Here is a 130202-nt window from a genome sequence, read left to right as displayed (position 1 = left end):
TGAACCTGTCTGGTCATTTAATATGACCTGTTGACTTCGAGGGTCGAGGAGTACTAGGAAGGTAGTGGTGAAACGTGAAAGGTGATCCAGCGGTTTTTGAGAAACGTCAGAATTATTAGAAGACACAATTGCCCCCATCAGAAAGAGTGTAAAAAGGTGGGGACTTCGGTATAGCATTCAAGTTGCAGAAGATGAAGGAGACTTGTTTTCATCTATTTGTTGCCATTCAGGCGGTATTGTCCCTTTTTTCCTAGGAGGAGATGAAGTTGCGCCATCTCGGTTGCAGGTGAGGTTCCACAATAACAAAGGAGATTCCACTTCTTTGGGTGTGGAAATGACATGAGTTTTACCATCTCTCCTAATGTCCAGCTTGACAGGGAAACCCCATTTGTAGGGGATGTTATGCTCCCGCAATATTTGAGTGGATTTGGCAAATTCCCTTCTTCTTGCCAGTGTGGCTATTGAGAGATCTGCATATAAAGCAATTGATTGAAATCGCTCTGGAAGGTCTTTGTTGGAAGCTGCAGCTTTAAGGAGGGCATCTTTAAAATGAAAAAAATGTAGTCGAGCCAGAACATCTCTTGGAACTGAGGCAGAGAGGTGTTTGGGTTTAGGAACCCTATGGGCCCTATCAATCAGGAAGTCTCTTTCAGGAGCATTAGGTACAATGGCGGCAAATAAATCTGTCAGGAATTCTTTCAGTTCGGTATCTGAAAGTGATTCAGGAATATTCCTGAAGCGGACATTATTTATCCTTGACCTGTCTTCCAAATCTGCCAGTTTTAATTTGATGAGTGATAAATCATCTTCAGCTGCATTGTGTGCATCTACCAAGCTGTTATGGGCTGTATCGACATCCTCCATTTTATTTTCAAGGTGCGCTGTGCGCTCACCAATAGAAATAATGTCTGACCTGAGTGTAGCTATTGCTGTGCGAATTTCGCTATGTATAGATTCTTTGAGATCAGTCAGCAGAGATCTCATGTCAGATATAGTGATAGGCTGATCAGGAGGGAAAGTGCTGTGAAGTGATGCATCACTCCTAGAAGAGTGGCCATAAGAGAATTCATTTACATGCTTAGGGAGATCAGATGCAGTAGAAGAGGAAGAACGTTTACAGAGCTCACCTTGTTGACTTTGAAGGTGAATATCCCTGCCAGAAGCATGTTCAGTGTTGGGAGCAGCAAATGGCTGCTTAGGAGATGTCTGCAGCGTGGCTGTGGAGGATCTTCCCTGGCCAGCGCCATCTTGGGAAACTGCAGCACCAGTGAAGAAGGAGGTCAGTTTTGACGGCCCTCCCGGTTTTCGTCGAGCCGTTCTTGGCATAATCAGTGCCTGGTCCGTTCAGCTGTCACTAAATGAGATGTTTGTGACCAATGGAGGAGGTAAATATCTGCTTTTAGCCGCTTTTGTCCCGCTGGAACACAGAGCTCACCTCTAGCGCTGCTGCTCTGGTCTACATCCGGCCACGCCCCCCCTCGTAGTTTGGGGTTTTACTGGTATTTCAGTTTATAATGTGGGGGGCATATGTAAACTGGGCAGAGTACATCAGGGCATAATAAGAGGGTCTAATAATGGGGTAAATAAATATTAATTTATAGATATGTGGCCAGTGTCGCACTGATAAATGGCGCCTGATCTTATCCGCTTTTGGAACACTCTGCACATTTTGCCTCGTCATATTCTGAGAGGCAGAACTTTTTTATTTTTTCACCACCGGAGTGTGAGGGCTTATTTGTTGCGGGACAATCTGTACTTTTCATTGGTACCATTTTGAGGTACATGCGATTTTTTTTATCACTTTTTATAAACATTTTTTGCAAGCCGAGTGACCAAAAACAAGCAATTCTGACAATGTTTTTAGTTTATTTTTTTGCGGCGTTCACCGTGTGCTATAAATGACAGTTTTACTTTATTTTGCGGGTCGGTATGATTACGGCGATACCATATGTATATCGTTTTTTTTGTTTTGCAGCGTTTGCGCAATAAAATCTCTTTTTTATAAAATAATTTATTTTTTGTGTCACCATATTCTGAGAGCCATAACTTTTTTATTTTTTAGTCAAAAAAGCTGTGTAAGGGCTTGTTTTTTTGCAGGACGGGTTGTAGTTTTTATTAGCACTATTTTGGGGTACATGCGACTTTTTGATCACTTTTGATTGTATATTTTGGGAGGGGTGGTGACCAAAAAATAGTAATTCTGGCATAGTTTTTTACTTATTTTTTTTGCGGTGTTCACCATGCGGGAAAAGTAACATTATAGTTTGGGTCGTTACGAATGCGGTGATATGTGTACTTTTTAACGTGTTCATTTTTTTCCTATAATAAAAGACTTATTATAGAAAAAAAAAGCATTTTTTGTTTATGTAACATAACTTTTATTTTTTTATGCCTCCAAACATCTGCCCACTGATTTCAATGGGAAAACGGCGACCTGTTCCGACGGTCCGTTTCTTTACGCGCCCTTTTTGAAAATGGCCGTGTAAAAAAAACGCACGCGAAAAAGAAGTGCATGTCACTGCTTGAGCCGTTTTTGGAGCCGTTTTTCATTGACTCTATAGAAAAACAGCTCCAAAAACGCAGAAAAAACGCTGCGAAAAACGTGAGTTGCTAAAAAAATGTCTGAAAATCAGGAGCTGTTTTTTCCCTTGAAAACAGCTCCGTATTTTCAGACGGTTTTGGTTAAGCGTGTGAACATACTCCCACTCTGACAGGAAGCCTATGAGGACCAGCCTCCGGCATTGTCTGGCGTCCGGTTGCCATGGGTACTATTGCCAGCCCCCGTGATTTCATGTGGGGGCTGCCAATCTGCGCTAAACTCCTTAAATGCGGCGATCATAATCAACCACCGCATCTAAGGGGTTAACTGCTGAAACGGCAACAGGGAATTCAGGGCAGACACCCTGCACAGTTAACCGCCACTGCGGTGTAGTGCCACGCGGCGGTTTACTGTCAAACTACAGACGTAACTGCACGTCAAGGTGCGCGAAGTTACTGCTCACCTTGACGTGCAGTTACGTCAAGGTGCGGGAAGGGGTTAATACAATAGAAATGTTGTGGAAGAACCTGAAGTGAGGAGTTCCTGGCAGGAAACCCACCAACCTAAAGGAATTGAAGCTATTTTGTATGGAGGAATGGACTCAAATTCCTTCAAGCCGATATGCAAGACTAACAAACAATTACCGGAAGATGCAGTTATTGCTGAACGGTGGGTGTGTGTAGGGGGGGGGTGTCATATCAGAGTCTGAAAGTATTGAAAACACCTGACTGTAATTTCACCTTCAAATTATCTGATAATCCTAAGGGTTCACATACTTTTGCCACACAGAAATGTGATATTGGATTATTTTACTCAATAAATAAATGACCAAGTCTAATATTTTTGACTCCTTTGTTTTATTCGGTTCCTTTTATCTACTTTTAGGACTTTACATCAGATTTTCACATTTCGTTTTAGTTAAAATGTATGCAGAAATCTATACAATTCTGAAGAGTCCACAAACGTTCAAGCACCACTGTAGTGCAAGCGATTCAATAATTGCTGGTTCAAGTCCCCTTGGGGGACATATAAAAAAAACCTGTTAAATAAAGTTGTTTTTTTTAATAAACAAAAAAAATGAACACATTTTTCGGACTATAAGACGCACCTGACTATAAGGTGCACCCAGTTTTAGACAACAGAAAATAGTAAAACAAATTTCATATAAATTAAATTTCCATGGTGGTGGAGGGATTAACGGGGTTCTCCCATGAGAGACATTTATGACATAGCAACAGGATATGTCATAAATATCAGATAGATGCGGGTCCTACCTCTGGGAGCCGCACCTATCTCCAGAATGGGGCCCCCTAAACCCCGTTCAGCCGCTTTGTGTTGCGGCTGAATGTGGTGAATTCTGACCATAAAAGAGGTTGTATGGTCGCGAGTTACGAAACAGCGTAGCTCGCTGAGCTAAGCTGTTTCAATAAATTAAATATAACTGAATGGTAGTTACGGAAACGGCGTAGCTCGCATGCTACTCTGCTTCCGTAACTGCCATTCACTACAATAGGAGTTACGGAAACAGCGTAGCTCAGCGAGCTACGCTGCTTTTGTAACTCCCGACCATATAACCAAGATGTGGCCGGGAGGCAGCGAGATCAGATAAAGCTTAGAACGGAGTTTAGGGGGCACCGTTCTAGAGATAGGTGTGGGTCCCAGAGATGGGACACGCATCTATCTGACATTTATGACATATCCTGTGGATATGTCATAAATGTCCATCATGGGAAAACCCCTTTTTTTTTTTATAAGTGTTTTATTGTTACCATCTATTGCAGTACAAAAGATAATACATTTTTTAATATTACATATATCATTTATAACTCGACACATCCCAAGATGCATTATATAATTTCAACCGTGTCTTCACTTTTTATTTTAACCCTTTAACCAGCCTTCCTTACCCTCCCCCTGTTGCCACCTTGCTTTTGTCTTATGTCCTCTCTTCGTATTCAAACACCTTAAATGTTTTATTCATTTCCTCTTGTGAGAAGAATAAAGTAGTCATTTTTTTAACCTCTTATTAACGGTTATCTTTTTTTCCCCATTCCTTTGTATGCTTAATGTTTTTATATTCCAACATGAACAGCCTCCTTACTAGGGTTCTAAAATGTGTATACGTTGATGGGGGATGTATGAATCCAGTGATCTAAAATAGTTTTCTTTGCAGCCATCAACATAAGATGTATATCATATTAAACCAAATAGATTTTTATCCCTTATGTCTACGTTACTATCTGAGTGCAAGATACGCGACCATATATCCACGGATATTGATGTCCCATTAAGATCATTTATTTTGTCAGTTACTTCTTTCCCAAAACCCCTTTAATGTCACCAACTCTGTGCAGGTCAAGGGCATGGGGACAGAATGCAGCAATGGCTATGTCCAACATCCTGTCATGGTGGTAAATAATATATATAGTTTTTTCAAAATCTCGTTTTTTTTGGGGGGGGGGGGGGGTGTATAGCAAGAAGCTGTGGCCAGAAGTACTGGGAGTGTTCCTCTTTAATCTGACCCATCCATAGAATACAATTAATTGTTAAGATTATTTATGTATATTTTTCTGTAGACAAGTGAGTGACGGTCCCCACTGTATTTAAGCTACATTCACACGACAGTGAAAAAAGAATGGCCATTAAAAACTGATCAACTGTCAGTTTTTCATGGCCATTTTGAATCCGTACGTCTCCAAATTTTCTTGCATTTGCAGGCCGTCTGTCCGTTTTTAATAACAGTTTGTCTTCCATTTTTCATGGCCGTTAAAGAAAAAAAAAAGATGGATTTCATTTGTCAGCGTTTTTTTTGTCACAACCCCCTGAAAACACCACAATGCTCATTTAGATAGTGCCGCAATGTCCCTGTAGATGCCACAGTACCCACTGTATATAATGCCCACATAGGGCCAGGGCCCACATAGTGACACAATGCCCACTGTAGATAGGGCTACAGTGTCCACATAGTACCACAGTGGCCACATAGTGCCCCCTTGTAGATAGTGCCCACATAGTACCAGTGCCCACATATAAAGTGCCAGAGCCCAGATAGTGCAACAGTGCCCATGTAGATAGAACCGTCCCTGTAGATAGCGCCACTGTAACTCCCTGTACGAGCGGAATCCCTCTCGCTGGGGATTCCGCTCATAGACTGAGCACCTGACGTCTCTGTCCATATATGGACAGTGATGTAAGGGGCTTCCTCTAAGAGCGGAATCCCCTGCCAGAGCGTCGGCAGCCCTCTGGCCGGGGATTCCGCTTGAGGAGTAGCCCCTGACGTCACTGTCCTTTAATAGATAGTGACGCCGGGGGCTTCTCCAGGAGCAGAATTACAGTGGCATTATCTACGGGGATGGGGAGGGGTTGGTGCTATCAACATGGGGGGACACCATGTACAGGGGGGGGGGGGGGGGGTCAGAGGGAGCCCCTAATGCCACTGTCCATATAACTGTCCATCTAGTGCTGTCAGGGGCTTCCCCAGGCTCAGTACTCAAAGTAGTGCTGTGTGCAGGGAGTCCTCGGCTAGGATCATTTTTTACGGGCCATTACAAAGATAAGTGTCAAGAAAAACAGCCGGTAAAAACTGATCCATTGACTTTTATAGGGGCCATCTGGCCGTGAAAATAGCCAAAAATAAGACATGTCCTATTTTCTGATGGCTGGTATTCACGGGCCATTAAAAAAACGGCCATGTGAATACACCCATAGAACTTCATTGTTCTGGAAAAGTCAGTGAATATAGTCTTACTGCAATATGAAAACTAATGAGTAAAACCACTTTGGAGCTGCTGTTGCTGTAGAGCCGCTGTTTGCATGTAGTGGGGACGTTCTCTAAATATACGGCTTAGTAGTTACATTGAGCTCCCTCCCCCAGCATTAAAGGAAGGGCGTCGCGGAAAATTTTTTTTTAATATCAATTTGCTTTTAGTGTTTTATTTAAAAAAAAAAAAATTATTTGTGGGTTTGTTTTACTTTTCTTTATTTTCTAACTTTTTCTTCTCTATGGGGGCTGACATTTTTTTTCATTTCTGTATGTGTCGATTAACGACACATACAGAGATGGAATACAACACACACATCCCCATAGAGAATGCGAACGGGAGCCGTTCCATTCACTATAGCGTACGCCGTCGGTGTGGGAACGGCGCATGCGCCGCTCCCACACAGTCCAAATGGAAGGTCGTTGGCCGAGCGACATCCGGCGCCATTTTCTTGTGGACCGGCAGCCGCGGCCGGACAGTAAGATTACTACTTCCGGTCGTAGCTTCCGGACATGTGTTCTGAAGCAAGCACTAGGAGCGGAGGGAGCAGACGGAGCGGAGGCGGCAGGAGCAGGTAAGTTATGTCTGTGTTTGTTCGTGTTATACAGTCTGATTACCACTGTATGCAAGCCTACTACACGGTGTATCCGCTCAAAAAATGGCGACACACAGTGTAGGAGGCTTGAACATTCAATCCCCTCCTTTCTCCTGGCACTAGCCAGGATAAAGGAGGGGGGATTGTTTGAGGACGCTAGAGTGAGTGTGTCTTCTCAAATTTTGCAGCATAAGGCTGGGTTCACACGAGCACATTAACGTCCGTAATGGACGGACGTATTTCGGCCGGAAGTCCCGGACCGAACTCAGTGCAGGGAGCCGGGCTCCTAGCATCGTAGTTATGTACGACGCTAGGAGTCCCTGCCTCTCCGTGCAACTACTGTCCCGTACTGAAAACATGATTACAGTACGGGACAGTTGTCCTGCAGAGAGGCAGGGACTCCTAGCATCGTACATAACTATGATGCTAGGAGCCCGGCTCCCTGCACTGAGTTCGGTCCGGGACTTCCGGCCGAAATACGTCCGTCCATTACGGACGTTAATGTGCTCGTGTGAACCCAGCCTAAAGCAATGTGGTTGCTTTACCACATGCCAATGCTGCAATTTGAGAATTGCTCCCTCTAGTGACCAGCACAGGGAAATGTTATAAATTAGAATCTAATTTATAATATTTCCTGACTCGTGAAAAAAATTAAAAAAATTAGAACAATGTTTAATCATTTATATACTAACAGTTTAACAAAAATAAAATTAAAAAAAAATTCTAGCGACACATTCCCTTTAAGGGTATGTGCACACGTAGTGACCAAAAACGTCTGAAAATCCAGAGCTGTTTTCAAGGGAAAACAGACCCTGCTTTTCAGAAGTTTTTTGACCAACTCGCATTTTTCGCGGCGTTTTTTACGTCCGTTTTTGGAGCTGTTTTCATTGGAGTCTATGAGAAAACAGCTCCAAAAACATCCAAAGAAGTGTCCTGCACTTCTTTTGACGAGGCTGTATTTTTACGCGTCGTCGTTTGACAGCTGTCAAACGACGACGCGTAAATAACAGGTCGTCTGCACAGTACGTCGGCAAACCCATTCAAATGAATGGGCAGATGTTTGCCGACGTATTGTAGCCCTATTTTCAGACGTAAAACGAGGCATAATACGCCTCGTTTACGTCTGAAAATAGGTCGTGTGAACCCAGCCTAAGACATCCCGTGGGGTTGGTAACTCTGTAATACGAGGAACTACTTGTGAGACGGCTGCAGGGGGAGCTATGGCTGCGGCTCCCTGATCTGACAGAAGAGGCAAGCACTGGACTTCAACAGTGACCAAGTATGAAAGTCCAAGCACCTCACCAGCACAAGCAAAGACTGTGGGCACTGTGCACAGAAGGGGTTCAGCAAAGTTCGCTTCTGCAGCTGATGGCAGTCAGGAGAAAAGCAGGGCAGAGAGCAGAGCACAGAGGAAGGAGGCGGAAAAGCAGAATTCAGTGATTAGTCAGATTAGGCTTTTCCCATCATTAAAAGGTAACTAAACGTTTGATTGATGGGGGTCGCACACTGACACCCCCATTCGCTAAAACAAAACGGCAGAAGCGCTCTTGTGAACGCTCAGCCTCTTTGTTTCTGTTCAGCTTTTTCCAGAAATCACTGTATCGGAGTACGGGCTCAATAGAAATTCTATGAGCCCGTACGCCGATACATTGGCTTTCCAGAAAAAGTTGAACAGAAACGAAGTAGCTGAGTGCTCACATGAGCGCTTTGTTTTTGCGATTCAGTGCTCGGACCCCCACCAATCAAAACTTCTGACATGTCACTATGACATGTCAGAAGTTTGTCGAACGTTTATTTACACTTTAAGGAAGCGGTCAGGGGGGGGGGGGCGTCTTGCGCTGCCACACGCATTAAAGAGGCTCTGTCACCACATTATAAGTACCCGATATTGTACATGGTGTGATCGGCGCTGTAATGTAGATTACAGCAGTTTTTTTTATTTAGAAAAATTATCATTTTTGACGGAGTTATGACCTATTTTAGCTTTATGCTAATGATTTTCTTAATGAACAACTGGGTGTGTTTTACTTTTTGGCCAAGTTGACGTTGTGGAGAGAAGTGTATGACGCTGACCAATCAATGACCAATCAGCGTCATACACTTCTCTCCATTCATTTACACAGCACATAGCGATATAGCTATGTGCAGCCACATAAACACACTAGAACGTTGTATATTCATTGTCATGACACGAGTAGCGTTATAGTGTGTATGTGGCTGCACATAGCGATATAGCTATATGCTCTGTAAATGAATGGGGAGAAGTGTATGACGCTGATTGGTCACTGATTGGTCAGCATAATACACTCCTCTGTACAACGCCCACTTGGTCATATAGTAAAACACGCCCAGTTGTTTATTAAGAAACTCATTAGCATAAAGCTAAAATAGGTCATAACTCCGTCAAAAATGAGTTTTTCTAAATAAAAAAAACACAGCTGTAATATACATTACAGCGCCGATCACATCATGTACAATATACGCCACTTATAATGTGGTGACAGAGACTCTTTAAGTGCCGAATATAAGACGCAGGGACTTTTTAGCAAGATTCTAGCTAAAAAGTACGTCTTATGGTCCGAAAAATATGGCAAGTAAAAAAAAAAGTACCCTTTTCCCAAAAGTAATGTGCTCATATAGGAGTCATGAACTGCCCCTCTGTCACGAATATATATATATATATATAGAATACTCCTGAGGATGCAGCGTAGTATAGTTCTACTGTCTACTAGAGTTACAAAAATATCTAATGCAAAAAACATTCTAAATCTCGAAAAAACCCTGGGTCGTATTACTGTCTAAGGTGTGATGCAAATAACGCTCACGGTGACGCCTCTCAATTTAAATCAATAAAAGTTAACAGGGTTCTCTCAATTATAGGGTTTCTGCTCATAACGTAGAGGCTGTGCATGCTCTGCCCTTCATGGATTAAAATCAACACCAGGACCTGTACATTCTGAACATTGAAGAGGACCTGGAAACCACATCAATACGACCCTTCTGAATCCTGGGAGAATAATCTTATTCGGACATGGTGCCACAATCTTACTGATAGAATCAAAACTAGGAGAGGGGGTTGGGGGTACTTGCTGTACTGTCTAAATTCTGGAATACTTCGACATAGGCTCAGGTTAATTACACCCATTCTAGAAGTAGTTGGATATAGTGACAACAGAGATGGATATGACATCTATATAGGTTTTCAATATTTGGGGAAGTACGATATTGCTGTGTAGGTTTCTTCACCATATCATGTGCTCTGCTGTGTGGCTGCAAAATGCTGATCTTCTAGTAATTTAAGCTTTTCAGTCTACATCATATATATTTTTTCTACCAAGAATGTGGTCACTTGCAAAAATGTCCATAACAAAATAGAAAAAGTCCATATCTGTTACACTAAGAGAAACAATTACCAAACATGGCTATGACTCAAAACTTCTGACAAACTAGTATATGGCCTTTTTGGAGTACATTTTGAGAGAAAATCCTCTATTAACACCGATCCCGCCCATCTAACCACTTAGATGCCGTGGTCAAATCTAAGTGGTGATAAAGAGGAAGGTGGCCCCCTCATCGCTTCATCCCACGTGACACGATTGGGGGGCGCCGATGGTATTCATGGAGGTCTAATTAAAACACCCAGGAAAAAAAAACAAGTCCGGTGCAAGGCTTCATAGAAGTGACCTCGTGTGATAGATACCACAAGTAAGCAACGAGAAAGCAACACTCCACAAATAAAAAGGATGAAACAATCCCAGAAACGTTTCACCCTCTCAATACAGGCATTATCAAGCCGGCTTAGTTCAGTAAGTGCGTTCAGCTGAGCACTTATGACCCTTTTTTTTTTTTTTCTCTGCAGCAGCAGCAGTGGGGGTCTCAGCACCCGTACCCACACCAATCAATATTTCTGATAGGTCTCTATAACATATGGAAAGTAACTACGCCTTAAGTTTATTTGTAACAGTAAGAATAGAATACTATATAATACACACTGCAGCTGTTAAATATTTTTTGTTTTTGTTGTTTTATTAGAGACAGCAATAGGCCAGTAGCTGACACTCATCTTTATACCAATTTTTTTACATCTATTTGTGTATATTTATTTATATCGGATAGGTTAATGTTAACAGAAGCAAAATAATGATACACAATATCCGCGCAAATGTAAACTACTTTTATTAAGGGAAAAATTCTGACCAGAATGCTTTGCTCTCCTTATATTATTCTCTCCCCAAACACTCAGGAGGCAGTTTGACACAATACTGTATTATCTGTATGAAACAATCATTCATACACAAGTGTGTGCATACATTCTGAAGCATTTACTGTTCACAACACAAAAAAAAAAGCACACTTCACTTATTGCTGTTAACGCGTTTAAAGAACCTCTTGCTCAATAACTTTAGACATTAATGGTGGTGGTCTGAGTGCAATGAACTTTACTGCTATGGTAGGATGAAAGGGAGGGGAGAGTGAAAGGGGTTTGGTAAGAGCTAACACTGTGCCTCCTGGATTGGTAAAATAGGGTCAGAATATGGAATGTGGAAGTATAGCTCAGCTAGCAGGTTTCCTTATGCAATATAAGGATATTTAAGCAGTAATGCTTCTCCTGCTGCAAGGGTCAGCTTCTTTATGGAAATACCGCTTCCTTCTTTCCGCTCTTGATTTGAACTTAAAACCACTGAACACTGATCTGGTATATTCTCATGTGAAATAGACATATCTGTCTCCACCTCAGGATTAAAGTTCACTAAAGTCACAAATCTTTCATTCTGGTCCCAAATGCGCACAAAACCTAGTGCTGCATCCGTGTGGTGTAGTAGCGTGAAATCACCATGAAGAAGTGACCGCTCCTTCCCACGTAGCTCACTCAGGTGCTTAAAAAAATTGAGTAAAGAACCTTTATCTTCTTCCTGAGCCTAAAGAGAAAAAAAAAACAAAGGTGTGTTAAATGACAAATTCAGGTTTTAGAATTGTGAAATATTTTGCTTTCCCCCTTGCGAATCTTTCCTAAGTAACTATACTCAGTTAAATGAAATGTCCTTTTTTTTCTCTTATGTTGTATAAATATTTTTTTTTTAGCTCAGGGGCCATTCACATATGTCCGGCGTCTGCTTCAGTTTACCTCTGGCTTTTCTTCAACACAGAGGCAAACTGATGATAGAACGGAACCCATAGCTTTCTATGGGATCTGTTCTGGTACGGGCGACATCAGTTGTGGCGCCGTACAGCGCCGGATCTAAAAAAGTTACCTGCAGCGTTTTTGGTTCAGACTCCCACAGAGGTCCGGCGTTGGATCATATCTATTTTAATGGTGGCCGGATGAACACCGGGTGCTGCCGCATCCAACCTTCCGGCAGCACCCGGAAGGGAAAGTGGACGTGAGCTAGGAGCGGAATCCCCTGCCAACTACCCTCCCACCCAGGGCCCGCCTTAGGGTGTGCAACCTGTGCCATTGCACATCACCCCCAGCAGATGGAAGGGGGCGCGGTGCTGGCTCCCTTCCCCTGCTGGTTTCAGCTTCTTTCCGCCCGGCCGCTACTTCAATCAGTTGCGTCGCTACTGCTGTAGCAGCCATAGCGGCTGCTAGCTGCGACACCGGGCATGAGGGCGGAACCTCCGGTCCATGGCAGGCGGCGCCGCTAGCGACCATTGCGGCTGCTACAGTGGTAGTGACGCCATTATAGCAGAGCAGGGAGGTATCTCCCTGTTCTGCTATTTACTAGCGCCACTGTAGCTCCCTGAAGGAGTAGAATCCCAGTGTGGCCAGGGATTCGGCTCCTGGACTGAGCGCTTGATGTCTGTCCAAATATGGACCGTGACATCAGGAGCAACTCCTGAAGCGGAATCCCCGTACACAGCGTTGCCGACTCTGACCGGGGATTCCACTCCAAGATAAGCCAGTGACGTCACTGTCCATAAATGGACACAAACGACAGGGGCTTCTCCTGGAGTGGAATCCCCGGTCACAGCATCGGCAACGCTGTGATCCAACTTCAGGAGTTGCCCCTGATGTCACTGTCCATATATGGACAGAGACATGAAGCAGAGCGCTCCAGGAGCGGAATCCCCGGCCAAAGGGGGATTTCGCTCCTTCAGGGAGCTGCAGTGGTGCTATCTAGATAGGGGGGGGGGGGGTGCTACCTACAAGGGGGCTGTGACCTGTGTGGCGCTGCCTACAAAGGGGCCTGTGTGGCGCTGCCTACAAAGGGGCCTGTGTGGCGCTGCCTACAGGGGGTACTGTGGCATATTCAGAGCGCACTGCGGCATTATCTACAGGGGCATGTGTGGCACTATATACAGAGGGCACTGCGGCATTATCTACAGGGAGTGTGGCACTATATACAGGGGTGTGGCACCATCAACAGAGGGCACTGTGGTATTATCTACAGAGAGTGTGGCACAATCTGCAGAGGGAACCGTGGCATTATCTACAGGGGGTGTGTGGCACTATATACAACCATGTTGTGTGAATCCCTGCGTGGTGTGGGCAGGAGATGCAGGGTGGTATTGGGTAGCTGTAAAGGCGCCAAAAACCATCTACTCACTAAAGTTAGGGCTAGTGTTTGGAGTCTTTTCAGGCTCACATGGCTGCTTCGAAGATTTGATCTGAGGTCAGTGGACAGAAGCTGCCTTCTGGGCTCGCTCTCTTGGCGCTGCGCTGTATATGACACAAGTGACATTACAATGTGTGTCAGACTTCAGTGTAGCGCCATGGCCGGAGCGGAGAGCCCCGACAAGGTACACAAGTATCTAATCTATCATGTATACAATCTACCACAAACTATCCACCACTCTTATAAAATTGGCACATTTTCAGACCCTAGACTACCTTTTTGGTGGACCATTGTGGTAAAAACTGATGACAACTAACAACAACTGATGGTTTTGCAGTAAAAATCGTGAAAAAGCCTGATGGCAACTGATACATTTTTTCATCAGTTGTAATCACTTGAGAAAAAAAAACTGATGATACAACGGACATGCGAACAGTTATGTGCTGTAGAAACTAAAAGTAGCATTTTTCATGTCAGTCGAACGTTTATGTTTTAGCGCTTTCAAGTATACAGTGAAGTTAATGTATCGTGTATAAGTGCTAATAAAAGAAAAATGAAAATCTTAGAAGAATTGTGAAATCTTTCCAGAGAAATGCGTGAAATAAGACTTCAGTCATGTACTCAATGTTGTTTGTCTGTAACTGGGTCGCTAAGTAGAGCAAAGGTTGTATCCAAGGGTTGGCCGACACTGGATTATGGGCAAACAATAGAATCAGCCGAGTCAGGAGAGGGGGATAAAGCCTCAAGTATGCGGAATGCTAAAGAGACAGCAATGCTAGAACTGAACTGTAAGCAGATTTCAGTGAAGGAACAAAGAGCAAAGATTATAGAAAACATGTAATTCATAGGTCGCTGCGAAGAATAAACGGTTTATAACCTTCTGCTTCAAGAGTCGACTTGTGCAGTACCTCAGCTAATATTCATACACTGAAGTTATGCTGTTCAGTCAGTACATATAAAACAGAAATTATTAACAAGCTTTCCCAGACTCCTGAATGGCCTACAAATGCAACAATACAGCAGTGGGCAATGTCTGACTGATAACGAAGACTTTTTTGACAAATCACTTTTCGGTGTAAAGCCCTGTACACACAGAGTTCTTTTTGCAGGCCGAAAAAAATCTGCTTTAAAATTCCTTCAGGAATTTTGAGGCAGATTTTGACCTGCCGGCAGAACATTTGCCTCGATTTTTGGCCGCGTTCAAAAAACGCTGCAAAAACAGATTTCTCTGCCTCCCACTGATGGCAATGGGTAGGCCAGAGACGGAAACACCTGAAGAAAGGGCATGTTGCCGCGTCAAAATACTCCATGTGAACTAGCCCTAACAGTGCTCATCACCCAGCTTTCCCAAAACCGATAAAACTAAGAAATGGTTGAACAGAATGTTTACATATTTGCCAAGGTCAGATATCTCAAGGACTTGTTTGACTGATGTCATGTGCCCAATTTTTTATTATTGTGAACTGTAACGCATCTACTCCTGCATCCTCACCCTAAATGTGATGTTGATGTTGAGCTCATTTACTTCACCCACTGTGCCTTCAGAGAATCCATGATTCTTAGTATCATCCCACTGCATGTACGGACCACGTGAAGGCTGAGGAGAACAGAACAGGTTAGTAAAAATGTACACAAAAGTCTGTTGCAGAAGTAGACAAGGGCAGATGAAGGCTCTTTCATGGCTTTCGCATGGACTAGATCTTGCCTGGGCCTGTTCATGGTAATTTATTTTTTCACACTGGGCTAATCTCAACTAATAAAATGTTAAAACCAACTGCAGCGAGATTCCTTACCTGTCCAGGCAAATCTTTAAGTCCAATCTCATCCCCATACAAAGTTAAAGGTGTTCCTTGAAGAGTGAATAGCAGGAGCTGATATACACGCAGCAACTTCTCTTTCACCACAGAAGCCATGTGACCTAAACGTGGTCTGACCTATAGGGAAGGGCAGCGTACATATTAATAGAAGGCCTTATTCACATGAACGTATTTCTCGTCAGTGTGCTGTCTTTTTAACAACTGACAGCACACTGCCCCATGCCATTCAAGGGGCTATTCACACAACAGTTATTTTTATCATGGACCGTGTGCCCGTTGCGAGAAACTTACAGCATGTCCTACTCTGGTCGGCAAAAAACCGACAAGACTGTAATTAAAGTCTATTAAACAGACGAGAAAAACCAATGGAACACGAAAACCACACTGACGCAACTTGGACAGTCATATGCATTAAAACGGCCCATTCTTTGTGGGCACAAGTCTCACACGCTTGTGTGAATTTGGCCTAATGAGGATTGCCACGGAGGCTGGAAAGAAGCAGGTAATAGTTCTATGGGAAAGCAAAAACTAGAGAAAATTCATAAAGCGGGAAATGCTTTTGTATTTGTACTTACCGCCCACAGAATCTTGTCCTGTACACCAGCAATTTCTTGGTATTGCTTGATGCGCTGTCCAAGATTACTGTCACTTTCATTGCCCTTGCTCAACAAATAGCTTGTACTTAAGATGCCAGAGGAAGTGTCATTGAGGATTCTCAGTATCTGGCTGTCGGGGGCATCATTAGAAGAGATAAGCAGCACCCTATCAGGAGAAAATACATAACGTTTCAATATGCTCAATGTCTTATAAGACTGGAGCGAGAAGACAAGAACCAGAGAAGAATTGCAGGGCCCTGTATTGTAAGAACATCCCAAATATTCACCTGGCTTTACCCTCCGTGCTGTGGTTAGCAGTGATGTTCTTCAGTTCAGGAAGGAGTTCATCCGGCTAATATTAGAGAAGAATTGATGAGCTTTATCATTGAACAGAGGTTGGAATGAAACGGAATAATGCAAGAAGTGTGGGACAGACTTACATTCAGGAGGTTGTCAAATCCACTTATGTAAATTCCTCCAACATCATTTTCAAACCAGAAATTCATAGCATCCTGCAGAAAAGTACATTAAATTGTCAGACTGTATATATTAAGAAGCCTCCGAGAAAAAAAAAACAACAAAAAAACGACCTCTTCTGGACTGAGCGTTTAACCCCTTAACGCCGAAGGACGGATATATCCGTCCTCGGCAGCTGCTAGTTCGCGCAGGAGGACGGATATATCCGTCCTGTGATGGCGTGGGTACTGCCAGTGTACACACGCGATCAGCGGCAGGAGCACGGCTGTTATACACAGCCTGGCTCCTGCTGCAACTGCCGGAATCGAAGCGCGCGACGATTCCGGCAGTTTAACCCATTAAATGCCGCTGTCAATAGTGACAGCGGCATTTAATGTGTTTGACAGAAGGGGGAACTCCCTCTGTCTCCCGATCGGCGCCCCCGCAAACAAATCGCGGGTCGCCGTCGGGTTTCCATGACAGCCGGGGGTCTAACAAAGACCCCCAGGTCTGTCTTCAGCATCTGCCTGTTAGGCGATGCCGGAGGCATGACCTAACAGGTTGCCTGTCAGTTTTACACTGACAGGCAATAATGCTTTGGTATACGAAGTATACCAAAGCATTATATATGCGACCGGCATATCGCATAGTGAAGTCCCCTGGTGGGACTAAAAAAAAAATGTAAAACAGTTAAATAAAGTTTGTGAAAAAAAAAAAAAAAAAATTACAGTCAAAGTCAAATAAAACTACTTTTTTGCCCCAAAAAGTGGTTTTATTTAATAAAACGGTCAAAACAAATCACACATGCACATATATGGTATCCCCGCGATCGTAACATCTTGACCAATAAAATGAACACATTAATTAAACCGCCGGATGAACGGCGTCCAAAGAAAACGCAAAAAACAACGGCAAAATTCTCTCTTTTCTCCCATTCCCCCCATAAAAAATAAAAGTTAATCTATAAGTCCTATGTACCCCAAAATAGTACTAATGAAAACTACACATTGTCCCGCAAAAATCAAGCCCACGTACGGCCACATCGACGGAAAAATAAAAACGTTACGTCTCTTGGAATGCGGCGATGCAAAAACAAGTAATTTTTTTCTAAAAGGGTTTTTATTGTGCAAACATAGAAAAAACATATAAAACCTTTACATATTTGGTATCCCCGTAATTGTGCCGACCCATAGAATAAAGTTAACATGTTATTTACGCTGCATACTAAATGGCGTAAATTTATAACGTGAAAATCAATGCTGGAATAGCTGCTTATTTTCAATTCTCTCCTAAAATAAAGTTAAAAAAAGTTAATCAATATATTATAAGCATCTAAAAATGGTACAATTACAAAATACAACTCGTCCCGCAAAAAACAAGCCCTTATACGGCTATGTCGACGGAATAAAAAAACAGTTACGACTCTTGGAATGCGACCGTGAAAAAACAAAAAATAATCCTTGGTCATTAACGTGCAAAATGGCCCGGTCATTAAGGGGTTAAAGGGCTTAGATGAGATTAGAGGGGCTGTGCTCCTTAAGAGACAGTGGCACTCTTTTTCATGGGCTGTGTCTAATATTGCAGCTCAGCCACATTCACCAGTCATAGCCCATAGACAAGAGTAGTGCTATTTCGAGGAAAAAGCAGACTATTTTTTTAATCTTACAAACTCCCTTTTAAAAGAGATCCAATTTATTATACCCAGAATTATCTTTTTCCATCCCTTTTCCCACAGCTCGTTCCTCTTAGTGGTGGCAAATGTGGGCAGTACACGGTTGATGTCAATCAAGCTGTGCTGCCTTCTCCGTGCTGCTAGATACACTAGCATTAGCAGCCTCGGGACTAGACCACACGTCTCTACCAAGCACGGTAAGCTTAGTTGAGACGACCCCCCCCCTTCTTCGTTCTCCCCGCAATCGTTGTTTGTCCCTACAGTTTTACTCCCTAGTCATGTGCAATAGCCCTGAAGCCGTCCTCCACAGATCTGAATGTAGCTGGAGAGGGGTGGCCAGGAGATACTGCTCACCCGGCCATCCTCTACAGTAAAAGAAGGGGAAAACATTGCGCAACCCTAGGCAACGAGACAAATAGAATGAGGGGGACTCAGCATGTCGCAGGAGGATTATCTAGAGAAAAGTAAAGATTTGAAAAATCAAGGTATTTGGTGAAGTCGCTAATTTTAGGATAACTAGCAGTTGAGATAGGATTATGCTGATGGGAATATCCCTTTAAACTTTATAATACAATCTCCAGGTCAAACTGGACCACGTAGACAGAGCATCCATAGACGTTGTATCGACAGGCTGTATGCAGAATTGTACTGCTTTACAATGTCATGGAGATCATTTGCCTCACCTTCATTTGTGTTAGCAGGACACTTTCTGGTGCTTTCATTTCCTGGCTGAACCAGACGTCGACTCCTCGGTAATTAGGAGTCAGGTCCAAAACTATCTGAATGCCTAAAAATGAAAACCCCATTAGTTAACGTGCCGCTTACCATGTACCTCTCAGCGCGCACACAGAAGACAGTTATTACCACCAGTAGGTAGCGACCTGTGTGGGACTGGGGACATCAGCAATGTTCACATAACATATGGTACTTACTTTTCTTCCGAGCTGCTTCTATCAGGTTTTTGAAGTTTTCTATTGTTCCATATTTTTGGTCAATTTCCTTGAGCATAGTTCCTGAAGGATCATCTTTAGAATTGATGTGCAGGGGTCCGATCACCAGACCCTTCACTTTCAGGGTGCTGAGGGAATCCAGTCGTTGCTGTATTCCTAAATATTGATAAAAACAAATTGATAAACGCTCATTTAATATGGTTGGCCTATGTGCCACTGTCTGTACGCATTGAGCTGCAGTAATCCAAGCAGTTAATATTTTCTGTGAGAGGCTTATCCGGCTAATGCATTCCCATTATTGCCGATATTTTTCAATACAATCCACTTTCGCAATTCGCACTCCAATAGTTAAAAATATAAGATTGCTGGTTGGAACGGGGGAGGTCTCCCTGTCTGTGTCCCCATAGTTTATTTCTAGAAGTAGATTTCTCAATAGCCGACCTGTAAACAGGTGTGTGTGTCCTAGAGATCAATGCCAGCATGCCCATTTTCTGGTACAATTACTCAAAAATAACTCAAATCTGGAGGCCATACAGCTAATTTTTCCAACACCTATGACAATTTCCGTTTGTGGTAGGAAAAGGAGTGCTGCTTTTTACAACTGATTTACTAGTTTTCTGCCACTTCCAACAAAATGCAACTAGTGTATGTTTGGAGCCTCTGTCGCAGACCTTAAGAAAAGAACCCAGTAAGAAATGCGCTATTTTTCCAGTAAAACGGAAAAACCTTTATGTCAGAAACCTTTATGTCAGTCATGCGATGGATCCAGAACTTCCATTTTCTTGCGATGGTGGAGAACAATGGATAAGTGAATGCAGATGTGAACACAGCCTAAAATTGTACTCTGTAGCTGAATATGGCCAGGGTCAATGATGTTTCTAATTCCAGCATTTAACCCACGACATTTGTCGTATGGATAAGTCATGGAAAGCCAGCGCTTCCCGCATTTTGCCGTATCCATACAACAAATGGTGGACACCGGCTCAGAAGCGGAGCCGGTGCCACCATCGCCGGATGTCAGCGGTATCTTACAGCGGACACCCGGCTGTAATGGCGGGGACCGAAATTAGCTTATATCCCCGCCATTAACCCCTTAAATGCAGCGCTGAAATGCTATCGCTGCATTTAAGCTGTTTGGACCTCATCGGAACCCCAGCAATGAAATTGCTGGGGTTCTGGTGGGTACAATGGCAACCGGAGGCCTAATACTGGCCTCCTGGTCTGCCTAGCACGGAAAAATTCCAGCCCCACCCGGCGGCGGCAGGGCCTGAAAGGCTTCCGTAGCCAACAGCAAGATGGCGCCGGCTCAGGAACTGAGCTGGCGTCATCAGCGGTGAATATCAGCTGTATGTTACAGCTGACATCCACCTAGAACTGCAGGAACCGGAGCTAGCTCCAATCCCTGCCATTAACCGCTTTAATGCAGCGATCGCTGCATCTTAGAGGTTGCTAGCAGATCGCCAGCTCTTTATTTATTTTTTCCAATAATAAAGGACTGGATAGGGGAACAGGGCTATTTTTTTTTATTTTATTACTTGAAACCTTTATTATGTTTTTAAAAAAAAAAAATTTATATACTTTTTTACACTTTTCTTTAGTCCCACTAGGGGACCGGAAGGTCCAACTGTCAGATTTATTTATTTTTCTAATACATTGCATTACCTATGTAATGTATTAGATCTGTCAGTCATTCACTGACCACAACCCGATAAGGCTTCGCCACCCGGCGGGGCCTAGTCTGTTTCCGTAATGGCAGAGCAGGAGGCCATTTTTAGGTCTCCTGTTGCCATAGCAGCAGTCGCCAGCCCTGATGGTAGACCATACATATTTGGTATCGCCGCGTCTGTAACCACCTGAACTATGAAACGATTACGTTATTTATTCCACGCGGTGAATGGCGGAAACAAAACAAAAAAAACCTATGCCAGAATTTGTTTTTTGGTCACTTTGCCCTACAAATATCGGAATAAAAAGTGATCAAAAAGTCGCACGTATCCAAAAATGGTACCTATATAAAAAAAAAAAAAAAAAAAAAATATAGCTCGTCTCACCAAAAAAAAACAAAAAAACAGGCCCTCATGCAGCTCAGTAGACAAGAAAATTAAAATGTTTTGGTTCTCACAACCTGGACAAAAAAATTAAAAAATACATTCTTTTTACAAAAGTTATTTTATTGTGCAAAAAGTTGTAAAACATAAAAAAGTGCTATAAATTTGGTATTGCCGGAATCGGACTGACCCGCAGAATAAAGTTAACATGTAATTTAGAACGCATGGTGAACACGGTATAAATAAAAAACGTAGAAGATTATGCCGGAATTGTTTTTGGTCCCTGGCCTCCCAAAAAAAATAGGATTAAAAAAAAAAAAAAAGCCATCAAAAAGTCGCATGTACCCCAAAATGGTACCAATTAATAACTAGAGCTCGTCCCGCAAAAAAACAGCCCTCATGCCACTACGTCTATGAAAAAATAAAAATTAGTTAAGGCTCCAATAAGCCAGGAAATAAAAAATATGCAGTGGTGCCGGCCCGAGGGGAACATTTCTTCTGTTTCAAGAGGCGAATTATGAAGGCCCTAAAATTAGGGAACCAGGAAGGGGAGGGCCCAAACATATCTTCTGGAAGTGAGAGTGCCCGTATTATACCAGGACAACACTTTCCCAGCAAAATTCCCCAAACTACAAAGGTGCGGAGTGTGGACCAAAAGGGGATAAGGAAGGACAATTATCAGAGCGACACTGGCCTGTCCACACATCTATGGATTATTTTATTGTTTTTTTTAACCCAATTATTATACTACCGGACTATGCCCCTTATATACTCCACCCGGCTTACATGTACCCCCACATTATAAAATGGAAACACCAGTAATACTCAAACAAAACTACTACCAAGCAAATCCACGCTACAAAAGCCAAATGGTGCTCCCTCCCCTCTGAACCCTACAGTGTGCCCAAACAGCTGTTTACTTCCACATATATGGCATCGCCATACCCGGGAGAACCCTTTTAACAATTTTTGGGATGTGTGTCTCCAGTGGCACAACATATTTGCCACTGAAATAGCATATCTAGGGAAAAATTTAAATTTGTACTTTGCACCATCCGCAGCGCAATCATTTATGGAAAAGACCTGTGGGGTGAAAATGCTCACTACACCCCTTAATAAAGGCCTTGAGGGGTGCAGTTTCCAAAATGGGGTCACTTCTCAGGTGTTTCTTTTATTATTTCACATCAGAGCCTCTGCAATTGTGAACCAATACTTTGCAAATCGCCAAATTAGGCCTCAACTTCGCATGGTACTCTTTCACTCCTGAGCCCTGTCAAATGTCCAGGCAAAAGATTAGGGCCACATGTAGGGTGATTCTAAAACCGGGAAACACAGCATAATTAGAGAGCTGTCTTTTTATGGTGGCACAAGCTGGGCACCACATATTGGCATATCTATGGAAAATATCCCATTTTCACTCTGCCACATCGAGTGCACACTAATTTCTGCAAAACACCTGCGGGGTTTCCACTGCTTTTGTCCCACAGTGCCTTTGCAAATGCAACATAGCGACCAGAAACCAATCCAGCAAAATCTGCACTCCAAATGCCACTCCTCTTCTGAGCCCTACTGTGTGCCCAAAAAGCAGCTTATTACCACATATGGGGTATTGCCATACTCGGGAGAAATTGTGGTGCTTTTTCTCCTTTAGTCCTTATGGAAATAGCAAAAAAAAATACTTCACAAAATCTACATTTTCTTTGAAAAAAATTTAGATTTTAACTTTTACGGGCTAATTCCAATAATTTCTGCAAAAAACCTGTGCGGTCAAAATGCTCACTATACCTCTACATAATTTCCTCAATGGGTGTAGTTCCCAAAATGGGGTGACTTGTGGGAGGCTTCCACGGTTTTGTCCCCTCAGGGGCTTTGCAAATGCTACATGGTCTCCGCAAACCATTCCTGCTAAATTTGAGCACCAAAAGCCAAATAGCGCTCTTTCCCTTCTGAGCCCTGCCGTGTGTCCAAACAGCCGTTTATTACAACATGTGGGGTATTGTTTTACTCGGGAGAAATTGCTTTACAAATTTTGCTTTTGCTTTTTTTCCTTTAGTCTATGTGGAAATTTAAACAAAATTAGCTAAACCTACATTTTCTTTGCCAAAAAAAATTAAAATCTACATTTTTTTCATACTTCCAATAATTTCTGCAATGAACCTGTGGTGTCAAAATGCTCACTATACCCCTAGATAATTTCCTTGAGGTGTGTAGTTTCTCAAATGGGGTCACTTTTGGGGAATTTCCACTGTTTTGGCACCGCAAGAGCCTTTCAAACCGGACATGGTGTCTAAAATATAGTCTAATAAAAAGAAGGCCTCAAAATCCTCTAGGTACTCCTTTGCTTCTGAGGCCTGTGTTTCAGTCCATTAGCACGCTACGGCCACATGTGGGATATTTCCTAAATCTCCAGAACCTGGGCAATAAATATTGAGTTGCGTCTCTCTGGTAAAGCTTCTGTGTTACAAAAAAAATGGATTAAAAATGAATTTCTACAAAAAGAAATGACATTTCTAAATTTCACCTCTACTTTGCTTTAATTCCTGTCAAACATCTAAAGGGTTACTTTCTAAATGCGGTTTTGAATACTTTGAGGGGTGAAGTTTTTAAAATGGAGAGACTTATTGGGGGTTTCTAATATATAAGGCCCTCAAAGCCACTTCACAACTGAACCCTATAGAAATAGCCTTTTTAAATTTTCTTGAAAATGAGAGAAATTGCTGCTAAAGATCTAAGCCTTGCAATGCCCTAGAAGAATAAAAGGATGTTCAAAAAACGATGTCAATCTAAAGTAGACATATGGGGGATGTTAATTAGCGACTATTATGTGTGGTATAACAAGCAGATACATTTAAATTTAGAAAAATGCTAATTTTTGCAATATTTTTTTTTGCTACATTTTGGTGTTTTTCACAATTAAATACTGAATGTATCAGGCAAATTTTGCCAGTAACATAAAGTCCAATGTGTCACGATTTGAAAAATGAGGCTCTGTCAGGAAGGTCAAAAGTGGCCAGAGGGAAGGGGTTAAGAGGTTATCCTAAGGTAGGCCATCAATATTAGACACCCGCCGATCAGCTGTTGGTACAAGCTTTATGGTTTCCATATTCGTTCATACGGCGTCACTTTCGTAGCAGCTTTGCAAGGTATTGCTGCAATGTCCCATTCAAGTGAATGGGACAGTGTTGCAATACCTTGCAAAGATGGTACGAACGTAACAGCGTGTGAAAGTACGTACAGGAATGAAATCGACGTAAACAAACAGGCTGCAGCGCTCATACCAGCGCCGTGACCCCTTCAAACAACTAATCGGCAGAAATGCAGTCGGACCCCCACCCCGCCTATCATAAGGATAAGTAATCAATTTTAAAATTGATTAAACGCTGTAATAACACTTTTTGGTAGAAGGGTTCCCTGTAAAAAAGATGACCACAGCATTTAATTTTCCTGCAGCGCCACCACAGGAGAAATGATGTATTACATCTGCCGATTGACATGAATGTGCGGTTCTGTAATGCATGGCTGTCCTGTGCCCTCCAGTAATATAGGCTTTTTGATGTCATTTCCACGGTATATCAATTTATGGGAAAGATCAGTGCTAACGAGTGAACATGACTTCCATCCCTCAGCAGTTGTCTAATGTGGGCAGGGCAAGTACAGGCAGGCAAACTGGCACAGTAAGAAGCTGATGCAACATAATCGCAGAGCAGCTCAGACCGGTAGCGACGGCTTCCTGTGAAGTCATCCTTTCTGCGATGTGCCGGCACCGTGTACACATTATAAGAACAACTCACCATTGTATCATCACGTCTCGACCTGTACTCACCCGAAATATCGCCAATGGCGTCCTGGCCCTCAGCGTCCTGGAAGGTGGCGGGGTCGCCTACCTGATAGAGCGGCCCCTTGTTCCACCACTCCATGGCGGGCAATGGACGACAGCGAGGAGCCTGTACAATGATGACCACAGCTCCTGCCAGCATGCCAGCCCAGCCCAGCCAGAAGAGGATGAGTAGAGCCCAGCGGACCCTCATCCACCCCGGGGTGCCTGCCACCTTCAGCAGCTCTTCTTTTGACAGCCCGGTGAATTTGACAGGCCGGCTGCCGCAGTCATTATCTTCATCTTCCAGCTTCACTTTAACCACCCCGTTCTTCTCACCCCCTACTGGAGGGTCCTCTACCCCCGCAGCCATCGGCTGTTTCTCTGGGTCAATCTCGTTCAGCTCAACGTCCTTCATGTCTAGAGCCGTATCTCGTGTCATGTCTGGAGAACAAACCTAAAGGAGAGAGAAGACTGACATGAGTCCTGCGGCCCCGCTAACCACATACACAGCGGTTACCGGCGGTGTAGCCGTCTCACCAATGTGTGCAGTCAGCAATCTGCTAGTGCCTGGCCAGGGAGGGGGTGCTGGGCTCTGCTATATAGCTGCCCTGCCCCTCCCGTCTTCCTCTCTGGCTCTGCCCCTTCCTCCTCTCTGGCACTACCCCTTATAACTGAAGAGATCTGTGCTGCAGGACACATGATGCAACAGCATTACGCTGCCGGGACAGCTCCACACAGCCATAACACGCTCTCCTACTGCCCCTACCTCCCAGCTTACTTTATAAGGCCCGATTCACATGAGCGCTGCGCATCTCGGACGTGAAAAACTACCGTTTTTCACGTCCAAGGTGCATCCGTGCTCAGCGCTGCGGGATGCGATCTCACGCATCCCCCATAGTTGAGAGTCTATGGAGGGATGCGTGATCCGTGAAAAGATAGGACATGTCCTATTTTCCCACGCAGCCTTCACACGGTGGAAACAACGGCTGTGTGAACGGCCACATTGAATAACATAGGTCCGTGGGACGGCCGCGGTTTCAAACGACCGTCCCACGGACGTTTAAGACGTTCGAGTGAATAAGGCCCCATTCACACGAGCATGAATCACGTCCGTGTGCTGTGTGTTGAAACAACGCACAGCACATGGACCCATTGATTTCAATGGGGCCGTTCACACAAGTGATTTTTCACGCAGCGAGAGTCCCCTGTGTGAAACTTACTGCATGTCCTATGTTGGTGCGTTATCACGCACCTACGTGCCCATTGAAGTCAATGGCTGCGTGAAAACCACGCACCGCACACGGATGCACGTGCGGTGCGTGATTAGCGCATCAATTCTGTTGAAAAAAAAAAAAGATGTGCTTTGAATAACGCATGCCCCTCGCAAAACACACTGACGCAACACACTGACCCTCATGCACGAGGCCCGTGATTATGGCACGGACGGCAGCGGACTAACACACCTCATGCACATGACCGAGTTCGGGCCGTAAAAACTCTGTGTCAGACAGATTTCCTGGCCCGAACGCGGTACAGGTGAACGGGACTCCTGGCATTATACACATTTATGATGCTAGGAGTCCCTGCCTCCTCACGGAACTGCTGGTTTGTACTGATCAAAATTATACAGGGAAATCCGCCCAACAAGAGGTGTGCAAGAAGCGTCCATTATAAAGTATAGGAGCAAGGTCTGCAAATTAAAAAAATAGGACAAGACCTATTTTTCGCGGGTCATTTCTACAACCCGGACTCTTATCCGTAGATATAAGGAAAGGTGTCCGTGGGCCATAGAATTGAATAGATCCGTAATTGCAGATAAAAATGATGGTCATGTGCATGACGCCTAATAAGCAAATGGAAACCATGATGCAACCTATCGACATGTAAGGCCTCATGCACACATCCATCACCGTTTTCACAGCAGTTTCTCACGGATCCGTGTGTCCGTTATGGTATCCGTGTGTACTCAGTGTCCGTTCCGTGTTTCCGTTTCAAATGGACGTTGTGCTTCCGTGTTTACGTAAAAAATAAACAAGGTATTGAACGTTATTTGAACTTGTCACATGTCCCAGTCTAAGAACTTTGGCACGCCCTGCTGTTGCTAGGGCAACGGATCCATCAAAAACGGACAGCACACGGAAGCCTTCCGTCCGTTTTTTTGATGGACCCATTGACTTCTATGGGCCCCACGGTCACGGAATCACTGACAAAAGTAGGACATGCTCTACATTTGACGGAACGGAACAACAGATCAGTCAAAATAACGGAAGCGTGCATGGGCCCATTGAATAGAATGGGTTCAGGGTGCAATTCGTGACAAAAACGGATAGCACCCTGAAGAAAAAAACTGAAGTGGGCATGAGGCCTAAGGGCTTATTCAGACGAACGTTGCGTTTTTGCGCGCGCAAAAAACGCGCCGTTTTGCGCGCGCAAAAACCACTTGACAGCTCCGTGTGTCATCCGTGTATGATGCGCGGCTGCGTGATTTTCGCGCAGCCGCCATCATAGAGATGAGTCTAGTCGACGTCAGTCACTGTCCAGGGTGCTGAAAGAGTTAACTGATCGGCAGTTAACTCTTTCAGCACCCTCGACAGTGAATGCCGATCACAATATCGAGAAACCTGTTAAAAAAGTTCGTACTTACCAAGAACTTCCCTCCCGGCCGTTGCCTTGGTGACGCATCCTTGGTGACGCGCCTCTCTTGACATCGGGCCCCACCTCCCTGGATGACGCCGCAGTCCATGTGACCGCTGCAGCCTGTGCTTGGCCTGTGATTGGCTGGAGCTGTCACTTGGACTGAATTGTCATCCCGGGAGGACAGACTGGAGGAAGAAGCCGGGAGTTATCGGTAAGTCAGAACTTCTTTTTTTTTTTACACGTTCATGTATATTGGGATCGGAAGTCACTGTCCAGGGTGCTGAAACAGTTTAACTCTTTCAGCACCCTGGAACGTGACTATCTCCTGACGTCGCGCACCGGAATTTTTTTTGCCGGGTTCGGCCAAAACGAGTTCGGCCGAACCCGGTGAAGTTCGGTTGTCCGGGTTCGCTCATCTCAAAGACACTCCGTTTGGATGTTTGTAAACAGAAAAGTGGTGCTTTTCTGTTTACATTCATCCTTTTGACAGCTGGTGCGCGAAACAGGCAGTTCGCACGGAAGTGCTTCCGTGCGACCTGCGTGGTTTTCACGCACCCATTGACTTCAATGGGTGCGTGATGCGCGAAATACGCGGAGATATTGACCATGTCGCGCTTTTTGCGCAGTGGACAAACGCTGCGCAAAAAGCACGACTGTCTGTACTGCCCCATAGTCTTGTATTGGTCTGTGCGTGGCGCATGAAAACCACGCGGCCCGCACGGACCCAATACACGTTCGTGTGAATCCACCCTAAGGCTTCATGGACCGATTTCACACCTCACCATCTAACAACATTTAATGAATTTTTTAATAGATTTAATGATGTAGGTGTACAGGCATGTGACATGTCACACAGAGCTGATTATGGGGGATTAGGGTGTATACAACGACCTATTGAAATGTCGTATGATGGTGGTGATCTCTAATTAGTGATTACGGTAGACGAGGTCACTAGAGAATTGAGTAGGTTAAATATAAAGAAAGCTTGCAGACTGGACCAGATATATTGTAAGGTGTTGAAGGTTTGCGCAGTTCAGTTAGGAGAAACTTTGGCTAAACTATATAACATGAGCATAACTTCAAACATTGTCCCGGTCTTGTGGAAGACTTCTTGGATTGCACCGGTGCCTAAAAAAAAAAAGTAGCCGTGGTGAATTAAAGGATTATCGTCTAGTGGCCCTTACGTCACATATCATGAAGGTATTTGAGAGGCTGGTGTTGGCCTATTTGGCAATGTTAGTAAGTCAACATCTTGAACCACTACAATTCGCTTATTGCTCCACAATGGGGGTTGAGGATGCGGTAATTTATTTATTACATAGGGTATACTCGCATCTGGAAGCACCGTGAAATTCAGTTAGAATTACTTTCTTCAATTTGTTAAGTGCGTTTAACACAATTCGACTGTGTCTTTTACGGGAAAAGCTACTGAATTGGGGAATCGATGAGGGTTATAGAATGGCCGGACCAAGCTGCAGGCTAGGGGGAGGCCCCATGACGAGGGGAGGAGCCGAGGGACACGAGGGTGGGTTAGACGGCGCTCCGTACTGAGCGCTAGTCTAACCCGGAAGTATCAACAAGCTGGTTGTGTCCCTCGGCGCTCTCGGGAGGATGGCGGGCGAGCGAGGCACAGACTGGCTCAGGTCCCTGCTGGCCACACAAGCAGAGGAACGGGCGGTGAGCGGCGTAACTGCCCCTGGAATGGAGGGAGCCTTACAGGCAGGAGAGGGTGAGGCTGTGGAGGGATCGCAGGACAGTTGGTGGTCGTGCGGGGCAACGGCAGTGGGCAGCGCCTCACTGGCTCGGCGATGGAGGACCAAAAGGGCACGGACATCTCGGCCGGTGGTGTTGCCAGCATGGGCGAAGAGCGGCAGGAACGGCGCTCCAGGAACGGCAGAAATGGGGTACGAGACCCAAGAGGAGGACCACGCGGGAGAGCAGGAGGCATTTCACGGAGGACGACGGGAAGATCCGGTTTCCCCGGATGGTGGGCCCACAGCTCCTGCGCAGCCTGGTGAGTACACAAGGCCGTATTTTACTCATGCGGGTGCGGTGGGGCAGGAGAATAGTTTGCATGATCCGTTGGGGGGGATTATTGTCGCGGTGCCAGAATGTCGGTTTCTTGGGGAGTCCGTTGTCGGTTGATGTGTGGGCAGGTGCCACAGGAGTGTCTCTAGGGTGATTGGGGACAGGCATCAGGGGGCAGGGGGTTATAGTTCGGGAGTCGGGTGTGGCAGTGTCGGTTCAAACTGATAAGGATGGAGAGGTTGATCGGGTGCGGTTAGATGATAAGGCAAAGGGGGAGGTTTGGACAAGCCAAAATGGGTGGAGAGTAAGAAAGAGGAGAAGTGTAGGTATAGATTAATACCCCAAACTTTTCCCAACTGGTTACAGGTGTTTGCTATAGTGGCAAATGTCATAGGGGAGAGGGCGCCGGATAATTGCTCCGGACTCTTCTGCTATTTAGATGCCAAGGTGAGGCGTACAGGGTCTACGGGGGGATTACCTGGCTCAGATATGACGAGCAGTTCAGACAGTGTAAGGTGGTCCGCCCCAGTATGCGGTGGGATCAGAAGGACATTGGGTTATGACTAAGGGTAATGGCACCAGTGAGTCGGGCAGGGCAGCAAACTGCAAAATGAGTTTTTGCCGGCAGTTTAATGACGGGCAGTGTAAGTTCGGAGCAGGATGCAAATTTAAACACTCCTGCTCCGTTTGCAGGGGGGCGTCCCATGTATCATCCCACTGCTTCAAAAAAGGAAAGGGAGCCAGTACAGGTGCCCATGGGGGAGACACCGGTGAAGCTGGCAGAGATGTTGCCGTATCTAGGTGGATATCCAGATATGGAGAGGGCAAAGTTGCTGGAGGCAGGTTTTAGGGACGGGTTTCACATACCTCAGCCGCAGCACGAGGTCCCCTTCTCGTTATGGAGCTTAAAGTCGGCACGGGAGTTCCCATTGATAGTTACGGAAAAATTGAGCAAGGAGGCGGGGCTGGGTAAAATGGTGGGTCCTTTTGTTTCACCCCCCCCCTTTCCAAACTTGGTGGTTTCCCCACTGGGGGTGGTCCCCGAGAAGGAACCCAACAAGTTTAGTCTCATTCATCACCTGTCGCATCCGAAGGGGGCTTCTGTGAATGATGGCATCGATCTGTCTATATGTTCAGTGGTTTACACTTCATTTGATGCGGTAGTTGATTGGGTTAGGCGGTATGGGAAGGGGGCGCTTATGGCAAAGACGGATATAGAATCAGCTTTCCTTTTACTTCCAATACATCCAGAGAGCATTCGGCTGCAGGGGTGCTATTTGGAGGGGGGTTATATTGTGGACAGAAGTTTGCCGATAGGCTGCTCGATCTCCTGCACCTATTTTGAAGAGTTTAGTTCCTTCTTGGAGTGGGTTATTTGTGAGGTGTCGGGGTGGCCTCAATCATTCATTACTTGGATGATTTTCTTTGTTTTGGGCCGGCAGATTCCTTGGTGTGTAGCAATTTGTTATCAACTGTACAGTGGGTGTGTAGATGGTTTGGAGTGCCGCTTGCGTCGGAAAAAACGGAGGGCCCCAGTTCAGTAATGGTGTTTCTGGGTATCACCATTGACATTGAACGTATGGAATGCCGTCTTCCACCGGAGAAATTACAGGATTTAAAGTTGCTTGTGGGAAAAACGTAGCACGTGCGAAAGATCACACTGCGGGACTTGCAATCTCTCGTGGGGAAGCTTAATTTTGCATGTTGGATTATGCCGATGGGCAGGATATTTTGTAGGCGGATGGCGCAAGCTACGGCGGGGGTAAAGGCACCTCATTATTTTGTCCGCATCGGGACGACAAAGGTGTGGTAAGAGTTTCTGGACCAGTACAATGGCCAATCAGTTATCATGGCACCGGTGGTTAATAGTTTTGATTGGAACCTATTCACCGATGCATCTGGTAGCGTGTGTTTCGGCGCCTACTGCGGGGAGCAGTGGTGTGTGGATCAGTGGCCCGACACCTGAGTGGAGGAGGGCTGGGTTCGTAACCTGGCTTTCCTGGAGTAGTTTCAAATTGTCGTAGTGGTTACAATATGGGGGGAGCAGTTTCACTGTGACAATATGGGGGTGGTGATGGCAATTAATGTTTCGGCGTGGTCTCCCCCTGTTGTGTTTATTGCGACATCTAGTCTTGTTGTGTTTGTCTTTAAATGCGTGGGTTACCGCGGTGCACGTACCAGGGGTCAACAACTCAATTGCGGATTCTCTTTCTCGTTTACAGTGGGATCGGTTCCGGCTGTTGGGCCCAGAAGCGGAGGGGCTCGTCTGTCCGGCGCACTTGTGGGAACTGGTAGGCAGGGAGCGTGGCTCCAGGGACGGGGGTAGCGTACGAGGCAGCTTGGAGAGATTGGGAGGAGTGGTTGAATGAGATGGATGGGGTGGTAACGGATGATAACTGGATGGTTGCGTTGCTTACATTTTTGGGCCATGTGTCGGCTGCGGGTTGGTCGGCCGCGAAGGTGAATCACTTTTTGGCGGCCTTGGCTTTTGGTTGCAAATGGCGGGGACGGCGGGACCTCACAAAGGATTTTCTAGTCGGCCAGGCCCTGAGGGGGTTTAGACTGGGGCGGTCGGTGTATGATAGGTGTCGCCCCATGTAATTTGCTTTGCTCGAACGGGGATCGGCAGTGGACGGGGTGTGGACCTTCGGGGATCGGCAGTGGACGGGGTGTGCACCTCCGGGCATGAGGTGGTTTTGTTTAGATTGGCTTTCTCTTGCGAATTTTTCAGGGCACTTAGGGTGCGGGAACTAGTGTCGCCAAGTAGATTGCGACCGAGGGTGTGTTAAGGGATGTAACGCAGCTGCAAGGGAGGGTTGAGTTCTGGATTCGCCGGTCTAAAACGTATCAGTCAGGAAGGGGAAAGCGGGTGATGTTGGATACAGTGTCAGGGGCAATCATGTGTCCGGTGCGTACCTTGGTGTCTTATTTGGGGGCTAACGAGTTAGGGTGGGGTCCATTGCTGCGTCATGTGTGGGGGGGGTTCATGTCTCGTTTTCAGTTCACGGCTGTTTTTCAAAGGTGTCTGCTGTACATAGGCCTAGAGGCCAGATCTTATGCGCCGCAATCATTTCGAATTGGGGCAGCCACGGAGTCAGCCAGCTGGGGGTTGGCACCGGAAGTGGTGCGTCATATAGGGAGGTGGGAATCTCGTCGATTTAAAACATATGTGCGTCCGCACTTGCTTGCATAAGAGCGGGGGAAGGTGGGGGAGTGGTTATCGGGTGGGGGGGGGGTCGTGCCTGAGGCTCCTGTTATTACTCATGCCTAACGGTTGTCTTCATTCTTTTTCAGACCAGTCCCCGTGCCTGGTATGGATCTTTGGGCACTCATATGTAGATTGGGGGGCGGTTCGGGCGGACGTTCGGCCGCCAGCTGGGATTCGATAGATCGGTAGCCACGTTGCGGTGGCTCGGATTCAGGGGCATGTCGTGGGCGAGGGATTTGACGGAGTTCAATCACTCGGCAGGGCTGGACAGGGCGCCAGATGTCTTGGTGGTGCATGTTGGGGGAACTAGGTGTCCGTCCTTTTCGGGAGCTGATTCGGGACATACGATTCGATCTCCTGCGGCTATGGGCCGTTTTTCCCAGGGTGGTGGTGGTTTGGTCGGAAATCGTGCCGCGAAAATCATGGAGGGCCGTCAGGTACGTGTCGGCTATCAGTAGGGCACAGGTGAAGGCGAATCGGGCGGTGTCTGCATTTGTGGCAAGGAATGGCGGAGTGTTTGTGCGTCCTGTGGATTTTGAGGATGGTGTGGGTACATTTTCGTTGGCGGATGGTGTGCACTTGAATGCAGTGGGTGTGGATATTGAGGATTCTTGAAGGAATCGAGCGGGCCTTGGTGTTGTGGGGGAACTCGCATACTTGAGGAAGTCAAGATATGCTCGCTGTGACGGGGTTGGGGGTCCTTGGAGTAGGTCAAAATTTCATGGGAGAGGGACTAATAGTAGGGATGGTCCCTCCCAAAATTATGTTCTGGGGGATCTGGGCTCCTGCTGGGTGGTGTCCCGAGGAGTAAGTACATGTGACATTTTTAGCCATCTACGGTTGGTCACGGTGCCCCTGGGCCTGTGTTTTGGACGGCTGGGGGTAAACTTACAATTGCAGATTGGCACCAGATCCTCCTGAGCTTCAAGGACTTCCTTCCCCAATGTTATGTAAATTATAGTTATTTATTTCCTGTGTATTGATGTGTGGAATTGTTTTTGTTTGTTAATAAAATGGCTGCTGTGGCCAATTCCAAGCAAAAGTCTCTGTGTCTTATTCGGCTAGTTAGCAGTATGGTAAGTGGGGGACGCAGGGTGTGAATTGGTACAGTAGCGGGAGGTAAGGTAAGACAAGACAAGACCGCACTCTATTATCTCTCGTCATGTGAGATGGGTGCTTGACTATTTGTCCGCTAGGCCACAGTGTGTTCGACTAGGGACAACTATGTCAACGGCGCTGCTGTGTAATGTGGGTGCACCTCAGGGTATGCTGCTTGCACCATTCCTCTTTGCAATATACACCTCTGACTTCCAATATGAGGCCTCATGCACACGACCGTAAAAACTCCCGTTATTACGGGTCGTAATTACGACCCCTAATAACGGGCTCATAGACTTCTATTGGCGACGGGTGCCTTCCCGTTTTCTCACGGGAAGGTGCCCGTGCCGTTGAAAAAGATAGAACATGTCCTATTTCAGGCCGTAATAACGGCACGGACAGTCCATAGAAGTCTATGGCGCTCTCGTAATGACGGGTGGCTACATGTGTGCACCCGTCATTACGGCAGCGTTGCTAAGCGACGTCAGTAAATAGTCACTGTCCAGGGAGCTGAAAGAGTTAACTGATCGGCAGTAACTCTTTCAGCACCCTGGACAGTGACTACCGATCAGTATAAACCTGTAAAAAATAAAAATAAAAGACGTTCATACTTACCGACAACTTCCTGCTTCCTCCAGTCCGGTCTCCCGCCCGTTGCCTTGGTGACGCGTCTCTCTCGACATCCGGCCCGACGTCCTGGATGACGTTTCAGGGCATGTGACCGCTGCAGCCAATCACAGGTCAATCACAGGCTGCAGCGGTCACATGGACTGCCGCATCATCCAGGGATGTCGGGCTGGATGTGAAGAGAGGGACGCGTCACCAAGACAACGGCCGGGTAAGTATGAATTTCTTTAACTTTTATTACAGAAAAGGCTGTCCCTTCTCTCTATCCTGCACTGATAGAGAGAAGGGGCTGCCGATTAGTGCAGTGCTATTTTGCCGCCAAAAACGTGCTCGTAAATACGGGTGGAATACGTGTGACACCGGACCCATATTTACGAGCACGGGTTCGTAAATACTGGTGCAAAACGGGTGGAATACGTGTGACACCGGATCCGTATTTACGCCAGTATTTACGGGTGGGAAAAAATACGGTCGTGTGCATGAGGCCTAACTCTGCAATATTTTTTTGCTGTGATTTGTTGGTATGGTAATGCGAGGGTCATAGACATTAATAGACTAAACAAGATTGTCAAGAAGGTGAGTAATATTATTTGAGGTGCGATTGAGCTGGTTAGTGCGCTGGCGTAAAAAAGGATTTCGCGGAAATTTGATAGGATTGTTGCTTGCCCTCAACATCCCCTATATGATTATGTTAAATCTCAAAGGAGTTCATTTAGTAAACGCTATCTGCAATTAAAGTGCACTAAAGACAGGTATATGAGGTCATTTTTACCTACTGCTATAACCTTACTAGTATAGAAAGCCCGTTACAAGGGTATGCTAGCAAAAAGAATGATAATTGTGCTCTTTGAGAACGACAGGCTTGTCCTACTTCACAGTTTTGCTTTCTTAACACCTTCTTTTGGGAATTAGTTTCTCGTTGTTCCTGGCGTTCCTCTGCACTCATATTGCTCTTCCTATTCTCTGAGCCAAATATATATATTATGATTATAAGCATTGTCCCTTTTATAAGTGAGCGTGATCACATGCAGCAGCTAAAGGACAATCCTGATAATCAATATATATTATTGGATAACTATGCCTGCAATTATCTCATAAAAATACCAAGACACAATTATTTTACATAAGAGAAGGGAATTGCATGCACAGTAATTCCTTAATTACTCCTAAAAATAAGAAAATCGTGAATCAAATAAAAAATCTAGATTTTATTTTTTTGCAAAATTGCCTAGCCCTACACACGATAACTGATAACAGATAATGTACCTGCAGTCCCATGTAACACCACAGATAACACCGTGATAACTGAGTACAGATAATGTAGTAGATGTTACCTGCAGTCCCATGTAACACCACAGATAACACAGTGATAACTCTGAGTACAGATAATGTAGTAGATGCACACAAAAGTATATACACATACAGATACAGGGGCGTAGCTAAAGGCTCATGGACCCTGGTGCAGGAATTCAGCTTGGAGCCCCCCCTACCCAACATCACCAGACCCCTGCGCATGCCTATGCCCAGCCACCTTGCTCGACAGTCCCCATGACTGCCTCCACAGTATAATCCTTCCCATAGCTGCCTCCACACAGTATAATGCCCCCCATAGCTGCCCATACACAGTATATTCCCCCCATAGCTGCGCCATACACTATAATGTTCCATACAGTATAATGCCCCCATAGCTGACACATACAGTATAACACCCCCATATGCCCCATAGCTGTCCCATACAGTATAATGCCCACCATAGCTGTCCCATACAGTATAAAGCCCCTCATAGCTGTCCCATACAGTATAATGCCCTCCATAGCTGTCCCATACAGTATAATGCCCCCTATAGCTGTCCCATACAGTATAATGCCCCCCATAGCTATCCCATACAGTATAATGCCCCACTTAACTGTCCCATACAGTTTAATGCCCCCATATAGTATAATGCCCCCTCAGCAGCTACCATATGAGCCCCCCTCCCTTACCCAGTATAAAGCCCTCATATGTACGTATCTAATAGACAAATAATAACAATTACTTATCTATTCCCGTTCCCACGATGGGTGGAGAATCCTTCTCCTCCGGTCTGTGCTGTGAGTGACTGGCCCCAGACAGGCGCGATGACGTAACTACATCGTGCCTGCCTGCGCCGAGCCAAGGCTCCAGCATTACACTGAACTGTATTTGCGTCCGGAGGAAGCGCGGTCAGCTCTGTGTGGCAACGGGTGCCGTTGCGAACACTATAGCTATGGCACTGTACAGATACATATATAGGCACTTAGTCTCACACAAAGACACACATACTCACATACTGGAACTTATACACATACACACAAACAGACAAATAGAGGCACAAACAACAGACTGACTGAGCACTCACATCTCCTTCCTTACAGGCTTCTTGCAGGTCGGGCTGTGGGCGGAGCTAATGGGCCTCGGACACCACGTCCTTGCCAAATATAAATATGTTTTATCAGCATTGTGAGAAACTAGACATGGACCGCACAATCCACAGTATATACGTTGATCTGAGCCGCTAGGCATAATTTAGAAACATGAACATGAGGTTCTTTGTAAACATTTTGATCAAACTGTATAAGCCCACTTGCCACTTCACGGCGACCTCTTTAAAGTGGGTCCCTACTCTAGCGGTTGCAGCACCGCACGGCGGCTACCACCACCGCAGCACCGCTCCTGCAGAGGGAGCAACCCAGCGGCCCAAAAGCACCCATGCCTTCAGACCGTGCCAAGCCTCCTTGTTGTGGTGCTGTATGGTGGTGTCTGTTGCTGTAGTGCTGCACTTGTGGGGGGACGTGGCCCAGAGCCAAGGAGGCTTGGCACGGTCTGAAGGCATGGGTGCTTTTGGGCCGCTGGGTTGCTCCCTCTGCAGGAGCGGTGCTGCGGTGGTGGTAGCCGCCGTGCGGTGCTGCAACCGCTAGAGTAGGGACCCACTTTAAAGAGGTCGCCGTGAAGTGGCAAGTGGGCTTATACAGTTTGATCAAAATGTTTACAAAGAACCTCACGTTCATGTTTCTAAATTATGCCTAGCGGCTCAGATCAACGTATATACTGTGGATTGTGCGGTCCATGTCTAGTTTCTCACAATGCTGATAAATATGTTTTAGTGATGACCTTAATTGTTTTTTTTTCTTTTTTATTGACTGCTAATTTTATATTTTTATGTATTATTCCTACTACTTAATTGATGTGATTTTAGGTATTCATTTTAGTATAAATGACCTATATATGTATTTCTGATGTCTTTTTTTATGTGGCAAACCGTCTGACTATTATTGATTTCCCTCTTAGAATCAATAAAGTCTTTCTTATTCTTAAAGGGGCTGTTTAAAGTAGATCTCCTCACTCTTTTACCATTGAGTTGTCCCACAGAAAAATGCAGTGGTTACACAAACAATTTTTTATTGGAGTATGATCTTATACCCAAGATGCGGGGACAGACACACATAGAACATGACAGTTGCTTGAATTGGAAATGGCTGCAGTCAGTGTGTAGATTTAGGGGCAGATACACAACTCACGTCTATAGGCGCTTTACACATGTTGTACATCCCTTACAGCAGGGGTCTCAAACTCGGCCGGTTAAATAGGCCGCACATAGAAAAAATTTGAAGTTGTCGGGCCGCATTGCTTTCAAATTTGATACAATACAAAATTGTTAATAAATTAGGTATTTGAACTACTAAAACAATACAACATTACAATAATAATACTACATTACTATAATAATACCACTAGGCAGGGCCGGCTCCAGGTTTATGAGGGCCCTTGGGCGACACAGACTCAGTGGGCCCCTTTGTGGGGGAACTCACAGTGGCATTAAAATGGCAGAAAACTTCACTTTGTGCCCCCATATAGAAGTTAGGCCCCCATAAAGTTAGGCTCCCAGTTGGTACCCCCACAAATTTAGTGCCCTTTTTAGATAGTGTCACACAGCCCCTCCTCCCAGGTAGTGCCACACAGCCCCCCCTCCCTGTAGGTAGAGACTTTGGGGCTCCCTCTAGGAGTGGAATCACTAACCCGAGCATTGCCGATGCTCTGGTGGGGGCTTTCCGCTTCAGGAGGAGCACCTGACATCACTATCCATATATGGATAGTGACGTCAGGGGGCAATCCCAGAGCCAAAGTACCGGGCAGAGCACTATTAGCACTCTGCCTGGGAGTCTGTAGTTTAGTAAATGGCAGAGTGGGGAGCTACCTCCCTGCCCTGCCATAGCATTCAATAGTATCTGCGTCCTAAGGACGCAGATACTATTGAATGTGGCGTCGCTACCGCTGAGGCAGCCATAGCAGCTGCTAGCAGGGCCATTGGGCATGGGACGGCCCATGATGGCGGGCAGCACGAGCCCCATAGCAGCCGCTATGGCTGCTACAGTGGTAGTTACGCCGCCTCCTAGACAGTGGCTCCCTCTAGAAGCAGAATCCCATCGGCAACACTCCGCTGAGGATTCCACTCCTGGAGGTGCCATGACGGCAGCGTCAGCACCCGGCGTCCAAGTGGGCCCCCCGAAGGATAGTGGACCCCGGCACCTGCCCGGGTTCGCCGGCCCTGCCACTAGGTTTAAACTTAAAGTGGAAAACTGTATTGTTAAAATAAGAACGTGGAGTAAACGCACAAATTTACGTTAAGTGTCACTAAATGCAGTCTGCCCGCCGAGTTGGCAGCATTTGGCAGATACAACAATGTCAAGATTGGGCAGCTCCTTCTTAAATAGTGCCACATTGCCCTCTGTAGTTACTGCCACAGTGGCCTCTGTAGATAGTGCCACTGTGCCCTCTGTAGATAGTGCCACTGTGCCCTCTGTAGATAGTGCCACTGTGCCCTCTGTAGATAGTGCCACTGTGCCCTCTGTAGATAGTGCCACAGTGCCCTCTGTAGATAGTGCCACAGTGCCCTCTGTAGAGTGCCACAGTGCCCTCTGTAGATAGTGCCACAGTGCCCTCTGTAGATAGATAGCGCCATTGGGACTTCCTCTAGGAGTGGAGTCCCCAGCCAGTGCATAGGCCGGGGATTCCGCTCCTAGAGGGAACTCCTGATGTCACTGTCCATATATGAATCGTGAGGTCAGGAGCTAGTCCTGGAGCGGAATCCCCTGCCAGAGCGTCGACAACGGGGATTCCGCTCCAGGAGTAGCCATATATGGACAGTGATGTCAAGGGCTTCCCCGCCCGGGGAATCCTTGGTGAGCAGAGGAGCTCCCTTTGCTCCTCCGCTCTGAGCGAATGCTGAAGCAGGGAGCTGACGGTTCCTTGCTTCACCATTGGGTTCAACATTGTCTGTGTCCTGAGGACGCAGATACAGTTGACAGCGGGACATACCCCGAGCCGCCTGGGACCGTCCTGCTGAATCCGTGACGGTTGGGAAATATGCCTCGGGGGAATGTAGCGCTATCTGCAGGTAGGGGGGGTGTGGGGCGATATCAACATGGGGCTGTGTGGCCATTGCCCACCTACCACCAACGGACTGCGCTCCCTTATAACGTCATGAAGAAGCGCCTGCGCATTCCACCTTCGGCCTGCTCGCTCTTTTCATGAGGTAGTTAAGGTGATCCACGGGCCACAGTTGATATCCTCAGCAGCCACATGCAGCCCGCGTGTTTGAGACACCTGCTTTACAGCCATGTTCAGTTGTTAATAGAGTTTGTGCAATCCCTCAGTGTCCATGGAGAAAAGGACACATTAAGCATAGCCATCAGCAGCCGCTTACAAACATTTCCTGTACTTACATATTTCTTTCAGCAGCAGGCTGCTCGTCCTCTGCTACTGGAGGGGTTAAGGTACTTCATGACACTTAACTATATACCCAGACCTAGCCAGCACATCCTCTCTTCTCTATTGGCACCAACTGACATCCTTTTTTCAGTGGGGAAGTTTCATCCAATCAGATCACAGGCTTCACCAACATGGAGGCTGTACATGCAGAAACTGAAGACACAGGATACACTAACAACTGACAGGATAACCAGAAGATATACAAAGTAAAATTACAATTACATTCACAGAAATACTCCATCCACCAATATTTATTCCTCTTACAAACTGCTCAGTTTCCGACACGCTATAGTTATATTACTATTACCTATTTTAACCCCTTAAGTGCACGGCCTATTTTGGATGCAACAATATTTAACATCTTTTTATCTTCACATTCCTAAAGCCATAACTTTTTTTTTTTCCATTAAAGTAGCCATAGAAGGGTTTGTTTTTTTCAGGACAAGATGTATTTTTTATGGTTTTGTTTTTACGAGGTTCACCATATGGTATAAATGACACGATAACTTTATTCTGTGGGTTTCTACGATTACAGCAATACCAAATGTATACAATTTTCTTTTATGTTCTATTTTTATCCAATAAAAATACTTTTCTAAGAAAGCATTTTTTTTTTGTGTCGCTGCATTCAAAGACCCCTAACAGTTTTATGTTTCCATAAAAGGAACTCTACGACAACGTTTTCTTTTTCTTTTTACACTTTTTTCCAAAATAAAGGGCTTTGCAAGGGGAAATAATGTTTGGGAAATATATAAAAAGTTGCCTTAACACTTTAACTTTTTTTTGTCCAACTATGGGACCCGGTGGCCGGTTATAGGCCCCTGTCTGCCATAGAAACCCATCGGCACCCAGTGACATAACAACTAAGGGTTAGAGTTGACTGCAGCACCTCAGGGGTAAAATGTCTGGGATCAGTTCCTGAGCATACGCCATCACAGCGTCCTAATACCTTGCCTTAACTAACAGTGAGCCGTGGCATAGTGTTACGGCGCAGAGCAGGAAGAGTTTTAAGCACCATTAATTCCAGGGCGCCGTATATATGAAAAAAAGGTATAAGTACATATCATGAGACAATAAAACAACACGTACAATATAATGAATGACAGACTGGTACAGAAGGGCAGGGGACCCTGCCCGCGAAGGGGGAAGGGGGAAGAGACAGTATGTGAGGGTAGGAGCTGCTGGTATTGTATTGTAATGGCAGCAGAGTTATTGTAGATTGTAAGCTTTTCTGAATTTTTCACAAAGTATCTCTGGCGAGTTTTTATCCAAATCTCTAGGGCACCTACTATGGCACTGCTTTCCACTTCTAGAAATGAGGAATTTGCATAAGAATTTTATCGTAAAATATTGTAAAAGGCCACAAAAAAAGGTACACAATCTTTGCACCAGATTCTTGAAGGAAGTTAGTTCAGTTATTTCTGTCCCCCTCTTCATAATATTTATAGATTCTCTAGTGACTGGTATAGTGCGAACGGACTGGCGCAGGGCAAATGTGGTGCGTATTTTCAAAAAGGGCTCTAGGTCTTCACCGGGTAATTATAGACCATTAAGCTTAACATCCATCGTGGGGAAAATGTTTGAGGGGCTATTGAGGGACTATATGTAGAATTATGTGACAATAAATAGTATTATAAGTGACAGCCAGCACAGTTTTACTAAGGACAGAAGTTGTCAAACCAACCTGATATGTTTTTATGAAGAGGTGAGCAGAAGTCTAGACAGAGGGGCCGCTGTGGATTTAGTGTTTTTGGACTTTGCAAAGGCATTTGACACTGTCCCTCATAGACGTCTAATGGGCAAATTAAGGACTATAGGTTTAGAAAGTATAGTTTGTAACTGGATTGAGAATTGGCTCAAGGACCATATCCAGAGAGTTGTGGTCAATGATTCCTACTCTGAATGGTTCCCGTTAATAAGTGGTGTACCACAGGGTTCAGTGCTGAGACCACAATTATTCATCTTATTTATTAATGATATAGAGGATGAGATTAATAGCACTATTTCTATTTCTGCTGATGACACCATGCTATGTAATATAGTTAAGTCTATGGAAGATGTTCGTAAATTGAAAACTGATTTGGACACACTAAGTGTTTGGACGTACACTTGGCAAATTCAAGTTTAATGAAGATAAATGTAAAGTTATGCATCTGGATGCCAAAAACCTGCATGCATCATATGTCCTAGGGGGAGCTACACTAGGGAAGTCACTTGTTGAGAAGGATCTGGGTGTACTTGTAAATCATAAACTAAATAACAGCATGCAGTGTCAATCAGCTGCTTCAAAGGCCAGCAAGATATTGTCGTGTATTAATCACTTACTAGCCAAGGGGGTGGCTAGTAAGTGATTAAATAGGGTTAAAAGAATTAAACCTATTTAGTTTCGGAAAGAGACGACTAAGGGGGGACACGATTAACTTACATAAATATATTAATGGCACATACCAAAAAATATGGTGAAATCCTGTTCCATGTAAAACCCCCTCAAAAAACAAGGGGGCACTCCCTCCGTCTGGAGAGAAAAAGGTTCAACCTGCAGAGGCGATAAGCCTTCTTTACTGTGAGAACTGTGAATCTATGGAATAGCCTACCGCAGGAGCCGTCACAGCAGGGACAGTAGATGGCTTTAAGAAAGGCTTAGATAATTTCCTAAAACAAAAAAATATTAGCTCCTATGTGTAGAAATTTTTACCTTCCCTTTCCCATTCCTTGGTTGAACTTCATGGACATGTGTCTTTTTTCAACTGTACTAACTATGTAACTATGTAACGAAGTAAGTTGCACCAGAAATGTGTCCAAGTACGACTAGTTCAAATTATAATTTTTTTTAAACTCGAAAAAAAGGGGTGTGGCTAACAAATGAGTAAACTAACGCCTGCATTCATGAAAAATAAAAAACGGAGACATATTTTAGTAGAAAAAGGAGCGCATTTAAAAACTGGGCTGGAGCAAGTATAAAAAATATGCTGACGCAGCTTTTCACAGTAAATTCACAATCATTTCTTTACCTGCTTCATGAATTTGATGAAGACGTTATGCCAGTTTTCAAACGTTTTCTATTACACAATTTTCCATGAATCTCCCTCGTTATATCTTGGAACTGCTCCATTAAGAAGAAAGTGCCTCTTCTTGTAGTAAATTACCTACATATCAGCGGAGACCCTAGTATAAAGAACACAAGTAAATACATCGATTTTTATGTGGTTTTGCTGCAAAACACAGAAAGAGTTTACTTAACCCCTTCCCAACATTTGTTGTATGGATACGTCATGCTTCCCGCAATTTGCTGTATCCATATGACAAATGGTGGACACCAACTCAGAAGCTGAGTTGGTGCCATTATCCCCAGGTGTCAGCTGTATGTGACAGCTGACACCCTGCTGTAATGGCGGGGACCGAAGTTAACTCCAATCCCTGCCATTAACCCTTTAAATGCATCGGTCAAATGCAATCGTTGCATTTGAAGTGTTTGCAGCTAATCGCCAACCCGGAAATGAAATCGCCGAGTTCCGGTGCCTGCAATGGCAACAGGAGGTTTAATACTGGCCTCCTGGTCTGCCTAGTATAGAAGCCTTCCAGGTCCCGCCCAGAGGCAGGGCCTAAAAGGCTTCTGTAGCTGAAGGCAAGATGGCGGGGGCTCAGAAGCTGAGCCCGTCATCAGAAGCGGGTGTCAGCAGTATGTTACAGCTGACACCCTCCTGTAACGGCAGGAACCGGAGCTAGCGCCGATCCCTGCCATCAACCCCTTAGATGCAGCGATCGCTGCATCTTAGAAGTTGGTAGAAAATCGGCAGCCCTGCATGCGATCGCAGGGCTGCCGACTGCTACTATGACAACAGGAGGCCTAACTATGGCCTCCTGGTCTGCCACTATGGAAGCCGATTAGGCCCTGCACGGAGGCAGAGCCTAATCAACTTGCTGTCAGAGAACAACTGACAGATCTAATACATTGCACTACATAGGTAGTGCAATGTATTAGAAAATAAATCAGACTGTTGGACCTTCAAGTCCCCTAGTGGGACTAAAAAAAGTTTAAAAACAAATTTGTAAAAAATATTATAAAAGTTTCAAATAATAAAATAAAACACAATCGCCCTTTTTCCCTTATCAAGTTCTTTATTATTGACAAAAAAGAACAAAACCCATACATATTTGGTATCGTCGTGACTGTAACGTCCTGAACTATAAAAATATGTTATTTATTCCACGCGGTGAACGCCTTAAAAAATAAAAAATGAAAAACAAAATGTCAGAATTTCTGTTTTTTGGTCACTTTGCCCTACAAAAATTGGAATAAAAAGTGACAAAAAGTCACATTTATCTAATAACGGAACCTATAAAACTATAGCTCGTCTTGCAAAAAACAAGCCCTCGTACAGCTCCAGCAACGAAAAAATTTAAATGTTATGGTTCTCACAACTTGGCGACAGAAAAAATACATTCTATTTACAAAAGTAATTTTATTGTGCAAAAAGCTGTAAAACATAAAAAAAGGTGCTATAAATTTTGTATTTCCGGAATCGTACCGACCCACAGAGTAAAGTTAACATGTAATTTATAACGCATGGTAAAGGCTGTATAATAAACTATGCCAGAATCACTGTTTTTTTGGTTACTTTGCCGTCCAAAAAATAGGGTAAAAAGTGATCAAAAAGTCGCATGTACCCCAAAATGGTAACAATAATAACTACAGCTCATCCTGAAAAAAGCCTTTATACCACTATGTCTATGAAAAAATAAAATGAGTTAAGGCTCCAATAAGTCAGGAAATACAAAAATATACAGCTGTGCAGGCCCGAGGGGAACATTTCTACTGATTTAGCAAGGCCCTAAAACATATCTTCTGGAAGTGAGGGTGCCCGTATTATACCAGGACAACACTTTCCCAGCAAAATTCCCCAAACTGCAAAGGTTCAGAGTGTGTACCAAAAGGGGAATAAGAAAGGACACCATTTATCAGTGCGGCACTGGCCTGTGCAGAAAGGATTGCTTCACAGCATTACACACATCTATGGATTATTTTTTTGTTTTTTACCCCATTATTATACCACCTTGTTATGCCCTGATGCACTCCACACAGCTTACATATACCCCCACATTATAAACAGAAACACCAGTAATACTCCAAACAAAACTACTACAAAGTAAAATCCACGCTCCAAAAGCCAAATGGCGCTCCCTCCCTTCTGAGCCCTAGTGTGCTCAAACAGCAGTTTACTTCCACATATATGGCATCGCCATACCCGGGAAAACCCTTTTAACTATTTTTGGGGTGTGTGTCTCCAGTGGCACAAGCCAGGCACAACATATTTGCCATATTATCTAGGGAAAAATTGCAATTTTAACTTTACACCATCCGCAGCGCATTCATTTATGGAAAAGATCTGTGGGGTGAAAATGCTCACTAAACCCCTTAATAAATGCTTTGAGTGGTGTAGTTTCTAAAATGGGGTCACTTCTCAGGGGTTTCTTTTATTATTTCACATCAGAGCCTCTGCAATTGTAAACCAATACTGTGTAAGTCGCCAAATAAGCCCTAATTTTACATGGTACTCTTTCACTCCTGAGCCTAGTCGAATGTCCAGGCAAAAGATTAGGGCTACATGTAGGGTGTTTCCAAAACCGGGAAACACAGCATAATATTTAGAGAGCTATCTTTTCATAGTGGCACAAGCTGGGCACCACATATTGGCATATCTATGGAAAAATTGCCATTTTCACTCTGCAACATCGAGTGCACACTAATTTTTTTAAAACACCTGCAGGGTCACCATGCTCACTACACCCCAGGTGAATACCTTGAGGGGTGTAGTTTCAAAAATGGGGTCACTTCTGGGGGGTTTCCACTGTTTTGGTCCCACAGGGGCTTTGCAAATGAGACATAGCAACCAGAAAAATCTGAACTCCAAATGGCACACCTTCCCTACGGTCATGCCGATGACCGCAGGCAGTCAGGCTCACTCACCTTTTGACGGCCGCAGCCATGGATCTGTGAGCGCGGCTCCCCATCTCCTCCTCAGGAGACTTTCGTTTTTCTCGGCCGGGTCCCGGTCTTAAAGGGCCAGCGCGCACTAAGTTAAAGTGCCAAATTAGCCCATGAGCACCCTGGACTATGAGGGGCCCCGCCCCTTCCTGTCTTACCTGAGCTTTGTGGTCGTTACCCTAGTTTGTCTCTGCAAATGGTCTCCTAGTGTTTTCCAGTTTCCAATGTTTCCCGTTCCTGCTACCTGTAACCTGTATCCCATGCTATCCTGGTAAAGTGCCGTATTGAGTTGGAGTCGTGCTGTGCTGTGTACCACGCCTGACCTGTTACACCACGCCTGGTGTCCGCCTGCTGCTAAAGTCCCTACCGAGCTTGCCTCGCTACTGTCCGAAGCTACCACAGTTACACCTATACGAACTATAGACTTTGACCTCTGTCCTGTTGGCCAGCTGCCATACCGTTAAGGCGGTACGGCCCGGTGGGTCCACATACCCCATGTGACACCTTCTGAGCCCTACTGTGTGCCCAAACAGCAGTTCATGACAACATGTGGGATATTTCCGTACTCTGGAGAAATTGCTTTATAAATGTTGGGGTGCTTTTTCTCCTTTATTTGTTGGGAAAATGAAAAACTTTGAGCTAACGCTACGTCTTATTGGAGAAAAAAATATATAGATTTATTTTCACTGCCCAATTCTAATACAATTTATGAAACACCTGTTGGGTCAAAATGCTCACAACACCCCTAGATTAATTCCTCAAGGGGTGTAGTATCCCAAATGGTGCCACTTTTGGGTAGATTCTACTGTTTTGGTCCAACAGGGGCTTTGCAAAAGTGATATGGTGGCAAGAAACCAATACAGCTAACAAAGAACACTTTGTTCGAAACGCGTTACAGTAACACACGCTACCTGTGTCCTTCTGGACTTTTAAACTTGTGTCCAAATAAAGCACTTCTTTTACATTTTCAAATGTTGATGTGCTGAGGATTTTTCTACATTTTTCAATACATTGGATTCCTTGTCTGCCTACAAGCCCCCCCCCCCTTTCCAATTGCACTCCATTGAGGAACTACAGATCCCAGGACGAAATATTGTGTGAGCACACCTGTCACTTCTGAATCTTTTCTGTGAGATTTCCAGCAAGGGAAACGTAATCTCTCAAGTTTACGCGTGGCTTGCTGGAATCTCACAGAAAAGATTCAGAAGTGTCAGGATTCTGAATACACATGACGTCCAGGCTGGAGGTCATGTATATTAATTATCAGGACACTTGATTAACGGTAATGTCTGTGTAAGTGGCTGCACATCGTGTTCTAGTAAGAACGCGATGCTGCTGTGTAAATGAATGGAGAGGAGTGTATGACGCTGACTGGTCACTGATTGGTCAGCGTCATACACTCTGTACAACGCCCACTTGGTCGAAAGTAAAAACACGCCCACTTGGGCATTAAGAAACTCATTAGCATAAATCTAAAAATCGCTAATAAAGTGGTTTAAAATAAATTGTTTTTCAAAATAAAAAGCATTACTGTCACCTACATTATAGCGCCCATCTCCTTATGTAGGAGATAGGGCACATATAATGTGATGACAGAGCCTCTTTAAGGCTCAGAGCCCATTTTTCAAATCTGACATATTTCACTTTATGTGGTAATAACGTCGGAATGCTTAAACCTATCCAAGCGATTCTGAGATTGTTTTCTCGTGAAACATTGGGCTTTATGTTAGTGGTAAAATTTGGACGATATATTCAGTGTTTATTGGTGAAAAATTGCAAAAAATGTAGAGAAAATTTATAAAAAATAGTATTTTTCAGAATTTAAATGCATCTGCTTGTAAAACAGACGGTTATACCGCCCAAAATAGTTACTAGTTCACATTTCTCATATGTCTACTTTAGATTGGCATAGTTTTTTTAGATTGGCTGTAAAGGATCTGCCAGGCACAGCTTCGGTGTTAACTCCCAGAACTAATCAGTCAGCACCTGAGAATACATCCCTGAGAATGACTCCTGCTTCCACCATTCAGGCTGGCAGGCTTAGGAGTAGGAGAGCCTATCGTAACCTGGCCAGACTCAGCTAGCACCCGCCCTCGGTCTATTTAAGCCTGCACTTCCTGTCCCTCGGTGCTTGTGATTCTTTCCTTGTGGTTTCCTGGCCCAGCTACAGCTCCTGCTATTTCTGATCCTGCTCCATACAGACCCTGGCTTACCGACTACTCTTCTGCTTTTCGTTTTGTACCTCGCACACTCCTGGCTTGACTCGGCTCGTTCACCACTCTGGTTGCTCACTGTGTTGCCGTGGGCAACGGCCCCTTTTCCTTGCTTGTGTTCCTTTGTATGTTTGTCGTGTTTGTCGTGCACTTACTGAGCGCAGGGACCGCCGCCCAGTTGTACCCTGTCGCCTAGGGCGGGTCGTTGCAAGTAGGCAGGGACAGAGTGGCGGGTAGATTAGGGCTCACTTGTCCGTCTCCCTACCCCCTGCCATTACATTGGCATTGTTTTTTGAACATTCTTTTATTTTTCTTGGACGTTACAAGGCTTAGAACATAAACAGCAATTTCTCATATTTTTAAGAAAATGTCAAAAGCCTTTTTTTTAAGGTACCTGTTCAGTTCCGAAGTGACTTTGAGGGGCCTATGTATTAGAAACCCCCATAAAACACCCCATTTTGAAAACTAGACCCCTCAAAGTATTCAAAACAGAATTTAGAAAGTTTATTTAACCCTTCAGGCATTTCACAGAAATTAAAGCAAAGTAGAAATTTGCAAATTAAATTTTTCTTGCTGAATTTCAATTGTATTCAATTTTTTTCTGTAACACAGAAGGTTTTACCAGAGAAACACTACTAAATATGTATTGTCCAGATTCTGCAGTTTTTAGAAATGTCCCACATGTGTCTCTAGTGCGCTCGTGGACTAAAACACAAGCCCCAGAAGCAAAGGAGGACCCAGTGCATTTTGAGGCCTCTTTTTTATTAGAATATATTTTAGGCAGCATGCCAGGTTTGAAGAGGTGTTGAGGGGCCAAAACAGTAGGAATGCCACAAAAGTGAACCCATTTCGGAAACTAGACCCCTCAAGGAATTCATTTATGGTTGTTGTTACCATTTTGACCCCACAGTTTTTACACAGCACGTATTTGAATTGGGCTGTGAAATTTAAAAAAATGAATTTTTTTCCAATAAAATGTCATTTTTGATAAAAATTTCTTATTTTCACAGGGAACAAAATACCCCATTTTGTTGCCCAATTTCTCCTGAGTACAGCAATACCACATTTGTGGCGATAAACTGCTGTTTGGGCCCATGGGTGGCCTCAGAAGGGAAAGAGCGCTGTGTGTTCTTTGGAGTGCAGATTTTGCCGGATTGGTTTTCGGGGTGCCATGTCGCATTTGCAGAGCCCCAGAGGTATCAAAGCAATAGATGCACGGTGCATCGAAACTTCGATACGGTTTCGATACTGTGCATCCCTAAACGGTTCGATATCGCTATTTCCTGTATTTCGATACTGAATGTATGGGAGCGCGGCTGCGGCTGTGTAATTCAGCGGCCAGCGCTGCACTAATGAGCGGCGGCACTGAAGACAGAACATGGCGGGCGCTCTACAAAACACCCCCATGTTCTGTCTCCAGTGCCTGAACTGCCGCTCATTAGTGCAGCGCCGGCCGCACCTCCTCATGTTGACCGCGCGCGCACTTCCTGTCAGGAGCGGGGCAATGGCTGTATTACACAGCTGCAGCCCCGCTCTATAACGGCGAAGATCAGAGAAACCTCTCATCTCCGCCGTTATTCCCCTGAATGCTGCGATCACAGCTGACTGCAGCATTCAGGAGAAAATGAGAAGGGGGGATGCCCCTGGATCGCGTCACAGGGAATTCCTGTGACGCGATCGAGGGCCATACCATATATGGGCAGACAGCCCAGGGTCTATTGAAGGACCCCAGGGCTGTCTTACCATATTTCTTGTTGTTAGGGCATACTGAGGTATGTCCTAAAAACTGCCTGTGTGCTATCTGTCCACAGGCTAATGTACTGGCACATATCTGATATATGTCAGTACATTAAAGTTTAAAAATAAAGTAAAAACAAAGCATTGTTAAATTTAAAAAAAAAATACACATTCACCTTTTTTACAATAAACATTAAAATAAGTCTCAATACATAAAATATTCACATTCAGTAATGGCGCGCACAACAATTTTTTTGCATCATTTATGATGTGTACGCTGTAAAAAAATTAAATAAACACTGCTTTCATTCACTTATTAATGTGAGGCGCTAGGTGCGATGAATTTAACCTCCATGTTCCTCACATTAATAGTAATTAACCCCATCATGTACCTCGCACATTAACCCATTATGACTGAGAAACACGATGGGATTAATTACTATTAATGTGAGGCGCATTCAAAATTCATCACACGTCGCGCCTCACCTCAGAAAACGGAAGAATTATTTTTTTTTTATTAATGTTGGCAAAGTATCAAAATTGGTATCGAAATCGCAATACTAAACGAAGTATCGGTATTGAAGTCCAAATTCTGGTATCGTGACATCCCTAATAGAAACCCACTAGAAGTGACCCCATTTTGGAAACTACACCCCTCAAGGAATTCATTTATTGGTGTTGTGACCATTTTGACCCCATAGTTTTTTCACATAACTTATTTGAATTGGGCTGGGAATTCAAACTAAATTATTTTTTTCCAATAATATGTAGTTTTGGCTGAAAATTTCTTATTTTCACAAGAAATAAAATACCCCTTTTTGTTGCCCTATTTGTCCTGAGTGCGGCAATGCCCAATTTGTGGTGATAAACTGACGTTTGGGGCCATGGGAGGGCTCAGAAGGAAAGGACCACCATTTGGCCTACTGGGGATTTTCTGGTGCGAAGTCATGTATGCAGAAGCCCCTGAGGTACCAGTACAGTTGAAACCCCCAAGAAGTGACCCCGTTTTAAAAACTACACCCCTTAAGGCATTCATCTAGAGGTGTAATGAGCATTTTTACCGGAGACATACACCCCATAAACTGAAATGTGGGTTTCCTGTTCGAACAAGGCACAATCCAGCAGCAACATATTGTGTGCCAGGTACAAGGACGAGAGAGATGTTCTTGTATTGACAACAATACATGCCCACACCAGTACCCATGTACCTGTACGAGGTACCAGTACAGAGACCCCCAAACCAGACTGCATCCTGGACTACAATAGGTACATGGGAAGGGTGGACTTGTCAGATCAACGGAACCCTAACTCGACGGAAACTTCCGAAAGAACCCCTCAACGGAAGGGCAACGGTGATGTGAACAGGCCCTTATACATTTTCATATGATATGGTTCTGCTATGTAATTTTACAATAAATCTGTATACGTTTAGGCATGTAAGGCCTGATTCACATTGTGTTTTAGTCCTACGTTTAGCGTGAACGTCGGTAAAACTCCTGATGTAGGAGCTAAACGTGTCCATTAGCCCGATGGAGGCCAAAAGAGCGTCGGTATACTTTTTTTTCCAACATGGGAGCCTATATGTGATGATTGCCACTGTATGGCGGAGCTTCCCTTGGGTCGGAGTACCAGGGAAGAGAATCAGGTAGCGTTTGGCCCGGGAATTCCAGCCCTGGGAAAGCACCTGACATGGCTGTCCATATATGGACAGTGACATCAGGGGCTTTCAGCTATGGAGCACCCCCGGCCAGAGCATCGGAATTGCTTTGGTCGGGGACTCCATGACTTAAAAAGCCCTTGATGTCACTGTCCATATATGGACAGTGACGTTAGGGGCTTCTCCAGGAGCGAAATCCCCGGCCAGATAGTTGCCGACACTCTGGCCAGGGATTCCAGCATCTCAAAGTTCCTAACATCCCTGTCCATAAATGGACATTAATGACAGGAGCTTCTCGAAACAGAGTCCCCGCATTGGGATTCAGAGAGCTTGCCCTTTCTAAATCCTGATGCTCCTCCCTGAGGACAGCCCTGGAAAACTCCTGAGGTCACTACCTATATATGTATAGTGGCGTCAGGGGATTGCCCAGGGCCCAGAGACAGCACACTACACATCATTTCTAGCACCAAGATGGTGGCATCCATGCTCACCCACTCCGTGTCAGCGGGCAGTCTGCCCTGTGCTCGGGGGACCGATCCCAAGTGCCTGAGCATCAGCACCAGCAGGTGCAGCCTTGGCAGAGGAAAAACCAGCTGAAGATCCCGACCTAAAAAATTACTTATGCCGATTACGGTTCTTCAGTTGGCATGGAACCTAGTTATTGCTGCCCGCCCAGGAGATGGTACTGTATAAGGAGCAGTCCTTCTACATCTGCAACCCCAAGTGCCCGCTTCTAGGAGGTATGGAGGGGGCAGCTGGGATTGGGTTGGTGGGAAGACACCATTGTTTTTTCCGACTATCTACTTTCCTTTATGTCACATATCTCCTTCTGGGGAAGATATATTGATGACATTCTCATCCTGTGGGATGGGGATGTCAACACCTTCACTGACTTCATGTCTATGCTCAACAACAATTCTATTGGTATGAAATTTACCTTCGATATAAATGATCGAGTGATCGATTTTCTTGACCTTAAGATCTCTCTGGACCCTGTTGGCGGTGTCCAAACGGATATATTCCGTAAAGCTACGGCCACCAACAGTTTCCTGCACTGGAATAGCCATCACCCCCCTGCCCTTAAGAGAGGGATACCTATCGGTCAATATCTACGAGCCAAACGCAACTGTTCTGATGAGTCCTCTTTTCAGAGAGAGTGTGATGGTCTTTACCACAAATTCCTGGCACGGGGGTACCCCAAAAAGTGGCTTCATAGGGCTTATGCCAGGGGTAGGGCTTCGCATAGATCTGATCTTCTTTCTGATAGAAGCGCTGTATCCGCATTGCCATCATCGTCCAATGCCATCCGCTGCATTGGCACTTTCGACGTATGCTCTTCCCAGGTAGTTGGTGTTCTAAAGAAACATTGGTCTATTCTCACTGCTGACCCCGATCTAATAGAGGTCATCCCTGCCAACCCTGCCATTACCTATCGTAGGGGCAAAAATCTTCGTGATTTTTTGGTGCATAGTCATTATTCCCCTACTTCTTTCAATACATCATCCACTTGGCTGAAATCACCTGTCACTGGCTTCCATCCCTGTGGCAGGTGTTCTTTCTGTCCTCTGATGCCTAGGGTTAGAAGTTTCACTAACCCTTTAGATGATAGACTATATCACATTAAACAGTTTCTTAACTGCCAAAGTAGCGGGATTATCTATCTAGCCAAATGCCCCTGTCCGAAACTATATGTCGGTAAGACTCTGCAGGAACTGAGGAGGAGAGTATCTAGACATCTTAGTACCATCAACCTCAAGGAGGATACCACTCTCTCTAGACACATGCACAGGTTTCATCCCGATAACCCCAAGGTACTCCAATTTTGGGGCATTGAACAACTAAAATTGGGACCTAGGGCTGGCAATTTGGACCGCAAACTCCTACAGGAAGAAGCGCGTTGGATCCACCGTCTTGGCACCATGACCCCTCAGGGACTGAATGAGGGTTTCACTTATAGTGCCTTTCTTTGATTTGTCCGGCATTTCCCTCTGGGTTCTGTATGGGTGTCTCGATTTTCTGTATTGTCTGTATTGCCGTACCTTTGTACGATTAGTTGGCTTTTGACCTTGTAAATCGCCTCATTTTTGTGGGATACGTTCTCTCCGAATGGAGCGGCTCTATTTCTACATATCATGGTCTAATTTAATTATTTAATTATCATTTATGACCATATATGTGTTTTTAATGTGCGACCGGTATTATTATGTAAGCACTGCTTTATTTAAAATCCATTCATGTATTTAGGATCTATTAATTTCTTGGAACTATATTTGTTCTGATGGGGATTTGAGTGTGCCTATTATGGATAACTGCATTTCTATAGACATGTGTTGGGTTCCCTTGATGATGGGGGGTAGCTATCTCTAGTGTATCTGATCGGACTGGCATCCCTGATGCCTATTTTTAATATTCTGCCTGACAGTATACTCCACTGGACCTGTCTTGATGTGCTATGAAGCTGTGCCGATTTGGACCGTCAATCCAGTCATAACCGTGCACCTATTGCTGCTCCATGACAGGGGAAACACTTCTGGTCCCTGCATTAAGTCACAACTGACAGTTACGGAGCGACCGCCGACCTGTCTTATACGTTGTGTTTTATATATCTTTTCTCTAAGTCCCCGGTATTCGTCATTGCTCATGCGCGTCCCCTCTGCACTAACATGTACGATCTGTCATACTTTTGTTTTTGTTTGTTCCATTATTCTCTTAAAGAGGCTCTGTCACCAGATTTTGCAACCCCTATCTGCTATTGCAGCAGATCGGCGCTGCAATGTAGATTACAGTAACGTTTTTATTTTTAAAAAACGAGCATTTTTGGCCAAGTTATGACCATTTTCGTATTTATGCAAATGAGGCTTGCAAAAGTACAACTGGGCGTGTTGAAAAGTAAAAGTACAACTGGGCGTGTATTATGTGCGTACATCGGGGCGTGTTTACTACTATTACTAGCTGGGCGTTGTGTATAGAAGTGTCATCCACTTCTCTTCACAACGCCCAGCTTCTGGCAGTGCAGCACTGTGACGTCACTCACAGGTCCTGCATCGTGTCGGCACCAGAGGCTACACTTGATTCTGCAGCAGCATCAGCATTTGCAGGTAAGTAGCTACATCGACTTACCTGCAAACGCCGATGCTGCTGCAGAATCATCTGTAGCTTCTGGTGCCGACACGATGCAGGACCTGTGAGTGACGTCACAGTGCTGCACTGCCAGAAGCTGGGCGTTGTGAAGAGAAGTGGATGACACTTCTATACACAACGCCCAGCTAGTAAAAGTAGTAAACACGCCCCGATGTACGCACATAATACACGCCCAGTTGTACTTTTACTTTTCAACACGCCCAGTTGTACTTTTGCAAGCCTCATTTGCATAAATACGAAAATGGTCATAACTTGGCCAAAAATGCTCGTTTTTTAAAAATAAAAACGTTACTGTAATCTACATTGCAGCGCCGATCTGCTGCATTAGCAGATAGGGGCTGCAAAATCTGGTAACAGAGCCTCTTTAAGTCCGTGTCATGCTTTATTGCGTATGCGCGTCTCCACCCTGGACTAATATGCCAATGTTGATAGTGCTTCGGCACTAAGTCCGAACTGACAGGTACGGCGCCCGCGCCGACCTGTCACACTTCTGTTTCTCTTATTCTTTTTCTAAGTCCTTGTTGTGTGTCATTGCGCATGCGCATCCCCTATGAACGAATCTGGCCATACTGACAGTGCGCCTGCGTTGCCCGACGCTTCCCCTTGGTCTCTTGCTACTGCTATCCCCATTGGCTGGATCGTTTCCTCCGATGGTTGCTACGTCTTGCCCTGTCTCATTGGTGATCTTTCTACACACCCGCCCTCCATCTACGTCACTCCATGTCTCCATATGAGGATCTGTTTTTTGCTGCGTCGCCATTAGCCCCGTGTACCCCTGAGGACGCTACTAGGTAGCGAAACATGTCGGGGGGGCTTTAACTGTTTTTAATACCTGTCCTAGCCGAATTTATTGCCTGACTCATTGAAGTGTGGCTTTTTTGCCTCGCAAACTGACTTGGTGTTATCAGTCAGTACTCACTCTGACCGTTTGAATGCCGTGCTGAGCTCTTCTAGCTGGCTACTTTCACTTTCACTTCGGCTTATGACAGTGATAATTTTAAACTAACATATATGTGGTCTGTTAATTGCTATACGTAGCCTAATAAAAATTTGCTAGTTTATTTCTATGAATATTTGGGTAGTCAGGAAAAAGGGTTCTGTTTGCCTGCAGGCATTCCTCCTATTGTCTATATATATATTGTACCTGCTGACTGCCCAGGGTCATAATCGTTTTTTGGCAGCTGGGATAACACCCAAAGTCACCCCTCAATAAAAGGTCAGTGTGGCTTATATGCATGGTGTGGGGAATGTACAGGTGCAGCATATCCCACTGTATGCTTATAATGTGGGATACGTTGCAGTTGTCCGTTGGATGTATATGTTGAGAGTCCTCCCAAAGAATACCTCTGACACACAACGCCAAACGTGATGTGAAGGGGGCCTTATTTATACATATGTTTTGCTGTTTTGCACTGTGAATACTGTTATTCAGTGCAGGATATAAGACAAATGATGTGTACCTGTAGAGGATTCAACAACACAGATAGCGTGTCAACAAGTTTTCAAGTGAATCTACCAGCAAGGACAGTTGCTCCTGAGATGAACTCGAATCAGATTGCAGAATGATCTATAATAAGACTTAATTCTAGGAAGGAGGTGCATAGGACGCTGTTTACAGATGACATTCTTTGTATATGGAACATGTCCAGCAGCACTAGAAACATGTGTTTCCCTTCACGGTTACATCAGCATCTGGTTTTTATTTTTGTTTGTTATTTTACAAGAGGTAACATATGTAGCATACATTTATATATCTGTGTTTTGTCCTGTATATACAAAGGCATACAGTTAGATGAAGCTTTCTTAGGGTGTTTGTACATTAGTCTTGTCACATTGTTTGCGGCAAGTTTCGTAATTGCAGCTGTTTCCTACAAAAACGGTGTGGTGTTGTCACAATTATGAAAAATGCAGAAAAAAACACAACGAAAACCGTGAAAAAATGACATGTAACTGCACTGGTGCACATATACACCATTCAACAATAACAATTAGACCGTGTTTACACATTGCAGTCAAGTCACATTTTTGTGCCACCATTTTATGAAAACCGCGTAAAAAAAAGGCCAAACTGACCTCAACGTTTGAACCTAATTGATTGTTTCGTTATAATGTTGCCAGTCAAGGGGTGGAATATTCCAAAAAGAAAAAGGTCCAACAGCCTAGACTTTTTGTAGTAATACTGATTGTTTTTAACTCATGAGTGACAGCTGAAGTCCACAATATTGCATGCACCACAATATACTCCTTTGGTCTTTAGCTGTAGCTTGAAATTTAAAGGTGTTGTCCAGGCATGGAGCGGTTTTTCATACTGATGACCAATCTACAGGATCAGCATGTGATCGGTGCGGGTCCAACACCCTGACCCCACACTCATCAGCTGGTACCGGCTGCCTGACGTTATGCAGTGGTCGATGCCAACAAATGGCTCTAGTTATTGTATAGCGGCGATGCTGGGTTACTGCAGCACATCCATCTCTCTCCTTTTCATACAGGTATATAATCCATTCCAATCCTGCCTTAAACTATCTGTGCTGAAACTTCATTTCAAACGCTGGACGATTTATTTTTTGGTATATAACTCTGCTATCCTGTCTTCCTATATAGTCTAATGTTATCTCTGAAACTTTAACAAACTATTTAATCGTCATTAAGTTTTATGATCTCTCCAGACCAGCTAGTTTGTTTAGCTCTGCAGAGCTTTTTCACCTTATGTGTCTAGTTTATTTGATTGATATCTGAACGAGCTTAACTAGGCCTAGATGTGAGCCTCTACTCCTCTATAAATTTAGTTGTAGTATAAGGGGAAGGCACTCGTGCAGAAGACATCTCGGTCTAAGTGTCATATCGTCAAAGTGTCCTGGCAGTTATACATGGCACTTAGACAGGGTAAGTGACAGGTAAGTTATGTGGACTAAACATACAAACTTGCTCACATTATAATTATCACTTCAGACTTTTTATCTGTTTCCTATGTATGACAAAACGATTACGCCATATTTCTGTTGTTGGTTTACAATCCTACCGCCCATTTGGACCTTTGGAAGATTCAGTCCACATAAGTCCCACTCTCTTTCCATCGCCCAAGTACAGCTCCTGTACAGCTCCAATCTCCCCCTGACAGCTGGAGCCACGAGTCGGCAAGCGCTGGCCCCAGCCTCCTCCTCAGGAGACGCCAGCGCTCGCTTTCACTCACCTCAGCCGGATCCCGTAGGGTGAACTTTGAACCGTGAGTCCCTGAACTATAAGTAGGGTTCAGGCCCTTGCTTCTATGCCTGAACGTTGTTGTTGTTTCCTAAGTTTGTCTATGTGATGGCCTCCTAGTGTGTTCCTGTTCCTTGCATTCCATACTATCCTGGTCGAGTACTGTGCTGAGCCAAAGTCGTGCCGTGCTGTATACCACGCCTGACCTGCTTCACCACACCTGACATCTGCCTGCTGCCTGGTTCCAGCCGAGTCTGCCTTGCTACTGAGAGCTGCCACAGGTACCCTATACGAACTATAGACTTAGACCTGCGCCCTGTTGGCCAGCTGCCATACCGCCAAGGGTGGAGGAGTAGGTATACTTCTTTCCCCACACTGTACTTACCAGGTCATTCCCCTGGTACACTCACTCACATTCCCCTCCTTTGAAGTCCACACCCTCAGACTCTTTCACCCATTCTTCCTCGGAGTGGCAGTTGTCTACCAACCTCCCGGGCACACGTCAATTCCTGGATCATTTTGATGCCTGGCTTCCATAATTTCTATCCACTGAAACACCCACTCATGATGGGTGACATCAACATCCCCATTGATAACCCAATCTCCCCATCTGCCTCCCAGTTTCTATCTTTAACCTCCTCCCTAGGTCTGTCACAACTTACTAACTCTCCTACACATGAAGAAGGGCATTCACTTGACTTGGTCTTCTTCCGGCTCTGCTCAGTTTCTGACTTTATAAACACTCGTCTCTCGCTCTCTGACCACAACCTTCTCTCCTTCACTATCAAATATTCTCTGCCTCCTCAGGTCATGCCTACCTGTCAGACATACAGAAATCTATATGCCATCAACACCTCATAGACTATCTATAGTCCTCAATGTCTCCTATCTCTTCCCTCTCCTGTCCCAATCTGGCTGCCAAACTTTACAATAAGACTCAAAAATGCATTGGATGAAGCAGCCCCCCCCCCCCCCACACTCCAAACCACCCGACAAAAATTACGACAACCCTGGCACACGCCTCAATCCCGCTTTCTTCAGCGGTGCTTGAGATGTGCCGAACGACTGTGGAGAAAATCGCATTTGGCTGCAGACTTCCTCCATTACAAATTTATGCTCAAAACTTACAACTCTGGCCTTCAGTGCGCCAAACAAGTCTATTTCACTTCTCTCACCACCACATTATCTAATAATCCAAAATGCCTCTTTGATACTTTTCACTCCCTCCTTAGTCCTAAAGTACAGACGCCAATCACAGATCTCAGTGTTGAAGACCTGGCCACTTATTTTAAAGTTAAAATTTACAACATCCAGCATAATATCTCGCAGTCCCCTAGTAACATCGATCACCTCCCCCCACACTCCCTCTTCTTCACGTTCAGCATTTGACCCAATAACAGAAGAAGTCTCAAGGCTCCTCTCTTCTTCTCGTCCTACTACTTGCCCTAGTGATCCTATCCCCTCACACCTCCTCCAGTCCCTCTCCCCGGCTGTCACTAGTTACCTGACAAATATTTAACCTCTCACTTTTTTCTGGAATCTTTCCCTCCTCTTTTGAACATGCCATTATAAACCCATTACTGAAAAAAACAACTCTTGACCAATCCAGCGCTACTAACTACCGACCAGTCTCTAATCTGCCCCTCATCACCAAACTCCTGGAAAGCTTGGTCTACTCTCGCCTTATCTGTTATCTCTCTGTTAACTCCATTCTAGACCCCACAAATCTGGTTTCCGCACTCTACACTCCAGAGACTGCCCTTACTAAATTCTCAAATGATCTCTTGGTGGCTAAATCGGACGGTAAATACTCTCTCCTTCTTCTGGATCTCTCTGCAGCCTTTCACACTGTAGACCACAAACTTCTACTTAACATGCTCCACTCTATTGGCCTTAAAGACATTGCTCTCTCTGGGTTTTCCTTCTATCTTTCTAACCGCTCGTTCAGTGTGTCATTTGCTGGTTCTACTTCTTCTCCTCCTCTGCTTGCTATCAGGGTTCCTCAGGGATTAGCCCTAGGGCCGCTCTTTTTCCTCTCTACACAGCCCCTACTGGACAAACCATCAGCAGATTTGGCTTCCAGTACCATCTCTACGCTGATGACACGCAATTATATGCCTCTTCCCATGACATCACCCCTGCTCTAATACAAAACACCAGTGATTGTCTGTCCGCTGTCTCTAACATCATGTCCTCTCTATATCTGAAACTGAATCTTTCTAAAATGGAGCTTCTTATGTTCCCACCATCTACTAACCTCCCTAAACCTGATGTCTCCATCTCAGTGTGTGGCACTACCGCTGTCTCAGGGTTATTTTTGACTCAGATCTTTCCTTTACTCACATTCAATCACTTACACGCTCCTGTCACTTTCACCTCAAAAACATCTCCAGAATCCGGCCTTTTCTTACTGTGGAAACAGCCAAAACTCTCAGTTTCTCTGATTCACTCTCGTCTTGACTACTGTAACTCATTGTTAGTCAGTCTTCCCCCTCACTAAACTCTCCCGTCTCCAATCTATCCTCAATGCAGCAGCCATGCTGATCTTTCTGACCAACCGCTACACCAACGCCTCCACCCTGTGCCAATCACTACACTGGTTGCCCATCCACTTCAGAATTAAAATTCTAACTTATTACTCTCACCCACAAAGCTCTCCACAGTCCTTACATCTCCTCCCTCATCTGTGTCTACCACCCTACTCGCGCTCTACGTTCTGCCAACGATCTCAGATTAGCATTCGCAATAATCCAAACCTCCCACTCCCATCTCCATGATTTTTCTCGTGCTACACCAGTCCTCTGGAATGCACTACCCCAGACAATCAGATTAATGCCCAACTTCCACAGTTTTAGACGTGCCCAGAAAACACATCTTTTTAAACACTCCCTAATCTGACTCCTTTTCTTGGCCCTCCTTTTACATTAGTCATCAGAATAAGATTACCTCACACTCTTTGCACCCTAATGCACTTCATGTCTCTCATACACGGATACTGGCTGTTGACCGGCTCATGCAGCTTTATGTGTACCCCCCCCCCCCTTTGTATAAAAGATGGCTGGACCATTGTACTGAACAAGCAATTTTACATGTTGTGTCTCCCTTATTTCCTCAAAGATTGTAAGCTCTTGCGAGCAGGGTCCTCATTCCTCTTGTTTGAATTGTAAATTAGCTTCTTCGCTATGTAATGTCTGATATTGTCGGTTTACGTTCCCTCTAAATGATAAAGTGCTGCGTAATATGTTGGCGCTATATAAATAAAGATTATTATTATTATTATCCGGTAACCGGAGGCAGCGGGATCCAGGTGTCGGACCCCCACTGATCATATGCGGATGACCTATCCTGTGGATCGGTTGGTTATCAGTATAAAAAACCACCCCATGCCCACAAAACAAGGGGAGCAGGCACGCATCAATAAGGCAATGCCACTGACGGAAGGCATGGATTTGTTTTTCTCATCTGCAATATTGGCTGAAAATCTGCAACACAATTTGGTGCGGTCTTTCAGACAGAATTCTCTGGGGGTTCCAGGGCAGATACACTGCATACTGTTCTGCAGTGCATTCGACCTTTGTGAACATAACCTTATGGTCAGTTCACACATTGCGTAAATACGGCAGAATTTGTTGCGGTAAATCCACAGCAAATACAGTAGCAGCAAAGTGGATGAGACAAAACAAATGTCATCCACATGCTGTGTAAGTACTGAGCGGAAAAAAACGCTCAGAAATTAACCTGCGGTGTGGAATTTTTTTTGCGTAAACGCTGCTCATTTGTTGTAGGTTTTCCCCATTGAATTAAATGGGGAGGTAAAACCCGAAAAAAATAGTAGTTGTTGCGTTTTTTTGCGGCGGGGGCGCAGCGATTCCGCTGCAAAAAACACAACTCAGAAAAAAAATTAAAATCTTATACTTACCCAGGAGTCTGTGTTTCTTCCTCCGGGCCGGCCTCCTGGGATGACGTTTCATCCCATGTGACCGCCGCTGCAGCCAATCACAGGCTGCAGCGGTCTCCTGGGATGCAGTTTTCCGCAGCTGACATTCTAGCCGAAAAACTGCACCACAGTTTGGTGCGGTTTTTCACTTGGAATTCCCTGCAACGCACAGGGCAGATACGCTGTTAGCTTTTACGCAGCGTATCTGCCCTGTGTGAACTCAGCGTTACAGTCAAAGATTAAAAAAAAAAAAAAATGTCCAAAGTAAAAAATAACCCTTTTCTTTTTTTCAATTTTATTCTGTAAAAAAACATATATACTAGTCCTTCTCAATGACTTAGAATAATAACAAAAAGTTAATTTCAGTAATTCAATTAAAAAAGTTATACCAGTTAACGGCAAAAAACAAACCCAACCCCTTGGGGGCGGTGGGGTGGGCGGGGTCAGCAAAATCTTAAATGGCACAGGGGGTCGAGTGGGGGCTCAATTGAATGCTCTTTTCAATACAAAAACGATGCTACAAACGATTTTAAGATAGGATTTTTTATCGCTGAGATATTTAACGTAAAGGTTATCATATTTATTATCGGCTACCGCTGGTGTTAGGTTTACCCAAAGTGTACAGCGCGGGTAAAATCCTAAGTGTGTGTGTGTGGGCGCGCGTGTGTGTGTGTGTGTGTGTGTGTGTGTGTGCTTGGGAATGTCACATCAAGGTGTCTTTACAATATGTATTCTTACAAATCGGCCTCGGCGATACAAAATGGACCTTGTCTACGATTGTAACATGATATCTTGTGTACACATTTCGGTAGTCGCTTGTGAATTTCAGAGAGCGCTAATGCTGAGTAATTTCCATTTTTGTACATTTCTATTGTCAGATCACAAAACGCATTTGACGTATAGGATCACTTTATTGATGATGAGAGGGTATGGGAGAAAAAAAATAAGTTCCTATAGAGAAGTAGCGGCTTTATTCAATGCCACTTATCCTATCCGTGATCCAATTTCATTGTTAACTGTTAAAAGAACTGTTCATCGTTTCGAAATAACCGGTTCAATTAAAGACGCAACAAGATCCGGAAGACCCAAACATGCTAGTAATGGTGAAAAAGCTTTAGATGTTCTGCTCACTGTACATGATAATCCTCATACATCTGTCTCGAGTGGAGCACAACAAGCGACTACCGAAATGTGTACACATGAAATCATATTACAATCGTAGACAAGATCCAGGGTGTGTGTGTGTGTATATATAAATATATAATGTGTGTATAGATACATATATAGATATATATATATGTGCATGTGTATATGTGTTAGGAATTTTTTATTTTAAATTTATGTATCGGAAACTAAAGTGTGTATTGAGCTATACAAGTTTCTCCGCAAAAGTTTTTTGCTGACAAAGTGTTTCATATGTTATCAAGTGTGAGGGGATGGGCAGTTGAATTCCTTTAGGCGGGATTCACACGACAGCGTTTCCCGGCCGGGTGCCGGGCGTTCATACATCGGCCGGCACCCGGCTGCATTAGGAATAATAGACCCCTAATGGGGCTATTCACACGACCGATTTTTTGACGGGCCGGGAAAATCGGCCGTCAAAAAATGGGACATGCCCTATTTTCGGCCGGGTACCCGGCCCCCATAGAAGTCTATGGGGCCGGGTAATACACAGCCATCACCGGAATGTGTCCCGAGTGATGGCCGGGTCTACAGTCGCTCGCGCACTCTCTCCTCCTCCTTACAGCGCAGAGTGCATGTGAGGAGGAGGAGTTGATGCCATTCGGACGAATGGCTACGCTGGAGATAATGTGTGGCAGGGCCGGGATGTACAGCAGGTGGAAGGGAGCGCTGCGCTGGCTCCCTTCCCCTGCTTGTTACGGTTCCCGACCGCTGACTGTATTTTTACGGCCAGCGGTCAGGGTCCTTAAAACCCGAGCCATAGACTTTTTACGGCTCGGGTTTTAACTTGCTGCCCGCGCGATCGGGCAGCTGAATGTCGGGTCTCCGGCTGTCAGTGACTGCCGGGGACCCTGAGGAGAAGATAGAAGCAGCTTTCGCTGCTTCTGTCTTCTCTGATTACTTGTACACAGCGCTCAATGAACGCTGTGTATAGGAATAGAGACAGCAGCAGCGGCGCTGTCTCTATTCCTCCCGGTGATCATGTGACTGGTCACATGATCGCCGGGTGCCGTTAGTGACAGACTGCTGCTGGGTCTAACTAGACCCAGCACAGCCCAGTTAGTGACAATCGTCACTATGAGAGGGCTGATTTCCCCTGTAACTGGGGCTGCTGTGCAGCCCCAGTTACAGTGGAAAAACATGGTGTAAAAGAAAGAAAAAAAATATTAAAAGTTCCAAAAAGGTATTTTTTGACCTTTGAGGGACAGACCATAATAATAAAAAAATAAAAGTAAAGTAAAGTGCAAAAAATGTATCCGATTAAAAAACGGTCAGGGAAAAAAACGGATGCAAATCGGGTCCAAATCGGCCGGTAAAAACGGCAACACGGCCCGGAATCGATGCAAACTGGCCAGGAAAATCGGCCAAAAACGGCCGATTTTCCCGGCCGACACTCGGACCCTGTCGTGTGAATGAGGCCTTAGAGGGAGAAGTGAAGTATTTACATAAGTATCGAGGTGGAGTAAAGAGATAAAGCGGTGTAAGGACTGGTTTGACCTAGGGTTATCCCATGTATAAAAGCTATGATACTCAAGCTAGCAGCAGACATTTTGCCATATTGTCTCCTTATCGATAAGAATAAAAGACACGCATCTCTATTTAGGTGACTCATTGAATCTCTTTGATAAGTACAGAAATTCTTCTATCAATAGGGGTATATATATATATATATATATATATATATATACATACACGAATCAGGATAACGATTTATACCACATGGTGAATTTTCTAAGAGAATTTTTTTTTTTTTTTTTTAAAACAGTGAAGGAGTTATCATTTTTATCCCATGCTTCCTACCCCATAAAAAGGTAATAAAAGATAAAGTAAAAGGGAATCAATTTATATACACCGGCAAACGGAGCCATTGAATAACACAACCTTCAAAAAACAAGCCCACCTATAAATACATACTCCACCTTTAAAGAGGCTCTGTCACCAGATTTTGCAACCCCTATCTCGTATTGCAGCAGATCGGCGCTGCAATGTAGATTACAGTAACGTTTTTGTTTTTTTCAAAAACGAGCATTTTTGGCCAAGTTATGAGCATTTTAATATTTATGCAAATGAGCCTTTCTTAAGTACAACTGGGCGTGTTTAAAGTGAAGTACAACTGGGCGTGTATTATGTGTGTGTACATCTGGGCGTTTTTACTTGTTTTACTAGCTGGGCGTTGTGAATAGAAGTGTATGATGCTGACGAATCAGCATCATCCACTTCTCTTCGTTAACACCCAGCTTCTGGCAGTGCACAGACACACAGCGTGATCTCGAGAGATCACACTGTGACGTCACTCACTTCCTGCCCCAGGTCCTGCATCGTGTCGGACGAGCGAGGACACATCGGCACCACGTTTTATATCACGTTTGTGTAAATCCGCTCTTAGGGTAGGGACACACACGCCGTGTTCTGGGCTACGCTGCGTCACGCTACGCAGAGTTTAACACGTTCGTGTGAATAAGGCCTAACTCTGTAACATATGTGAGGGAAGTGGGCGGGGCTTCAGTCTGATGACAGCCGGGCTCCTGCTACGGCACGTCCTATTAGATTGCCTGTCAGCGTTAGGCTGGGTTCACACTACCTATTTTCAGACGTAATTGAGGCGTTTTACTCCTCGAATTACATCTGAAAAAACAGATCCAATACGTCGGCAAACATCTGCCCATTACTTTCAATGGGCTTTACGATGTATTGTGCCGACGACCTGTCATTTTACGCGTCGCTGTCAACAGACGGCTCGTAAAATTACAGCCTCGTCAAAAGAAGTGCAGGACACTTCTTCGGACGTTTTTGGAGCCGTTTTCTCATAGACTCCAATGAAAACAGCTCCAAAAACGGACGTAAAAAACACCGCGAAAAACGCAGCAAAAAACGTCTGAAAATCAGGGGCTGTTTTCCCTTAAAAACAGCTCCGTATTTTCAGACGTTTTTTGTTAAGCGTGTGAACATACCCTAAGGGAAAACAGCCCCTGATTTTCAGACGTTTTTTGAACAACTCGCGTTTTTCGCTGCGTTTTTTACGTCCGTTTTTGGAGCGGTTTTCATTGGAGTCTATGAGAAAACGGCTCCAAAAACGTCCAAAGAAGTGTCCTGCACTTCTTTGACGAGGCAGTCATTTTACGCGTCGTCATTTGACAGCTGTCAAACGACGACGCGTAAATGACAGGCCGTCTGCACAGTACGTCGGCAAACCCATTCAAATGAATGGGCAGATGTTTGCCGACGTATTGTAGCCCTATTTTCAGATGTAAAACGAGGCATAAGACGCCTCGTTTACGTCTGAAAATAGGTCGTGTGAACCCAGCCTAAGGGCAGATACAGACGGACGTTGCGTTTTTGCGCGCGCAAACAACGCAGCGTTTTGCGCACGCAAAAACCATTTGACAGCTGCGTGTGTCATCCGTGTATGATGCGCGGCTGCGTGATTTTCGCGCTGCCGCCATCATAAAGATGAGGCTAGTCGACGCCCGTCACTGTCCAAGGTGCTGAAAGAGCTAACTGATCGGCAGTAACTCTTTCAGCACCCTCGACAGTGAATGCCGAACACAATATACAGCAACCTGTTAAAAAAAAAGAAAAAGTTCGTACTTACCCAGAACTTCCCGGCCGTTGCCTTGGTGACGCGCCTCTCTTGACATCGGGCCCCACCTCCCTGGATGACGCGGCAGTCCATGTGACCGCTGCAGCCTGTGCTTGGCTGGAGCTGTCACTTGGACTGAATTGTCATCCCGGGAGGTCAGACTGGAGGAAGAAGCCGGGAGTTATCGGTAAGTCAGAACTTCGTTTTTTTTTACAGGTTCATGTTTATTGGGATCGGTAGTCACTGTCCATGGTGCTGAAACAGTTTAACTCTTTCAGCACCCTGGACAGTGACTATCTCCGGATGTCGCGTACCGGAAATTTTTTGGCCGAGTTCGGCCGAACCCGGTGAAGTTCGGTTCGATTGTCCGGGTTGGCTCATCTCAAAGACACTCCATTTGGATGTTTGGAAACAGAAAAGCACGTGGTGCTTTTCTGGTTACATTCATCCTTTTGACAGCTGGTGCACTGTTTCAGTCGGTTCGCACGGAAGTGCTTCCGTGCGACCTGCGTGGTTTTCACGCACCCATTGACTTCAATGGGTGCGTGATGCGCGAAATACGCGGAGATATTGAACCTGTCGCGCTTTTTGCGCAGCTGACAAACGCTGCGCAAAAAGCACGGACTGTCTGTACTGCCCCATAGACTTGTATTGGTCTGTGCGTGGCGCGTGAAAACCACACGGCCCGCACGGACCGAATACACGCTCGTGTGAATCCCCCCTTACACTGACAGGCAATAATGCTCTGGTATACTAAGTATACCAAAGCATTATAGCAGCGATCAGAAGATCGCATAGTAATGTCCCCTAGTAGGACTATAAAAATAAGTAATGTGAAATACAAAATAATTATTAATTAACATTACAGTAAAAAAAGAAATAAAATCATTTTTTTCCATAAAAAGTGGTTTTATTTAGTAAAAGTTAAAAAATAAAATAAAAGTACACATATATGGCATCGCCGTGACCGTAATGACTCCAACAATAAAGTTAATATGTCATTTAAACCACAAGGTGAACACCGTAAAAAAAAAATAATGGCGAAATTGCTATTGTTTTCCATTTCCTCCAAAAGTCATAATAAAAGTTCATCAATAAGTCCCATGTACCCCAAAACAGTAGCAATCAAAACTACGTCTCGTTCCGCAAAAAACAAGCCCACATATCACTACATTGACGGAAAAAGAAAAAAATTATTGCTCTTGGAAAGCAAAAACAAATAATTTTAATTCAAAAGTGTTTTTATTGTGCAAAAGTCATAAAACATAAAAAAAACCTCTACATATGTGGTATCATCATAATCGTACCGACCCATAGAATAAAGGCAACGTGTTATTTACGCCACACAGTGAACGGCATCAATTTAAAACGCATAGAACAATGGCGGAATTTCAGGGTTTTTTTCTATACCCCCAAAAAAAAGTTAATAAAAGTTAATCAAAAAATGATATGTACCCCAAAATGGGGCCATTAAAAAGTACAACTAATCAAAAAAAACAAAAAAACAAGTCCTCATACAGCTAGGTCGATGGAAAAATACAAGTTATAGCTTTTTGAACGCGACGATAGAAAAACGAAAAAAGATAAATAAATAGCTTGGTCATTAGGGCCTAAAATAGGCTGGTTACTAAGGGGTTAATGACCGAGCAATTTTTAAGCTTTTCCATCGTCTCATTCAAAGATCTATAACATTTTTATTTTTGCTTCTACATAGCTGTATGTGGACTTTTTTTTGCGGGACAAGTATTTTATAATAGCACCATTTTGGGGTACATATAATGTATTGATTAACTTTTTAATAGCTTTTTTAGTGAGGTACTGGAAAAAATACTTTTTTGCGTCTTAATTTTACGCCGTTTACCGTGTGGTATAAATAACATAACAACTTTATTCAGCGGGTCGTTACGATTGCGGCGATACCAAATTTATATGGATTTTTTTATGTTTTCCTACTTTTACACAGTAAAAACACATTTTTTTCAAAATGATTTACTTCTGTGTCGCCATATTTTAAGAGCCATAACAGTTTTATTTTTTGACCGATGGAGCTGTATGGGGCTTTTCTTTTGCGGGACGACTTGTAGTTTGTATTGCTATCATTTTGGAGTAGATGCGACTGTTTGATCACTTTTTATCAAATTCTTTTGAAGGCAGGATGAGCAGAAAACAACAATTATGGCGTTGTTTTTTATTAAACTTTTTACGGCGTTCACCGTGTGGGTTAAATAATGTAATCGTTTTATAGTTGGGTTCATTACGGACGCTGCGATACCAAATATGTGTAACTTTTTACTTTTTTTCATAAAGTATTTTGTAAGGGGTAAAAGTGGGTTGTTTTTTTTTTACTTGGGACATTTATTTATTTCAAACGTTATCTAACTTTTTTTTACTTTATTTTTAGTCCCACTGGGGGAATTTACGGTGCAAACTTTTGATCGCTATTATAATACACGGCAATATTGCATTGTATTATTGCTGGTCAGTGTTAGGCTGGGTTCACACGACCTATTTTCAGATGTAAACGAGGCGTATTATGCCTCGTTTTACGTCTGAAAATAGGGCTACAATACGTCGGCAAACATCTGCCCATTCATTTGAATGGGTTTGCCGACGTATTGTGCAGACCTGTAGTTTACGCGTCGTCGTTTGACAGCTGTCAAACGACGACGCGTAAATTGACTGCCTCGGCAAAGAAGTGCAGGGCACTTCTTTGCCACGTAATTTGAGCCGTTCTTCATTGAAGTCAATGAAGAGCAGCTCAAGATATACGAGCGTCACAGACGACTCGTATATTACGAGGAGGAGCATTTACGGCTGAAACGAGGCAGCGGTTTTCTCCTGAAAACAGTCTGTCATTTCAGCCGTAAAAGCCAGCTAGCGTGTGAACATACCCTAAAACTGACAGGCACCTGTTAGGTCATGCCTCTGGCATGGTCTAACGGGCAATTACTGAAGGCAGCCATAGAACCCCTCGGCACCCCGCGATGCACGTGGGGTGAGAGGGAACCCCCTCCCTCTAAAATCACTCAGATGTGGCGCTCGCTATTGAGCACCGCATCTGAGGGGTTAAATACGATCGGAGACCACTGCTAGTGGTCTCCGATCATTGCCCTGAAGCCCGAGGCTGTTACTAACAGCCCGGGCTTCAGCAGCACCCCGCACGATGCGGAGAAAGTTCTTCTGAAGTGCAGACATGAAAAGGCGGCGCTTCAGAAGAACTACCCTGAACGACCAACGTAAAAACACTATACGCCGGTCATTAAAGAGGCTCTGTCACCAGATTTTGCAACCCCTATCTGCTATTGCAGCAGATAGGCGCTGCAATGTAGATTACAGTAACGTTTTTATTTTTAAAAAACGAGCATTTTTGGCCAAGTTATGACCATTTTTGTATTTATGCAAATGAGGCTTGCAAAAGTCCAAGTGGGTGTGTTTAAAAGTAAAAGTCCAACTGGGCGTGTATTAGGTGCGTACATCGGGGCGTTTTTAATACTTTTACTAGCTGGGCGTTCTGATGAGAAGTATCATCCACTTCTCTTCAGAACGGCCAGCTTCTGGCAGAGCAGATCTGTGACGTCACTCACAAGTCCTGCATCGTGTCGGACACATCGGCACCAGAGGCTTCAGTTGATTCTGCAGCAGCATCGGCGTTAGCAGGTAAGTCGATGTAGCTACTTACCTGCAAACGCCGATGCTGCTGCAGAATCATCTGTAGCCTCTGGTGCCGATGTGTCCCCGCTCGTCTGACACGATGCAGGACCTGGGGCAGGAAGTAAGTGACGTCACAGCGTGATCTCTCGAGAACACGCTGTGTCTGCACTGTCAGAAGCTGGGCGTTCTGAAGAGAAGTGGATGATACTTCTCATCAGAGCGCCCAGCTAGTAAAAGTATTAAACACGCCCCGATGTACGCACATAATACACGCCCACTTGGACTTTTACTTTTAAACACGCCCAGTTGGACTTTTGCAAGCCTCATTTGCATAACTACAAAAATGGCCATAACTTGGCCAAAAATGCTCGTTTTTTAAAAATAAAAACATTACTGTAATCTACATTGCAGCGCCTATCTGCTGCAATAGCAGATAGGGGTTGCAAAATCTGGTGACAGAGCCTCTTTAAGGTTTAAGATACCTATACATATGTTATTGGAATTGCTCTGTTTAGGGGAATGCTCCAATAACAGCAAGACGTCAGATAACCACTACTGCCTTGGTTGCAGATGCAAGCAGTTCTACAGCAAAAATGCGGCACTGGGCTCCATTCACATCACGTTGGTGCAATAAGTCCAAGATGTACTTCTGGAGAATTCCCTGACTAATACATGTGACGTATGCCACCGCATAGTCATTCAGAGTCACACGTCGCCGGTTGGCCACGAAATGTTAAGGGTATGTGCACACGGTAGCAGGCTTTTACGTCTGAAATGACAGACTGTTTTCTGTCTGCGAGTTTTGCGAGCCTTCTCTGACAGCCGTAAATTTTGAGCTGTACTTCATTGAGTTCAATGAAGAATGGCTCAAATGACATCTGAACGAAGTGCCCTGCACTTCTTTTGACGAGGCTGTATTTTTACGCGTCGTCGTTTGACAGCTGTCAAACGACAACGCGTAAATGACAGGTCGTCTGCACAGTACATCGGCAAACCCATTCCAATGAATGGGCAGATGTTTGCCGATGTATTGTAGCCGTATTTTCAGACGTAAAACGAGGCATAATACGCCTCGTTTACGTCTGAAAATAGGTCGTGTGAACCCAGCCTTAGAAACAAACCGTGCGCTATGTTTTATTTTGCTGTAGCCCATCGTATAAGAAAGCGCAATCTGTCCATTAAGTAACTGAAATCAATGTGATTTCCTGATACACAATAGCAGCTTCATCTCCTGTTTTTATATTCGGGATTGTTCAGCTTTCACATTTATCTTCTGAGGAAGCCTGAGAACGTCCTGTGCTGAAATAACTTAATGGGGGAGGGAAGCAGACAAAAACTGAGGCGGTGTGTTTAACGGATACACCGGGACTAGTCCTGCTGGGCCACATCCAGGAATTCACAGTGGAAAATGTACACGACCCCTCGCCTGCGGCCTCACCTCAGACAATCACCACAGACTGGCGAACACCAAACAAGGCAGAATTACAAAGCTGCGCTCGAAGGTCATGGCGTTCAGCAGCGACACTGCACGGATAAATTACTGACAACATTCTCAATGCCTTTATAATAATTCCTCAGGGAATCTCCGTTGTTGTGTAGCTTACCCGCCTCCATTTTACCTTATTTTGCTCTGCCTGCCCCGACTAGACCACGCCTCACTCACTCCCCCCATCTTAATGAAGTATCCTGCAGCACATGAAATGGCCGCGTGCTAAGACGCGAAATGGCGGGCGCATTGTTTACCTCACATTTCTAGTGCTGGGTAAACGAAATAGTTTTGTGAAATTGTTCTGAGTGTAACGTGTGTAAATAGCTGACGACTATTGAGAATTTCGGTGCAGATTTTTTGGCCTAATGCAGCTGCCCATTATAAATATAGTGACCTATTCTGTCCACCACAGTAAAGTGGGCAAACCAGTGTCGACCAGCCTCTGCCTGTCTGCTAAGAAAGACAGCGGATTAGGTGCCAGCACAGTCAAGGGAAGACTTGCATATGACGGTTTCTGTTGCAGGGAAGCCGTAGTCTTGTCATAGCAACATCTATCACCGTCACTACCGGAGTGAATGCGGCTTCATTATCCAATTGCTGTAGTAACTTTCCGACCAAACACCTCAAGTGTCAATCATAGGTGCCTTCATAAGGTTTTGTTCACATTAGTGCCATTTGCGGCGATTCCGTCGCAAAACTTGGTTATTTGTTGCAGCTTTTACATCCCCATTGAATTCAATGGGGGAAAACCTGCAACAGAAATGCAATGAAAAACGCAACAGAAATTGGCATGCTGCAGATTTAAAATCTGCGCAACAGGTCAATTGATAAACGTTTTAGGTGCTTTTTTTTCTGCAACGTGGGCATAATATTTTTTAAATCTCTTACATCTTGCTGCTACAATGAGGCCGGGTTCCCACGTAGCATAAACGCTGCGGAATTCTGTGCGGAAATTCTGCAGCATTTACAGTAGCAGCAACGTGGATGAGATTTAGAAAATATGTCCACACTGCGGGAAAACCCCACAACTTAAACGTTAATAAATTGACTTGCGGAGCAGAATTTAATTACGCAGCATGTTAATTTATACTGCGTTTAGGTTGATTTACCGTTGCGGGTTTTCCCCATTGAAAATCCCGCAACAGAAAGCTAAGTTTTGCAGCGTAAATCGCAACTGCGGAAAAATAAAAGCATACTTACCTCCTGGGATGATGTTGCCAATCACAGGCTGCAGCGTCATCCATAACAACAGCATACGTATGTTTTTTACCGGCCAAAATGTGCGATTTTTCGTACGGAATGCGCTGCGGGTTCCTGGCCAGATATGCTCGGTGTGATTTTTTTTACGCAGCGTATCTGCCCCGTGGAAATCCAGCATAAATTCTTCTGAATTTATGCACAGAATTCCGTTGCGGAAATTCCACAGTTTATGCTACGTGGGAACCCAGCCTAAGGGTCAATTCACACGTTGGGTAAATAGTGAGTTTTTTCTGCAACGGAATTTGTTGCGGAAAATCCGCAGCAAATACAGTAGCAGCAAAGTGGATGAGATAAAACAAATCTCATCCATACTCAGCGTAAATACTGAGCGGAGAAAAATGCTCAGAAATTGACCTGCGGTTCAGAATTTTATTCCTCCGCATGTCAATTGTATTTGCGTAAACGCTGCTCATTTGTTGCAGGTTTCCCCATTTAGTTCAATGGGGAGGTAAATCGCGCAACAAATAGCTGTTGTTAAGTTTTTTTGCGGCGGGTTCGTAGCGATTCCGCCTCAAAAAACGCAACTCAGGAAAAAAAACAACAACTCATACTTACCCAGAAGTCTGTGTTCCTCCCTCCAGCGTGGCCTCCTGGAATGACGTTTCATCCCATGTGACCGCTGTAGCCAATCAAAGGCTGTAGCGGCGTCACATGGGATGAAACGTCATCCCAGGAGGCCGGTCTGGATGACATCAGAGGGCTGGCCTCCTGGGATGACGCTTCATGCCATGTGACCACTACAGCCTGTGATTGGCTGCAGCAGTCTCCTGGGATGAGACGTCATCCCAGGTGGCCAGCCTGCTAGCAATTGCTGCAGTTTTCCACAGGGGACATTCCGGGCGACAAACGGCACCACCGCTTTTTCAAACTGTTGCGCAAAAAACCGCCCTGTCTGAACGAAAAGCCGTTTTTCCCATTGAAATCAATGGGCAGATGTTTGGAGGCGTTCAGCTTCCGTTTTTGAGGCGTTTTTTGAGGCGTTTAACACCCAAAAACGTCTGAAAACACAGCGTGTGAACTTACCTTAACACAGAGCTAGCACTGTGTGTGTGTGTGTGTGTGTGTGTGTGTGCGCGCGCGCGCTCTGGACAATCACTAACGTTACATAGTTACACAGTTAGGCTGGGTTCACACGAGCATGCAGGGGCGGATTAAGGGTACCATGGGCCCCGGGCACTTTTTCAAGTCTGCCCCCCCCCCCCCCCACCAAACTCTGAAGACAGAACGTTGAAGACGCTGTACCGTATATATCTGCAGATTTCTGTTTAGGTGGACACAAATCTGGCATGGTTTTAAATTAGCTGTAAAAGCAGAATGAGCCATACAGAAGAAAGAAAGGAGAATACTTTGAGACACTAAAGTGGTCAGGAGCTTTATAACTTTTTTATTTTTGCATCAATGGAGTGGTGTGTGAAGGATTATTTTTTTGCGGGAGGAGATGTAGTTTTTATTGCCACCATTTAAAGTACCATATAATGGGTGAATTGGAAAAAACTGAGGTTCCTCCGTGTTTTTTTGGGGTTTAATATTTACTGTATATATTTACCTTCTCTTAAGGTAAATAGAATCAAGCTCAGTACAAATATACAGACCCAGAACAAAGCTTAGCACAAATATACAGACCCAGAACCAAGCTCAGCACATATATTCAGCCCCAGAACCAAGCTCAGTACATAAATACAGCACCAGAACAAAGCTCAGTACATATATACAGCACCAGAACAAAGCTCAGTACATATATACAGCACTAGAACAAAGCTCAGTACATACATACATTCCCAGAACCAAGCTCATTACATATATACAGCACCAGAACCGAGCACAGTACATATATACAGCACCAGAACAAAGCTCAGTACATATATACAACGCCAGAATCAAGCTCAGTACATATATATAACTCCAGAACCAAGCTCAGTATATATATATACAGCACCAGAGCAAAGCTCAGTACATATATACATCCCCAGAACCAAGCTCAGTATGTATATATATATATATATATATATATACAGAACCAAGCTCAGTACATATATACAGCACCATAGCAAATACAGTTCAGTACAGAGATCATTTGCAAATTCAGTTTAACCTCTGCTGTATAAATTTGTACGACATAAAACGACAGCTCCCAGTATAGCCTGAACAATGGTTAGGATATTCTGGGAGTTGTTGTTTAACAAAAAAGAATGCTACCATCCGTCATCTCGCTGCAGATCATACAGTGACTACAGTACTGATCAGTCACAGGGAGAATAAACATTTACATTGAGTGACTCACAGGTGACGTCTCAGATTCTTTTTCGTTCTTTTTCTCATTTCTTCTCCATCCGGTCCAGACCTATATGATGACTTCTCTCGGGCATGAACCAATTCTGCAGTTCACAGCTCAGATGTCTTCGGCTCCTCACTTTTCCAACATTTCCGCACCTGCAAACGAAGATAAAATTCTCATGATGCCACACTCTATGTCCCTAAATATAATAGTATCATACAATGAATATAATAGTACTATACACTGTACTCTTGAATATAATAGTATTATACACTGCGCCCCTGAATATAATAGTAATATACACTGTGCCCCTAAATATAATAGTACCAGACACTGTGCTCCTGAATATAATAGTACTATACACTGCGCCCTGAATATAATAGTACTATACACTATGCTCCTGAATATAATAGTACTATACACTGCGCCCCTGAACATAATAGTACTATACACTGCACCCCTGAATATAATAGTACTATACACTGTGCCCCTGAATGTAATAGTACTATACACTGTGCCCCTGAATATAATAGTACTATACACTGTACCCCTGAATATAATAGTACTATACACTGTACCCCTGAATATAATAGTACCATACACTGTACTCCTGAATATAATAGTACCATACACCAGTGGCGTAGCTAGGTTCTCCAGCACCCGGGGCAAAGATTCAGTTTGCGGCCCCCCCAACCTCTTTCCCGACATCTCCTTCCCCCTCGCCGTGTTTGTTTTCTCTACCAATGGACGTGTCATTTCTTTTTATGTAACGCGAGCATAAAATTATTTGTACATTTCACAAGCAATATGGTTCTATACACAACACCAGAACCAAGCTCGGTACATATATACAGCCCCAGAACAAATACAGCTCAATTTAGTGCCACCTGCCGTATAGGTTTGTACGGCGTAAAACTACAGCTCCCAGCATAGCCCGAACAATGGTATGGATATGCTGGGAGATGCCGTTTCACAAAAAATAAATCCTATCAAAATCATACCACCCATCATCTCGCTGCAGATCATACAGTGACTACAGTGCTGATTAGAGGCAGAATAAACATTTACATTAAGTGACTCACCGGTGACGTCTCAGATTCTAGTTCTTTTTCTCCATTTGGTCCAGACCTCTATGATGACTTCTCCCGGTCCATTTCTGCAGTTTGCCGCTCACATGTCTTCAGCTTCTCACTTTTCCAACATTTCTGCACCTATAAATAAATATAAAGTTATCATTATACCACACACTACACCCCTAAATATAATAGTTCCATACACTGCACCTCTAATTATAATAGCACCATACACCATGTCCCACACACACTGTGCCCCCTGTAGATAGTGCCTGCCATAGAGCCCCCTGTAGATAGCGCCTGCCATAGAGCCCCCTGTAGATAGTGCCTGCCATAGAGCCCCTGTAGATAGTGCCCCCATATAGACCACCCCTGTATATAATGTCCCACAAATAACTCCCCCTATAGTGCTCTAGCCCACCCCTGTATATATCCCCCTGTAGATATAGCCCACCCCTGTATATGGAGCTCTACAGATAGCCCAACCATGTATGTAGCCCCCCTGTAGATATAGCCCACCCCTGTATATAGTGCTCCACATATAGTCCACCGCTGTATATAGTGTTTCACAGATAGCCCACCCCTGTATATAGCCCCCCCTTGTACATATAGTCCACCCCTGTATATAGTGCTCCACTAAATAGTCCACCCCTGTATATAGTGCTCCACAGATAGCCCACCCCTGTATATACTATATACAAGGGTGGGCTATCTGTGGAGCACTATATACAGGGGTGGACTATATGTACAAGGGGGCTATATACAGGGGTGGGCTTTCTGTGGAGCACTATAGGGGAGCTATTTGTGGGATACTATATACAGGGGTGGGCTATATCTACAGGGGGACTATATACAGGGGTGGGCTATATCTACAGGGGGACTATATCTACAGGGGGACTATATCTACAGGGGGACTATCTACAGGGGTGGGCTATCTACAGGGGGACCATATCTACAGGGGGACCATATCTACAGGGGGACCATATCTACAGGGGGACCATATCTACAAGGGGACCATATCTACAGGGCTGGGCTATAGCTACAGGGCTGGGCTATATCTACAGGGCTGGGCTATATCTACAGGGCTTGGCTATATCTACAGGGCTGGGCTATATCTACAGTGCTGGGCTATATCTACAGGGCTGGGCTATATCTACAGGGCTGGGCTATATCTACAGGGCTGGGCTATATCTACAGGGCTGGGCTATACACAGGGCTGGGATATACACGGGGGCTATATCTACAGGGGTGGGCTATATCTACAGAGGGGGGCTATATACAGGGGTGGGCTATACACAGGGGGGCTATATCTACAGGGGTGGGCTATATACAGGGGTGGGCTATATACAGGGCTGGGCTATATACAGGGCGACTATATCTACAGGGGGGGACTATATACTGGGGTGGGCTATCTATGGAGCACCATATACAGGGGTGGGCTATATCTACAGGGGGCTATATACTATATAGCCCATCCCTGTATATGGTGCTCTATAGACAGCCCACTCCAGTATATAGCCCCTGTAGATATAGTCCCCCTGTATATATAGTCCCCCTGTAGATATAGTCCCCCTGTATATAGCCCAGCAGATATAGTCCCCCTGTATATAGCCCAGCCCTGTAGATATAGTCCCCCTGTATATAGCCCCTCTGTAGATATAGTCCCCCTGTATATAGCCCCCCTGTAGATATAGTCCCCCTGTATATAGCCCAGCCCTGTAGATATAGTCCCCCTGTATATAGCCCAGCCCTGTAGATATAGTCCCCCTGTAGATAGACACCCCCCGTAGATAAAGTCCCCCGTGTAGACAAAGTCCCCCCCGCAGATACAGCCACACTTATATTACAATTAAAAAAAAAATTAAAACAATTTCAAACTCACCTTATTCCCGCTCCCACGCCGTCCGGCAGCCATGGAGACCTGCTCTCTTCTGCGAGAACACAGCGTCTATGAAAGGCGCTGATTGGCTGGGCAGGATGACTTTCCCTGTCAGTCAGTCAGCGCCTTTCATCGATGGAAGCGTCACTGGTACAAAAGGTACCAGTCGCTTCATTCGTGGAAAGGCGCTGAATGGCCGGGCACGGAACGTGCCCGGTCATTCATTGCTTCTAATTGTACCTGTGTCCTTGCGACACAGGTACAATTATAGTGCAGGAGGAGGTGGCGCTGGCGCCCCCCTCTGAACTGCGCCCGGGGCACATGCCCCGCTTGCCCCCCCTAGCTACGCCCCTGCATACACTGCGCCCCTGGCCTTCAGGGCAGAGTGGCAAAGAAAAAGACATATCTAAGACTGGCTAATAAAAGGATAAGATTAATATGGGCAAAAGCACACAGACATTGGACAGAGGAAGATTGGAAAAAAGTGTTATGGACAGACGAATCGAAGTTTGAGGTGTTTGGATCACACAGAAGAACATTTGTGAGACGCAGAACAACTGAAAAGTTGCTGGAAGAGTGCCTGACGCCATCTGTCAAGCATGGTGGAGGTAATGTGATGGTCTGGGGTTGCTTTGGTGCTGGTAAAGTGGGAGATTTGTACAAGGTAAAAGGGATTTTGAATAAGGAAGGCTATCACTCCATTTTGCAACGCCATGCCATACCCTGTGGACAGTGCTTGATTAGAGCCAATTTCATCCTACAACAGGATAATGACCCAAAGCACACCTCCAAATTATGCAAGAACTATTTAGGGAAGAAGCAGGCAGCTGGTATTCGATCTGTAATGGAGTGGCCAGCGCAGTCACCAGGTCTCAACCCCATAGAGCTGTTGTGGGAGCAGCTTGACCGTATGGTACGCAAGAAGTGCCCATCAAGCCAATCCAACTTGTGGGAGGGGCTTCTAGAAGCATGGGGTGAAATTTCTCCCGATTACCTCAGCAAATTAACAGCTAGAATGCCAAAGGTCTGCAATGCTGTAATTGCTGCAAATGGAGCATTCTTTGACGAAAGCAAAGTTTGAAGGAGAAAATTATTATTTGAAATAAAAATCATTATTTCTAACCTTGTCAATGTCTTGACTATATTTTCTAGTCATTTGATAAATATAAGTGTGCGTTTTCATGGAAAACACAAAATTGTCTGGGTGACACCAAACTTTTGAACAGTAGTGTACATACACACATTCTGGAACATATACATACAGGTAAATATATAGACCTACAGACACATATACACACATTGGCAGATAAATACACAGACAGGGACATATACAAATACATAAAAGGCACATATATACAAGCACAAAGACACATTCACAAACAGACCCATATATACCCAGTACAGATAATGTTGTAGATTTCATGTGCAGCCGTATGTAACACCACAGATAACACACAGTAATAACTGAGTATAGATTAATGTCGTAGATGTTACCTGCAGTCCTATGTAACACCACAGATAACACAGTGATAACTCTCTGAATACAGATAATGCAGTAAACGTTACCTGCAGTCCTATGTAACACCGCTGATAACACAGTGATAACTCTCTGAGTACAGATAATGCAGTAGATGATAACTATACACACAGACACATATAAACACACTCACACAGAGGTATATATATATATATATATATATATATATATATATGGGCAGCAGTGTGTATATAAGGGGCAGCAGGGTATATAAGGGGCAGCAGGGTATATAAGGGGCAGCAGGGTATATATGGGCAACAGGGTATATCGGGGCAGCAGGATATATAGGGAGCAGCAGGATATATAGGGGGCATCAGGGTATATAGGAGGCAGCAGAGTAAATAAGGGTCAGCAGGATATATAGGGGCAGCATGATATATAGGGGCAGCAGGATATATAAGGGACAGCAGGGTATGTAGGAGGCAGCAGGTTATATAGGGGCAGCAGGATACATAAGGGACAGCAGGTTATATAGGAGGCAGCAGGTTATATAAGGGGCAGCAGGATATATAGGGGACAGCAGGATATATAGGGGGCAGCAGGATATATAGGGGCAGCAGGATATATATGGGCAGAAGTGTATAAAGGAGGCAGCACAGATATCTGCATTTTATCTGTTCTACTTTAATATTGAACACACTTTTACAAAGAGACATAAACACACGCAACGCAGAAACTTATACACACACTGTAACATATACACATACAAACACAGAGACACATACTGTATACCCACTACACACACACTGTAACATACACACATAGAGACACACACACTGTATACTCAGAGACGCACACTACATACACACACACACTGTAACATATGCACCTACAAATACATACTGTATACTCAGACACACACACACACGCACTAACATATACACATACAAACAGAGACACATACTGTATACACAGAGACACACACACACTGTAACATATACACCTTTAAACACAGAGACACATACTGTATACATGTCACGGTGCGGGGTGTGGATGTCACGATGCGGGGTGTGGACCCACTGGGCCGTACCGCGTAGCGGGGATGGCAGCTGGCCAAACCGGAAGGTACACAGTTCAATGGTTCAGCGAGAGTACCTGAGGCAATCGTAGGCAGTGGCGAGGCGGACACGTCCAGAACCAGGCGGTGGGAAGTTGTTCGGTGAGGCGTAGCAGGGTAGCGTAGACTGTAGCACAGCACGGCAGGTAGCACAGCACGGCAATAGCACTAGGTAGCACGGAAACAGGATACGGAATACAGGAGCAAGGTACACTGGGAGGCTGGAAGACACTGGGAGACCATAAGCAAGACGAACAACGGGAAAACTAACAACGCTCTGGCAAAGGGCAAGAGGGCAGAGCCCTTTTTATAGCCCAGGGCATCCTGGGCCAGATTACAGTTTTTACAAAAACGCGCGCACTGGCCCTTTAAGGCCGTGCACGCTCGGGCGCGCGCACCCGCCGGAGACACTCGGAATCCGGAAGAGAGTGCCGGCGCCTGACTGGGGGACGACGCTGCAGGCAGGTAAGCTGTCCATGGCCACGGCCGTCGGGGTTAACGACCGATCGACGGGCCGTGGCCATAGACGTTACAATACACACATACACACACAGACACACACACACACACACACAGATACACAGACACTTACCATCTCTCTATGCTGACAGGATCACAGGCTTCGTGAAAGACGGGCTGTGGGCGGAGCTTCCTCCTCGGCTCTTATTTACTCCGTGTGTGGAACAGAGAACAGAGTAGAGGCAGAGGCCAGTGGCGCCCCCTACATGCTTGGAGGGGGCAGCACACTGTGCGCTCGCACACCCCTAGGGCCGGCCCGGTGTGTGTATATGTGTATGTGTGTGTATAGGAGACAGCATATCTATAGCACTACGACCCTATAAACTATGGATAGGATTAGATACAGTGGCTCAGCAGACAGTATCACACATGATAGGATTAGATACAGTAGCTCAACAGACAGTATCACACATTATAGGATTAGATACAGTAGCTCAACAGACAGTATCACACATGATAGGATTAGATATAGGGACCAGTTCGCTGACATTTCGGTTCCAGTGCTGGACCCAGGAAAGGTAAGTATAAGAATTGTTTTGCTTCTTTATATGTTACTAATTATTTTTGTGTGTTTGTGTTATTTTACAGGTTCGGTTGTTAGACTACGTCGGATTCGAGGACTACTTCAATGACAGCTTTTTTTTTTTATTCCCAATAAAATGGTTAATTAGGGTTGTGTGTGTTTTTTTATTTCAATAAAATATTTTTTCTATGTCCTTGTATTTTTTTAAACTTTATTATTACCGACTTAGTAAGGGCTGCTGGCTTATTGACAGCATCCATAACTAAGGCAGGGCCTAATGTTAGCAGGTGCAGAGGCTAACACTAACCCCCATTATTACCCCGGTACCCACCGCCACCAGAGGTACTGGGAAGAGCCGGGTACGAACCAGTACCCGGCCATCTGTAGTGATGGTTGGGCACCGGGACGGCCGCAGGCTGGTATTATTAGGCTGGGGAAGGCCAAAAACAGTGGCCCTCCCCACCCTGGTAATGCTAGGCTGCTGCTGTTGTATCTGGCTGGTTATCAAAATTGGGGGGGACCCCACATCGTTCTTTCCAATTATTTTTTTTTTTTTCAAATGACGATTTTTCATAACCAGCCAGATACAATAAATCAGCAGAAGGTTAGCATTACCAGGGGGGAAGGGCCACTGCTTCTGGCCTTTCCCAGCCTGATAATACCAGCCTGTGGCCGCTCCATTACCTGGATCATACCCGGCTCTTCCCAGCACCCATGGTGGCGGTGGGTACCGGGGTAATAATGGGGGTTAGGGTTAGCCTCTACACCGGCTAACACTAAGCCCCGCCTTAGTAATGGACGCTGTCAATCAGCCGGCGGCCATTACTAAGGCGGTAATAATAAAGTTTAAAAAAAAACAAAGACATAGAAAAAATATTTTATTGAAATAAAAAAAAAAACACACAACCCTCATTACCATTTTATTGATAATAAAAAAATGGCGTCATCTAAATAGTCCTCGAATCCGACGTAGTCCAACGACCGAACCTTTAAAGGGAATGTGTTGCCAGCAAAACATGTTTTTTTTTTTTTTTGTTAAACAATTAGTGTATAGGTGATTAAACATTGTTCTAATTTTTTTTTTTTTTTCACGAGTCAGGAAATATTATAAATTGGATTCAATTGGATTCTAATTTATAATATTTCCCATTGCTGGTCACTAGATGGAGCCATTCCCAAAATTGCAGCATTGCATGTGGTAAAGCAACCACATTGCTTTATGCTGCAAAATTGGGTAAAAAGCCCTCGCTCTAATGAGCTCTCAGCATCCCCCCCTCCTTTATCCTGGCTAGTGCCAGGAGAATTGAGGGGTTTGAACGGTCTAAGCTCCTACACTGTGTGTCGCCATTTTTTGAGCTAACACACAGTGTAGAAGGTTTACATACAGTAGTAAACACAAACATACATAGAAATCCCTTACCTGCTCCAGTCGCCACCGCTCCCTCCGGTCCATCCGCTCCGTCTGCTGCCGCTGCTCCATGTGCACAAGTCCGGAAGCCGCGACCGGAAGTAGTAATCTTACTGTCCGGCCGCGACTTCCGGTCCACAGGAAAATGGCGCCGGACGGCGCGCATTTCAAATTGAACTGTGTGGGAGCGGCGCATGCGCCGTTCCCACACAGCGGCGTACATGTTAGTGGATGGAACGGGCCCCGTTCGCAGTCCCTATGGGACTGTGGCTGCCGTATTCCATGTCTGTATGTGTCGTTAATCGACACATACAGAAATGGAACAAAAAAAAATGGCAGCCCCCATAGGGAAGAAAAAGTGTAAAAATAAGAAAAAGTAAAACACAAACACACAAATTAATCCAAACGTTTTTAATAAACCACTAACATCTTTAACATATTAAAAAAAAAATTGTGGTGACCCTGTTCCTTTAAGAAAACACAAACACAAAAAAATTATTAGTAACATAACCGGTAGGCTTAGATACAGGGCCCATGTGTGATACTGTCTGTCAAGGTAGGCTTAGATACAGGGTCAAGCAGACAGTAATCCAATTCTTTATTTGGAAGTTATCGATATCTTTGGAATCTGAAAAAACTTTTTTTGGAATGACATGAGAGCAAATTTTGCGCAAATTGGAACCGCATCTAAAAAACCTTTGTGTTCCTGTATCTAAGGGTATGTTCACACGGCGGGGGTCCGTAACGGCTGAAATTACGGGGATGTTTCAGCCTGAAAACATCCCCGTAAATTCAGCCGTACCGGCATGTGCAGGCGCTTGAACGCCGCGTCAATTACGGCCGTAATTAGCGCTGCTATTCATTGGAGTCAATGAATAGCGGCTCCAATTACGGCCAAAGAAGTGACAGGTCACTTCTTCTACGCGGGCGTCTATTTACGCGCCGTCATTTGACAGCGGCGCGTAAATATACGCCTCGTGTGAACAGACAAACGTCTGCCCATTGCTTTCAATGGGCAGATGTTTGTCAGCGCTATTGAGGCGCTATTTTCAGACGTAATTCGGGGCAAAAACGCCCGAATTACGTCCGTAAATAGGCCGTGTGAACATACCCTAAGACTGCCTTGTGGTTGGCTTAGATACATGGTCTAACAGACAGTATCACACATGGGCCTTGTATCTAAGCCTACCACCTGTGTTACTAATGGGTTTTTTGTGTGTTTGTGTGTTTTTACAGGTTCAGTTGTTGGACTACGTCGGATTCGAGGACTACTTTCAATAAAATGGTTAGTGAGGGTTGTGTATGGTGGTTTTTATTTCAATAAAATATTTTATCTGTATTTGTATTTTCTTTTAACCCCTTGGAGCCAGTTTTGACCTTGTGGACACAGCCTATGTTTTAAAATCTGACATGAGTCACTTTATGTGGTAATAACTTGGGAATGCTATTAGTTATCCAAGAGATTCTGAGATTGTTTTCTCGTGATATATTGTCATTTATGTTAGTGAAAAAGTTTGATCGATAAATTCAATATTTATTTGTGAAAAACACCAAAATTTAGGGAAAATTATAAAAACTTAGCATTTTTTTAAATTTCACTGCTTGTAAGACAGATAGTAATACCACACAAAATAGAAGAAATGAAGGGAGGAAACCTCCAGCTCACCAGTTAAGTGCGTCTCCTGACTCTCCGCTCGGATTCCCGCTACGGCTGGCGGTGTGTAATGGAAAAAACAGAGGAAGTAATCCAGCGCTGAGTCCAGTTGTAAATTAAAAAGGAAGCGTTGTTCCCATCTTTATTCGAGTAATATAATTAAAAATCGTAGGGAGACGCAGTCCCAGAAAGATTGTGAGTAGGCGGTATGCCCTGGCCTACGCGTTTCGAGCAGCTCCTGTGCTCTTAATCATGGCAAAGAAGTGTGAGGACAACTGCCGTCCTGTCTGCTTAATAAGCGTAACCAATGAGTACGCAAGAAAAACAGGTGAATGGTTAACCCTAACTGCTGATTAACTTCTCAGGTGAAATACTCCTATATACGGATAAGATGCGAGAAGTGTATATTATGCATAGAGAAGAAAACCCTTTCTATGAACCCGTACTGTTAACACATCGAATAATAAGAGAATATAGAAATTATAACAGTATTAAAACCAGTTCAGGGATACTCAAAGCTACGGCGTGTAGTATACTGGGTTAGATAGTAAGTATAGCAGTCAAGACGACTTAGTCCTCACACTTCTCACAACGTATATCACAGATGTTATCACTTCGATATACTAAATTTAAAAACAACAACACATGTTATTGGTTTAGCTCAGTTAGAAGTATTACATTCTCCAACGAATATATATATAAGGCATTGGAATATATAATATAAGCATCCAAAAAACATATCGAAAATACAATTAAAAAGGAGAAAACGGGAATATAATTCCCGATAGAGTAAAATATGAATCGATTTTCACAAATATGACCTAGATGAAGTTATGTAAACTATATATTCATAATAATTACATGTTGTAAATATAATTCAGTTCATCTCATAATCCCGAAAAGTTATATCTATTTCCATGAGTTTTATATTGGAATTGGACAAAAAAACCAAGGTCTGAATGGATGTATAGAATATTCATGCGTTTTACTCTGAATGTATACAGAATCATCCTCAATGTTTCCTGTATTGATTTATTTCAAAAAAGAGACATGTTTTCTAAGTCTGCATTGAAGAAGATTATTCCCAAAATTATACTGGAAAATCTATATGACATCAAACAGTGTCGGAGAACCCTCATTGGGTGCCATATTTATTTGACATTACATACTTATATATGATATACTTTGTCCCTAGGTATGTGACAACATTCGCAACAGAACATTGCTGGAGATATAAACTGATTCCCAAAGAGAGGAAAAAGCACGATGCCCATGATTTATCTATAAGCAAGACAGAATGCAACCTGAAAATGCGTACCCAGAATATCAATGCATGAGGACCTGTTTTTGTACAATAAAATTCTACAATATATAGAACAAGAAAATGAAACATGTGTAAATATTAGCCACCTTTGATGAAATGTAGCTAAAGATGTAAATGTCATAAAATAAATAGAATTCATTCTACACTAGATCTTGTATTCAATAATTCCAGATTGCAACTCACGGGAAAAATACTCCACACAGGGAATGTTGCTCGGACATCTAGATGTCATAGTCGTCCTTGCCCGACTAGATGAAACTGACATTAATATATTCTATCAAAGCATTACATAAATAACCCATATGACTAATGGTGCTGTTCAAAATGTGTGATGCTACATATATTTTGAGTACTTTATTCCAAACGGGAGAGACCTCCTAATAGATGTTAGTAGTGAGGAATATTGAATATATTCTACATAGTCATCCACCATGTTATATTAGATAATTTATTTCTGGAATATAATCTTATCAGTGAGTGCATTTCAAATTATAATATATGATCCCCAGGAACAATCAGATTGTGATAAGTTCCAATAATTCAAGTATTACCACACAATATTAGGCCAATATTTCAAATTGCAATTGTCTCTGTCCATACTAGATGGTGCTGAAAATGATCTAACATGTCACAATAAAACATTATGTGAGGAAAATACCTCAAGAGATTTAAACCCTTGATTAGGTCCCCGTAAAAGGAATAATTAACTATCACAGTATTATGCCCGTTCGTCTCAACACGAATATCAAATAGATATTCGGAGAGAGAGGGTTCCGTAACCAATGTCGCTGTCCTCAATGTGTGGTGCTGAAAGTGATAGTAAACTGTAATAAATCGGGTATATCCACAAATATCTAATCCAATAGTTTATAATGCCGATCTCTCTCTCTATACTAGATGGTACTGGATATATTTAGAACTATCACTATAAATATTGTATTTGGTGAATATCTATAGGGTCTAGATCGCTAGATTGAGTCCCCTGAATTGGAGTGGGTGAATATCAAAATAATGTGCCCACTTGTCTTAACGAGAATGCCAGAGGGATATTGAAAGAAAAAAGCCCATTTCATGACAAATGTTATGTTCACAATTGATGGTACTGAAAATATTGATGAGCCACAATGTAGCTCCATAATGAATAATCTCCCCATGGGGAAGAACATATAGTTGTTAAACTCACATTATCTTGTGGGGATAAAAATCAATACTTATGTGTAACTTATAATTTTAGTAATGAAACATGAGTTCCTTCTTAACATTCAAACCCTGTGGGAATCGTGTTTCCAGATTGTAAATCCAAAAGGCTTCCCTCGTTAACAGGCGTTGTCTGATATTCCCCCCTCTTACAGTGCCTCTAACTTTCTCCACTGCATAACAGCAAAATGAGTTGACGCAACGGTTATGTTGTGAAATAAAGTGTCTAGAAATGTTTGAGATGTTCAAAAAATTGGGGTTCCTGATATAACTTAGATGTTCTAAAACCCGGAGTTTGAATTTCCTAATGGTACACCCCACGTACTTTAGCTTGCAAATAGTGCATTCTATAACATAAACGACATTATTGCTGTTGCAGTTAATGTACGATTTTATCGGAAAATTGATGCTGCCTGAGGAATTAGAAAACTCCTTAGTAATCTTGGAAAAGTTACAGATCTTACATGGATGTGTTCCACATTTAAAGTACCCTTTGTGGGTTAACCATGTGGGTTTAGGTAGACTAGTTGTCAATAAAGAGGGGGCTAGCATGTTCCCAAGGGTTGGAGGTCTCCGTGATACTACACGACATCCACTTCTCAATACCTCTTCTAATTTAGTATCCTCATACAGCAAAGGAATGTACTTGAGTACCATGTTTTTAATAAGATTGAATTGATTGCTGTATTGAAGTACCAAAGTTGGTATGTTAGTGTCTACTGTGCTAGAGCTTGTAGTGTCTGTATTGCGTTCGGTGGACAGGAGACTGTCCCTATCCTTATCTTTGACGATGGTTTTGGCCCTTTCCAGTGTCCAATTCCTATACCCACGGGCTGTGAGTCTGCGACATATCCTGGATTCCTCTTTAATGTATCCCAACTGTGTACTACAATTCCTCTTGGCCCTTGTCAGCTCGCCCACGGGTATTGCCAAGATGGTGTGCTTGGGATGACAACTGGTGGCGTGTAGTATCGTATTCCCCGATATGGGTTTGTGATAAATCTCTGTGCACACCTTTGAGCCATTTTTGGAAACAAAATTGATATCCAAAAAATTAATGGTTGTGTCATTGGTAACATATGTAAACCTTAGGTTGAGATCATTATCATTTATGAAGGCCATGAACCCTGGTATGGCAGACACATCACCCTCCCAAATGAATAGGAGGTCGTCGATGTATCTGCCATACCAGTGGACATGGCCCACATATGGGTTGGACAGGGAAAAAAGAGTTGACTCCTCCCACCAGGACATGACCAGATTGGCCAGGGATGGAGAGAACTTTGCCCCCATAGAAACCCCCCTCCTCTGGAGATAGAAGGTGCCCGCAAAGTTGAAGTAATTATGAGACATCAAAAAATTGGTCACCTTAACAATAAAATTTTGCAAAATCGGGTCATATCCACTGTATTTGTGTAAATGGTGGGTGAGGGCTTCAATAGCAGTAAGGTGTGGAATGCTTGTATAGAGAGAGACCACATCACAGCTCAACCAAGTATGGTCTGAGTTCCAGATTTTGTTCAGAAAGATAGAAAGAACATCTTTCGTATCCCTCAAATGACCTGGCGCTCTTAAAACCAATGGTTGGAGGTGGCAATCAAGCCACTCTGAAATTCTCTCTGTTAGGGACCCTATACCGGATACTATAGGCCGCATCGGGGGCGGAACAATGCCCTTGTGTGTTTTGGGCAATGCGTGCATTATAGGTATTACCGGAAATTCCACATATAGATAGTCATATTCTTTCTTACTTAATAGTCCCTCATCCAAGCCTTCATCGAGTACATTTCTCAATGCACTGGAGAAGTCATTGGTAGGATTATCACACATTTTGACATAAGTATTTGCGTCATCCAACAACAAGAGAATTTGGTCCATATACATGGCCCTGTCCATAATGGCAATGGACCCTCCCTTGTCCGCCATGCGAATTACAATGTCCACATTTTCTTTCAAAGATTTAATAGCTTGTTTCTCTGCAATGGATAAATTATGAGAGGTTTTGTCACCTCCAGTTAGATTCTTGATTTTATGTAATTCTCTCTCTATGATTGATTGAAAAGTGTCCATAGATTCCGTGCGGGACTGAGTTGGATAAAACCTAGGATTTTTTGTAATGAATTTAGGTGTTTGGCTGGTATTTAGATTTCGTGTTTGTTCATCCGCCAGATCTTCCAGACAAAGTAATGCCAACTGTTCTTGAAACATGAGCGTCCTATAGTTGTTGGCATTGACAGTAGGGTCTGTAGTTTGGTCATCTGTAGTCACTTCTGAAGTAAGGAAGTGCCTTTTCACCGTGAGATTACGGATGAACTTGTTGATATCAAGAAGAGTGGAAAAGACATCAAAATTTTGATTAGGCACGAAATTCAGTCCCCTTGATAGAACCTTGAGTTGGATCGGGGAGAGAGGTACAGTTGATAAGTTAATCACATCTAGGTTCCCCTGTGATTCCTCAATCGTCTGGGTTGAGCAAAGTCCGTTCGATCTATGCTTCCTGCCCCCCCTCTTCCCCAGTTTTTTGAAGATCCTCGTTTATTACCGTATTGAGACTTGAATGTACGTGCTTCTTGCATCAATTCGGGATCCGAATCCCCCTCTACTCCATCAGTTGTTTCAGGTTCGGTCGAACTGAAACTGACTCTGTGTAAACTGGAGTTGAATTTGTGTGAATCGTTGCGTTTTCTTAATATAGATCTTGCTCCACGTCTGTTATAATTACCACTATTCCAAGAATACACTTCATCATTCCTATAATCTTGGGTGTCACGTGTAAATTTCGTTTTTTTGGTATCCGCAATGGACTTCTCCAATTTTTCTAAGTGATCGTCCATTCTTCTCTGTAACACTGCATAATCTGGTGAGCTGGAAAATAAGCTGATTTCCTCCCTAATTTTAGTGAGATCTATTTGTAGCTCTGTGAGCTTAGTCTCCTCTTGCTTGGTGATAAGAGTCATAAGGTTGATGGAACACTCCGATAATATTTTATTCCAATCAATCAGAAATTCTTCCGAATATTTATGTGTGGGTACTTTGCGCAGTCTAAGACCCCTCGGAATCATGTCCTTTGAGATGTAATTGCGCAGTGTGGTGAGGTCCCACCACACTTTAGTCTCACTGGAAGCCAGTTTTTCCAACTCTCTGAATTTGCTTTGTAGGGATGTGTTCACACCATCCGTTTGGGCATTTTCACCAAATACAAAGGCCGCCATTTCTGTTCTCGAACATTGTGGCTTAGGCAACACAGGCATTTCCGTATTTGAGGATTTTTAATGAGATAAACACCGTAAATAAGTCCTTAGATCATAAATGGTTAAAAACAAGCCATGTGTCGGAAAAATATTATTGTTGACAGAATGAGTGATATATAAATGTGAAACTCACTCCTGGGATGTGAATAAATGCTGTAAAAATAGGAGTTTTGGACACCAATACAAAAGTCCCAATGCTGGTATATATCCTGATATGTGCAGTTGTACCAAACGTTTATATACTCCAATAAATATTCACATAGAATCCGGTGGGCACGGAAGATTAGCCGTATACTGAGAAGAAGAAATGAAGGGAGGAAACCTCCAGCTCACCAGTTAAGTGCGTCTCCTGACTCTCCGCTCGGATTCCCGCTACGGCTGGCGGTGTGTAATGGAAAAAACAGAGGAAGTAATCCAGCGCTGAGTCCAGTTGTAAATTAAAAAGGAAGCGTTGTTCCCATCTTTATTCGAGTAATATAATTAAAAATCGTAGGGAGACGCAGTCCCAGAAAGATTGTGAGTAGGCGGTATGCCCTGGCCTACGCGTTTCGAGCAGCTCCTGTGCTCTTAATCATGGCAAAGAAGTGTGAGGACAACTGCCGTCCTGTCTGCTTAATAAGCGTAACCAATGAGTACGCAAGAAAAACAGGTGAATGGTTAACCCTAACTGCTGATTAACTTCTCAGGTGAAATACTCCTATATACGGATAAGATGCGAGAAGTGTATATTATGCATAGAGAAGAAAACCCTTTCTATGAACCCGTACTGTTAACACATCGAATAATAAGAGAATATAGAAATTATAACAGTATTAAAACCAGTTCAGGGATACTCAAAGCTACGGCGTGTAGTATACTGGGTTAGATAGTAAGTATAGCAGTCAAGACGACTTAGTCCTCACACTTCTCACAACGTATATCACAGATGTTATCACTTCGATATACTAAATTTAAAAACAACAACACATGTTATTGGTTTAGCTCAGTTAGAAGTATTACATTCTCCAACGAATATATATATAAGGCATTGGAATATATAATATAAGCATCCAAAAAACATATCGAAAATACAATTAAAAAGGAGAAAACGGGAATATAATTCCCGATAGAGTAAAATATGAATCGATTTTCACAAATATGACCTAGATGAAGTTATGTAAACTATATATTCATAATAATTACATGTTGTAAATATAATTCAGTTCATCTCATAATCCCGAAAAGTTATATCTATTTCCATGAGTTTTATATTGGAATTGGACAAAAAAACCAAGGTCTGAATGGATGTATAGAATATTCATGCGTTTTACTCTGAATGTATACAGAATCATCCTCAATGTTTCCTGTATTGATTTATTTCAAAAAAGAGACATGTTTTCTAAGTCTGCATTGAAGAAGATTATTCCCAAAATTATACTGGAAAATCTATATGACATCAAACAGTGTCGGAGAACCCTCATTGGGTGCCATATTTATTTGACATTACATACTTATATATGATATACTTTGTCCCTAGGTATGTGACAACATTCGCAACAGAACATTGCTGGAGATATAAACTGATTCCCAAAGAGAGGAAAAAGCACGATGCCCATGATTTATCTATAAGCAAGACAGAATGCAACCTGAAAATGCGTACCCAGAATATCAATGCATGAGGACCTGTTTTTGTACAATAAAATTCTACAATATATAGAACAAGAAAATGAAACATGTGTAAATATTAGCCACCTTTGATGAAATGTAGCTAAAGATGTAAATGTCATAAAATAAATAGAATTCATTCTACACTAGATCTTGTATTCAATAATTCCAGATTGCAACTCACGGGAAAAATACTCCACACAGGGAATGTTGCTCGGACATCTAGATGTCATAGTCGTCGGGCAAGGACGACTATGACATCTAGATGTCCGAGCAACATTCCCTGTGTGGAGTATTTTTCCCGTGAGTTGCAATCTGGAATTATTGAATACAAGATCTAGTGTAGAATGAATTCTATTTATTTTATGACATTTACATCTTTAGCTACATTTCATCAAAGGTGGCTAATATTTACACATGTTTCATTTTCTTGTTCTATATATTGTAGAATTTTATTGTACAAAAACAGGTCCTCATGCATTGATATTCTGGGTACGCATTTTCAGGTTGCATTCGGTCTTGCTTATAGATAAATCATGGGCATCGTGCTTTTTCCTCTCTTTGGGAATCAGTTTATATCTCCAGCAATGTTCTGTTGCGAATGTTGTCACATACCTAGGGACAAAGTATATCATATATAAGTATGTAATGTCAAATAAATATGGCACCCAATGAGGGTTCTCCGACACTGTTTGATGTCATATAGATTTTCCAGTATAATTTTGGGAATAATCTTCTTCAATGCAGACTTAGAAAACATGTCTCTTTTTTGAAATAAATCAATACAGGAAACATTGAGGATGATTCTGTATACATTCAGAGTAAAACGCATGAATATTCTATACATCCATTCAGACCTTGGTTTTTTTGTCCAATTCCAATATAAAACTCATGGAAATAGATATAACTTTTCGGGATTATGAGATGAACTGAATTATATTTACAACATGTAATTATTATGAATATATAGTTTACATAACTTCATCTAGGTCATATTTGTGAAAATCGATTCATATTTTACTCTATCGGGAATTATATTCCCGTTTTCTCCTTTTTAATTGTATTTTCGATATGTTTTTTGGATGCTTATATTATATATTCCAATGCCTTATATATATATTCGTTGGAGAATGTAATACTTCTAACTGAGCTAAACCAATAACATGTGTTGTTGTTTTTAAATTTAGTATATCGAAGTGATAACATCTGTGATATACGTTGTGAGAAGTGTGAGGACTAAGTCGTCTTGACTGCTATACTTACTATCTAACCCAGTATACTACACGCCGTAGCTTTGAGTATCCCTGAACTGGTTTTAATACTGTTATAATTTCTATATTCTCTTATTATTCGATGTGTTAACAGTACGGGTTCATAGAAAGGGTTTTCTTCTCTATGCATAATATACACTTCTCGCATCTTATCCGTATATAGGAGTATTTCACCTGAGAAGTTAATCAGCAGTTAGGGTTAACCATTCACCTGTTTTTCTTGCGTACTCATTGGTTACGCTTATTAAGCAGACAGGACGGCAGTTGTCCTCACACTTCTTTGCCATGATTAAGAGCACAGGAGCTGCTCGAAACGCGTAGGCCAGGGCATACCGCCTACTCACAATCTTTCTGGGACTGCGTCTCCCTACGATTTTTAATTATATTACTCGAATAAAGATGGGAACAACGCTTCCTTTTTAATTTACAACTGGACTCAGCGCTGGATTACTTCCTCTGTTTTTTCCATTACACACCGCCAGCCGTAGCGGGAATCCGAGCGGAGAGTCAGGAGACGCACTTAACTGGTGAGCTGGAGGTTTCCTCCCTTCATTTCTTCTTCTCAGTATACGGCTAATCTTCCGTGCCCACCGGATTCTATGTGAATATTTATTGGAGTATATAAACGTTTGGTACAACTGCACATATCAGGATATATACCAGCATTGGGACTTTTGTATTGGTGTCCAAAACTCCTATTTTTACAGCATTTATTCACATCCCAGGAGTGAGTTTCACATTTATATATCACTCATTCTGTTAACAATAATATTTTTCCGACACATGGCTTGTTTTTAACCATTTATGATCTAAGGACTTATTTACGGTGTTTATCTCATTAAAAATCCTCAAATACGGAAATGCCTGTGTTGCCTAAGCCACAATGTTCGAGAACAGAAATGGCGGCCTTTGTATTTGGTGAAAATGCCCAAACGGATGGTGTGAACACATCCCTACAAAGCAAATTCAGAGAGTTGGAAAAACTGGCTTCCAGTGAGACTAAAGTGTGGTGGGACCTCACCACACTGCGCAATTACATCTCAAAGGACATGATTCCGAGGGGTCTTAGACTGCGCAAAGTACCCACACATAAATATTCGGAAGAATTTCTGATTGATTGGAATAAAATATTATCGGAGTGTTCCATCAACCTTATGACTCTTATCACCAAGCAAGAGGAGACTAAGCTCACAGAGCTACAAATAGATCTCACTAAAATTAGGGAGGAAATCAGCTTATTTTCCAGCTCACCAGATTATGCAGTGTTACAGAGAAGAATGGACGATCACTTAGAAAAATTGGAGAAGTCCATTGCGGATACCAAAAAAACGAAATTTACACGTGACACCCAAGATTATAGGAATGATGAAGTGTATTCTTGGAATAGTGGTAATTATAACAGACGTGGAGCAAGATCTATATTAAGAAAACGCAACGATTCACACAAATTCAACTCCAGTTTACACAGAGTCAGTTTCAGTTCGACCGAACCTGAAACAACTGATGGAGTAGAGGGGGATTCGGATCCCGAATTGATGCAAGAAGCACGTACATTCAAGTCTCAATACGGTAATAAACGAGGATCTTCAAAAAACGGGGGAAGAGGGGGGGCAGGAAGCATAGATCGAACGGACTTTGCTCAACCCAGACGATTGAGGAATCACAGGGGAACCTAGATGTGATTAACTTATCAACTGTACCTCTCTCCCCGATCCAACTCAAGGTTCTATCAAGGGGACTGAATTTCGTGCCTAATCAAAATTTTGATGTCTTTTCCACTCTTCTTGATATCAACAAGTTCATCCGTAATCTCACGGTGAAAAGGCACTTCCTTACTTCAGAAGTGACTACAGATGACCAAACTACAGACCCTACTGTCAATGCCAACAACTATAGGACGCTCATGTTTCCAGAACAGTTGGCATTACTTTGTCTGGAAGATCTGGCGGATGAACAAACACGAAATCTAAATACCAGCCAAACACCTAAATTCATTACAAAAAATCCTAGGTTTTATCCAACTCAGTCCCGCACGGAATCTATGGACACTTTTCAATCAATCATAGAGAGAGAATTACATAAAATCAAGAATCTAACTGGAGGTGACAAAACCTCTCATAATTTATCCATTGCAGAGAAACAAGCTATTAAATCTTTGAAAGAAAATGTGGACATTGTAATTCGCATGGCGGACAAGGGAGGGTCCATTGCCATTATGGACAGGGCCATGTATATGGACCAAATTCTCTTGTTGTTGGATGACGCAAATACTTATGTCAAAATGTGTGATAATCCTACCAATGACTTCTCCAGTGCATTGAGAAATGTACTCGATGAAGGCTTGGATGAGGGACTATTAAGTAAGAAAGAATATGACTATCTATATGTGGAATTTCCGGTAATACCTATAATGCACGCATTGCCCAAAACACACAAGGGCATTGTTCCGCCCCCGATGCGGCCTATAGTATCCGGTATAGGGTCCCTAACAGAGAGAATTTCAGAGTGGCTTGATTGCCACCTCCAACCATTGGTTTTAAGAGCGCCAGGTCATTTGAGGGATACGAAAGATGTTCTTTCTATCTTTCAGAACAAAATCTGGAACTCAGACCATACTTGGTTGAGCTGTGATGTGGTCTCTCTCTATACAAGCATTCCACACCTTACTGCTATTGAAGCCCTCACCCACCATTTACACAAATACAGTGGATATGACCCGATTTTGCAAAATTTTATTGTTAAGGTGACCAATTTTTTGATGTCTCATAGTTACTTCAACTTTGCGGGCACCTTCTATCTCCAGAGGAGGGGGGTTTCTATGGGGGCAAAGTTCTCTCCATCCCTGGCCAATCTGGTCATGTCCTGGTGGGAGGAGTCAACTCTTTTTTCCCTGTCCAACCCATATGTGGGCCATGTCCACTGGTATGGCAGATACATCGACGACCTCCTATTCATTTGGGAGGGTGATGTGTCTGCCATACCAGGGTTCATGGCCTTCATAAATGATAATGATCTCAACCTAAGGTTTACATATGTTACCAATGACACAACCATTAATTTTTTGGATATCAATTTTGTTTCCAAAAATGGCTCAAAGGTGTGCACAGAGATTTATCACAAACCCATATCGGGGAATACGATACTACACGCCACCAGTTGTCATCCCAAGCACACCATCTTGGCAATACCCGTGGGCGAGCTGACAAGGGCCAAGAGGAATTGTAGTACACAGTTGGGATACATTAAAGAGGAATCCAGGATATGTCGCAGACTCACAGCCCGTGGGTATAGGAATTGGACACTGGAAAGGGCCAAAACCATCGTCAAAGATAAGGATAGGGACAGTCTCCTGTCCACCGAACGCAATACAGACACTACAAGCTCTAGCACAGTAGACACTAACATACCAACTTTGGTACTTCAATACAGCAATCAATTCAATCTTATTAAAAACATGGTACTCAAGTACATTCCTTTGCTGTATGAGGATACTAAATTAGAAGAGGTATTGAGAAGTGGATGTCGTGTAGTATCACGGAGACCTTCAACCCTTGGGAACATGCTAGCCCCCTCTTTATTGACAACTAGTCTACCTAAACCCACATGGTTAACCCACAAAGGGTACTTTAAATGTGGAACACATCCATGTAAGATCTGTAACTTTTCCAAGATTACTAAGGAGTTTTCTAATTCCTCAGGCAGCATCAATTTTCCGATAAAATCGTACATTAACTGCAACAGCAATAATGTCGTTTATGTTATAGAATGCACTATTTGCAAGCTAAAGTACGTGGGGTGTACCATTAGGAAATTCAAACTCCGGGTTTTAGAACATCTAAGTTATATCAGGAACCCCAATTTTTTGAACATCTCAAACATTTCTAGACACTTTATTTCACAACATAACCGTTGCGTCAACTCATTTTGCTGTTATGCAGTGGAGAAAGTTAGAGGCACTGTAAGAGGGGGGAATATCAGACAACGCCTGTTAACGAGGGAAGCCTTTTGGATTTACAATCTGGAAACACGATTCCCACAGGGTTTGAATGTTAAGAAGGAACTCATGTTTCATTACTAAAATTATAAGTTACACATAAGTATTGATTTTTATCCCCACAAGATAATGTGAGTTTAACAACTATATGTTCTTCCCCATGGGGAGATTATTCATTATGGAGCTACATTGTGGCTCATCAATATTTTCAGTACCATCAATTGTGAACATAACATTTGTCATGAAATGGGCTTTTTTCTTTCAATATCCCTCTGGCATTCTCGTTAAGACAAGTGGGCACATTATTTTGATATTCACCCACTCCAATTCAGGGGACTCAATCTAGCGATCTAGACCCTATAGATATTCACCAAATACAATATTTATGGTGATAGTTCTAAATATATCCAGTACCATCTAGTATAGAGAGAGAGATCGGCATTATAAACTATTGGATTAGATATTTGTGGATATACCCGATTTATTACAGTTTACTATCACTTTCAGCACCACACATTGAGGACAGCGACATTGGTTACGGAACCCTCTCTCTCCGAATATCTATTTGATATTCGTGTTGAGACGAACGGGCATAATACTGTGATAGTTAATTATTCCTTTTACGGGGACCTAATCAAGGGTTTAAATCTCTTGAGGTATTTTCCTCACATAATGTTTTATTGTGACATGTTAGATCATTTTCAGCACCATCTAGTATGGACAGAGACAATTGCAATTTGAAATATTGGCCTAATATTGTGTGGTAATACTTGAATTATTGGAACTTATCACAATCTGATTGTTCCTGGGGATCATATATTATAATTTGAAATGCACTCACTGATAAGATTATATTCCAGAAATAAATTATCTAATATAACATGGTGGATGACTATGTAGAATATATTCAATATTCCTCACTACTAACATCTATTAGGAGGTCTCTCCCGTTTGGAATAAAGTACTCAAAATATATGTAGCATCACACATTTTGAACAGCACCATTAGTCATATGGGTTATTTATGTAATGCTTTGATAGAATATATTAATGTCAGTTTCATCTAGTCGGGCAAGGACGACTATGACATCTAGATGTCCGAGCAACATTCCCTGTGTGGAGTATTTTTCCCGTGAGTTGCAATCTGGAATTATTGAATACAAGATCTAGTGTAGAATGAATTCTATTTATTTTATGACATTTACATCTTTAGCTACATTTCATCAAAGGTGGCTAATATTTACACATGTTTCATTTTCTTGTTCTATATATTGTAGAATTTTATTGTACAAAAACAGGTCCTCATGCATTGATATTCTGGGTACGCATTTTCAGGTTGCATTCTGTCTTGCTTATAGATAAATCATGGGCATCGTGCTTTTTCCTCTCTTTGGGAATCAGTTTATATCTCCAGCAATGTTCTGTTGCGAATGTTGTCACATACCTAGGGACAAAGTATATCATATATAAGTATGTAATGTCAAATAAATATGGCACCCAATGAGGGTTCTCCGACACTGTTTGATGTCATATAGATTTTCCAGTATAATTTTGGGAATAATCTTCTTCAATGCAGACTTAGAAAACATGTCTCTTTTTTGAAATAAATCAATACAGGAAACATTGAGGATGATTCTGTATACATTCAGAGTAAAACGCATGAATATTCTATACATCCATTCAGACCTTGGTTTTTTTGTCCAATTCCAATATAAAACTCATGGAAATAGATATAACTTTTCGGGATTATGAGATGAACTGAATTATATTTACAACATGTAATTATTATGAATATATAGTTTACATAACTTCATCTAGGTCATATTTGTGAAAATCGATTCATATTTTACTCTATCGGGAATTATATTCCCGTTTTCTCCTTTTTAATTGTATTTTCGATATGTTTTTTGGATGCTTATATTATATATTCCAATGCCTTATATATATATTCGTTGGAGAATGTAATACTTCTAACTGAGCTAAACCAATAACATGTGTTGTTGTTTTTAAATTTAGTATATCGAAGTGATAACATCTGTGATATACGTTGTGAGAAGTGTGAGGACTAAGTCGTCTTGACTGCTATACTTACTATCTAACCCAGTATACTACACGCCGTAGCTTTGAGTATCCCTGAACTGGTTTTAATACTGTTATAATTTCTATATTCTCTTATTATTCGATGTGTTAACAGTACGGGTTCATAGAAAGGGTTTTCTTCTCTATGCATAATATACACTTCTCGCATCTTATCCGTATATAGGAGTATTTCACCTGAGAAGTTAATCAGCAGTTAGGGTTAACCATTCACCTGTTTTTCTTGCGTACTCATTGGTTACGCTTATTAAGCAGACAGGACGGCAGTTGTCCTCACACTTCTTTGCCATGATTAAGAGCACAGGAGCTGCTCGAAACGCGTAGGCCAGGGCATACCGCCTACTCACAATCTTTCTGGGACTGCGTCTCCCTACGATTTTTAATTATATTACTCGAATAAAGATGGGAACAACGCTTCCTTTTTAATTTACAACTGGACTCAGCGCTGGATTACTTCCTCTGTTTTTTCCACCACACAAAATAGTTACTAGTTTACATTTCTCATATGTCTACTTTATGTTTGCATCATTTTTTGAACGTCCTTTTATGTTTCTAGGATGTTACAAGGCTTAGAACTTTAGCAGCAATTTCTCACAATCTTCAACAAAATTTCAAAAGGCTATATTTCAGGGACCAGTTCAGTTCTGAAGTGGCTTTGAAATTTTTTCCTGTAACACAGAAGGTTTTACCCTATAAATGCAACTAAATATTTATTGCCCAGATTCTGCAGTTTTTAGAAATATCCCACATGTGGCCCTAGTGTGCTAATAGACTGAAACACAGGCCTCCGAAGCAAAGGAACACCTAGTGGATTTTCATGCCTCCTTTCTATTAGAAAATATTTTAGGCACCATGTCAGGTGTGAAAAGGTCTTGTGGTGCCAAAACATAGGGAAAACCCTCAAAAAGACAGCATTTTGGAAACTAGCATTTTGATCCCACAGTTTTTTTGCTAAATTTCTTTGCATTAAAGGAACAGTGTCACGAATTTTTTTTATTTAACATCAGTTTGATTTTAGTCTTTTATTGAAAACTTTTATATTTATTTGTGTGTTTGTGTGTTACTTTTTTTTATTTTTACACTTTTTCTTCCCTATGGGGGCTGCCATTTTTTACTCCATTTCTGTATGTGTCGATTAACGACACATACAGACATGGAGTACGGCAGATACAGTCCCATAGTGAATGCGAACGGGGCCCGTTCCATCCACTATGGTGTACGCCGTCTGTGTGGGAACGGCGCATGCGCCGCTCCCACACAGTCAAAGTTGAACTGTGTGCCGGCCGGCGCCATTTTCCTGTGGACCGGAAGTCGCGGCCGGACAGTAAGATTACTACTTCCGGTCGCGGCTTCCGGACTTGTGCACTTGGAGCAGCGGCAGCAGACGGAGCGGACGGACCGGAGGGAGCGGCGGCGACTGGAGCAGGTAAGGGATTTCTATGTATGTTCATGTTTCAGTGTGTGTTTACTACTGTATGTAAACCTACTACACTGTGTGTTAGCTCAAAAAATGGCGACACACAGTGTAGGAGGTTTGACCGTTCAATCCCCTCGTTTCTCCCGGCACTAGCCAGGATAAAGGAGGGGGGGATTCTGAGAGCTCACTAGAGCGAGTGAGTTTTTTCCAATTTGGCAGCATAAAGCAATGTGGTTGCTTTACCACATGCAATGCTGCAATTTTGGGAATTGCTCCATCTAGTGACCAGCACTGGGAAATATTATAAATTAGAATCTAATTTATTATTTTTCCTGACTCGTGGAAAAAAAAAAAAAATTAGAACAATGTTTAATCACCTACACACTAATTGTTTAACTAAAAAAAAAAATAAATTTTTTGCTAGCAACACATTCCCTTTAACCCCTTAACCCCTTCCCGCTCCTTGACGTACTATTACGTCATGGCAGCTGTATCGTTCGCGCTCCATGCCGTAATAGTACGTCACGGGAGTAACGGCCGTTTCGGCCGTCCTCCCGACACATACAGGAGCTGTGACGCTGCTGTCTTGTTCAGCAGCTGTCACAGCTCCTGCAGCGGGGACCGATCGCTGTGTCCCCGCTGATTAACCCCTTAAAAGCCGCGTTCTATAGAGATCGCGGCTTTTTAGGGGTTAAGCTGCCATCGCCGGCCTGCTACGCGATAGCGGCCGGCGATGGTGACTATGGCAACCGGACACCAAACAATGGCGTCTGGCTATGCCATAGACGGAAGCCTAGTGGGTCCTGACAACGTCAGGACCCACTATGCTTGCTGTCAGTGAGTAGCTGACAGTTCTAATACACTGCACTACGCATGTAGTGCAGTGTATTAGAATAGCGATCAGGGCCTCCTGCCCTCATGTCCCCTAGTGGGACAAAGTAATAAAGTAAAAAAAAAGTTAAAAAAAGATGTGTAAAAATAAGAAAATAAAAGATTTAAAAGTAATAAAAGTAAAAATCCCCCTTTTTCCCTTATCAGTCCTTTATTATTAATAAAAATATATAAACATACAAATAAACTATACATAATTGGTATCGCCGCGTCCGTAACGACCTGAACTACAAAATTATTTCGTTATTTATCCCGCGCGGTGAACGCCGTAAAATAAAATAATAATAAACCATATCAGAATCACAATTCTTTGGTCACTTCACCTCCCAAAAAATGGAATAAAAAGAGATCAAAAAGTCGCATGTACCTAAAAATGGTCCTGATCGAAACTACAGTTCGTTACGCAAAAAATAAGTCCTCGCACGGCTTTATTGATTGAAAAATAAAAACGTTCTGGCTCTTAGAATAAGGTAACACAAAAAGTGAATGATTGTTTACAAAACGTATTTTATTGTGCAAACGCCATAAGACATAAAAAAAACTATACAGATAGGGTATCGCCATAATCGTATCGCCCCGCAGAATAAAGTGAATATGTCATTTATAGCGCACGGTGAACGCTGTAAAAAAAAATGAAAAAAAAAACAATAGTAGAATTGCTGTTTTTTAGTCACCGCGCCACCTAAAAATAGAATAAAAACTGATCAAAAAGCCGCATGCACCCCAAGAAAACTACAATGGATTCCTCAAGGGGTCTAGTTTCCAAATTGGGGTCACTTTTGGTGGGTTCCCAATGTTTTGGCACCACAAGACCTCTTCAAACCGGACATGGTGCCTAATAAAAAAGAGGCCTCCAAATCCACTAGGTACTCCTTTGCTTCGGAGGCCGTTGCTTCAGTCCATTACCGCCCGAGGGCCACATGTGGGATATTTCTCAAAACTTCAGAATCTGGGCAATAAGTATTGAGTTGCGTTTCTCTGATAAATCCTTTTGTGTTATAAAAAAAATGGTATAAAGAGGATTTTCTGACAAAAAAAAAATGTAAATTTCACCTCTACTTTGCTCTAAATTTTTGTGAAACACCTAAAGGGTTCATAAACATTCTAAATGCTGTTGTGAATATTTTGAGGGGTCTAGTTTCTAAAATGGGGTGTTTGATAGGGGTTTCTAATATATGGGCCCCTCAAAGCAACTTCAGAACTGAACTGGAACCTAAAAAAATAAATAAATGAGGCAACACTTCGCTTCTTACATTATACTGATAATGAGCCGTGCCCACCCCGAGATGACCCCAGTTTTGACTGTTTGTATAAACGGAGACCCCTATTAGACCGTTTCAGTGCCCGGTTTTCCCAAGCATACACCCCCGAGAAGTGTATTTCTATTGATGAGTCCCTGGTACATTTTAAAGGGAGGGTTCAATTCCGCGAGTACCTGCCGGGTAAGAGGGCAAGGTATGGCGTGAAGATGTATAAGCTGTGAGAGGGCATCAGGGTATACCTACAGGTTTAGGATATATGAAGGAAAGGCCACCCCCAAACCAGACTGCATCCTGGACTACAATAGGTACATGGGAGGGATGGACTTGTAAGATAAAGCCCTGAAGCCCTACAGCGCCATGCTGTGTGGTATAAGAAGCTGGCCGGGCACATCATACAGATGGCTTTGTACAATGCGTACGTGCTACGTCGATGTGCAGGCCAGACGGGAACTTTCCTGGAATTTCAAGGTGATTATCAAGAACCTAATCTTTAGGGACCAGGAAGGGGGGGCACCCAGTACTTCTGGAAGCGAGGCCACACGCATCGTACCAGGGCAACACTTTCCAGGAGAAGTTCCCCAAACTGGCAAGAAGGGAAAAAGTCAAAAGAGGTGCAAAGTCTGCTATAAGAGGGCGATAATGGATGACACAATATATCAATATGACGCGTGTCCCGAATAACCAGAGCTCTGTATGAAAGAGTGTTTTAAAATTTATCATACATCCCTTGGTTTATAATTTGCCCCAATTTTACTTACCCTGATGCACTCCACACAGCTTATACCCCCTCGTCTTTCCCCTCTGAGCCCTGCTGTGTGTCCAGGCAGCTGATAACAGCCACATGTAGGGTATTGCCATACCCGGGAGAACCCACATTACAGTTTATGGGGTGTAGGTCTCCGGTCAAAATGCTCACTACACCTCTAGATGAATGCCTTAAGGGTGTAGTTTTTAAAACGGGGTCACTTCTTGCGGGTTTCAACTGTACTGGTACCTCAGGGGCTTCTGCATACATGACTTCGCACTAGAAAATCCCCAGTAGGCCAAATGGTGGTCCTTTCCTTCTGAGCCCTCCCATGGGCCAAACAGCAGTTTATCACAACAAATGGGGTATTGCGGCACTCAGGACAAATTGCGCAACAGAATGGGGTATTTTGTTTCTTGTGAAAATAAGAAATTTTCAGCCAAAACTACATATTATTTGAAAAAAATAATTTGGTTTTCATTCCCAGCCCAATTCAAATAAGTTCTGTGAAAAAACTATGGGGTCAAAATCGTCACAACACCCATAAATGAATTCCTTGAGGGGTGTAGTTTACAAAATGGGGTCATTTGTGGTTGGTTTCTATTGCTTTGATACCTCTGGGGCTCTGCAAATGCGACATGGCACCCGAAAACCAATCCAGCAAAATCTGGACTCCAAAGAACACACAGCGCTCCTTTCCTTCTGAGCCCTCCCATGGGCCCAAACGGCAGTTTATCACCACAAATGGGGTATTGCCGCACTCAGGACAAATTGGGCAACAAAATGGAGTATTTTATTTCTTGTGAAAATAAGAATTTTTGAGCTAAAATGACATATTATTGGAAATAAAATATTTTTTTTAAATTCCCAGCCCAATTCAAATAAGTTCTGTGAAGAAACTATGGAGTCTAAATGGTCACATTACCTATAAATGAATTCCTTGAGGGGTGTAGTTTCCAAAATTGGGTCACTTCTGGTGGGTTTCCATTGCTTTGATACCTCTGGGGCTCTGCAAATGCGACATGCCACCCGAAAACCAAACCAGCAAAATCTGTACTCCAAAGAACACACAGCGCTCCTTCCCTTCTGAGGCCTCCCATGGGCCCAAACGGCAGTTTATTGCCACAAATGGGGTATTGATGCACTCAGGAGAAATTGGGCAACAAAATTGAGTATTTTGTTCCCTGTGAAAATAAGAAATTTTGGTAAAAAATTACATCTTATTGGAAAAAATGTCATTTTTTTAATGTCACAGCCCAATTGAAATAGGTGCTGTGAAAAAACTGTGTGGTCAAAATGCTAACAACAACCATAAATGAATTCCTTGAGGGGTGTAGTTTCCAAAATGGGGTCACTTTTGGTGGGTTTCCATTGCTTTGATACCTCTGAGGCTCTGCAAATGCGACATGGCACCCGAAAACCAATCCAGCAAAATCTGGACTCCAACAAACACATAGCGCTCCTTTCCTTCTGAGCCCTCCCATGGGCCCAAACGGCAGTTTATCACCACAAATGGGGTATTGCCACACTAAGGACAAATTGGGCAACAAAATGGGGTATTTTGTTCCCTGTGAAAATAAGAAATTTTGATCACAAATGACATTTTATTGTAAAAAATGACATTTTTTTCATTTCACAGCCCAATTCAAATACGTGCTGTGAAAAAACTGTGCGGTCAAAATCGTAACAACAACCCTAAAAGAATTCCTTGAGGGGTGTAGTTTCCAAAATGGGGTCACTATTGGGGGATTCCTACTGTTTTGACACCTCAACACCTCTTCAAACCTGGCATGCTGCCTAAAATATATTCTAATAAAAAAGAGGACTCAAAATGCACTAGGTGCTTCTTTGCTTCTAGGGCTTGTGTTTTAGTCCACGAGCGCAGTAGGGCCTCATGTGGGACATTTCTAAAAACTGCAGAATCTGGACAATACATATTTGTAGTGTTTCTCTGGTAAAACCTTCTGTGTTACAGAAAAAAAATGGATAAAATTGAAATTCAGCAAGAAAAATGAAATTTGCAAATTTCATCTCCACTTTGCTTTAATTCCTGTGAAATGCCTGAAGGGTTAAAAAACTTTCTAAATGCTGTTTTGAATACTTTGAGGGGTCTAGTTTTTAAAATGGGGTGTTTTATCAGGGTTTCTAATACATAGGCCCCACAAAGCCACTTCAGAACTCAAGAGGTACCTTAAAAAAAAGGCTTTTGAAATTTTCTTAAAAATATGAGAAATTGCTGTTGATGTTCTAAGCCTTGTAACGTCCAAGAAAAATAAAATAATGTTCAAAAAACGATGCCAATCTAAAGTAGACATATGGGAAATGTGAACTAGTAACTATTTTGGGTGGTATAACCGTCTGTTTTACAAGCAGATGCATTTAAATTCTGAAAAATGCAATTTTTTCAAAATTTTCTCTAAATTTTGCAATTTTTCACCAATAAACACTGAATATATCGACCAAATTTTACCACGAACATGAAGCCCAATGTGTCACGAGAAAACAATCTCAGAATCGCTTGGGTAGGTTTAAGCATTCCGACGTTATTACCACATAAAGTGAAATATGTCAGATTTGAAAAATGGGCTCTGAGCCTTAAGGCCCAAACTAGGCTGCGTCCTTAAGGGGTTAAGGACACGGCCAATTTTGGCCTTGAGGATAGAGCAATTTTTTTTACATTTCCCTCTTTGCATCCCGACCATCATAACGCTTTTATTTTTTGTACGACGTAGTTGTATGAGACTTTGTTTTTTGCGGGACGAGTTGTACTTTATGTACGTACCATTTTTTGGTACAAATACATTATCGTTTAATTTCTATAAATTTTTAATTAGATTAAAATGCAGAAAAAAGCAGTTGCGCAGCAGTTTTAATATTTTTTTTTTTACACCATACACCGATAATCATAAATAATGGTATACATTTGTAGTACAGGTTGTTACGGTCGTGGCGATACCAAATATGTCTATATTATTTCATGTTTTGGGACTTATATTATAAAAAGTTGATTTATTATAAAAAATGTGTGTTTCTGTGTATTTTATTTACTTTTTATTTATTTATTTACCATTATTTTTTTTTGACATTCATTAAACTTTTTTTTTTAATCCCATAAAGGGATTTATCATTTTTATTTTTATTTTGTAACTATAATGTACTGGCATAGATCTATATGACAGTACATTAGCCTGTTACTGATTGTACACAGGCAGTTGTTAGGGCATACCTCAGTATGCCCTAACAACAGGAAATATGTTCAGACAGCCCTGGGGTCCTTCACTGGACCCTGGGCTGTCTGGCCATACGAGTTGTGGGCTTTGATCGCGTCACTTTTATTTTCTGTGACGCGATCAATGTGCAGTCCCCTCTCTTTGAACGCCGCGATCAGCTTTCATCGTGGCGTTCAAAGGGTTAACAGCGGAGAGAAGATGTTTCTCTCCTCTCCGCTGTCAGAGCGGGGCCGTGGCTGTGTATTTCAGCCGTTGCCCCGCTCTCGATCGCGCGCACAGACGCGCGCAGGGACGGCTGTCACACAGGACGAGTATGCTCGTCCTAATGCGCGAAGTGCTCGCCGCTCAGGACGAGCATACTCGTCCTGTGTCGGCAACCAGTTAAGCCATAAAAATAAAAATCTACATTTTTTAAAATAAAACATACAATGTTTTAATTTTTACAAGGAATAAATGAGAAAAAGCAGTTTCTCCCGATTATGGAAATACCCCATATGTGGTCAAAAACTTATGTTTGAACACACGGCAGCCCTCAGAAGGGAAGATGCGCCATTTGGCTTTTGGAGCTCAAATTTTAATATAATGGTTTTTGGTGCAATGTCGCATTTGCAAAGCCCCTGCAGGACGAAATCAGTGGAAACCACCCAAAAGTAACTCTATTTGGGAAACTACATCCCTGAAGGAATTTATTGAGGGATATGGTGAGCATTTTGACCACACTATTTTTTTTGCAGAATTTAGTGTAATTATGCTGTGAAATTTAAAATGTAATTTTTTTCAGATAAAACGTGGAAATTAGAGCTGTCAGTTATTCACTGACAGCAAGCCTATTAGGCCCTGACTCCGGGCGAGGCCCAATTGGATTCCATACGTGGTAGACCAGGAGGCCATTGTTAGACCTCCGGGTGCCATAGCAAAGATCAGCAACGATGCTGATCGGCTAAAAAACACTAAGATGCCGCAATCGCTTTTGATCGTGGCACCTAAGAGGTTAATGGCAGGGATTAGAGCTATCTCCATTCCCTGCCATTACAGCACAGTGTCAGCTGTAACATACAGCTGATACTGGCGGCTGATGTCGAAGGCTCAGCTTCTGAGCCTGCACCATCTTGTTTCTGGGGACGGAAGCCTTTTAGACCCCGCCTCCAAACGGGACGTAACAGGCTTCCAAACTTCACAGACAGGAGGCCATTGTTAGGCCTCCAGTCTGCCGGAGCAATCATCGGAACCTCGCGATTACATTGCTGGGTTCCGATCTGCTGGTAAAACCCCATAGATGCAGCGCTCGCTTATGAAACTAGCTCCGGGCCTGGCCATGCAGCAGGGTGTCAGCTGCAATATACTGCCGACACCCGCTGACGATGGTGCGTATGAGCCCGCACCATCATAATCGCGTACTATTACGTTGATTTGCCTTAAGACCTTGGTGACAGCAACGTAATAGTACGTGACATGTCACCAAGGGGTTAAACTTCTTTATTACCTCCTTAGTAATGACCGCTGGCTGATTGACAGCGTCTAAGGCAGGGCTTAGTGGTAGCCGGTGCAGAGGCTAACACTAACCCCCATTATTACCCCGATACCCACCGCCACCAGGGGTACTGGGAAGAGCCGGGTACGATCCATTACCCTACCATCTGTAGTGATGGTCGGGAACTGGGGCGGCCGCATGCTGGAATTATTAGGCTGGGAAAGCCCAAAAACAGTGGCCCTTCCCTCCCTGGTAATGCTAGCCTGCTGCTGCTATGTTGTATCTAGCTGGTTATGAAGAATGGGGGGGGCCCACGTAATTTTTTCTCTTTTAAATGGAATAAACGTTGTGCGGTCCTCCCCATTTTTCATAACCAGCCAGAAACAACATAGCAGCAGCAGCCTAGCATTACCAGGGTGGGAAGGGCCACTGTTTTTGGCCTGTCCCAGTCTAATAATACCAGCCTGCGTCCGCCCCAGTACCCGAACTACACTACAGATGGTTGGGTACTGATCGTGCCCGCTCTTAACGGTACCCCTGGTGGCGGTGAGCACGGGGTAATAATGGGGGTTAGTGTTAGCCTTTTTACCAGCTAACACTAAGCCCCGCCTTAGTAATGGACGTTGTCAATCAGCCAGCGGCCATTGCTAATGTAGTAATAAAGTTTAAAAAAAATGCAAGGACTTAGGGTAAGGCCACACGGTGCGGCCACGTTGCGTTTATGTTGCGTTTTTAAACTGCAGCAACTCATTTTAATGGGCGGGGCCGATGCTTGCAATTATGGTTCTCCTTCCTTCCCAACTTTATTTTCTGATCAAAAAAGTTTTGCAAAACAATGTCAGGTCATACCCCTGCACCAGTGCCTGCGTCTTGTTGGAGTCTCATGCAGTCCGCACGAAATAGTCTTCAAGAAAATCTCCCCCAATGTTCTAGTTTTTATTAACTTTAAAGGGTAACTAAACGTTCATCAAACTTCCTTTGTTTTCGTGACGTGTCAGATTTGATTGGTGAGGGTCCGTGCACAGAGCCCCCCACCAATCGCTAAAACAAAGCGGCAGAAGAGCTCGTGAGCCGCTTCGTTTGTTCAGCTTTTTCTGTCTCAGAGTACAGGCTCATTATTTCTACTCCGATACATTGATTTCTGTAAAAAGCCAAACAGGATCTAAGAGGCTGAGCGTTCACATGAGCGCTTCTGACGCTCCGTTTTAGAGATTGGTGGGGGTCTCAGTGCTGGGAACCCCACCAATCAAAACTTCTGACACGCCACTATAACACGTCAGAAGTTTATCAAACGTTTAGTTACCCTTTAATTTTACCACTAGGGCACTGAAGATTTGAACTGCTCATTCGAACATACACAGTCAAGCAAATTTAGTATATGCAAATTATCTACTATCCACATAGTGGGCCTTAACCCCTTCCCGCTTTGGCCACTTTTGACCTTCCTGACAACCTCATTTTTCAAATCTGACATGTTTCACTTTATATGGTAATAACTTCGGCATGCTTTCACCTATCCAAGCGATTCTGAGATTGTTTTCTCGTGACACATTGGACTTTATGTTACTGGCAAAATTTGCTCGATACATTCAGCATTTAATTGTGAAAAACATGCATTTTTCTAAATTTAAATGTATCTGCTTGTAAGACAGGCAGTTATACCACACAAAATTGTTGCTAATTAACATCCCCCCATATGTCTACATTAGATTGGCATTGTTTTTTAAAATATCGTTTTATTTTTCTAGGACGTTACAAGGCTTAGAACTTTAGCTGCAATTTCTCACATTTTCAAGAAAATTTCAAAAGGCTATTTTTACAGGGGGCAGTTCAGTTGTAAAGTGGCTTTGAGGGCTTTATGTATTGGAAACCCCAAATAATTCATCCCATTTTAAAAACTTCACCCCTCAAAGTATTCAAAACAGCATTTAGAAAGTTTAACCCTTTAGATGTTTCACAGGAATTAAAGCAAAGTAGAGGTGAAATTTACAAATTTCCTTTTTTTGTTGTTGCAGAAATTCATTTTTAATCCATTTTTTTGTAATAGAAGGTTTTACCAGAGAAATGCAACTCAATATTTATTGCCCAGAGTCTGCAGTTTTTAGAAATATCCCACATGTGGCCCTAGTTTGCTACTGGACTGAAACACAGGCCTCAGAAGCAAAGGAGTATCTAGTGGATCTTGGGCCTCCTTTTTATCAGAAAATATTTTAGGCACCATGTCAGGTTTGAAGGGCTCTTGCGATGACAAAACTGTGGAAATCCCCCAAAAGTTACCCCATTTGGGAAACTAGACCCCTCAAGGAAATTATCTAGGGGTATAGTGAGCATTTTGACCACACAGGTTTATTGCAGAAATTATTGGAAGTAGGCCGTGAAAATTAAAATCTACATTCATTCAAAGAAAATGTAGATTTAGCAATTTTTTTCTCATTTCCACAACTATTAATGGAGAAAAGGCACCGCCACATTTGTAAAGCAATTTCTCCCTATTAAAACAACACCCCACATGTAGTCCTAAATGGCTGTTTGGACACATGGCTTAGAAGGGAAAGAGAACCATTTGACTTTTGGAGCTCAAATTTACCAGGAATGGTTTGCAGAGGCCATGTAGCATTTGCAAAGCCCCCTAAGGGACAAGACAGTGGAAACCTCACACAAGTGACCTCATTTTGGAAACTACACCCCTTGAGGAATTCATCTACGGGTGTAGTGAGCATTTTGACTCCACAGGGCTTTTATAGACTTTAGATTAGAATTGGGCAGTGAAAGTAAAAAAAATATTTTCTTCAATAAGACATAGCTTTAGCTCAAAAATTTTCATTTTCTCAATAAATAGAAGAAAAAAATAAACCACAAGGTTTGTAAAGCAATTTCTCCCGAGTACGGCAATACCCGACATGTGGTCATAAACTGCTGTTTGGGAACACAGTAGGGCTTAGAAGCGAGGAAGTGCCATTTGGCTTTTGGAGTGCAGATTTTACTGGATTGGTTTCTGGGAGATATGTTGCATTTGCAAAGCCCCTGTGGAACTAAAACAGTGGAAACCCCGCACAAGTGACCCCATTTTGGAAACTACACCCCTCAATGTATTCATCTAGGGGTGTAGCAAGCATTTTAACCCCGCAGGTGTTTTGCATAAATTAGTGTGTACTCGATGTTGCAGAGTGAAATTTTTTTCTCATAGATATGCCAATATGTGGTGAACAGCGACCCAGGTGGTGCCCTCCACCTCACCTCTTGAACCCCACCTCAAGTTGCCTGACCGGTTCTCAGGGGACCGGAAGACTTTTCTCATTTCGGGAGAGTTGTAGGCTCTATTTCCGTTTAAAACCCCACTCCTCAGGTTCTGAGAGCCAGCGAGTGGGTATAATTATGTCCCGGCTCCAGGACGGTCCCCAGGAATGCGCCTTCTCCTTGGCTCCTGAAGCCCCTGAACTTTCTTCAGTTTAATTTTTTTTTTTCTGCTCTCGGGCTCAACTATGACGAGACTGACAAGACTGCCTTTGCAGCTGGTGACCTTACGTCAGGGTAAGAGACCCGTTGAGGCGTACTGTTCTGACTTTAGTAAGTGGTGTGTAGCGTCTCGGTGGAATGACTCTGCCTTGAGGTGCCAGTTTAGATTGGGTCTGTCGAACGCCCTGAAAGACCAGTTAGTTAGTTATCCCTCTTCTGACTCTCTAGATCAGGTTATGGCTTTAGCGGAACGTCTTGACCGACGTCTCAGAGAAAGACGACTTGAACGTTTTTGTGCCTTCACCTCTGGCTCCCCTATGTTGGCTCCCGAGGTTCCGTTGCTTCGTTCTTTCACGGAAAACTCGGATGAACCAATGCAACTCGGGGCCTCCGTGTCTCCCCAACAACGTAGAGAGCTCTGCAGGAAGAATGGTCTCTGCTTCTACTGTGGGATGACAAGCATCAAGTGAACGACTGTCCTAGGCGTAAGAATACTCCAGCCGGAAAACTTACGCGCCTAAGTGACCATCGGGGAGGTCGCTTGGGCGCACAGGTATTTCCCATAAATATGAAACATAATAAGGTCTTTCTTCCCTTTCAGGTCTCGTTTGATGGTAGGTCTGCCACCGGCAGTGCCTTCGTGGATTCAGGGTCTTCTGCTAATATTATGTCTGTGGAGTTTGCTATGTCTCTAGCTATGCCATTGATTGATTTGCCTAAACCTGTCTCGGTAGTGGGTATCGACTCCACTCCACTTGCTAATGGTTATTTTACGCAGCATACCCCTGTTTTTGAACTCATTGTTGGCTCCATTCATTTGGAGCAGTGTTCTGTGTTGGTGATGCAGGGATTATCGTCCGATTTGGTTTTAGGCCTTCCTTGGTTGCAGATGCATAATCCCATGTTTAACTGGAATACTGGGGATCTTACTAAATGGGGTAATGAATTCATGACGTCCTGTTTTTCCATTAATTTGGTTTCTCTCGCTGAGGAGGTGAACATCTGAGTTTATTCAGGACTTCGCTGATGTTTTTTCTAAAAAAGCCTCCGAAGAGTTACCTACTCATAGAGAGTACGATTGCGCTATCGATTTGGTACCAGGAGCTAAGCTCCCTAAAGGTAGGATATATCCAGGAAAGCCTGGCCAAGGGTTACATTCGCCCCTACTTCTCTGGTAGGTGCTGACTTCTTCTTCATAGGGAAGAAGGATGGTGGTCTTAGGCCGTTCATCGATTACCGAAATTTGAATAAGGTCACTGTAAGGAACCAATATCCCCTTCCTCTGATTCCTGATTTCTTCAATCAGGTTCAGGGGGCTCAATGGTTCTCTAAGTTTGATGTTCGGGGGGCTTATAACCTTATCCGAATCAGAGAAGGGGATGAGTGGAAGACTGCGTTTAACACGCCCGAAGGTCATTTTGAATACTTCGTCATGCCCTTTGTGTTGTATAATGCTCCCGCGGTCTTCCAGAATATCATAAATGAGATTTTAAGAGACTACCTGGGGGTATTTCTTGTAGTGTACCTTGATGATATACTTGTGTTTTCCAGGGAGTGGTCCTCCCACATTGAGCATGTCAGGAAGGTGCTCCAGGCCCTTCGGGAAAACAAACTCATTGCTAAAACAGAAAAATGTGTGTTTGGGGTGCAGGAGATACCATTTTTGGGTCAAATCCTCACTCCTAACGAATTCCGCATGGACCCTGCCAAGGTTCAGGCTGTGGCAGAATGGGTCCAACCTGCCTCCCTGAAGGCTTTACAATGTTTCCTGGGGTTTTCTAATTATTAAAGGAGGTTTATTGCTAACTTCTCGGTCATTGCTAAGCCTCTTACGGACCTTACTCGCAAGGGTGCTGATCTAATCCACAGGCCTCCGGAGGCGGTCCAGGCTTTTGAGATCCTTAAGAAGTGCTTTATCTCTGCCCCAGTGTTGATTCAGCCTAACCAGATGGAGCAATTCATTGTGGAGTTTGACGCCTCCGAGGTGGGAGTGCGTGCTGTCTTGTCCCAGGGTACTAGGTCTCTCACCCATCTCCGTCCCTGTGCCTACTTCTCCAGGATGTTCTCCCCCACTGAGAGTAACTATGACGTTGGCAACCGAAAACTCTTAGCCATTAAATGGGCATTTGAAGAGTGGCGCCACTTCCTGGAGGGGGCTAGGCACCAGGTAACGGTCCTTACCAACCACAAGAATCTGGTTTTCCTAGAATCTGCCCGGAGGCTAAACCCGAGACAAGCTCGATGGGCGTTGTTTTTTTACTATATTCAACTTTGTGGTCACCTATAGGGCTGGGTCTAAAAATATTAAAGCAGATGCACTGTCGCGTATCTTCATGGCCAGCCCTCCTACGGAGGAGGATCCTGCTGGTGTTTTACCCCCAGGTATAATCATATCCTCTGTTGATTCTGACTTAGTCTCCGAAATTGCGGCTGATCAAGGTTCAGCTCCCGAGAATCTTCCTGAGAACAAGCTGTTTGTTCCCCTGCAATTCCGGCTAAGGGTAATCAGGGAGAATCACGACTCTGCACTATCTGGCCATCCAGGCATCCTGGGTACCAAACACCTCATTTCTAGAACCTATTGGTGGCCTGTATTGCCTAAAGACGTTAAGGCCTACGTCGCCGCTTGTGAAATTAGTGCTAGGTCCAAGACTCCCAGGTCCCAATAAGCGGGCTTACTATGTTCTTTGCCCATTCCCCAGAGACCTTGGACCCAAATCTCCATGGATTTTATCACCGATCTGCCTCCATCCCAAGGCAAGTCGGTGGTGTGGGTTGTAGTAGACCGCTTCAGTAAGATGTGCCACTTTGTGCCCCTCAAGAAACTACCCAATGCCAAGACGTTAGCTACCTTGTTTGTCACACACATCCTGCATCTCCATGGGGTTCCTATCAATATTGTTTCTGACAGAGGGGTACAATTTGTTTCATTGTTTTGGAGAGCCCTCTGTAAGAAGCTTGAGATTGATCTGTCCTTCTCCTCGGCCTTCCATCCTGAAACTAATGGCCAAACTGAGAGGACTAATCAGTCTCTAGAACAATATTTAAGGTGTTTAATCTCTGACTGTCAAGATGATTGGGTCTCCTTCATTCCCCTCACCGAATTGTGCCTTAATAACCGGGTCAGTAACTCGTCTGGGGTCTCCCCCTTTTTCTGTAATTTTGGATTTAACCCACGGTTCTCCTCTGTTTCTCCTGGTGGGTCCAACAATCCCGAGGTAGATGTCGTTCATCGGGTACTGTGCACAGTCTGGGCCCAGGTTCAAAAGAACCTTGAGGCGTCCTAGAGCATACAAAAGGCTCAGGCAGATAAAAGACGTTCTACTACCTCCTTGTTTGTGGTCGGGGATCTGGTGTGGCTGTCTTCAAAAAATGTGCGCCTTAAAAATGTGTGCCTTAAAAATGTGCTCCCCGGTATATAGGGCCGTACAAGGTCAGTGAGGTCCTTAACTCTGTCTCCTTCTGGCTGCAGTTACCTCCGTCTTTTATAATACACAACGTGTTCCATGCCTCCCTCCTGAAACGCTGCTCCCCGTCCTTGGCTACCTCGAGGAAACCTCCGGTCCCTGTTCTCACCCCTGAAGGGGTAGAATTCGAGGTGGCCAATATTGTGGACAGCAGGCTGGTCCAAGGCTCCCTCCAGTACCTTGTCCATTGGAGAGGATATGGGCCTGAGGAGAGGACTTGGGTACCCGCCCGGGATGTTCACGCCGGGTTATTGCTTAGGAAGTTCCATCTTCGGTTCCCAAACAAGCCAGGTCCACCTAGGAAGTGTCCAGTGGCCCCTCATAAAAGTGGGGGGTACTGTAAAGGATTTGCCAGACACAGCGTCTGTGTTAACGCCCATGGTTAATCAGCCTGCATCTGTGCCTAGGTCTGCTAGAGTGACTCGTTCTGCTACCACACAGGCTGGTAGGCTGAGGAGTGGGAGAACCTATCACAGCCTGCCCAGACGGTCCTAGCTCCCGCCCTTTGTCTACTTATACCTTCATTTCCTGCTTGTCCTTTGCCTTTGATTCTCTTGCTTCCTGGCTCTGCTGTTCCTGCTTTTCCTATTGACCTCTGCTTCATATTGACCCTGGCTTTACTGACTACTCTCCTGCTCTGCGTTTGGCACCACGTACACTCCTGGTTTGACTCGACTCGTTCACTAATCTTGTTGCTCACGGTGTTGCCGTGGGCAACTACCCCATTTCCTTTAGCTTCTGTGTACCCTTGTCTGTTTGTCTGTCATGCACATATTGACAGTAGGGACCGTCGCCCAGTTGTACGCCGTCGCCTTGGATGGGCCGTGCAAGTAGGCAGGGACTGAGTGGCGGGTAGATTAGGGCTCACCTGTCTTTCTCCCTACCCCGACATTACACTAAGATTTCGCGGTTGCCAACGTCATAGTTTCTCTCAGTGGAGTAGAACTTCCTGGAGAAGTAGGCACAGGGACGGAGATGGGTGAGAGACCTAGTACCCTGGGACAAGACAGCACCCACTCCCACCTCGGAGGCTTCAACCTCCACGATAAATGGCTCCATTTGGTTAGGCTGAATCAGCACTGGGAAAGAGACAAAGCACCTCTTAAGGACCTCAAAAGCCTGGACCACCTCCGGAGGCCAGTGGAGGAGATCAGCACCTTTACGAGTGAGGTCCGTAAGAGGCTTAGCGATGACAGAGAAATTAGCAATAAATCTCCTGTAATAATTAGCAAACCCCAGGAAACACTGTAAGGCCTTCAGGGCGGCAGGGCGGACCTATTCTGCCACGGCCTGAACCTTGGCAGGGTCCATGCGGAATTCGTTAGGAGTGAGGAAATGGTATCTCCTGCACCCCAAACACACATTTTTCGGTTTTTGCAAAGAGTTTGTTTTTCCGAAGGCCCTGGAGCACCTTCCTCACATGCTCAATGTGGGAGGACCAGTCCTTGGAAAACACAAGTATATCATCAAGGTACACTACAAGAAATACCCCCAGATAGTCTCCTAAAATCTCATTTATGAAATTCTGGAAGACCGTGGGAGCATTACACAACCCAAAGGGCATGACGAGATATTCAAAATGACCTTCGGGTGTATTAAACGCAGTCTTCCACTCATCCCCTTCTCTGATCCGGATAAGGTTATAAGCCCCCCGAAGATCGAACTTAGAGAACTATTGGGCCCCCTGAACCTGATTGAAGAGATCAGGAATCAAAGGAAGGGGATATTGGTTCCTTACAGTGATCTTATTTAAATTTCGGTAATCGATGCACGGCCTAAGACCACCATCCTTCTTCCCCACGAAAAAGAAGCCAGCACCTACTGGAGAAGTAGAGGGGCGAATGTAACCCTTGGCCAGACTTTCCTGTATATATTCTCTCATGGCTTCAAGTTCAGGACAAGAGAGATTAAATATCCTACCTTTAGGGAGCTTAGCTCCTGGTACCAAATCGATTGCGCAATCATAATCTCTATGAGGAGGTAACTCTTCGGAGGAGGTAACTCGACATCAGCGAAGCCTGAAAAAACTCAGGTAGAGTGTTCACCACCTCAACGAGAGAAACCAAATTAATAGAAAAACATGACGTCATGCATTCATTACCCCAATTAGTAAGATCACCAGTATTCTAGTTAAAAGTGGGTTTGCTCCATAAAATAACCATTAGCAAGCGGAGTGGAATCAATACTCACTACCGGGACAGGTTTAAGCAAATCAATTAATGGCATAGCTAGAGACATAGCAAATTCCACAGACATAATATCAGTAGCAGACCCTGAATCCACAAAGGCACTACCGGTTGTAACGTCTACGGCCACGGCCTGTCGTTCGGTCGTTAACCCCGACGGCCGTGGCCATGGACAGCTTACCTCCCTGCAGCGTCGTCCCCCAGGCAGGCGCCGGCACTCACTTCCGGATTTTGAATGTCTCCGGCGAGGGAGCGCGCCCGCGTGTGCATGGCCTTAAAGGGCCAGAGAGCGCGTTTTTGCAGTAAATCTGCAATCTGGCCCAGGATGCCCTGGGTTATAAAAAGGGCTCTGCCCCTTGCCCTTTGCCAGAGCGTTGTTAGTTTTCCCATTGTTTGTCCAGCTTATAGTCTCCCAGTGTCTTCCAGAATCCCAGTGTACCTTGCTCCTGTATCCCGTATCCCGTTTCTGTGCTACCTAGTGCTATTGCCGTGCTGTGCTACCAGCCGTGCTGTGCTACAGCCTACGCTGCCCTGCTACGCCTCACCGGATGACTTCCCGCCGCCTAGTCCTGGACGTGCCCGTCTTGCCACTGCCTACGATTGCCTCAGGTACTCTCGCTGAACTATCGAACTGTGTACTCACCGGTTTGGCCAGCTGCCTTCCCGCTATGTGGTACGACCCAGTGGGTTCACACCTCGTACCGTAACAGTATGCTCTGTCCATGGACCCCGCTGGCCAATTCAAGGGCTTGACACCCTCCCAAGCCATGCAGGCGGACCTGCTGGATCTCCGAGCTAGGCAGGATCAGCTCCTCGTGGCCGTGGACTCTATGGCGCAGCAGCTAGGGACGTTAGTTGCTTCTATTCCTGCTTCTATGCAAGTTCCTCAAGCCGACCCTCCTGTTACTCCTCCTGGCAGTTCCTGTACGGATCCACGGTTCACGCTGCCATTGCTCTCACGGTTCGATGGAGACGCCAGTGCTTGTCGGGGGTTTCTGAACCAATGCCACATCCATTTTACTCTGCACTCTCGGGCATTTCCGTCAGATGGAGCCAAGATCGCATTCATCATCTTCCTCCTGATCGGCAAGGCTCTGGCATGGGCTAATCCTATCTGGGAACGTCAGGGACCCGAGACTTCCAGGAGTTTGCATGAATATTCCGAACCGTTTTTGAGGAGCCGGGGCGAGTCTCATCAGCCGCCACCGCCATCTTCAACCTTCGCCAAGAGGACACCTCCGTGGGCGAGTATACGATTCAGTCCCGTACTCTGTCAGGAGTGCCGGCGCCCTAGACTGGCGCCCAACTTTCAGCAACCTCTCTTGCCTGCTTCTATTGCTTTGCCCGAGGTTCAGATGCAAGTAGACCGACTAAAATTATCGGTTCAGAAGAAACAGCGCAGGCGCACCTCTGGACTTTTCTTATATTGCGACCTCGCTGGCCATGTTGTGCGTCTGTGTCCTCACAAGCCAAAAAACCCCAGCGCCTAGGTTTGGTTGGAGAGACAGCCCTGGGCGTCAACACATTAAAGCAAGAACTCTCCTCCAAAATATTCATTCCTGTAACCATCATTGCTGGCGAGGGCCCCGATCAGGTCTCCGCATATCTGGACTCCGGCTTTGCAGCCAACTTCATCTGCCAGGATGTTGTGGATCTCCTACAGTTGCCCACTATCCCGCTTGATTGTTGCCTCGGTGGATGGACTGCCATTACCGGACCCAGTTGTGTCCGTAACCAAGCCGTTGAGACTCCAAGTGGGAGTCCTTGATGCTGAACTTATCTCCCTGTTCGTCCTGTCCAAGGCCGTCAACCCCGTGCTGCTGGGTTTGCCTTGACTTCGTCTGCACGCCCCCATCCTGGATTGGAACTCTGGAGAAGTTCTCCAGTGGCGTCCGAAGTGTCTTGACCGCTGTCTGAGTCACATCCAGTCGCCACAGCCTGCTCCTCTTCAGTCGTTGGCAGGTTTGCCTCCAGGTTTCTCCATATTCGGCAATGTTTTCAATAAAAAGGAGGCTGAGACCTTGCCGCCACACCGGGCAAATCACTGTCCGATCGACCTGGTTCCGGAATCGTCTCCTCCTCGGGGTAGAGTGTACCCTCTCTCCTTGCCAGAGACCCAGTCCATGTCGGCTTACATTAAGGAGAACCTGGAGAGGGGTTTCATTCGTTAATCTTCATCCCCGGCCAGAGCAGGGTTCTTCTTTGTTAAAAAGAAAGACGGATCGTTACGACCTTGCATTGACTAACCATTCCTAAACCAGATCACGGTGAAGAACAGGTACCCTCTGCCTTTAATTTCTGAACTGTTTGATCGCATACGGGGGGCGAAATTTTTTTCTAAACTGGACCTGCGGGGGGCCTATAATCTGATTCGGATTCGTTGAGGTGACGAATGGAAGACTGCCTTTAATACTCGTGATGGGCATTACGAATACTTAGTTATGCCCTTTGGCCTGTGTAACGCCCCCGAAGTATTTCAAGAATTTGTCAATGACATTTTTCGTGATCTCCTTTATGTTTGTGTTGTGGTGTATCTCGATGACATTCTGATTATTATCCCAGATCCAGTAACTCATCAAAGTCATGTCCGCCAGGTGTTGCTCAGTCTAAGAGAGAATCGCCTTTACGCCAAGTTGGAGAAGTGTGTGTTTGAGAAGAAGTCTCTATCCTTTCTGGGCTATATTATCTCAGATCAGGTCCTCAAGATGGACCCCCAGAAGGTAAAGGCCGTCCTGGAGTGGCCACGCCCCCAAGGCTTAAGGGCCATACAACGCTTCCTAGGATTCGCCAACTTCTACCGACTCTTCATCCCCAACTTCTCTTCTCTGACAGCCCCTATCTCCACCCTCACTAAGAAAGGTATGAATGCCAAGATGTGGACTCCGGAGGCTGAAGCCGCATTTGAATCCTTAAAGAAAGCCTTCACATCTGCCTCCATTCTGCACCATCCGGATGTATGCTTACAGTTTTCGTTAGAGGTGGACGCTTCCTCGGTGGGTGCTGGTGCACTGTTGTTCCAGAGAGGATCAAAAGGCAAGGCTGTGGTATGTGGCTACTATTCCAAGCTGTTTTCTTCCGCAGAGCATAACTACTCGATTGGGGACCAGGAGTTACTGGCCATCAAACTGGCTCTGCAGGAGTGGAGACACCTACTGGAAGGCGCGGTTCATCCTATCCTGATCTTCACGGATCACAAGATCAAGCCAGGTGGTCATTGTTCTTTGCTTGGTTCTGGTTCGAACTCCACTACCGTCCCGCCGACAAGAATGTGAGGGCCGATGCCTTGTCTAGATATTTTGAGACTGAAGACGCCATGGAATCTCCACAGAATATCATTGACCCATCCTGCATCTTCTCTGTGAATCCCCTGCAAGTTAGAGACATTCCTCCGGGTAGGACTTTTGTGCATCTGGTTGACCGAGGAAGAATTCTTCGCTGGGGTCACAGTTCTAAGCTGGCAGGTCACGCGGGTGCTCGTAAAACCCAAGATCTAATCACCTGTCAGTTCTGGTGGCCCACGTTCCCCAAAGATGTCATGGACTTTGTCTCCTCTTGCACAGTCTGTGCAGCAAATAAAGTTGCTCACTCCAGACCTGTTGGTCTGCTCCAACCACTGCCTGTGCCCGTTGCCCCATGGCAACATGTCGCTATGGACTTTGTCATGGATATTCCTTCTTCTGCGAGTTGCAGTGTGATCTGGGTGGTGGTGGATCGATTTTCCAAGATGGCTCACTTCATTCCGTTGACCGCTCTGCCGTCTGCTACGCGATTGGCTGACCTCTTCATACAGCACATCTTCCGTCTGCACGGCTTGCCCCTGCATATTGTCTCGGACAGAGGTGTTCAGTTCACCTCGAAGTTTTGGAGAGCACTCTGCGAGCTCCTCGGTGTGAAATTGGACTTCTCTTCGGCCTATTATCCCCAGTCCAATGGGCAAGTCGAGAGAGTTAACCAGATTATGGAGAACTATCTACGCCACTTTGTGTCCAGGCGCCATGATGATTGGGTGCAGTTGCTCCCGTGGGCAGAGTTCTCCTATAACAACCACACCAGTGAGTCGACCACCTCCAGCCCATTCTTCATCATCTACGTGCAAACATCCTTGTATACCTCTTCCTGTTTCTACAATGTCCCAGGTGCCTGCAGCCGATTCCACCTTCAGGGACTTTCTACAGATATGGCAACAGACCTGATCTTCTATCCTTTTGGCGGTGGACTGCATGAAGAGAAAAGCAGATACAAGAAGACGGGTGCCCCCGCAGTTCCTTCCAGGGACTAAAGTCTGTCTGTCTTCTAGGAATATCCGGCTGAAGGTGCCATCGTGCAAATTTGCTCCGAGGTTCCTTGGTCCCTTCGAAATCCTGCTACAGATCAACCCGTTATCCTACAAGCTGCGGCTCCCCCCTACCCTCAGGATTCCTAACTCCTTTCACATCTCCCTGCTAAAACCTGTGGTCCTGAACCGCTACTCCAGGACTCCTAGTTCCACAGTGGTCCCTGGCGGCTCATCAGGGACTTTCGAGGTAAAGGAGATTCTGGCTACCAAGAAGGTGGGAAGAAGGACATTTTATTTGGTGGACTGGAGGGGGTTCGGTCTAAAAGAGAGGTCTTGGGAGCCAGAGGAGAACATCAATGCTCCTGTCCATGTGAGGAAATTTCTCTCTCGCTCTGGTCTCAAGAATAGGGGGCGTAAGAGGGGGGATACTGTAACGTCTATGGCCATGGCCCGTCGTTCAGTCGTTAACCCCGACGGCCGTGGCCATGGGCAGCTTACCTCCCTGCAGCGTCGTCCCCCAGGCAGGCGCCGGCACTCACTTCCGGATTCTGAGTGTCTCCGGCGAGGGCGCACGCCCGCGCGTGCACGGCCTTAAAGGGCCAGTGAGCGCGTTTTTGCAGTAAATCTGCAATCTGGCCCAGGATGCCCTGGGTTATAAAAAGGGCTCTGCCCTCTTGCCCTTTGCCAGAGCGTTGTTAGTTTTCCCATTGTTCGTCTAGCTTATGGTCTCCCAGTGTCTTCCAGCCTCCCAGTGTATCTTGCTCCCGTATCCCGTTTCCGTGCTACCTAGTGCTATTGCCGTGCTGTGCTACCTGCCGTGCTGTGCTACAGCCTACGCTGCCCTGCTACGCCTCACCGGACGACTTCCCGCCGCCTGGTCCTGGACGTGCCCGTCTCACCACTGCATACGATTGCCTCAGGTACTCTCGCTGAACTATCGAACTGTGTACTTACCGGTTTGGCCAGCTGCCTTCCCGCTACGCGGTACGGCCCAGTGGGTTCACACCTCGTACCGTGACACCGGTGGCAGACCTTCCATCAAGAGAGACCTGAAAGGGAATCAAGATTTTATTAGGCTTCTTGTTTGCGGGAAATAGCTGTGCGCCCAAGCGACCTCCCCGATAGTCACTAAGGCGCGGAAGTTTTCCGGCTGCTTATTCTTGCGCCTGGGACAGGAGTTCAATAGATGCTTGTCATCCCAACTGTAGAAGCAGAGACCATTCTTCCTTCAGAAATCTCTACGTTGTTGGGGAGACACGGAGGCCCCGAGGTGCATCTGCTCATCCGAGTTCTCCGTGGAAGAACGAAGCAACGGAACCTCTGGAGCCATCATAGGGGAGCCAGAGGTGAAAGCACCAGAACGTTCAAGTCGTCGTTCCCTGAGACGTCGTTCAAGACGTACCACTAAAGCCATAGCCTGATCTAGAGAGTCTGAAGTGGGATAGCTAACTAACAGGTCTTTCAGGGCGTTCGACAGACCCAATCTAAACTAGCACCTCAAGGCAGGGTCATTCCACCGAGAAGCTACACACCACTTCCTAAAGTCAGAACAGTACTCCTCAACGGGTCTCTTACCCTGACGTAAGGTCACCAGCTGACTCTCGGCAAAGGCAGTCTTGTCAGTCTCGTCATAGATAAGCCCGAGAGCAGAAAAAAAAAAAGGCCAACAGAAGAAAGTTCAGGGGCGTCAGGACCTAAGGAGAAGGCCCATTCCTGGAGGCCGTCCTGGAGCCCACTCATTATACCCACTCGCTGGCTCTCAGAACCTGAGGAATGGGGTCTTAATTGGAAATAGAGTCTACAACTCTCCCGAAAATAGAAAAAAGTCTTCCGGTCCCCTGAGAACCGGTCAGGCAACTTGAGGTGGGGTTCAAGAGGTGAGGTGAAGGGCACTACCTGGGTAGCATCACGCTGGTTGAACCTCTGAGCCAGGTCTTGGACCTGTAGGGAGAGACCCTGCATTTGCTGAGCCAGGGCCTCAAGGGGGTCCATAGTCTAGTCAGGGACCAGGGTAAGAAAAGGTATAGGGCCTGTGATCTTGTAATGAAACGGGGTAGGGAGAAGGACAGGTGAGCCTTAATCTACCCGCAACTCAGTCCCTGCCTACTTGCACGGCCCGTCCTAAGTGATGGCGTACAACTGGGCGGCGGTCCCTACGCTCAATAAGTGCAAGACAGACAACACAAGACAAGGGCACACAGAAGAAAAAGGGGGAGGTAGGGGCAGTTGCCCACGGAAACACCGTGAGCAACAGGCAGTAGTGAACGAGCCGAGACAAACCAGGAGAGTACGAAGTAGCAAATCAGAGCAGGAGAATAGTCAGTCAAGCCAGGGTTAATAAGTAACAGCGGTCAATACGGTAAATAGCAAGAATCGCAGAGCCAGGAAACCAGACAATCACAGGCAAGGAACATGCTGCAAGTGAGGGTAAAAATAGACCAAGGGCGGGAGCTAGTACCGTCAGGGCCATTCTGTGATAGGTTCTTCCTCTCCTCAGCCTGCCAGCCTGAGTGGTAACAGATTGCGTCACTCTAGCAGACCTTGGAGCTGATGAAAGCTGATTAACCCCGGGCGTCGACACAGAACATGTGTCTGGCAAACCCTTTACACATAGTCTTAGGGTTCACACACAAAGTAAAAAATGGCTGAAAATTACAGAGCTGTTTTCAGAGAACGCAGTGGCCTTTGATTTACAGCCATTTTTGAAGTTGAAGACGTTTTTTGAGGTGTTTAGTTCTAGATGTTTTTGGAGCTGGTTTTCCATTGACACAATGAAAAACATCTCCAAAAACGGCTCAAGAAGTGACATGCTCCTTCTTTTTACGTGCCTTTTTAAAATTCAATAGGCAGTGTTTGTAGGCGTTGGGCTACCGATTTTTCAGGCGTATTTGGAGGCGTTTATCTCCCGAAATACGCCTGAAAATACAGCGTGTGAATATACCCTTAAAGATACACTGTCTCAGATATACACTACCGTTCAAAAGTTTAGGGTCACAAATAAATTTCCTTATTTTTGAAAGAAAAGCACAGTTTTTTTCAATGAAGATAGCATTAAATTAATCAGAAATACACTCTATACATTGTTAATGTGCTAAATGACTATTCTAGCTGCAAACAACTGTTTTTTTATGCAATATCTACATAGGTGTATAGAGGCCCATTTCCAGCAACCATCACTCCAGTGTTCTAATGGTACATTGTGTTTGCTAAGGGTATGTGCACACACACTAATTACGTCCGTAATTGAGGGACGTATTTCGGCCGCAAGTACCGGACCGAACACAGTGCAGGGAGCCGGGCTCCTAGCATCATAGTTATATACGATGCTAGGAGTCCCTGCCTCTCTGCCGGACAACTGTCCGGTACTGTAATCATGTTTTCAGTACGGGACAGTAGTTCCACGGAGAGGCAGGGACTCCTAGCATCGTACATAACTATGATGCTAGGAGCCCGGCTCCCTGCAGTGTGTTCGGTCCACTACTTGCGGCCGAAATACGTCCGTCAATTACGGACGTAATTAGTGTGTGTGCACATACCCTAACTGTGTTAGAAGGCTAATGGATGATTAGAAAACACTTGAAAACCCTTGTGCAATTATGTTAGCACCGCTGTAAACAGTTTTGAAGTTTAGAGGAGCTATAAAACTGACCTTCCTTTGAGCTAGTTGAGAATCCGGAGCATTACATTTGTGGGTTCGATTAAACTCTCCAAATGGCTAGAAAAAGAGAGCTTTCATGTGAAACTCGACAGTCTATTCTTGTTCTTAAAAATGAAGGCTATTCCATGCGAGAAATTGCCAAGAAACTGAAGATTTCCTACAACGGTGTGTACTACTCCCTTCAGAGGACAGCACAAACAGGCTCTAACCAGAGTAGAAAGAGAAGTGGGAGGCCCCGCTGCACAACTGAGCAGCAAGACAAGTACATTAGAGTCTCTAGTTTGAGAAATAGACACCACACAGGTCCTCAACTGGCAGCTTCATTAAATAGTACCCGCAAAACGCCAGTGTCAACGTCTACAGTGAAGAGGCTACTCCGGGAAGCTGGCCTTCAGGGCAGAGTGGCAAAGAAAAAGCTATATCTGAGACTGGCTAATAAAAGGAAAAGATTAATATGGGCAAAAGCAAAAGATTGGAAAAAGTGTTATGGACAGACGAATCGAAGTTTGAGGTGTTTGGATCACACAGAAAAACATTTGTGAGACGCAGAACAACTGAAAAGATGCTGGAAGAGTGCCTAACGCCATCTGTCAAGCATGGTGAAGGTAATGTGATGGTCTGGGGTTGCTTTGGTGCTGGTAAAGTGGGAGATTTGTTTAAGGTAAAAGGGATTTTAAATAAGGAAGGCTATTACTCCATTTTGCAACGCCATGCCATACCTTGTGGACAGCGCTTGATTGGAGCCAATTTCATCCTACAACAGGACAGCGCTTGATTGGAGCCAATTTCATCCTACAACAGGACAATGACCCAAAGCACACCTCCAAATTATGCAAGAACTATTTAGGGAAGAAGCAGGCAGCTGGTATTCTATCTGTAATGGAGTGGCCAGCGCAGTCACCAGATCTCAACCCCATAGAGCTGTTGTGGGAGCAGCTTGACCATATGGTACGCAAGAAGTGCCCATCAAGCCAATCCAACTTGTGTGAGGGGCTTCTGGAAACATGGGGTGAAATTTCTCCTGATTACCTCAGCAAATTAACAGCTAGAATGCCAAAGGTCTGCAATGCTGTAATTGCTGCAAATGGAGCATTCTTTGACGAAAGCAAAGTTTGAAGGAGAAAATTATTATTTCAAATAAAAATCATTATTTCTAACCTTGTCAATGTCTTGACTATATTTTCTAGTCATTTTGCAACTCATTTGATAAATATAAGTGTGAGTTTTCATGGAAAACACAAAATTGTCTGGGTGACCCCAAACTTTTGAACGGTAGTGTAAGTGAATACAGTGCAGTGAAATTCAGTGACTCACAGGTGACATCTTCTCAGATTGTAGTCGTTCATGTTCTCTTTTACTCTTCATCCGGCCCAGAACGCCATGTTAACTTCCAGTCTTCTTCATCTCCAATGCCCAAGCACGAACCACAAGATACGTCATGAAAGTGTTGATGTAACCTGTATACCACGTTCACGTGACCCAACGTGCCACATCACAGCTTATTCAAATCATGGAAGCGTTCGGTCTACATGACTACCGCCTGTTACGGTATGCATACCTTATATCAAAATTCCAACATATAACTAACTCTAAACCTCATAAGCTAATTTTCTTTAGCTATTATACTAGGATGTACAATTCTATATTAAAATATTATCATATTAGTCATCTGTCCTAGTATACACACATCCAGCGATGGGATGGGTGAAACATAATATAGTTTCCATGAGTTTTGGACTGCGATGTGCTACTGATCTCTCCTTTTGGGGGTAATATACAGAGAATATGGGGGTTATATAAGGGACTCCCATCATCCCTGTATATACCAGCCATCATCCCCATATATTACCTCCATTATCCGTCTATGTACCAGCCCACCATTATCTCTGTATAAAATCTCCATCACCCCTGTATATACCATTAGGGTGGGCACTATCAGCTTGCTGTGGCGTGCGGGCATTGTGGCTAAACAAGAAGTAAATGGGGTGGGCATTGAGGACACAAGTGGACCAATAGGATGCCTGAAACTCCGGTATATGGGAGAAGTCCAGCAGAATCTGAAAATATGCCTCCTGATTGCTTAAAGGCTATTTCGGCCAACTTACATCCCCCTGAGGAAGCACTACGTGGCGAAACGCGCGTCGGGGTCTATGTTACGGAGCGGACACCTCTCACTTCATACCACTTCATCCCATCTATGGGTAAGTCTGCATCTTAGTCATTTTTTGTTTGATTCAACTACCATCCAGTACGATATATACTGCACCCCTCTTCCACTCAAACTAGTTATTTATGGAGACATTGTTCTCCCTTCCTTACTCTTGAGTTAAATGGTGTATTGATTGTATACTTAATTGTGAATCTGGTACTCAGTCTAACATGTATGCAGCTACCCTTGGTTAATTGGTGGCTATAACACTCGGTGCGGTCTCCGCTTTTATACTAGAGTTCTCTTTGTGCTATTTTAGTATGTACATTGTCTGTATAATAAAGATTTAACTTTTTATATTATATACATTGGCGTTAAAGGCTCTTATTTTTCTCTTAGTGGTATATGTATTATCATGGAGCTGCCTAGATGATATGGGGGGACAGTTGTGGCTTAAACAGTTCTCAGCCCTTGTTACAAATTTGTTTGGAGTCTACATATTGATTCTATGTATACCTTTGCACTGTTTTTTTTTTTTTTAAATTGCCTTGTATGTATTTTGCTAAATAAATCACATTTCTAATTGGTCTACCATTTGTCTTCTGTACCTGCAGTGTATTTCAGTTTATGGCCAGCTGCTGTATTCAGTTATCTCTCTAAGGCCCTGTTCACACTTGGTGTGTTTCGTTGTTCTGCTCCGTCAGTGGTGCAGAACAAAGGAATAGCGGAAACAACGGTTCCGTCACACAACGGACACCGCCACCTACCGACAGAACCCATTGACTTTAGTGGGTTCCATTGGCTTTCCGTCAGGCGGGGGCCGTGATTTTACCAGAGACAATAGTGCAGATGTGAACGAGGCCTTATCCGTCAGTCATCACCCTAATGGCAAACTGAGCAGCTACTCCTTTGCAGGCTCATGAACAAGCATTTACTGTGGAATCTGTGCATGTGCATGGTCCTAATTACTGCATACCTCCTAACAGTCCAGGATTCCGGGCAGTGTTACGCTGTCCCAAGCGGCCGGTGGTATGTCTTGGTGTCAACTGTATCTGCGTCCTGAGGATGCAGATACAGGTGAATCCAATGCTAATCTAAGGGATCGTCAGCTCCCTGCTTCTGTATTAGTACCGCTCGCCGAGGAATTCCCGGACACAGCGCTACTTTAAGTGTGGAGCCCCTTGTCTCACTATCCATATATGAACATTGACATCGGGGACTACTCCTGGAGCGGAATCCACTGCCTTTGCATTGCCGATGGTCTGGCCGTGGATTCCGCTCCTAGGCAGAACCCCTGATGTCACTGTCCATATATGTACAATTACATCAAGGGCTCCTCCTGGAGTGCAATCCCTTGGCCACAGCGTGGCCGACGCTCTGGACAGGGATTCTGCTCCTATAGGGAATGCCTTACGTCACTGTCTATATATGGACAGTGACGGCAGGGGCTCCTCCTGGAGTGGAATCCCTGGGGGGGGGGGGGTGGCACCATCTACATGGGCACTGTGTGTGACACTATCTATATGGGCACTGGCGCTTTATATGTGCACGCTAGTACTAGGGGTAGCTAAGGGGGCATTAAACTGTATGGGGGCAGCTATTTGTCATTATACTGTGTGGGGGGTTCTATCGGAACATAATACTGAGTGGGCTGAGTGTGTCTACTCCAAATTTGCAGCATAAGGCAATGAGGTTGCTTTACCACATGCCAATGCTGCAATTTTGGGAATTGCTCCCTCTAGTGACCAGCACATGGAAATGTTATAAATTTGAATCTAATTTATTATATTTCCTAACTTGTGAAAAAATTAAAAAAATTAAAACAATGTGTAATCATTTCTATACTAACCGTTTAACTGGAAAAAAAAATTAAATAATTTCTAGCTACACATTCTATTTAATACTGGCGTTTCATACACCAGTCCTATTAAACAGTTTGCCGGAGTAAGATGCAACACATTTATTAACAGGCGAACGAATCTTAATAAATGTGTCGCATCTTTTAGCTGCAACGCGACCTGTCATCAGTACTTTCTACGTGCTGCGGCCTGCTGTACATTTAAAG

General features: G+C 44.2%; 1 protein-coding gene and 1 long non-coding RNA gene across 2 annotated transcripts; both read right to left on the bottom strand.

Moving 5' to 3' along the window:
• Positions 1 to 11048: 11048 nt before the first annotated feature.
• On the bottom strand, positions 11049 to 25549 carry SLC3A2 (solute carrier family 3 member 2). Its single transcript, XM_075837308.1, has 10 exons — positions 25346 to 25549; positions 24815 to 25262; positions 18926 to 19099; positions 18677 to 18780; positions 16306 to 16377; positions 16153 to 16217; positions 15845 to 16031; positions 15246 to 15386; positions 14945 to 15049; positions 11049 to 11814 (listed from the first exon to the last, which is right to left on the bottom strand). Exons 2-10 carry the CDS (start codon positions 25245 to 25247, stop codon positions 11467 to 11469), a joined length of 1629 nt encoding a protein of 542 aa, XP_075693423.1. The 5' UTR covers positions 25248 to 25262; positions 25346 to 25549; the 3' UTR covers positions 11049 to 11466.
• A 2738-nt stretch (positions 25550 to 28287) lies between these two features.
• LOC142660627 (uncharacterized) lies at positions 28288 to 72204 on the bottom strand. Its single transcript, XR_012850541.1, has 4 exons — positions 72098 to 72204; positions 43205 to 43358; positions 40148 to 40346; positions 28288 to 28573 (listed from the first exon to the last, which is right to left on the bottom strand). It is a non-coding gene; the product is annotated as an uncharacterized LOC142660627 (long non-coding RNA).
• Positions 72205 to 130202: the final 57998 nt, after the last annotated feature.

This window comes from Rhinoderma darwinii, chromosome 9, assembly GCF_050947455.1.
Source record: "Rhinoderma darwinii isolate aRhiDar2 chromosome 9, aRhiDar2.hap1, whole genome shotgun sequence".
NCBI lineage: Eukaryota > Metazoa > Chordata > Amphibia > Anura > Rhinodermatidae > Rhinoderma > Rhinoderma darwinii.
This window is presented reverse-complemented; position numbering and strand designations above follow the sequence as displayed.

Excerpts from the sequence above, each read along its gene's own strand:
- SLC3A2 (XM_075837308.1), bottom strand. The coding sequence starts at position 25,247 with ATGACACGAGATACGGCTCTAGACATGAAGGACGTTGAGCTGAACGAG. Across the intron at positions 18,781-18,925 it reads AGAAGCAGCTCGGAAGAAAA|GCATTCAGATAGTTTTGGAC; the intron begins GTAAGTACCATA and ends TTTCATTTTTAG. Across the intron at positions 16,032-16,152 it reads AGCACGGAGGGTAAAGCCAG|GGTGCTGCTTATCTCTTCTA; the intron begins GTGAATATTTGG and ends TTCTCCTGATAG.